This window comes from Salvia miltiorrhiza, chromosome 2 (assembly GCF_028751815.1).
Source record: "Salvia miltiorrhiza cultivar Shanhuang (shh) chromosome 2, IMPLAD_Smil_shh, whole genome shotgun sequence".
Taxonomy (NCBI): domain Eukaryota; kingdom Viridiplantae; phylum Streptophyta; class Magnoliopsida; order Lamiales; family Lamiaceae; genus Salvia; species Salvia miltiorrhiza.
In genome coordinates this window covers 62,846,934-62,987,358 of record NC_080388.1, presented here as the reverse complement: position 1 = coordinate 62,987,358, position 140,425 = coordinate 62,846,934, and the positions used below count along the sequence as shown (strand labels likewise).

The 140,425-nt window shown below is 36.4% G+C and overlaps 17 protein-coding genes and 2 long non-coding RNA genes across 28 annotated transcripts in view; 11 read left to right on the top strand and 8 right to left on the bottom strand.

Annotated features, from left to right (window-relative positions):
• Window positions 1-2,292, top strand: part of LOC131011003 (glyceraldehyde-3-phosphate dehydrogenase B, chloroplastic) — a 2,586-nt gene extending 294 nt beyond the window's left edge. Inside the window, exons 1-9 of the mRNA XM_057938736.1 lie at window positions 1-42; window positions 180-293; window positions 455-616; window positions 697-864; window positions 966-1,126; window positions 1,206-1,267; window positions 1,370-1,419; window positions 1,490-1,896; window positions 1,972-2,292. The exon at window positions 1-42 is cut by the window's left edge and continues 294 nt beyond it. Of these exons, the coding sequence (XP_057794719.1) occupies window positions 1-42; window positions 180-293; window positions 455-616; window positions 697-864; window positions 966-1,126; window positions 1,206-1,267; window positions 1,370-1,419; window positions 1,490-1,896; window positions 1,972-2,107 (1,302 nt within the window). The 3' untranslated portion in view covers window positions 2,108-2,292. The remainder of the gene's footprint in view (window positions 43-179; window positions 294-454; window positions 617-696; window positions 865-965; window positions 1,127-1,205; window positions 1,268-1,369; window positions 1,420-1,489; window positions 1,897-1,971) is intronic.
• Window positions 2,293-9,789: 7,497 nt separating this feature from the next.
• On the top strand, window positions 9,790-17,194 carry LOC131011002 (N6-adenosine-methyltransferase non-catalytic subunit MTB). 2 transcript variants are annotated; one of them, XM_057938735.1, is made up of 8 exons: window positions 9,796-9,937; window positions 10,482-10,578; window positions 10,874-13,494; window positions 13,933-14,016; window positions 14,169-14,273; window positions 15,182-15,290; window positions 16,240-16,391; window positions 16,709-17,194. In XM_057938735.1, the coding sequence occupies exons 3-8, from the start codon at window positions 10,951-10,953 to the stop codon at window positions 17,135-17,137; spliced, it is 3,423 nt and encodes a 1,140-aa protein (XP_057794718.1). In that variant the 5' UTR covers window positions 9,796-9,937; window positions 10,482-10,578; window positions 10,874-10,950; the 3' UTR covers window positions 17,138-17,194. The 2 variants fall into 2 exon arrangements, with proteins under 2 accessions (XP_057794717.1, XP_057794718.1); XM_057938734.1 differs by lacking the exon at window positions 10,482-10,578 and having other exon boundaries at window positions 9,790-9,937.
• Window positions 17,195-26,234: 9,040 nt separating this feature from the next.
• Window positions 26,235-28,087, top strand: LOC131011001 (uncharacterized). Of its 2 annotated transcripts, none has more exons than XR_009096716.1 (2): window positions 26,235-26,453; window positions 27,444-27,583. XR_009096716.1 is itself a non-coding variant. In XM_057938733.1 (2 exons), exons 1-2 carry the CDS (start codon window positions 26,769-26,771, stop codon window positions 27,932-27,934), a joined length of 507 nt encoding a protein of 168 aa, XP_057794716.1. In that variant the 5' UTR covers window positions 26,460-26,768; the 3' UTR covers window positions 27,935-28,087. The 2 variants fall into 2 exon arrangements, 1 of the variants encoding a protein (XP_057794716.1); XM_057938733.1 differs by lacking the exon at window positions 26,235-26,453 and adding an exon at window positions 26,460-26,784 and having other exon boundaries at window positions 27,444-28,087.
• Window positions 28,088-30,307: 2,220 nt separating this feature from the next.
• Window positions 30,308-37,017, top strand: LOC131009862 (serine/threonine-protein kinase/endoribonuclease IRE1b-like). Its single transcript, XM_057937266.1, has 4 exons — window positions 30,308-30,689; window positions 31,773-32,008; window positions 32,156-32,752; window positions 36,964-37,017. The coding sequence occupies exons 2-4, from the start codon at window positions 31,805-31,807 to the stop codon at window positions 37,015-37,017; spliced, it is 855 nt and encodes a 284-aa protein (XP_057793249.1). The 5' UTR covers window positions 30,308-30,689; window positions 31,773-31,804.
• A 2,628-nt stretch (window positions 37,018-39,645) lies between these two features.
• Window positions 39,646-42,339, top strand: LOC131011000 (serine/threonine-protein kinase/endoribonuclease IRE1b-like). The gene is made up of 4 exons (XM_057938731.1): window positions 39,646-40,528; window positions 41,070-41,242; window positions 41,357-41,603; window positions 41,794-42,339. The coding sequence occupies exons 1-4, from the start codon at window positions 39,660-39,662 to the stop codon at window positions 42,242-42,244; spliced, it is 1,740 nt and encodes a 579-aa protein (XP_057794714.1). The 5' UTR covers window positions 39,646-39,659; the 3' UTR covers window positions 42,245-42,339.
• Window positions 42,340-43,816: 1,477 nt separating this feature from the next.
• Window positions 43,817-44,993, top strand: LOC131010999 (uncharacterized). Its single transcript, XR_009096715.1, has 2 exons — window positions 43,817-44,014; window positions 44,611-44,993. It is a non-coding gene; the product is annotated as an uncharacterized LOC131010999 (long non-coding RNA).
• Window positions 44,994-45,430: 437 nt separating this feature from the next.
• Window positions 45,431-48,251, top strand: LOC131010997 (uncharacterized). Of its 3 annotated transcripts, none has more exons than XM_057938729.1 (5): window positions 45,438-45,597; window positions 46,003-47,439; window positions 47,521-47,683; window positions 47,747-47,863; window positions 47,927-48,251. In XM_057938729.1, the coding sequence occupies exons 2-5, from the start codon at window positions 46,006-46,008 to the stop codon at window positions 48,169-48,171; spliced, it is 1,959 nt and encodes a 652-aa protein (XP_057794712.1). In that variant the 5' UTR covers window positions 45,438-45,597; window positions 46,003-46,005; the 3' UTR covers window positions 48,172-48,251. The 3 variants fall into 3 exon arrangements, with proteins under 3 accessions (XP_057794711.1, XP_057794712.1, XP_057794713.1); XM_057938730.1 differs by having other exon boundaries at window positions 47,747-47,853; window positions 47,927-47,972; XM_057938728.1 differs by having other exon boundaries at window positions 45,431-45,597; window positions 47,747-48,251.
• Window positions 48,252-50,637: 2,386 nt separating this feature from the next.
• LOC131010996 (glutamate receptor 3.3) lies at window positions 50,638-55,664 on the bottom strand. Its single transcript, XM_057938727.1, is given in 8 exon segments — window positions 50,638-50,977; window positions 50,980-51,384; window positions 51,640-52,046; window positions 52,147-52,178; window positions 52,265-52,542; window positions 52,638-53,980; window positions 54,257-54,522; window positions 55,009-55,664. Coding segments are annotated over 7 exon segments (2,802 nt in total). The 5' UTR covers window position 54,522; window positions 55,009-55,664; the 3' UTR covers window positions 50,638-50,905.
• A 16,822-nt stretch (window positions 55,665-72,486) lies between these two features.
• Window positions 72,487-75,877, top strand: LOC131010995 (probable protein phosphatase 2C 27). Its single transcript, XM_057938726.1, has 4 exons — window positions 72,487-73,504; window positions 74,087-74,281; window positions 74,784-74,989; window positions 75,074-75,877. The coding sequence occupies exons 1-4, from the start codon at window positions 73,295-73,297 to the stop codon at window positions 75,630-75,632; spliced, it is 1,170 nt and encodes a 389-aa protein (XP_057794709.1). The 5' UTR covers window positions 72,487-73,294; the 3' UTR covers window positions 75,633-75,877.
• Window positions 75,878-76,196: 319 nt separating this feature from the next.
• LOC131010994 (uncharacterized) lies at window positions 76,197-79,743 on the bottom strand. The gene is made up of 9 exons (XM_057938725.1): window positions 79,504-79,743; window positions 79,395-79,421; window positions 78,841-78,920; window positions 78,685-78,757; window positions 78,453-78,507; window positions 76,918-76,969; window positions 76,758-76,782; window positions 76,559-76,650; window positions 76,197-76,459 (listed from the first exon to the last, which is right to left on the bottom strand). Exons 1-9 carry the CDS (start codon window positions 79,606-79,608, stop codon window positions 76,411-76,413), a joined length of 558 nt encoding a protein of 185 aa, XP_057794708.1. The 5' UTR covers window positions 79,609-79,743; the 3' UTR covers window positions 76,197-76,410.
• Window positions 79,744-93,400: 13,657 nt separating this feature from the next.
• On the top strand, window positions 93,401-96,751 carry LOC131010993 (F-box/kelch-repeat protein At5g42350-like). 3 transcript variants are annotated; one of them, XM_057938724.1, is made up of 3 exons: window positions 93,434-93,558; window positions 93,767-93,853; window positions 94,721-96,751. In XM_057938724.1, the coding sequence occupies exon 3, from the start codon at window positions 94,801-94,803 to the stop codon at window positions 96,550-96,552; it is 1,752 nt and encodes a 583-aa protein (XP_057794707.1). In that variant the 5' UTR covers window positions 93,434-93,558; window positions 93,767-93,853; window positions 94,721-94,800; the 3' UTR covers window positions 96,553-96,751. The 3 variants fall into 3 exon arrangements, with proteins under 3 accessions (XP_057794705.1, XP_057794707.1, XP_057794706.1); XM_057938723.1 differs by having other exon boundaries at window positions 93,545-93,651; XM_057938722.1 differs by having other exon boundaries at window positions 93,401-93,853.
• A 95-nt stretch (window positions 96,752-96,846) lies between these two features.
• LOC131010992 (U-box domain-containing protein 44-like) lies at window positions 96,847-101,243 on the bottom strand. Its single transcript, XM_057938720.1, has 4 exons — window positions 100,762-101,243; window positions 99,136-99,696; window positions 98,735-99,044; window positions 96,847-98,634 (listed from the first exon to the last, which is right to left on the bottom strand). Exons 2-4 carry the CDS (start codon window positions 99,688-99,690, stop codon window positions 97,055-97,057), a joined length of 2,445 nt encoding a protein of 814 aa, XP_057794703.1. The 5' UTR covers window positions 99,691-99,696; window positions 100,762-101,243; the 3' UTR covers window positions 96,847-97,054.
• Window positions 101,244-102,435: 1,192 nt separating this feature from the next.
• Window positions 102,436-105,175, bottom strand: LOC131010988 (uncharacterized protein At5g43822-like). Of its 3 annotated transcripts, none has more exons than XM_057938715.1 (6): window positions 104,642-105,175; window positions 104,442-104,560; window positions 103,882-104,061; window positions 103,725-103,781; window positions 103,249-103,316; window positions 102,436-102,855 (listed from the first exon to the last, which is right to left on the bottom strand). In XM_057938715.1, the coding sequence occupies exons 1-6, from the start codon at window positions 104,771-104,773 to the stop codon at window positions 102,812-102,814; spliced, it is 600 nt and encodes a 199-aa protein (XP_057794698.1). In that variant the 5' UTR covers window positions 104,774-105,175; the 3' UTR covers window positions 102,436-102,811. The 3 variants fall into 3 exon arrangements, with proteins under 3 accessions (XP_057794698.1, XP_057794700.1, XP_057794699.1); XM_057938717.1 differs by having other exon boundaries at window positions 104,437-104,560; window positions 104,649-104,934; XM_057938716.1 differs by lacking the exon at window positions 103,249-103,316 and having other exon boundaries at window positions 102,718-102,855; window positions 104,642-105,059.
• LOC131010987 (putative pentatricopeptide repeat-containing protein At5g06400, mitochondrial) lies at window positions 105,141-109,209 on the top strand. Its single transcript, XM_057938714.1, has one exon. The coding sequence runs from the start codon at window positions 105,141-105,143 to the stop codon at window positions 108,255-108,257; it is 3,117 nt and encodes a 1,038-aa protein (XP_057794697.1). The 3' UTR covers window positions 108,258-109,209.
• LOC131010990 (light-harvesting complex-like protein OHP1, chloroplastic) lies at window positions 108,525-109,479 on the bottom strand. The gene is made up of 3 exons (XM_057938718.1): window positions 109,049-109,479; window positions 108,826-108,948; window positions 108,525-108,745 (listed from the first exon to the last, which is right to left on the bottom strand). Exons 1-3 carry the CDS (start codon window positions 109,196-109,198, stop codon window positions 108,677-108,679), a joined length of 342 nt encoding a protein of 113 aa, XP_057794701.1. The 5' UTR covers window positions 109,199-109,479; the 3' UTR covers window positions 108,525-108,676.
• Window positions 109,480-109,514: 35 nt separating this feature from the next.
• Window positions 109,515-118,826, bottom strand: LOC131010991 (uncharacterized). Its single transcript, XM_057938719.1, has 14 exons — window positions 118,441-118,826; window positions 117,230-117,636; window positions 116,285-117,105; window positions 114,966-115,181; window positions 114,663-114,883; window positions 114,156-114,230; window positions 113,939-114,010; window positions 113,739-113,837; window positions 112,803-112,874; window positions 112,595-112,709; window positions 111,610-111,678; window positions 111,133-111,418; window positions 110,952-111,027; window positions 109,515-110,457 (listed from the first exon to the last, which is right to left on the bottom strand). Exons 1-14 carry the CDS (start codon window positions 118,573-118,575, stop codon window positions 110,056-110,058), a joined length of 3,066 nt encoding a protein of 1,021 aa, XP_057794702.1. The 5' UTR covers window positions 118,576-118,826; the 3' UTR covers window positions 109,515-110,055.
• A 3,784-nt stretch (window positions 118,827-122,610) lies between these two features.
• Window positions 122,611-124,688, bottom strand: LOC131010986 (uncharacterized). Of its 2 annotated transcripts, none has more exons than XR_009096714.1 (2): window positions 123,765-124,688; window positions 122,611-122,960 (listed from the first exon to the last, which is right to left on the bottom strand). It is a non-coding gene; the product is annotated as an uncharacterized LOC131010986 (long non-coding RNA). The 2 variants fall into 2 exon arrangements; XR_009096713.1 differs by having other exon boundaries at window positions 124,025-124,688.
• A 993-nt stretch (window positions 124,689-125,681) lies between these two features.
• LOC131010985 (uncharacterized) lies at window positions 125,682-137,591 on the top strand. Its single transcript, XM_057938713.1, is given in 31 exon segments — window positions 125,682-126,205; window positions 126,580-126,661; window positions 126,754-126,829; window positions 127,865-127,929; window positions 128,004-128,048; window positions 128,139-128,239; window positions 128,317-128,458; window positions 128,827-128,888; window positions 128,963-129,036; window positions 129,126-129,196; window positions 130,058-130,145; window positions 130,271-130,343; window positions 130,425-130,520; window positions 131,235-131,331; window positions 132,127-132,220; window positions 132,311-132,394; window positions 132,482-132,638; window positions 132,793-132,989; window positions 133,639-133,683; window positions 133,825-133,853; window positions 133,932-134,053; window positions 134,684-134,731; window positions 134,984-135,054; window positions 135,056-135,109; window positions 135,199-135,474; window positions 135,477-135,526; window positions 135,841-136,314; window positions 136,316-136,730; window positions 136,829-136,903; window positions 137,146-137,265; window positions 137,416-137,591. Coding segments are annotated over 31 exon segments (3,795 nt in total). The 5' UTR covers window positions 125,682-125,817; the 3' UTR covers window positions 137,440-137,591.
• A 1,968-nt stretch (window positions 137,592-139,559) lies between these two features.
• Window positions 139,560-140,425, bottom strand: part of LOC131009861 (putative inactive disease susceptibility protein LOV1) — a 2,850-nt gene continuing 1,984 nt past the window's right edge. The window contains exon 1 of the mRNA XM_057937265.1: window positions 139,560-140,425. This exon is cut by the window's right edge and continues 1,984 nt beyond it. Coding sequence (XP_057793248.1) covers window positions 139,560-140,425 — 866 coding nt within the window.

Below are 140,425 nucleotides of genomic sequence, written 5' to 3'. Positions count from 1 at the left end.
TCGAGAACCGCTCATTCTTTCCCTGCTCAATGCTTCTCTAAGGTTAGTTTTCTTCCCTTTTCTTGCATCTCTCGTCGTGTATATTTACTGCAAGTTGCAGAAAAAACCTCAAGAACAGATTTTCGATTTATCAATTGTTTCATGTGCTCTACTTTGATTGTTTCCGTGGATGTCTCTAGAAGCTGGAGGTGGCAGAATTCTCTGGCCTTAGGTCGAGTGGATGTGTGACTTTTGCCAAGAATGCTAGGGAGGCTTCTTTCTTCGACGTGGTGGCTGCACAGCTTACTCCAACGGTACAGATTGATTCATGCTGCAACCTGCTTTCTGATTGAATAATATGAAATTTTTGAAAAGTAAAGATTGTCTATCCAAGATTCGTCTATGTTAAGATTCCAGAACTCAACCTACACGAATCTTTGAACGAAAAAGTAACATATTTCTCGTGCAAGATTAGGCCACAGGATCCACACCTGTTAAGGGAGAGACCGTCGCCAAATTGAAGGTTGCGATAAATGGTTTCGGGCGCATCGGGAGGAACTTCCTCCGCTGCTGGCATGGCCGGAAGGACTCACCACTGGAGGTGGTGGTCGTGAATGACAGTGGTGGTGTCAAGAACGTAAGTCTACAACAAGCAAAGCTTACACTCACAAAATTCTGTTACCTTTGATATTCAACTGATTTTCATTTCAACATTAGGCCTCCCACTTGTTGAAGTACGACTCCATGCTTGGCACCTTCAAAGCAGATGTCAAGATAGTCGACAACGAGACCATCAGCGTAGATGGGAAGATCATCAAGGTTGTTGCCAACAGGGACCCTCTCAAGCTTCCTTGGGCTGAACTTGGCATTGACATTGTCATTGAGGTATCTACGATCAAATTCCAAAGTTTCAAAAATCAAGATAGTTCTTAATCAGCTCGAGGCGTCAAGATTAGACAGTCTATACTGAGAAATCTTGACTATAGGGGACCGGTGTTTTTGTGGATGGTCCGGGAGCTGGGAAGCACATCCAAGCCGGAGCCAAGAAGGTTATCATCACTGCTCCAGCTAAAGGGGCTGATATTCCAACCTATGTGGTTGGTGTGAACGAACAAGACTACTCTCATGAAGTTGCTAACATCATAAGGTCCATATATCTCTCTAGTCTCCACTGATCCCTGTAAGAATCTTATGTAACACGCGTGTGATTCGGTGTGTTTTTACAGCAATGCTTCTTGCACTACCAACTGTTTGGCTCCTTTTGTGAAGATTTTGGATGAAGAATTCGGTAAGATCAGACATTTGAAGTAGAGCTATCTTTCTTGTTGCTAGACGAGATTCTTGTTGATTCAAACAAAAAAAAATATGTGAATTTTCTTTCAATTTGCAGGCATTGTTAAAGGAACTATGACAACTACACACTCTTACACTGGTGATCAGGTATGAGATGTAGATTCTTGCCTAGTGTGTGTTGCGAATTCTTAAGCTCCGTGGCTCATGAATTCTGTAGAGGCTTCTAGATGCTTCGCACCGCGATCTGAGGAGAGCCAGGGCTGCAGCATTGAACATTGTGCCGACAAGCACCGGTGCGGCCAAGGCCGTGTCCCTGGTTCTGCCTCAGCTGAAGGGCAAGCTGAACGGCATTGCCCTCCGCGTGCCGACGCCTAATGTCTCGGTGGTGGACCTCGTTGTGAACACCGCGAAGAAGGGGATGTCGGCGGAGGATGTGAATGCTGCATTCAGGAAGGCTGCTGAGGGACCGCTGGAGGGCGTGTTGGCCGTGTGTGACATCCCTCTAGTCTCGGTGGACTTCCGGTGCAGCGACGTCTCCTCCACCATCGACTCCTCGTTGACGATGGTGATGGGAGACGACATGGTGAAGGTGGTGGCGTGGTACGACAACGAGTGGGGATACAGGTAAGGATAAAAGATTAGGTAGGGAGGGTTGTTGATTATAATATATATGATGAAGGTGCAACGTGGTATTTGCAGCCAAAGAGTGGTGGATTTGGCTCATTTGGTGGCGGCGAAATGGCCCGGAGCTTCCACACAAGGGAGCGGAGATCCATTGGAGGACTACTGCAAGACCAACCCTGCAGACGAGGAATGCAAGGTCTATGAAGCTTAGCTTCACCCATTTCTCTCTTATATTTTCATCCTTACATTTTTGCAAAATCTTGAGTTTCATTGCCTCTCAAAAATCATCGCTCACATAACTCTTGCTATTCAATTTAAATTCGGTTTTCTGTTGAGAAGATGGAATATTGATTTTTGATTGTAAAGTGTTTATACATAAGATAGGGCTTTGGGTCATACAATATATATACATATATATAGGGTGTGGTTCTAGAGAAAACTACATTATTTGTGAGAACGTGAGAACCATCAAATCTAATGTATCCACTGTAAAAATTAATGCATTCGCGGTTAAAATTAATGCACTCAAAAAAATATAAAAAATTGCTCTCTTTAGGATTCGAAACCAGGATCTGCATTCATCTTAGAAGATGATGCATCCACCGTAGATCTTAATGATCGAATGACTGAAAATGGTTCTCCGTTCATATTTTATTTAGTGGTTCTTTCTTGAACCTCTCCCTATATATATCATTTATGATTTATTTTGATGAATTGATTCTAGATTCTTCCCCTCGTGGATTTAAATTTGTATATATATGTGACTTGTAAAATTATTTGCCAACAAACTTCGCAGTTCTATCCAGTTATTCATATTTTCTTTCGATCAATTATAGTGTAGTAATGCGAAACATGAAAATTTTGTATAGTTTTTTACCTACATGGATGAGTATAGTTAATTATTTTGGCCACATCGAGTCAAATATGTGATAGTATATCATATTGAAAATAAATAAAGAATTCTTGTCAATAAGATAAACAAACAGATAAATAAATTTTCATATGCCACCTACAAAATTGTTACTAATAATAGCCAATATAATTAACGGTTTCTGCCGCCAACACCCGCCCCCCTTTATCAACTGCTTGTGTCCCCTCACAAGCACCCATTCGGAGAGAAAAAAGAATGAAAATATTTTGATATAAATTTTCAAACGACGTGACCCTTAAAATTTTACCAATTCTAACCATATCATTTATTTTGATGAATTGATTAAATTTAAACTTGTTCGATCATTAAAAGTGGTCAACCGTAGATTTCAAGATTTTTATCAATATCTTTTAAAAGTGGTATATGAGTAAACAACCGTAAACCATATATTTCAAGATTTTTATCAATGTCTTTTAAAAGTGGTCAGCCGTAAATTATTTACTTGCGATAAAAAATTTAAATTCCTATACCCCTTCGTAAAATTTAAATTAAATAGTTATTTTTCCAAACGATGCGTCTTTTAAAATTGTAGCCCTCTTAGCCTATATATATCCCCTTAAATTACACAACATTTTATCCGTTTGAATATATTTGGCATATCACACTAAAAAAAATCATTAACATCAACTCTCTGAAAACAATGGCAAGAAATGGGGTGATCGCCGCTGTCTTGGTGGCTCTTGTGATGACGGTGGCGGCGGCTGATGCGGCGGAGCGAAGCGGAAATGCTCATTGCATGGCGGAGTGCTATTTCGATTGCGCACAAACCAAAATCTTCAATGATAATGAGTGCAAGAAAGATTGCGTCTATGCATGTGCTAAATATGCTAATGGAAGGAAATTGAGGGAGCAAGATGATGATAAATTCTTCCCTTCCTGGATTTAGTTTTTATAAATATATATTGTTGGTGTATTTTATTTTTCTACTTCTTTCATCTTTCTTTTTCGTTGGCGTTGCTGTCCCGTGGCTAAAATGATGTAAAATACTGTTGTTTGATATATTATATCATTTGTTGTTTTAGTAATAGACATTTAGTCATAGATATATTTATAACATTCTTATTAAATTTTATAAGCATCCGAAGAAAAAAAAACTAAAATGTGAATGTAATGTGTAACTTATTTCCCCTCCATCTCGAAGTAAACACACACACACAAACACAAACACACAATATCTGGAACGAATTTATGAAATTGTTACAAACTAGTCAAGATGCATCTATTTTGTATATAATGTGCCTTTACATATTTAATTTATTTATTATAATAAATATTTAAATATTATTCCAGTCACATTTTTCGCTCAACCGTTGTTTACTCATGCCAAGGCAAGCCTATATCCATTCACAACAAAAAAAGTTAAATTCCCACACCCCTTAACATTGTAAGTAAATAGTAGTAATTCTTTTCCCATTAAAAAGCCCAAACGACGTATCTTTTAAAACGTAAATAACTTAACGCCAATTAATTTACACGAAAAAAAGAAGTGTGTATTTGCATATGCTAAGGAGAATATGACCATTCATGTACTTACATTAACTATTTGATGTAAATTGTTTGCTTATCCTACTACTATTAATATTTTTTCTAACCCTATGGACACCCGATTGGAATTTTAACACATTGTCTATTTAATTCAGAGTATCATTTAAATTGGTATTAAAATAAACTCAGAGAATCATTTTATTTATTAGTTGAAATAATCCAATTTAACTAAATATTTATGTATCATTTTTGTTGCCAACCCGTTGGGCGAAATTAAGAATTGCTTCTATGTATCGTGGGAGAATGTCTGGTGACTCCAGCTCCAGTCGATTGATCGACCTTCCTTCGAGAATATCCAAAATTAATTATTAGAGCATCAACAACGACGGGTGCAATGGCGGGATCGAACCCGGCCTATCGCACCCGGAAGCGATGGAGAGGGAGCAAGCGGGCGCACCGAGTGCAAAGGAGGGGCGATGGCAACACGCGCCCCTTTTCAAGCAAAAAAAAAGGGATAACTAAATATATTGGGTGCAATAGAAGTGGGTGCAATACCATTGCTGAAATGGGTGCAATAGAAGTGGTTCTATTGCACCCACTCAGGTGGACGGTTGTTGATGCTCTTACTACTCTCTGTCCCGCTTCAAATGACCATATTTCTATTTTGGGTTGTACAACTTCAAATGACCCAACTCAAATTTAGAAATATTTAACACTACTTTTTGGATGATTCCACCACCAGTTTACACTTTTATCACACATTCTTTAATCTACGTGCCAAAAAATTTAGGGTCATTTGAAGCGGAACGGAGAGAGTATTATTTTGTTTGAATCGCAAAATTTAGGGTCATTTAAAGCGGAACGGAGATAGTATTATTTTGTTTGAATCGCAAAATTTAGGATCATTTGAAGCGGAACGGAGAGAGTATTATTTTGTTTGAATCGCAAAATTAATTATTGTTATTCGTATATATGTGTATATATCCTTTCTTTTATTATTGACCCCCCTGAATAACCGGTCTCAATGTCTCAAGTCAAATGAGACTTGCGCTCACTTGTAAACTTATTTGCCCATTCAACATTAAATTAACAATTTTTAATTTACATACATCTCTTTCAAGACCGAGTTTTACAATTGTTCGTTTTTGTCATTCTATATCAAATAGTGGAACCTTTTATATATACATTTGACCTAATGTCATTATCGGATCATAATAATTAATACTATTAAATAAAAAATACCCACTAATCAACATATGTAATGTCTACAAATAAATATATGCTCCACTTTTAAAATGTCAAGTAGATTTTTCAGCCCTCACAAACATCCATTTCATAAAGAAAAATTCAAACGCCCACCCCTTCGAAGACCTTCCTCGTTAATCTGTTTTTCTCTCTCTCTCCTCTTATATATATACTAATTCATACACACAATTAAGACGTAAAATTCTTCCTCAAACTCCATACATCCATCAATCTCCTAATGGCAAGAAATGGGGCGATCGCCGTTGTGCTCTTGGTGGCTCTAGTGGCGGCGGCGGCGGCGGAGAGGAGCGAGAACGTAGATTGTGTGAGCGAGTGCTATACCGAATGCCTGCAAATCAAGATTTTCAACCAGGATTATTGCACCAAAGAGTGCTTGCTTAGTTGTGCAGGATTTGCTCTCAGAAAAACATTTCCACGGGATATTGATGATTCTAGATTCTTCCCCTCGTGGATTTAAATTTTTATATATATGTAACTTGTAAAATTCTTTGCCTACATATATGGATGAGCAGGGGCGGATCCAGAATTCAATGTTAGGGGGGGCTGAATCTATTGGACTACGGTACTTGAAAATATTTACACGGGGTTCGGGGGCGGGAGCCCCCGAAGCAAATTTTTTTGAGCATTCCGTACACTTCATTTCATACATTTTTTCAACAATCACTTAATATAATAAGATAATTGTTCGCAATTCAATTAATTCAACATCAAGTAGATTGAAAGCATATAAAAACGTACTTTTATTCATTTTTCTTAAAAAAAAATTGTTTCATCTTCTAAACAAATAAACTAATTTTCATTGTTAGTAATTACTCCCTCCGTCCGCCAAGATTATGGCAATTTGTTTGGGCACGAGATTTAATAAAATTGGTGATGTTTTGATGTAGTGGAGAAAGGGTCCCACCACTTTATGAGATGAGTGGTTGAGATTGAATTTTGAGTGGTTTTTTTGTAAATAAAGAGTATTAATAAGGATAAAATATGAAAGAGAATGGTGGGAACCATTGGCCATAAAAGAAAGTGATCATAATCTTGGGCGGACGCTCACAGTACCTCACATATAGTAATGGTGACATAAGCTTGGCGGACGGAGGGAGTTAGTAATTTTACGTTTAACCTTAGAATGGACTCAAATTTAACCATTAAAATTAACTAAGAAAGAAAAAATGATAAAAATAATACATTAATGTAACAACTCAATGTGTTGATGGCAATTAATATGGATAGTTGGAGGATACTATAAATAATGGTATTAACTATATTTTTTCTTGTATTTTTATTATATACCATATATATAGATATAAAACAAAATAATAATATAGATTAATCTATAATTAAAAAAAAAACTCAAAAATTGGAGGGGGCTGAAGCCCCCCCTAGCCCCCTCCCCCTCGGATCCGCCACTGTGGATGAGTATAGTTGATTATTTTGGCCACATCGAGTCAAATATGTGATATATATCATATCGAAAAATAAATAAAGAATTCTTCTCAATTAGATAAACAAACAGAGATACTTAATAAATTTTCATATGCCGCCTAGCTACAAAATTGTTACTACAAAAATCTAATCTAATAGCCAATATATTTAACGGTTTCTGCCGCCCCCGCCCCTTTTATGCACCCATTCGGAGAGAAAAAAGAATGAAAAGATTTTGATGTTAATTTTCAAACGACGTGACCCTTAAAATTGGACCAATTCTAAGTTTTCTAACCATATATATGCACACATAATTGCATCAACTCCACACGAATTTTTTTCATATTATAACCACACGAGTTCCTCTTCGTAATAATATAAATATAATATTCATTTTTCAAACATTTTACAATTAATATGGCAAGATATGTTGCAATGACCTCGGCGCTTTTGGTTCTTGTGGTGGTGGCAGCGATGGCGCCGGCGACGGAGGCGGCACGGAGATATCAGATTAGGCGTTGCTACTCTGAATGCATGCAAATTAGGATTTTTAGTGAGGTTGAGTGCAGGAAAGAGTGCGCCATTGCATATGCGACATATGCCATTAGAAAATATATGAGACAGCGCCGTACTAATTTTTTCCCTCTCTGGATTTAGATTTATTGATATTTTTAGCTTTATGAAGTTAATTGCATTTTTTATGGGTAATGAAATGTGCTTCCCTTCAAATGAGAAAATCCTTTGTTTGTTGCATTCCATGTTAGTGTTTACAATACAGTGTTCTAGATTAATTCAAGTGATATATCCATTCTTTATGTAATATGCTGTTTAATTTGTGTTGTGAAGCGGTATTGAAGATGGTTAGTGTCATATGCAACGCAATATCCATTTTTTTGATGTTGTGACTAGATTCAATTTTGATTTATCTAAATATACCACAATTTTGTCCCTAAGGGTACGCCAAGCTTATCTACGTACAATAAGGTACATTGGATCAATTCTTAATCCAATTTTTCCAACACGTCCTTATGCGGCAAATTCTCTTGCGATTATTACGTTAAAATATACATGAACACGGATTTTCTTAATGTCCGTACAAATTCAAAAGCTCAAATTCAAGGAGAAAAACGAAATAAGTGTGAGGCTCAAACTATGATCATTTTCATGTGGTGCCAAACATAATATGAGAATCTATTTATTGAAGTTTGCAAGATTCAAGAAATAAGAATCGCCGTAATAACATTATATTAAGGGATGGCCCAAATTAACTTGTTCATTAAGCATGATAACTCTCCTAACCCCTGCTGCATTCTCAATCAAACACCTTCATCACGACGCTGCATCACTATTCAGATACAGCATATCAATCCAACTCACCCTCTTCACAATCTCATATAATATCCTTAATAACCGCATAAACTTCCATTTCCATTTTGGGGCGCGTGCACGCATATATATATATATCCTATTAAAAAGATGAAATTTGATAAAACTATAATATATTAAAAAAAAGATACATAATTTTCAATTTTGAAATCAGTTTAAAAATTAAATGAAGTAATACAATAATAGTTTATTATTAAACAATATTTTCCTTTTTCTTACTTTTTTTATTTACTTTCTAAATTATGAAATTCTAATTTATAAAATTTGCTACGCATACAGTCTTTAATTTGTATCCCTTCCCTAAAAAATTCCTCTTTTCTTTTGGGATCCCCAAATAACTTTTTCTTCTTTCATTTTGGAAACTACCCACACTAATAATATTATTATTCTTATTTCATTTCACCACTCCAAAATTATTGTAACAACTTCCAATAATAATTATTTAATATCATACCTTTACTTTATAAAACCAGTGCGTCCCCAAGAGAAGTATTTCAGGGACGGAGGGATATATTTATGTAAATATTCAATTTAAAATATAAAATTATATTTATTTAAATATTATGTCTTCTCTCTTCTCTTTTTTTGAATAAATCTATTTTTTTAATTCTTTTTTTACTTTTAATTTACGTTTTTCTTTTAACTTATTTTTACCACATCATTTAGAAAACAGTTAACAACATATATATACTACCTCAATCTCATTAAACATATCTCACCTTTCATTTTAGATCATCCCATGAAGATGATTTTTCTATAAAAAAATATTCTCATTCTATAATAAGTGTCTATATTTTCTTTTTAAATTATCATATAAAAGATGTTTCATTTTTAAAAAAGAAAAGTGATACTATCTTTTACCCTTTAATCATTTACACCTAAATTCTATTCATTGCACAAAATAGAAGTGAGTTCCACCATATTTTTATCATCCCCATCTAAATTCACATTCCAAAAAACACAAGTAGATACTTATTATGGAATGAAGGGAGTGATATTTAACTTTTGAAAAGTTGTAAAAAGTATTACTCTTATCAAATTAATTTACATTTTTTTTTGTAGAAAATAAGTGAGGCATGTTTAATAGGGTGGAGGGAGTATTTTTTTTTACTTAAATATATATTATACATATACATTCAATAAATAGGGGAGGGCTAGAATAAAAACATATTTTTTTGTATAAAATAAGAATAATTTTCAGGATGAATTTAGGTTTTGAGTTCGAATCTTAAAAGTAGCAAAAAAATTTATTTTTCGCAATTCATACAATTACACAACCAATTCATACGTGTACTACATAGAATTCATACATTTTAATTCGTTTATAATTTATTTAAAAAATTTGTTTTGAATCTAGTCACCCCAGTAAATAAATCATTTAATTTGATAACCCCTCCCTAAAAACCTAAACAAGTGATATACGGGTTCAAATCGAATCAAACCCGCTTCTTCCCTCTGCGACCTCCAAGCACAAACCATTCGCCTACTACGACGACGTATTCCCCTCTGCCACCAACCCCCGAGCCGGAGCCGCCACCGCCTCCGTTTCTTAGGGTCAGTGGAACATTGAATTCCAGCATTGGCTATTGTTTTCTCTATTTCCCATTATCTTTTTGGCTTTGAGATTGATGCTGATTGCTATACGATTTCTCAATCGAAGCTCGCCGGAATTCCGTTACATTCGTTTAGTTCGACGTCTCTATCTGATATTGTGATTTTTAGTTGAAGTTAACGACATTTGAGTTGTGGTATATCTGTATTTGAGAAAGCTTGGATTTTTGTTATTGTCCCTTTCCAGCTTGAAAAATTGAATATCTAGGGTTCTGAGTTATTGTTGAGATGAAGCTGTACATCTCTGGCTCAAATTGATAAAAGCCCAAACTAAATCATTAATCCATATTAATAAGAAATAGGTTTAGGCCATTTATCACAACACCGCTTCTACTTCTTCTTCTGCAATTCTTTTCTTCTTCAATTCACCGCCACTTCTCCTTCTCCAATTCATCGCCCCACTCTGCCCTTTATCTAATTTGTATAAATAGTAGGGTTCAAGTTGCAATTTTCAAGAATCTCATAAAGTGTTTGCGTTTGTGAACAGTAAAACCCAAATATGGGTTCAGTGATGGGTTTGGGTAGCGGTTGGAGCAAAGATTCTACGCCATTTTTGGTTTGCGTCTTAGCTGGAGATGGCCTAAGTAAGAACTATATAAAGTTATTTATTTATAGGAAGTGGATTCTTGATGGTATATGGTAAATTAGGAAAGTTTGTGTTATATTGAATAAACATGGCCTGATCCAGATTTTGAAGCTTAATGCTATGTAAAATGTTTTGCTTTATTGTTTTCTTTTCCCCCTAAAAGAACATATTTTTGGGTTAAGCAGTGCTCTAGATACTATTTGGTGGCAATTTTGATTTATGAATTTGGAATATCTTTGTTAGTTTGTGATGATTTTTGTTTGTCCTGATATATCTTTTTTGTTTGAATTTAGGATGCTGCATTGATTACGTCTACCTGAGTATAATTTGGCTCTAAAGAGCAGACCAAATTTTAAGGATCTTCTTTGTTATGGGCTCTCCTGAACGTGTGAGGAGTTCTAAGAAACGGGAAATTGAGGAGGATATAGAGGTAAACATTGATATTGTGAGGGATGATGATGAATGGGTTGGTGATGATAAGAGGAGGCAACGTTTAAGCAAGTCTAGGCAACTGGGGAGTGGTGATGATGTTGATGGCTTGGATGGTAGTGGGAAAAGAAGAAGTACATCAGACAGACATGAGACTCGGAAGAGGGTGGGCAGTTCAAGCAGAGCTGATAGTGATCAGGATGACTATGGAAGCAGAAGAGAGTCACGGTCTAAGCAGGTGAAGAAGAAGCAAGAAGAGAGTACATTAGATGTGTTAAGCTCCTGGTACCAAGATGGTGATGCAGAAAATAAGCTTGATGGTGGGGACAAACCTGGGAGTGGAGGACACGGTAAAACTGAAGAAAGTGAGAGAAAAAAATCTTCTTCCAAGTTCCCAGAACAGGACGCTGATATGGAGAATATGGTAAAAAAAGATGTGGGGCGGGAGAAGGCATATGGTTTTGCTGAGCATGGCAGAAGCCATCGCAGGAGATGGGATGAGCCTGATGACATTGGTAGAACATATGATGATGCAAGAAGTGGCAAACCTTCTGATGTTAAATTGGACAGTGCAAATGAAAGAGACAGAAGTGATCCTTTGCAAATTGAATCAAATGATATCAAAAGCAAGGGGTCCGAACCAGTTAATGACAAAGGTTTAAGGTCTAATGACAGAGAGGAGAGACGAGTTGATTCAGAAAGGAAAGCTAGAGGAAGGTCTGAATTTCCTGAGGAAGACAATAGGGGAAGTTTGGCACGTGATGATGCATCAAATAAAGAAAGATTTCAGGAGCATAGACAACAAAGAAATCCTACTCGAGATATTGCTGACAGCTATGGGAGGTCTTCAAATGCTGATGAAGATGTAAGTGCATGGGGGAGAGACAAAAGCAGAAGAGATGTAGAAAACACCACATCCAGAATGCCTGAGAAGATTGGAAGACGTCAATTTGAGTCGGATAATTCTGAGATGGACTATGAAAGAAGTACTACTACTAGGAGGAAGGAATCGGGAAAAGATGGCTCATATGATGATAGATCAAAAGGAAGAGATGATAATTGGAGTGACAGAAGTTGGGACCGAGAAAATGTTAAAGATACTTGGAAAAGAAAGCAAGACAAGGAAGCAAGAGATAATGACCCAACCTATGATGGCATCAGGGACTGGGAGTTGCCCAGGCGTGGCCGTGACAGGATTGATGGTCGTTCTGGTGGCAGAAAAGATGGAAACAGAACTGAAGCTGTGAAAACCTCTTCAAAGTATGGAATTTCCAATGAGAATTATGATGTCATTGAAATCCAAACCAAGCCATTTGATTATGGAAGAGAAGATTCTAGATCCAAAAATAGTGACGTTATTCAGGAAGGGGAGGAATTTGCTTATTCGAGGGAGGAGAGATCACGCAACATACAAGGATCTGCACAATCTGGTGAAGATACAAAAGAGAGATTCATAGATGGTGATCTTGCAATGCAAGACCAGAATTCATGGAGAGATGACAGTGACTTTCAGGGAGAAAAATCTAGAGGTCAGAAACCTATTGCGTCCAATCGTGGTACTGGTGCCCAAAGTTCCAGTAGTGGCTCTCTAGCTCCACCTGGGGGTCAGGAGCCTGGCTCGTATGGTAGATCTGCTTCTCAAGGTAACAGAGGAAACAGAATGGGGAGAGCAGGACGGGGTAGACCTTCTGGCAGAGACAATCAGCAGGGTGGAATTCCAGTACCATTGTCTGCATCGACTTTTGGTCCACTTGGACTGCCACCTCCTGGGCCTATGCAATCTTTGCCTCCCAATATGTCTCCTGCTCCAGGTCCCATTTCTCCTGGAGTCTTTATTCCACCATTTCAAGCTCCCATTTTGTGGCCAGGAGCTCGAGGTGTTGACATGAATATGCTTGCTGTTCCACCCGGTCTTCCTCCTGTCCCTCCGAGCCCATTAGGACCTAGATTCTCCCCAAATCTAGGAAATGCTCCTAATGGCGCTTTGATGTTTAATCCATCAGGGCCTGGAAGGGGAATGCCCCCTAATATGTCTGGTCCAAATTTTAATGCAATATCTCCAGCAGGTCGTGGTCAGCCACAAGACAAAGCATCTGGAGGATGGAATCCTCCTAGAATAAATGCCCCTCCTGGCAAAGCTCCGTCTAGAGGAGAGCAAAATGATTACTCTCAGAACTTTGTTGACACCGGTATGCGCCCGCAGAATTTTATCAGGGAGTTAGAGCTCACTAGTGTTGTGGAGGACTATCCAAAGCTTCGGGAGCTTATACAGAAAAAGGATGAAATTGTTTCCAAATCTGCTTCTCCTCCTATGTACTACAAGTGCGACCTGCGGGAGCAGGTGCTTTCTCCAGAGTTTTTTGGTACCAAGTTTGATGTAATTCTCGTAGACCCACCATGGGAAGAATATGTCCATCGAGCTCCTGGTGTCACTGACCATACAGAGTACTGGACATTCGAAGAAATAATGAACTTGAAGATTGAGGTCGGTTTTGTTTGACATATACCTCGTTATTGTGCAATTTGTAATGCATGAAGTTGAAAAACGAGTCACCTGGAATATGCATTTGTGAAATATATCAGATCAGATGCTTCTGTTCTGAGTTTACCTATGTAAAATTGTTGCTTTACTTGTTGATTAACTTTTTATTATAATGTACTCCCTCCGTCCCACTTCAATTGGCACACTTGCCTTTTTTGTTTGTCCCACTTCAATTGGCACTTTCCAAAAATAGCATGTGGTCCCTACCTTCTCTACACACATTAAACAAATGGCCCCCACCCACTTTACACACTCAACCCTTTATTCTTAATCTCCGTGCCCAAAGTAAAAGTGCCAATTGAAGTGGGACGGAGGGAGTATCTTTTTTATCACTAGGAATAGCTTTAACTTTTTCTTTTCTCTATTCTCATTATTTTGTAGGCGATTGCTGACACTCCATCTTTTATCTTCCTTTGGGTTGGTGATGGTGTTGGTCTAGAGCAAGGACGGCAATGTCTGAAGAAGGTAAGAATTAGAGTCATTGTAACAGTGAATGTGTAGTTCTAAGTTTCTCATACATAATAGCTTTGTACTTTTCCTTTTTGCTTAAACTATTCTGATTCATTTTCCAGTCTAAGATATCATTTACTAACATGTACTGTTTTTGTTCTATTTAGTGGGGATTTCGTAGATGTGAAGATATATGCTGGGTGAAGACAAATAAAACAAATGCCACACCTGGACTACGGCATGATTCTCATACTCTGTTTCAGCGCTCAAAGGTAATTGGGATAGCTAGTTTGTTGTAATACTTAATATTGGTATCTTGATTGGAATAGTTTTTTGAGTATATCAGAGACTATCTCATTTACTCGTTGGAATATTCTTTTAGTGAATATAGTGAAGCTAAGTAGAGATGGTGTGGACATAAAATGTCTCAGTGGATATTGCATTTCGCACTTGATAGAATAAGAAATCATGTTTGAGAAGGCCTAAAACAAAAAATGACGGAGCAATAGGAAATACCAATCTCAAAGCATTGTTAAATTTTCAAAACTCCTTTTAGAAGTTTTCATTTTCTTTTAACATTCCGAAGATTTATAATGTAAAGACACATCTTAGGTAAGGAAATAGAGATCAAATATTTATTTCACAATCAGTCTTGCTCCTTATGTGTGAATAAAATCCAATCAAAATTACACACGTTTGATTAATGTTGATTATTCCTTAAACAACAAGATGGGTTATTTCTTCAATTCTTCTAGCTGGCAACTATTTTTTCTATATAGTTGCTGCTGCATCAATGTGAAGTCTATCTCAGTGTCTTTGCTGGTTTCACATTATTTCATTTTCTGCCGAGATTAGTATTGCATTAAAATTTTAGTTTGATATCTTAATATGGAAGAAGTTTCTCACTGCCTAACTATTTGTAACTTTATCAACTTCTAGAGTATTAAACATCTTGTTCTGTTGGTTGTCCATTTAATACTCCATGTTTCCATTCAATGTAACTGCGCTGCTCTATTGCTTTGTTCTACTGTGAGGGAGCTTGAGCTGCCCTTTCTTATTTTGGTTAAATTTCAATGATGTCCCATTTCAGTTCCCTTCCACTTATTTGTATGTATCCTGTAGTAAAGGGATGGTATACTTCCAAAATATTTATCTCAAGTTTTTTTTTATCGATCTGAAGGAGCATTGCCTGATGGGCATAAAGGGGACTGTCCGTCGCAGTACAGATGGCCACATAATCCATGCCAACATCGATACTGATGTGATAATTGCTGAGGAGCCTCCTTACGGTTAGTATGATATTGACTTAGATGTAAATTTTCTTTTGTGGTTCTTATGAGTTCTATCTCCCCTTTTTGTTTCTTTTTCTGGATATATATTTGAGCAATAGTTGTAAGTTGCCCACGTATATAATGGGTCTACTTGTTTTCTCATATACATAGAATTGTTTTTGGTTAATCTGTTTGAAGTTTTAATGCAGTTGCTTCTATATTAAATATTGGTTAATAATTTAGAGAAAAGGCTGTGTCCTAATATTACTATGTCAGTCCCTTTTTTTGGAGTTAGGTGTATTCTTGTTAGTTGTGATGAGATAGATACCATAATGTAATTTCATATACCTGCCTCTTTAGTGTGTTTCTGTCTTTCTAACTCTAGTGTTCTTATAGTAATTGCAGAACTACTACCAATTTTTTCCCAGAACAGTGAGCTTCAAATTTTCTCTCTAGTGACAATTGGATTATAATATCTTCTTTTGTTTCTTATGCTACTTTCTATCTTTTGGCCATTAATAGATCCACAGAAATTATCTATATATTGTACAGGGACGTGGGGTTTTTAATCCCTTGAAGTGTGTTTCTTTACGAAAATTGGAGGTGCTTTTTGAAGATGTTAAATATCAACTCCTGTTTGTTTATTTTCTTCTTCTTCTTGTTTTTTTTTTGGTTTTTGTTTTTGTTTTTCCAACTTATGCATTGATTTTGTTTCTTTTATGGTTCATGATGAGTTTGTGGTAGATTGTGTCTAAATCATTATTCATTTTATTACCATTCAGTAGGAGATGGGGCTTTGAGGTCGTCCATGATGCAACTTATTTTTGTAGAAATAAAGTAAAAGTTTTGATCTTGAATTGCCTTTCCTAGTTATTCAGTTATTGAATTTGAAAACATTGAATGATCCTGCTTCAGCTTTTGTTGGTGTCCCTACTTTTTTGGTGAAATTCTTACAATGGTTTTATAGGTTCGACTGCAAAACCTGAGGATATGTACCGAATAATTGAGCATTTTGCTCTTGGTCGAAGAAGGCTCGAGCTTTTTGGTGAAGACCATAACATTCGTTCTGGCTGGTTGACAGTAGGCACAGGACTATCCTCATCAAATTTCAATTCTGAGGTATGCTCCCCCTTCACCCCGAAGAACTTTCTTTGCCCTGTTCCTTAGATTGATAAATAAAATTTATGGGTATATTAGTCTAATCTATCTCTAATCCCTGTTACATTATTTTTCTTCTTCTTGCCTCTTTGTGGTCTCCATATACAAGATATATATTAAGCGTCTGTCTGTCTTTAGAATATAAGAAGGTTTTTTGGTGTGTCTGATATATAAACGCTGCATGCTCGAATGTCTATCTTTTCTCGTAGTGCTTGTTTTGTCTCGTTGCTCGTTATTGCTACCAGTCCTAACTTGTGATGCTGGGAATGATTTTTCAGGCTTATGTGAGGAACTTTGGAGATAAGGACGGCAAAGTTTGGCTCGGAGGGGGCGGAAGAAACCCGCCACCGGAGGCGCCTCATCTTGTCCTGACGACGCCAGAAATAGAAGCTCTTCGGCCCAAGTCACCGATGAAGAATCAGCAGCAGTCGGCTTCCATCTCTCTGACAACAGCGAATTCGAGCTCCAAGAGGCCGACTGGAACTTCGCCTCAGAACCAGCACACGCCTAATATGAACCAGGAAGGTTCAAGCTCCAACCTTCCCTCTCCAGCCCCGTGGGCGTCCCCGTTGGAGACCTTCAAGGGACGAGAAGGCGGGCCGCCCGACGACAGGATGTTTGATATGTATGGGTATAGTGCACCATTTGGTCCGCCTGCTGGAGACTTTATAGATTTTGAATCTCATAGAGGAATGAATATGTTGTAGCTTATGCTTTTTTAACATTTTTTATTCATATTTCAAATCTCATAAACTGTTTTGCTATATCTTCCTCTCGTGTAGTAGTTTATGGGTGTGATGTGAATGATGAAAAGTAGCACAAGGCAGCCTAGTTTATGTTCTTCATTGTCAATATTCATAACTTGTGTTCTTCTTCAAAAAGAATAATTAAAAAAAAAAAAAGGGAAGGAAGGAAATGAAAGGAAAAGTATCACACGATTCACACCTAAGAACAACTGAGATTGTTAATTTCTCTTTATACAAGTGATTTAAACGGTTCATTGTTTCTTAGATTTTCTTTAAAATGCAAAATAATTTGTAGATTTTACTTACTAAGACACCAAGGTTGATTTGTAAAATTTTCAATTAATACAGTAATGACATTTTTACTTGTTAATTTGATATATTTAGTAATTTAGATATACAAAAAATATACTACTTCCATATTTATTTATTTTCGGTAGTTTTTAATTTAAATAATAATCCTAATGATTCTATCTTACATAGTCTTCTTTTTTTTTTTTTTTTTTCTTCAGTACATAGTCGTAGTCTAACTTAACGGCGGTTAGTTTTTTTTTTTTTTTTTTTTAAAGAACTCTCATAAACAATAATGATGTTTGGACACTAGGTGTGCAATACACCTCCAAAAAACCGCCGGTTTTCCTACTAATCCAAATGAGCCGGTTTTTAGTGATTTATTGATTTATTAATTTATCCTTTATTAGATATATTGTTTTATTATTTTGTTTTTTTTTTTCTGTGTTATGATTTTTGAAATTTATGATTTTTTTGTTTCCTAATTTTTCGGTTTTTTGTTTCCTTATATTTTCCAACTTTTTTAAAAAAAAATAATATTATTTATTTTTATTGATGATTAAATTATTTATTTATATTCTAAAATTGTGTTTTATTTTGTTTCCACTAATTTTATGATTCTCTTTTATAAAAAATTCTTTTTTTTGTTTCCACATATTATTTTTTTATTGTTTCGAAAATATTTTTTTCTAATTTTTTGTATTTTTCGAAAATTATATATTCTTTTTTTTGTTTCCACATATTATTTTTTATTGTTTCGAAAATATTTCTTTTCTGAATTTTTTGTATTTTTCGAAAATTATATATATTTTTATTTGTTTCCACTAATTTGGATATTCTCCTAAAAATAATCCAAGATTTGTTTCCACAAATTTAGAAATTCTCCTAAAATAATCTTCGATTTGTTTCCACTAATTTAGATATTATCCGAAAATAATCCTTGATTTGTTTCCACTAATTTAGAGATTTGTATTCTCCAATAAATAATCTTTGATTTGATTCCACTAATTGAGAGATTCTTATAAAATAATCCTAGGTTTATTTCGACATTTATTTTATTTTTCGATTTTTATTTTTTATTTTGCGAATTATATGTTAATTTTATTTATTTCTACTAATTTAGAGATTTTTATTCTCCAATAAATAATCTTTGATTTGATTCCACTAATTGAGAGATTCTTATAAAATAATCCTAGATTTATTTCGACATTTATTTTATTTTTCGATTTTTATTTTTTATTTTGCGAATTATATGTTAATTTTATTTATTTCTACTAATTTAGAGATTGCTTTCAAAGTATTCCTAGATTTGTTTTCATTTTTATATTTTTTTCAAATATTTAATAAAAAAATTCGAAGATGATTTAATAAAAAAAAGCAAAATACAAGAAAAAAGGTGCTTGGTGGATTTGAACCTGAGACACCAATAATATGTGAGTTATACTTTGTCACCTTGTCCGATAGTGGCAACCGCATTAGTGAAGCGTTAGAAAGAAAAATAAAAATAATCATATGATGGGGCATTGATTGAAAAACTAAATAACATATACTTGGATTAAATGTATTATAATAATCCAGTAAATGCTATATAACAATAGGAAATAAATTTTAATTAATTAATTAAAATAAATTAGTGAAGTTCAAAAAAAAATTGTGAATACAATGTAATTTTGGTTGGAAAACTATATAACATATACTTTAAGAGAATGTATTATAATATTTTATTGAAGTCGAAATAATTAAACTCAACGTTCATCAAGTTTAATTACATAATTGAAATAAATTAGTGAAGTTGAAAGCAAAAATACAATATAATCAATCCTACGTAGAGATTTTACTCGAAAAACTATATAACATATACTTTATTAAAAGCGATATGATAATAAGAAAATGAACTACTATAGTGTGAGTAACAAAACATAAAATTTTCAACTGAATCACGCGATGAGATTTTGCTCGAAAAACAATACTTACATATACTTTATTGTAATATATTATAATAAAGTATTGTATTATATTACATGTTATATGGTTCTCCGAGCAAAATGCCATCGTATGATTCATTTTTTTTTTCAAATTCACTAATTTATTTCAATTAATTAATTCATCTCTATTTCATTGAGTATAATTATTTCTTATTATTATATCGCGTTTAATACTATATTATAATTCATTGTATTCAAGTATATGTTATATAGATTCCGAGCAAAATCTCTACGTAGGATTGATTATACTTTAATAAATTTTCCTTCATTATATATATCTTATAAAATTTATTTTTATTATAACTTCACTAATTAATTAAACTTCATTTCATCGAGTATAACTATTTCGACTTCATTACTCACACAATAGTGGTTCATTTTGTTATCATCATATCGATTACAATACTTCATTATAATATATTCAAATAAAGTATATGTTATATAGTTTTTCGAGCAAAATCCCATTGTATGATTCACTTGAATTAATTTTTTTTCCATTACTCACACTATAGTAGTTCATTTTCTTACTATTATATCGCTTTTAATAAAGTATATGTTATATAGCTTTCCGAGAAAAACCACCATCATATGATTCGTTTTTTATTAAAACTTCACTAATTTAATTCAATTAATTAATTCAACTTCATTTCATTGAGTATAATTATTTCGACTTCATTATTTACACTATAGTAGCTCATTTTTTTATATTATCAAATCGACTTCAATACTATATTATAATACATTGTCTACAAGTATATGTTATATAGTTTTATAACGAATAGTTGAATCGACCTGCTATACATAGTCTTGCAAGTGAAATACATTCATATCAACCATTTCACCTCATTTTATTATATTTTTCCTCAAAATCACTAATTTAACTTAAAATAATTAATAAATGTTTATTTTATAACGAATAGTTGAATCGACTTGTTATACATAGTCTTGCAAACGAAATACATTCATATCAACCATTTCACCTCCTTTTATTATATTTTTCCTAAAAATCACTAATTTAATTTAAAATAATTAATAAATATTTATTTTATAATGAATAATTGAATCGACTTGTTAAACATAGTTTTGGGAGCGAAATATATTCATATGAACCATTTCACCTCATTTTATTACGTTTATCCTCAAATTCACTAATTTAACTTAAATTAATTAATAAACTTTTATTTTATAACGAATAACTGAATTGAATCGACTTCGTTACATAGTCTTGCGAGCGAAATATATTCATATGAACCATATGAATCATTTCACCTCATTGCATTATTTACAATAATACATAGTTTTTCATTCAAGTCTATGTTAAATAGTCTTGCGAGTGAAATACATTCGTATCAATCATTTTTTTTCTTCTCATATTCACTAATTTACTTCAATTACTAAATCCATCAATATAGGACCTAATAATCTTTATTTACTTGTGTATCAAGGGTTTGTTATGAAAAAAAATCCTAACAAATCCTAAAATTTAATTAATTAATTAATTAATAATAGGAAATAAATTAGTGGAAACAAATAAAAATAACAAAATTTTAGCAATATAAATATCCGAAATTATAACATAATTTTATATTAGATAAATAAAAAACTCTAATTTTTGAAAAAATTTAAAAATAATATCCAAAAACAAATCTAGTATTATTTTAAGGAGAAACACAAAATTAGTTGAAACAAATTAATAAAAAACAATAAACACAAAATTTAGGAGAAATAATTTTTGAAAAAAATAATAATATTAATTTAGAAAAAAAATAGCTGGAAACAAACCTAGAAATATTATAACAAGAAACACTAAATTATTGGTAACAAATCAATAATTAAATTTTAAAAAAAATAAATCAAAAATAAAACCGAACAAAAATTAAAAAAAAAATCGAATTAATAAGAATCATGAAATAATATGGCAAAAAAAAAGAAAGAAAATGGATGGAATAAATCAAGGATAAATAAGTAAATATACTAAATCCATAAAACCGGCCCACACTCTAAGCAGGTAAAAAATCGGTTTTTTACCAGGTGTAAGCGTACACCTGGTGTTCAAATATCACTACTGTTAAAATATTCTCCTTCTATAATAAGTGTCTATATTTTCTTTTTAAATTATTCTATAAAAGGTGTTTCATTTTTAAAAAAGAAAAGTGATACTCTCTCCGTCCCAGCTTTTTATATCCACTTTTAGTAGTATACAAAAAGCTGGGACGGAGGGAGTAATTTTTATCTTTTACCCTTTAATCATTTCCACCTAAATTCTATTCATTGTGTGTATGAATTAGTACTGAATACAGTAATGACATTAATTGTGTGGCAGCTATGCCACATTTCCACTATAAAATGAAGGGCAAAAATCATATTAAACCTTGAACTATTCCCGCTTTATCAAAAATATCCTGAAAGTTTCGAAATGCTCTCTAAACCCTTAAAGTATCAGGATTTTATCAAATCTATCCCGAATCTCTTTTCCGGTCACCAGAAATATGACGTGGCTCGTCGGATGACACAGTGTAATTTAAATTCTATTTTTTTTTAATTCATGTCATTTATATTCTATTTTTTAATCCATGTCATTTAAGTATTCTATTTTTTAATCCATGTCATTCATACTCTCCTCATCTCTCTCCTGCGTTTCCTCTCCTCCTCTCTATCGTGTCTTTCTATCTCTTCTCCGGTGAGTGTCTCCCCAAATACACCACCGTCAAAATCCCCAATTTGGATTGGATCCAACGAAAAATTTCAACAATTCAAAGTCCCTCAGCATCATGCCGAATTCCTCTGGCAATTGGAAAATTGTAGCCGCACATCCCTTAAATTTCGGCGAGCCATTGTCGCCTATTCACCACGCCGTCGCGCCCCAACACCTTGCCGCCGAGAACCACAACTAGTCCAATCGCCTTCGTCTCTGTCAGGGAAGCCAACACGACAAGAATCGAAGACCGCTGTGCTGCAAGGGGCGACCCCCATACCTTGAAGAATTCAAAAGCTCTATCAGAGAGAGAGAGAGATGATGGAGATGAGTAAGAGGGAGAGAGGCGAGGAGCGGCGGAGGCAGCCAGCCGCTGCTGTCAGCCGGACGTTTGAGAAGGTGGCGATTAGGGCTCGATTTTGAGAGAGGGAGAAAGAGAGATAGTCATGTGAGACAGGAGGCGCCGCGACGTGGCTGCCGATAGCGGCCCTCGCCGGATCTGAGGGAGGTAAGAGGCGACGAGGAGAATGGAAGGGAGTGTGAGGTTTCTGAAGTTAGAGAGAGAGAGAGACGGTAGAGAAAGGGGGGAGGAAAGAGAAAGAGAGATGTAGAATATGGATGACATGGATTAAAAAATAGAAAATAAATGACATGAATTAAAAAAAATAGAATTTAAATTACACCGTGTCATCCGACGAGCCACGTCATATTTCTGGTGACCGGAAAATAGATGCGGGATAGATTTGATAAAATCCTGATACTTTGAGGGTTTAGAGAGCATTTCGAAATTTTCAGGATATTTTTGATAAAGCGGGAATAGTTCAAGGTTTAATATGATATTTACCCTAAAATGAATACAGTAATGACATTAATTGTGTGTATGAATTAGTAATATATATAAGAGGAGAGAGAGAGAGAAAAAAAAACTGATTAATGAGGAAGGTCTTCGAAGGGGTGGGCGTTTGAATTTTTCTTTATGAAATGGATGTTTGTGAGGGTTGAAAAATCTACTTGACATTTAAAAACTGGAGCATGTATTTATTTGTAGACATTAAATATGTTGATTAGTGGGTATTTTTTATTTAATAGTACTTCCTTCCGTCCACGAAAAAGAGTTCCTGTTTCCCCTATTTTTTTTGTCCACGAAAAAGAGTCATGTTTCACCTTTTTGACAACTTTACCCTTATTTTGTTTCACTATTTACTTTAGTTGCCATTGATGGGCCTACCACACATCAAATTTAAACACTAGTTATTCCTTAATTCACTTAACTGTCTTAATTAATTGTCTTAATTAATTACCCCTTTAGACGTCTAAAATTAAAACCCTCCCTCCCCACATTATTTCTTAAAAAGCATGTGTATACCAATGAAAACTCTAATTCTTGAAATATCTCGCCGCCGTCTGCCTCTCACCCTAAGCCAGGGCTTTCGTCGCCGTTTACCTCTTCCGCCTTCAATTCCTCATTACCTCTCACCCCTGATCGATGGATCTTAAACCAGCTTTCACTCTCTCTGTAAATTCGGGGATTCTACCGAAGAATCGCTAGATCTGTTGCCATCTCCAATAGATTTCTGTAAATCTGGTGATTCTACCGATGAATCACTAGATATGTTGCTGGCGCCTCCGATTTTCGGTGATACAGCGCCTCTGATCTCCGATGGAACTCGGCACCACTTGTGATTCTACCGATGAATCATCCGATTTGCTGTTCCCCCTTTGGTTCTCGGTGATACGACGCCAATGACGGAGTCTTCTCCGACATTTTCAGACGTTTTGACGGCGACCCACTTTGAAGCTTTGTCCTTTCCATCTTCGGCTTTGGAGCCGGACACTGTGGTGCCTGTAACGGAGGGAGATCTGGCCGTGGATGGCTCTCCTGCGCGAGTAGCTTCAAGGCAAAGCTAGCCCTTCTTTTTTTTGGTTAGGAATTTCTTAAATTTGTTGCAGGAATCGATTTTTTGAATTTGTTGGAATTTATTGCTGGAATTCATTTCTTGCAGCAATCTGATTTTTTTTTTCGATTAAGTTTGAATCTGAAATGTTGGTTTAATTTGCTGGAATTCATTGTTTGAATCTGATTTTTTTTCGATTAAGTTTGAATCTGAATGTTGGCTTAATTTGCTAGAATTCATTGTTTGAATCTGATTTTTTTTCCAATTAAGTTTGAATCTGAATGTTGGTTTAATTTGCTAGAATTCATTGTTTGAATCTGATTTTTTTTTTCTTTTCGATTAAGCTTGAATATGAAATGTTGGTTTAATTTGCTGGAATTCATTGTTTGATTCTATTTTTTTTTTCCGATTAAGTTTGAATAATTTGAAATGTTGGTCTGAACTCTTAATTGTTGGAATAATACGAAACATTAAATGAATTGAGAATTAAGAAGCTTTAAAAGTCATATTAACACTACCCCTATAAATATAATTCTCTCTCCTCTTACACCTACTTTCACAACTTTCTTAAAACCCGCGCCGAGTCCCAAATGAGACTCTTTTTCATGGACGGAGAGAGTATTAATTATTATGATCAGATAATGACATTGGGTCAAATGTATATATAAAAGGTTCCACTATTTGATATAGAATGACAAAAACGAACAATTGTAAAACTCGGTCTTGAAAGAGATGTATGTAAATTATAAATTGTTAATTTAATGTTGAATGGGCAAATAAGTTTAGAAGTGAGCGCAAGCCTCATTCGACTTTAGACATTGAGACCGGTTAATCAGGGGGGTCAATAATAAAAGAAAGGATATATACACATATATACGAATAAAAATAATTAATTTTGCGATTCAAACAAAATAATACTCCCTCCGCTTCAAATGACCCTAAATTTTTCGGCATAGAAATTAAGGAATGTGTGATAAAGGTGTAAATTGGTGGTGGGAACATCCAAAAAGTAATATTCTAAAAGTCACCGGACATTCTCCCACGAAGCAATTCCGGTTGGAATTTAACTTGCAATTCTTAAAAAAAGACGTTTGGGTTTTTTAATGGGAAAAGAATTACTATTTTTTATTTACAATGTTAAGGGGTGTGGGAATTTAACTTTTTTTGTTGTGAATGGATATAGGTTTGCCTTGGCATGAGTAAACAACGGTTGAGCGAAAATGTGACTGGAATAGTATTTAAATATTTTATTATAATAAATAAACTAAATATGTAAAGGCACATTATGCATCTTTACTAGTTTGTAACATTTTCATAAATTCGTTCCAGATATTTAAATTCGTTCCAGGTATTGTGTTTGTGTGTGTGTTTACTTCGAGATGGAGGGAAAAAAAATCAAATTTAATTAATTGTAAGTTACACATTACATTCACATTTTAGTTTTTTTTTTCTTCGGATGCTTATGAAATTTAATAAGAATGTTATAAATATATCTATTGACTAAATGTCTATTACTAAAACAACAAATGATATAATAATATATCAAACATCAATATTTTACATCATTTTATCCACGGGATAGCAACGTCAACGAAAAAGAAAGAAAAAAAGAAGTAGAAAAATAAAATACACCAACAATATATATTTATAAAAACTAAATCCAGGAAGGGAAGAATTTATCATCATCTTGTTCCCTCAACTTCTTTCCATTAGCATATTTAGCACATGCATAAACGCAATCTTTCTTGCACTCATTATCACTGAAGATTTTGGTTTGTGCGCAATCGAAATAGCACTCCGCCATGCAATGAGCATTTCCGCTTCGCTCCGCCGCATCAGCCACCGCCACCGTCATCACAAGAGCCACCAAGACGGCGGCGATCACCCCATATCTCGCCATTGTTTTCAGAGATTTGATGTTAATGATTTTTTTGTGTGTGATATGCAAAATATATTCAAATGGATAAAATGTTGTGTAATTTAAGGGGATATATATAGGCTAAGAGGGCTACAATTTTAAAAGACGCGTCGTTTGGAAAAATAACTATTTAATTTAAATTTTACAAAGGGATATAGGAATTTAAATTCTTTATCGCAAGTAACTAATTTACGGTTGACCACTTTTAAAAGACATTGATAAAAATCTTGAAATCTACGGTTGACCGCTTTTAATGATCGAACAAGTTTAACTTTAATCAATTCATCAAAATTCAAAATAAATGATGTGGTTAGAATTGGTAAAATTTTAAGGGTCACGTCGTTTGAAAATTTATATCAAAATATTTTCATACTTTTTTCTCTCCGAATGGGTGCTTGTGAAGGGGACACAAGCAGTTGATAAAGGGGGGCGGGACCGGGTGTTGGCGGCAGAAACCGTTAAATATATTGGATATTACAGAATCCCCTACCCAGAGGTAGCCTACTCTGAAACTCTCTTGTGTGAATTGTGCGTGTATATAGTTTTTGGGATTGAAGGGGATTGGTGATATTTGTTTTGTTTAATGTTTAATTTCCTAATTAGGGTTTCGGAAGAGATAACACCACCAAAAATTGGGATTTCCTCGAACTTAGATGAGATTTAGGGTGAAATTTGAGGACTTTATGCTCAATTTGTTGGAGAAATTGACCTAATTTGTTGATATGATGTGTGTTTGTTCTATTAGTGGTGCTTCTTGCCCCTTGCGCAGACAAAGCTGGAAAATTATGTAAAACAACCCCAATATATATCGATGTATGTATACATTGGTGTGTATAAATTTCCCCAGATAAGCTGAAGTTTTCAATTTTGTGGATATATAATTTTATTTCTGCTAAACAAAGTTCATACTACCTTTTGCGGTGATCATATCACATTATAGTTACCGAATAAAATTTTGAGTGAAGTAGAGTTTAAGTGTATGAATGTTTGATTTAGGCAAGGGATATCATACTAATATGAAATCAACTACAGTTCTCTGGGTATATTTCGTATCTGTGGGCAGTTGCACAATCAATTTAATGCTTTACATTTCATTCTGTGGTTTCAGAAAGAAACAGAGATTAAGAATATTTAGGCCATTTAAAATGTATCATCGTTTCTTGTGTATTAATATGTTATGTACAGAGCAGCTCAGTGTTAATTGGTCACTGCTATCTGCATAGCTCCTTGGTTAAGTTAGGGAAAAGGTTTGAGGAATGATTTCTATTGTAGCCGATTGCGCCATGCAATAATGGTGAAGAAATCTGGGAAAAAAGATATTTATACAATACTCAATCCTGGTTTGGGAACATGGAATGGAAAACTGTTGTACAACTTGGAATTCTGTGGAAGAATGTGTGGTGTATTACTTTTAATCTTCTTTTTCTCAAATGCGAAAAAAGCAAAAGCAAATTATTGTCATTTATCTATGTTTCCCATGCTGCAGAGGTCTCTAGGAAGTTTCATCCTTCTCCAAGCTCATTCTCTCGCAACTATGAACAGTATACCAGAGGATTCCAGTCTCTCTCAGAGGCCAGTGTGCAAAATCCAAGTGAAAACGGAAGTTGCAGTGACCAGAGCACGAGCAGATGCGTCTCCAGTTTGACAACTGATGAGGCTGCTGTAAAGCACCAAGTGAAATCTAAGTTGAAGGTTTCTGAGAGGCACGATCTTGTCATGATGTTCACTTGCAAAGTTTGCGACACCAGAAACCTCAAGACAGCCTGTCGTGAATCATACGACAAAGGTGTGGTCGTTGCTAGATGCAATGGCTGCGACAATCTGCACCTGATCGCTGATCGGTTGGGATGGTTTGGAGAACCAAGCAGCGTCGAGGAGTTTTTGGCGGCTCGCGGGGAGGAGGTGAAAAAGGGATCAGCTGAGACTATGAATCTCACTCTTGAGGATCTTGCTGGGAGGAAAGATGTCGGTGTTTGAGCATCTATTGTTGTTGTTATTTGCAGAAATCTTCAGATGGTACATTAGATATTAGTTACTCTATTACTAGATCAACACATAAATATTGAAAAATTATTTAATCTTTGTGGTGTTGACAAGATAATAGAATAACAACCCCTAGTGAGAAGATAATACCCCTTCGGCTACGTAAAATATGGTCTTTTATCATTTTGATTCGTCTATAGTAAGTATAATATTTTTATTTTGGTACACGTATCCTCTAAATCACACCATAATAGTGGTGGATGGAAAGAGCATCATTTTTCCTTTCTTCACTCAATTCCACATTTTCCATTTTCACCCTGTGATGCATAATGGAATTCAGACATGTTTACATAGTAAAAATATGAGCAAGCAGGCTAGGCATTTCGGTTGTTATTTATAGATAATCTTTAATCCTTAGAAACAAACAATGATCCCACCTCTTCTTCACAAAGCTTGATCAGTTTCTCCTTCACGAGTTTCCGGATTCAAACACTTGTACACCTCTTTTTCAATTTGTTTGCTATGCTCCTTCCCAAACAATAATAATAAAAAAAAGAGCACGGATCATCAATCAAGATTAACACACTCTATTGCACGAATTTGCATAATTCATCGACACATACACAACACACACTATGAATCACTAAATATCTGTTTAGAGTGCGTTTACTTTCATGGAAAATGAGAGAATAAATTTATTTTCACCATTTTCACATGTTTACTATGATAGAAAATTTTCTCGAGCATGATGAAATATTTTCCTTGGCAACTCCTTTTCACTCATCTTCTCTCTAATATTGGATAATATTATTTTTGGGTAGCAGAGTGAAAATATTTTTCAATATTTTATCCATCCATTTAATAATTTATTCACTCATTTCTAACAAAGTAAACAAGTGTATATGATAAGTTTTTTTTTTCATCTCTAGTGAATAACATAAAATAAAAAGAGAGAAAGATAATATTTTTCATCGTTTTTTATTCATCATTTTCCAGTAAAATTTACAACCACAGTAAGCACGCCCTTATACGTATATCATAATTATAGTATATTTTCATTACATGTGGCTAAAACTTCAATTTCATATGGTGAAGATTGTTATTTTCAGGGGAGCAACAACTACTAAATGATTATGCTTTGAAGGACAAATGGCCTTGAAGATAAAATAATTGTAGTATTTTTCATTAATAAGTTTTTCCACATAATTTTCTTAATTAAGGTTTTTACCGAGTTCAACGTTTGAGAAACTGTTGCACAAAATTGGGATGCAATGATTGAAATATGTTCAATGATGTGCTCCAGCCAAACATGTACTCTTTTATCCTTCACTAGATTTTTGTCTCACTGAGTTTTTCCTAATAAAGTTTTAACCAGACATTATTCGTGAATATGAACATTCAAGAGGAGTGTTATAAATAATTATGTGTTGCTGTGTCGATATTCATAGTTGACTGTTCACGTATTAATGGCTATCTAGACCATAATGCTTAAATTTGTAACAATGATGTATCAAATAATAACAAAGGAGTTATAATAAAATAGTATTCTTATCCTACATTTCTTATTCTAATTCTTGTTGCTCATCATCTTTATATTCATTCTATGTTTTATATCAAATTGCATTTTTTTATATATGTAATGAAATGGGAATTTTTGACTAGTGTACTTCCTTTTAAATGAGAATCCTTTGTTTGTTTCATGGTTCTGTTAGATCCCTTCACAAGGATTATTATTACAACACAATGTTTAATTTAGATTAAGTAATTACATTAAAGTATTTTTTTAAGTAATACTCCCTCCGTCCATGAAAGAACTTCCTAGGAGGGAGTGGCACGGGTTTTAATAAAATGTTGTATAGTGTATTGAGAGTGGAGAAAAAGTTGTAAAGTGTATTGGGAATTGTGAAAAAGTATTAATAATTTATTGTGTTGTTTTAATTAATGTTATTTGAGTGGTGAGAATTGTCTTAAAAGGAGAGTATTTTTTAAGTGGTGGGGTATTGTCCCAAAATAGGAAAAAGTAGGAAGTTCTTTCGTGGACGTCCCGAAATAGAAAAATAGGAAGTTCTTTCGTGGACGGAGGGAGTATGCTTTTTGGGGTTAAAAATACAAAACTGAATGGGTGGGTTCTAGAATTGGATTATTTTATTGCTGTATTGTTCATAGCGATTTACTGTATATACCAAATTTATTATTAACAAATCAAAAGTCAACTTGCCCAAATAATGAATTTACTAAGGAATAAAAAATTAGAGCCACACTCAATTAACATCAAGATTAAATTTTTAAATATAATTGTTATTTATGGCTCGTGACTAGATTCAATTTAATTAAATACCTAAATGTACCACAATTCTCAATCCTATTTTCCCAAAGACGTCCTAACGCGGCAAATTTTCTTGCAACGGCCGTCATTATTATTACGTTAAATTTACCCAATTTTAGAAATTCAGCTCATATTACTGTCAGAAAAAAGAAAATTTCAGCTCATATTTTCTTCGTATCCGTACGAATCGAAAACCTCAGAATCAGGGGAGAAAGCCAACCCACACTCAAATTCTGTTATAGTTCTCTTGTTTCATGAATTTATGATTTGATGATTGATGATCGATTGAATTCTTCTCCAAATGAGGGGCTTATTGATTCCGCTTCTGTTTCTCATCATCTTGATTTTAGCTGTTGTAATTGGAGCTTCGTCGAGCTCCGACCCCGATCCGGGTTCGGAAAATCCGCCGTTGCCATTGACGACGTGAGTCCTCTAAAATTTAATTACTGTTTTATGTGTTTCTGTTCTTGAATTTGGGAGGTTATTAGGAGGCTTGGGGTTGTAATTTGTGTGCAGAATTGATTAAGATGCCAAAATTATGTTTATGGTACGTGTATTTTGAGTGGGAAATTGGTGAAGCTACCTTTCTTTGCTTTTATTGGACTTTAGTATTAGAATTAGTCTTGATTGCTGTTCAATTGATTGCTAATTTTTGGGGGTTTTAGGTTGATTACTGATTATATGCTGCCTTGGATTAAGAGACTAGTTGTGCTTCGGGATTTGAACTACTTGCTGTGTTGAAATGGGATTATATTTTGTTTGTTAGAATGCATTCTCGATTTTGATTTGAAGAACCATGACTATGAAGTTTGCTTCTTTGGCTTGTTCTGTACCTTCTTTTCTGTTGGAAGCTTTGTGCTATTTTAGATTGAATATTGAGTCGTGCTCGAATGATGGAGAGCTTACAGTTTCAGTTCATATCCGAATTAAATTTTGCTTGTTTGAGTGTGATCTTGATTGATTTAAAGAACCATGAAAATGAATTAAAGGTTGCTTCTTTAGCTTGTTCAGTATTATCTTTGTGTTGTAAGCTTTGTGCATTTTCTAGATTGATAGTGAGTTGTGCTTGAATGTTGGAAGGCTTACTGTATCAGTTCGATTGGCTTGTGTTGGTAGCTTTGTGCTTTTTTAGGTTGGATAGTGAGTCGTGCTTTGTGCTTATTTAGATCGAATAATGAGTCATGTCATGCATGAATGTTGGAGGGCTTACTGTCTCAGTTCGATTGGAGTTGATGATTCATGCTTTTTGCTTTTGTAGATTTAATAGTGTGTTTGTTGAAGGGCGTAAGTGTCTCAGTTTAAATCGATGATGGTCTTCTGGGGCCAGTTGGAAACATAAGTGAACTTAGTTGTTTCTTAGATGCAACTATTCCGGTTGCAGATTTTTTAAATTAAAGTATTGGCTTCACTGCTGCCAAATTGTTCGCCTCTGTAAAAAATTCTAATTTATCTAGATGTACCGATTCCCCTTTCCTGACCTACTACTTTTGGTGCCTATATAATCAGCAAACACGAGACAGCAATATTGGCTGCTCCTGATGGAACAGTATATTTGGTGGAGATTGGTTCTGGAAAGATCCTCTGGTCGTTCTCATCTGGCCCGTCAATCTATTCCTCAGTATCAACAAATCCCCAACCACGAAGGTGAAAAGCTCAACACCTCTGCTGATGGCGATAATTTTTATATAGATTGTGGAGAAGACTGGGAACTCTACTTACATGGAACTGGCCTTAAGAAAGTGGTATGTTCACTGGTCTGAATCAGCACTGATGCACTTATCAATGTAACATTTCTCATCTTTGTTTAGTGTTTGCATATATCTGGACATAAGCGTTCGACTTATGGTGCGTCTTACTTCCCGAAATTCTAATGTTTTTTTTTACTGCAGAAGCTCCCAATGAGTGCTGAAGAATTCGTGAAGCGCACTCCATTTGTATCAGCTGGTGGTGGGATTATGCTAGGTTCGAAAAAGACGTCTGTGTTCGTCGTTGATGCTAAAACTGGAAAGGTCGTTCGCACTTTTAGGTCAGATAACCTTTCCTCAGACGAGGAGCGTGGTGCTGATGAAACTTCGATTATTACTAGAGCCGACATTGAAAATTGGCTGCCTGCAAGTTCTGTGGATACCGAGGCCATTGAGAAGCTGCTTTATGTTACTAGGACCGACTACGCAGTGAAGTATACTTCTGCAAAGACGGGAGAGGTTTTATGGTATCTAATGTTTGCCGACATTGAAGCGTCCTTTCAATGCGAAGGAATTGAAGATTTTTTAGGTGGCTTTCCAGGGAAAGGGCTTGATACGAAGTTACCAATGCCTTGTCAGACACGGCCTCTCGTCTACCGTGTCCGTGACCGTAGCTCTCTCGAGCCGCTTTTCAAAGCAAATCGGGTAGGCGATGCTCTTCCCGGAGGTGGAGTTCTTTCTTTGCCCAGCACCGATCACAATGAGCTCACCAACAACTTATTGGCCCTTTATGGTCGCAATGTGATACGATCCTTGCCGATCGATCGAACACAGCACACGCGGAAGACTGAACTGGAACGGAAAGGATGGAAATCCCAAAACCTCTGAATCTAACCCACGGAATGATTTAGGCGAACGGATCCCTAAACCCCAACGTGCAGTTGACGCAGCAACTCGGGGACGCTGAATGACACCCGACGAGGGTTGGTTGATCTCGCCGTTACGTCGATAAATTGAATTCGTCTTGGAAAAATCAAGAAGAATTCGAAACTCTCAAGAGAGCATAAAAACTCACAATTTGATTAAAGGTAGGCTGATTTTCGTCCAACACAAGGGAGCCTTATATAGGCAAAGGCTAAACCTAATCTAATAAGGAAACAACTTAAAACAAGCCCTAATAAGCCAAACAAGGCCCTTACTAAATAAATCCGAAAATAACAAGGCCCTATAACTCATGGGCTGCGAAAATAACAAAGTTAAACTAAATAAAAGAAGTCTTCAAAATAAATCACATCTTCAAGCTTCGGCCCACTCGCATGTAATGATATTAATTAGACTTGGGCCGACTCCACCATCTCCAATGGGTTTCTTCATCAACTCTTGAGCCCACACTTCTTGAACTAAGCTCATCAAGCTCTCCTTAAACTTCTTGGCTCGTGCTCTTGTAACCGGACCAACAGGAACATGCACCGGGTCTTGCACCAACGAACCTTGGGCTGCATCATTCCCCTCCTCTTGAAGAGGATTTGTCCTCAAATCCAAAGCATCACCTACATCAAAAGGACTCAAATCAGTCACATTAAAAGAAGCACTCACATTATACTCACCTGGTAAGTCCAACTTGTAGGCATTGTCATTGATGCGCTCCAACACTTGAAATGGCCCGTCGCCTCTAGGAAGTAACTTGGATCTCCGCTGCAATGGAAACTTTTCCTTGCGCATGTGTAGCCATACCCAATCACCGGGCTCAAACACTACTTTGCGACGTCCTTTGTTGGCTTGCTCGGCATACTGCTTCGTGCGCCTCTCAATATTAAGCCTTGCCTTCTCATGAATCTGCTTCACAAAATCAGCCTTTTTCTTGCCATCAAGGTTAGTATACTCATGCTCAGGTAAGGGAGATAAATCCAATGGAGTCAAAGGATTAAATCCATACACAATCTCAAATGGCGAAAATTGAGTAGCAGAATGAACAGAACGATTATAAGCAAACTCAACATGAGGCAAACAATCTTCCCAAGACTTAATGTTCTTCTTGATAATGGCTCTAAGCAAAGTAGACAAAGTCCTATTCACTACCTCTGTTTGACCATCAGTTTGTGGATGACAAGTAGTAGAAAACAAAAGTTTAGTACCCAACTTACACCACAAAGTCTTCCAAAAGTAGCTCAAGAACTTCGAATCCCTATCAGAAACAATAGTCCTAGGCATGCCATGCAATCTAACAATCTCTCTAAAGAATAGATCAGCTACATGAGAAGCATCATCAGATTTATGACATGGAATAAAATGTGCCATCTTTGAAAATCGATCAACAACCACAAAGATGGAATCTCGACCACGCTTAGTCCTAGGCAAACCTAACACAAAATCCATAGAAATATCAATCCAAGGTGCTGTAGGAATAGGCAATGGTGTATACAATCCATGGGAACTCACCCTAGACTTAGCTTGTTTACATGTAACACATCGACCACAAATTCTCTCAACATCACGTTTCATATGAGGCCAAAAGAAATGCTCATGCAGAACAGATAAAGTCTTAGCAATGCCAAAATGTCCCATCAAGCCCCCACCATGAGACTCAAGCAATAACAACTCACGTAAAGAACATTTAGGAACACATAACTTATTCTTCCTAAAAAGATAGTCATCATGCCTAAAATACTCTCCACGAACAGCTCTCGCACATGCTAGATAAATCTCACCAAAATCATCATCATGCTCATACAAACTCTTGATACACTCAAAACCAAGCAACTTAGCATCTAAGGTAGAGATCAAGGCATACCTCCGAGAAAGTGCATCAGCCACCACATTCTCTTTACCTTGCTTGTATTTGATGACGTAGGGAAACGTCTCAATGAACTCCATCCACCTCGCATGCCGCTTGTTCAACTTGTGCTGCCCCTTCAAGTGTTTCAACGACTCGTGATCCGTGTGAATGACGAACTCATTGGGCCACAAGTAGTGCTGCCACGTTTGCAAAGCTCTCACCAATGCGTACAGCTCCTTATCATACGTGGGATAACTCAACGTCGCCCCGTTGAGCTTCTCGCTGAAATACGCTATGGGTCGTCTCTCTTGCATTAACACTGCACCAATACCAACACCAGAAGCATCACATTCAATCTCAAAAGATTTGGAGAAATTAGGAAGAGATAATACCGGGGCGTGGGTCAATTTGTATTTCAACTGCTGAAAAGCATCCTCTTGCGCCTTGCCCCACTTAAACTCCACATTCTTCTTGATGACTTCCGTCAAAGGTGCTGCAACACTGCTAAAATGAGGCACGAACCGCCTGTAGAAGCTAGCAAGTCCATGAAAGCTTCGAACTGCTGCAACGTTCGTTGGCGTTGGCCACTCTTGGATAGCTCGTATCTTCTCATCATCAACCTGTACACCCTGTGCACTAACAACAAAACCAAGAAACACAAGCTTGTCCGTACCGAAAGTGCACTTCTTAAGGTTAGCAAACAACTTTTCCTTTCGAAGCACATCCATAACAGACCTCAAATGTTCAACATGCTCATCATGATTCTGGCTATAAATGAGGATATCATCAAAATAGACAACAACAAATCTGCCAATGAAAGCACGCAAAACATGATTCATAAGACGCATGAACGTACTAGGCGCATTAGTCAAACCAAAAGGCATAACTAACCACTCATACAAACCAAGTTTTGTCTTAAACGCAGTTTTCCATTCATCACCTTCCTTAATCCTAATCTGATGGTATCCACTACGTAAATCGATCTTAGAAAATACACAAGAACCATGCAACTCATCTAGCATATCATCTAAACGAGGGATAGGATGGCGATACTTTACCGTGATGTTATTGATGGCTCGGCAATCACAGCACATCCTCAAAGACGAGTCCTTCTTTGGTACAAGTAGAACGGGTACCGCACAAGGACTCAAACTCTCCCTCACATGCCCTTTGGCCAATAACTCGCCAATTTGCCTCTCCAACTCCTTTGTCTCCTCCGGATTGGTTCGGTAAGCTGGTCGGTTCGGCAGTGTAGCGCCGGGCACAAAGTCAATCTGATGCTCAATCCCTCGAATTGGTGGTAAACCGGCAGGTGTATCGTCGGGAAAAACATCATCAAACTCCTGCAAAACAGAACGAATAGAAGGGGGTAGAGAAGAGAGATCGTTAGTAATAACCAAGTTCTCCTGATATCGCAACAGCATAATCGGCCTCTCCTCCTGTACACACCACTTCAAATCACTAGCCCTAGCAAGAAAGGACTTATGAATCAACCCATTCTCCTTCTTCTCCATGGGCTGCTCCTTTGACTTCACCTTGTCCGCCTCCTTTTGCAATTGCACTTGATCCTCATAAACTTGTTTAGGAGTAAGAGGAACAAGGGACACCTTTTTCTGCTTGTATTCAAATGAATATTTGTTGGTGAAGCCATCATGAATAACACGGCGATCAAACTGCCACGGTCGCCCCAACAGGATGTGGCTCGCTTGCATAGGGATCACATCACACACAACCTCATCCTCATACTTCCCAATGCGAAACGGAACCTTCACTTGCTTCGTCACTTTGATGACGCCTGTCTCATTCAGCCACTGCAAACGATACGGCTTGGAATGCTTCTCCGTGGTCAGCCCCAATCTCTCAACCATGGCTCTACTAGCCACATTCGTGCAACTCCCGCCATCAATGATCACACTACATACCTTGTCTTGAACAAGACATCTCGTGTGAAAGAGGTTCTCCCGCTGCTCTCGCTCATTGGGTTGAGTTTGGACACTCAAGGCTCTCCTAGCTACAAAAAGTTGTCCATTGGGCGCGAAAATCTCCTCACACTCCTCCTCATCCTCGGAATCATCTACACCCTCCAATTTTGGCATATCAGGATCGGTCTCATCACCATCCGTCACGACTTCGCCGTCATCTCTCATGATCATAATTCTCCTGTTCGGGCAGTCACTCATAATATGCCCGAAGCCTTGGCACTTGAAGCACTTCTTATCTCGATTTCGACCATCAGAAACGGCCGAAATGCCCTGATTTGCTGCACCGGATCCCTCGGGTCGGGACCTAACGAACGGCTTCTTCTCCTCTCTTGGCGGTGCCTCCTTTTTCCATTGATTCCCTTTTGACGAGGAACCATTAGAAACTGGTTGCGATTGCCTCCAATTGCCCTGATTCTGGCGCTGGTTGCTGCTGTTGTTGCCCCTCCTCTTGAGTTGATTCTCGATCTTGATGGCCATGTGAACCATGTCCTCCAACTCAACGTAGTGCTGCAACTCCACCTTATCACGAATATCCCAATGCAAACCAGTCAAGAATCTCGCCATGGTCGCCTCTCGCTCCTCCACCACATTGGCTCGAATCATGGCAACCTCCATCTCTTTATAATACTCATCCACACTCCGATTGCCTTGCCTCAAAGTCTGCAACTTGTTGAAAAGCTCGCGGTAGTAATGATTCGGCACAAAACGCTTCCTCATCACAGCCTTCATCTCCTGCCAAGTCTGAATAGGTGGCTCACTGTTTCTCCTCCTACTCGTCACCATCTGATCCCACCAAACAAGTGCATAATCGGAGAACTCAATTGCTGCCAACTTCACCTTCTTGAGCTCTGAATAGTTGTGGCAATCGAACATAAGCTCCACCTTTCTCTCCCAATCAAGATACAATTCTGGGTCATTCTTCCCTTGGAAGGGAGGAACGTTCATCTTGATGTTGCCCAGATTGTTATCTTGCCACGTTCTGCCGCCATCATCCTCTTCGTCAAATCCTGTATCATCTACATGCTCCTCATACTGACGGTGGAATCGACCTCCTCCACCACCACGGCCTCCTCGCCCGCGTCGGCCTCCTCGTGTGAAAGTGGTCTCTCGAGAATGAGACTGCTCCATCAGCTCGATCTTGTCGTACACTCCCTCGATTTCTGAGTGTAGCATCTTGCCAAATTCTGAGCGAAGTGCCTCCACCACAAGTTTTAACTGTGGATCCATAACCGGGCTATCGCTCAAATCCGCACCCTGTTCATCTTTCTTAGACATAGTGACAAAGAAAACAAGAAACGGTTAGTGAAACAAAATAAAAGGACCTCACCACCTCACAACACTCGTGTATCACTCAAGATGAAATCACTCAGCGCTCGTGTATCACACAATTCAACGGCTTTTTTCACTCTAATAATCTCACTCTCTCGTGCCTTTTTCCGCTCAATTTCTCTCTCAAAGAATCAAATTCCCTCAATCTACCAACGGAACTCAAAGACCAACTGTACCAACGAGATTGCCCAAACTGTCTCAACGAGAGCACTCAATGAAACGTCCCACAAGAGACCACACCAACAACACTAAACGGACACAAAAAGGTGGGAAACACCCAAACGAAGACGAAAACAACCAGAAACGCAGACTGAACAATCCAAAACGTACTGCGCAGAAATAGGCTCAAAACGCTCTATACTACCCAAGGATTACAGAAAACACAACGAGAAATAAGCAAAAAAATCGGAAAAAATGTACGCAGAAACTGCCCCAAAAGGCTCTACTATGATGCCAGTGAACTATAGGAACAAGATGCTGTAAGTAAATTTTCGGAAATTCTATACTCTTTTTTTTTTTTTTTTTTTTTTTTTTTTTTTTTTTTTTTTTTTTTTTTTTTTTTTTTTTTTTTTTTTTTTTTTTTTTTTTTTTGACCCTAACGAAGTATGGGTTCTGTAAAAATTCAAGAAACAAACGAATTTATGATGTATGGAATTGTATGGATGTGTGTAAGTCGTATGATGATAGATGTGTATAAGAGTGAATGTTTATGAGTAAATCAGACCACCCAAGATATATGGTATTGAATCACAGCAGAAGGAAGAAATCGAAACCCTAGGAATTATAATCAATAGCGGAACAGAAAACTCGGACAGAAAACGGAAACCCTAAAATTCTACCCTTGACACAGAAACGAAAACAAACAAACGAAACCTGGATACGAAACGCGGCTCTGGTGCCAAATGATACGATCCTTGCCGATCGATCGAACACAGCACACGCGGAAGACTGAACTGGAACGGAAAGGATGGAAATCCCAAAACCTCTGAATCTAACCCACGGAATGATTTAGGCGAACGGATCCCTAAACCCCAACGTGCAGTTGACGCAGCAACTCGGGGACGCTGAATGACACCCGACGAGGGTTGGTTGATCTCGCCGTTACGTCGATAAATTGAATTCGTCTTGGAAAAATCAAGAAGAATTCGAAACTCTCAAGAGAGCATAAAAACTCACAATTTGATTAAAGGTAGGCTGATTTTCGTCCAACACAAGGGAGCCTTATATAGGCAAAGGCTAAACCTAATCTAATAAGGAAACAACTTAAAACAAGCCCTAATAAGCCAAACAAGGCCCTTACTAAATAAATCCGAAAATAACAAGGCCCTATAACTCATGGGCTGCGAAAATAACAAAGTTAAACTAAATAAAAGAAGTCTTCAAAATAAATCACATCTTCAAGCTTCGGCCCACTCGCATGTAATGATATTAATTAGACTTGGGCCGACTCCACCATCTCCAATGGGTTTCTTCATCAACTCTTGAGCCCACACTTCTTGAACTAAGCTCATCAAGCTCTCCTTAAACTTCTTGGCTCGTGCTCTTGTAACCGGACCAACAGGAACATGCACCGGGTCTTGCACCAACGAACCTTGGGCTGCATCACAATGGGAAAGAACTTATGCTTGCTCTGCCCATGCCTGAGCAGGAAGATTTAATGATTGAAAGTGTTCCCGGCATCGGAGCTCGTCAAATCGACGGCCATGTAGAATCTGATGGCATAGCACATCCTACCTTGTGGCCTTCTATGCTGTATTCTTCTTTGCTGCCAATAGCCATGGCTTTCTTTTACTGTGCCAGACGTGTAATTAGCCGGAAAAAAGACGTGTTGCATCAACAATCTGAAGATTTCAAGAAGTTGCAAAATGTGATACCCAAAAAGAAGAAAGGCCGGAAACCAGTTGTGAATAGACATAGTATCTCCGGTGGGAAAAGGCACGAACGCAACTCTCAAGCCAGTGTAGTCAAGGTCATTGACAGTGTGAAAGAGGATGTGACTGATAGAAGATTCTTGACGCCGAATCCTTTTGACAACAACGGTACTTCCACGTATGGACGTAAGATTGGTAGAATGGTGGTGACTAACAAAGAAATTGCAAAGGGGAGCAATGGGACGATAGTACTCGAAGGAAATTACGAAGGCCGTTTTGTTGCTGTCAAACGTCTTGTCCGGACCCATCATGATGTGGCCGTGAAGGAGATCCAGAATCTTATCGCGTCTGATCAACATCCAAACATTGTTCGTTGGTACGGAGTGGAATATGATCAAGATTTCGTTTATCTATGTCTGGAGCGGTGTACGTGTAGTTTGTTTGATTTGATCATATTCTGCACTTCCTCGAATGAAGTAACTACTTCGGGTCAAAGTCAAGAGCCTCCGAGTATCGCTCGTTCTAATATGGAATTGCTGAGCAATCTTGGAAGCAACGAGGAGCTCGATCTGTGGAGGGCCAACGGCTATCCATCTGCATTGTTGTTAAAATTAATGAGGTATGTTTAATTTCAACATCCATTAGTTCTAAACATTGCATGAACTCGGAATTACACATTGGGATTCATTTATTAAGCCAAGAATGATCCACTTAGGGGCCGTTTACCTTGGGTGATCGTTTAAATTGACAATACATGTGATTGAGCATTTGAAGGATTGCATGATCAAATGTTCAATTTATCAAAGTATATGTGGTGGATTAGCCTATATTAATTTTTTTTTTATAAATTAACAGTATTAAATAAAGAAATTTAAAGACCGCGCCACAGAGGACTCAAACCCAAGACCTTTGGCCTTAGGCATTAACCCCTTACCGTTTGGCCAACACACGCACACAAGCCTATATTATTTATCTAACCAATGACCCAAAGTAGAAAGAGAATGACCCCACACGATTTACCTCTCTCATCACATGATCCTTTTTTGTGTCAATCGATCCCAATAACTATCTTGATCCATTCAAATATATTATAATTAGCTCACATGAAATCATTTACATTATTATGAATTTAATAATAGTGTATTTTGTGTTAACTGTAGGGACATTGTCTATGGACTTGCCCATTTGCATGAACTCGGGATTATACATCGGGATCTGAAACCTCAAAACGTCCTAGTGATGAAAGATAGATCGATATCTGCAAAAATATCCGACATGGGTATCAGCAAGCACTTGGATGGAGACATGTCATCTCTATCCAAGCATGCTACTGGTGAGTGCCGTAGTTATGACTTTTCCTTTCCTTTCCTTTCCTTTCCTTTCCTTTCGAGTAACTGCTCTACGGAATGCTCACTTTACTTTTATCTCAATTTTTCGTGTTATGTAGGATATGGAAGTTCAGGGTGGCAAGCGCCCGAGCAGCTACGAAACGAGCGACAGACTCGTGCTGTAGACCTTTTCAGTCTGGGATGCATGCTCTTTTTCTGCTTAACCGGCGGTAAACATCCCTTTGGAGAAAGTATTGAGCGCGATGTAAATATAATCAAGGCTCAGAAAGACCTGTTCTTGATAGACCATATCCCGGAAGCCACGGAACTCATCTCTGGACTTCTCGATCCTAATCCAAATATGAGGTATGCCCTCACATATCGGGATCAAATACACATGTTCACGGTTTTACCAGTTTATTGCTTGAATTAGAGCCCGAGTAATTGATAGTTTTCCCTCGTTCGATCATAAACCGATGGATGATCTATCATTCAGGCCGTAGATTGATAAAACTTCGTTCTCACATTTTCATCGATATGTCATCTTATATGATAGGCCAAAGGCTACAGAAGTGATGCACCACCCTTTGTTCTGGAGTGCTGAGATGAGGCTCTCATTCCTCCGTGATGTTAGCGATAGAATCGAGCTGGAGGACCGAGAGAACGCGTCCGACCTACTCGAGGCGCTAGAGAACATAGGGAAAGCCGCCTTGGACGGGAAATGGGACGAGAAGATGGAAACCACCTTCATCAACGACATTGGCCGCTACAGGCGATACAGGTACGACAGTGTGCGCGATCTGCTACGTGTGATTCGGAACAAGTTGAATCACTACAGAGAACTTCCGAAGGAGATTCAAGCAATTTTGGGGTCAGTTCCTGAAGGATTCAACTCGTATTTCTCAACTAGATTTCCTAAGCTCTTAATTGAGGTGTATCATGTGATTCGTAGTCATTGTGAGCAAGAAGAAACATTTCACAAATATTTTACAAGTAGTGGATTCTAACTTGGATCATGGCACTGTAAACATTTGTAACAAAATTGTACATGTAAACTAATTAATTAACGCGGTGCGTTGTAAGTTGTGTTGGAATTTAATTAGGGAATATGCATGTATAGAGTAGCTAGCTAGTATTTTTTTTTTTTACATCAGTAGCTAGTATTTTATTGGGATGAGAGTTTCCACTTATTATAACAATTTATATTTGTATCATTTAAATATTTTATATGTTTAAATGGGTCTGAGTGAGTAATTAGCAGGTATTTACATACGGGTATGGGCAGATAAATTTAAGAGTAAAATTTTGAAATAGCCAAAATGAAGTATAAAACACAATTTATGGCTACACATTGAAAAAATACAAATTTTGGCCATTTTTATTGATTTGGACGTTTTTACCCTTAATGAGGCGGACCGGGTAGGATTAGGCACGCGGGTCGCGTGCCGGGTTGGGTTAGGCACTTATGGCACTATTAATGCCATAAGTGTCAAGATTTTACTTTGGTTTTATTTTGGATTTCCGTTGGCACTTAGTGCTATAAGTGTCAACGGAAATCCAAAATAAAACCATTTAAAATAATCATTTTGGGCACTTATGACACTAATAGTGCCATAACTGCCATACGTGCAGCACAAATACAGAAACAACAACATCATTTAAACCCTAAATGGAACATCTAAATCCTAAATGGAACATCTAAACCATAAATGGAACATCTAAACTTCAAATGGATAATCTAAACCCTAAATGGCCGGAATATCTAAACCCTAGGGGGAAGTGTGCACTTATGGCACTAACAGTGCCATAAGTGCCATACGTGCAGCACACAGATCAGATCAGATCTGCCATGGCTGAAATCGAAGGAGGCGGAGATCAGATCTGCCGATGGAGGAGGCAGCGCAACGATCAGATCAGATCCACCGCCGCCGCCTCATCAGACCAGATCTGCCGCCGCCGCGCGCTGGAGAGAGAGAGAGGGGGATGAGAAAGAGAAAGGAGAGAGCGACAGCCGCTGGAGAGAGAGAGAGAGGGAGGATCTCCTCCACCACCGCCGCGAGAGCTCCGACGAATTCTCCAAGCTCGGCGCCGCTGCCGCGTAGCCGCCGCTGGAGAGAGAGAGAGAGGGAGATGAGAAAGAGGGAGGGAGATGAGAAAGAGAGAGGAGCCGCTGGAGAGAGAGAGGGAGATGAGAGAGAGAGAAGGGTAGAATAGTCATGACATACAAAAAATAGCCAAAATTTATGTTTTTTCAAATGGTGGATAAAATTTGATTTTGTATGTTGAATAGGGCCATGCGGCCCTATTGTTTCACTGGGTTCGGAGTTGAGAAATGCTTAATGGAAGCGGCCCATTACCATCGTTAGTTACTAATCCATTAATCTTAATCAAAAATTTGATTTATAATAACATGATTAATAAGACATGATTTATAATTTATAATACTAAGAAAGTATTTTATTTCGATTAATAAGACATGATTTATAATTTAACTTAATCAAAAATTTGATTTGTGTGTGATGAATAATTAGCACGCAGATGAATATAAACGCTTCACTCGTTTTTCTTAATTCATTTTTTGTTGAGCGATGGCAAAACCCTAGCTAGCTAGACATTCACACACAAGCCGACTTGGGTGAGAATCAGATATTCCAAAAACAAATCCCCTTAAAATTTCTGTAATTTCTACTCTTGAATATGTGATCGCGATGAAGAAGAGAAGCAGCAAGAAGAGTAGGAGGAACAAGAATATCCCAATTAGCAGTCTCATACCTAAGGTATATAATTTAATGATCATCAACACATTACATTCAATAATTTACCTAAATTTCCACATTAATTAGTAGCATTAGATTCGATCAAACCAATGCTTGTTACATTTCCGGTGTCCATATCATAGGCCTACTCCACCAATTAAACTTAGAACCTTAATTTTAGGTAATTGGATGAATAAGACTAAGCCCGCGTTTGATTGGTTCTCAATAAATGGTGGATGTGGTTCTCAACCGATTGTCCCAAAGGGCAAGCTATTTGGCCGGAACACTTTTGGTGCCTGGAAATTTTAAATTGGTCATAATTAAATAATTTCTCAAAATTCAAAATATACAAAAATAAGTTGAAATTGTTGAACCTATAAACTTAATTACGTAAATTTGTGACTATAAACTGTAATTAATCTTCTTCCGTTTTTTTTGAGAAAAAGAAAAAGAATATGGCTTTAGTGTACGTACATTATGTGTGATGTGATTGTTTTTATTTTTATTTATTTTTTAAATGAAAATTAAAGAACATGGCGTCCGTCACCGAGTATAATAATTAGTAAAGTAATGAGTATATGTGATGTGAATAATTATTATTATACTTGTTTTTGCAGTTTTTATGGTCGACTGGACCAGACATGTAAACACAGAAGGCTTGATGAGGATCGCATTAAGATAAAGGCTAGCTGCGATTTAAAAACTTGAAAGAGTGAGGCTGTCGGGATATTTTGGGAGTATATCTGAATTGGAATTTGTATTCTACGTTTTCAATAATGCTACGAATTTGAAAGAGTTGATTGTCGACAAAAATCATGCAGCTCAACCAAATCAAATAGCTCCTGCATTTCAAAAGCTTCTAGTTATGTTGATTTCATCATATTCTAGATTTGTATTTGTATTTTTAATTTTATTTTCACTACAGTTTACTTTGTTGACAGTAAATAAAGAACAAGAACTTGTTTTGATAATTCAATTTGGTTAATGGTGGTTTTGCTTAGTTTGTTGTTATATTCAATTGAATCGTTTCATTTGCTTTAGTCCCTTATTTTTTATTTTATTTTTTGAAATATCCTAATTTCACTTTTTTAATTTAAATTGCATTATTTTTTTTATTAAAATAATTCTATTTAATGTTTATGAAGATAATGTGGAACAATGAATAAAGGTAAAATAAAATAACTACATTTTTTAAATAATATTAATTGTATTTGTCACAGTGTAGTAAGCTTTCAGCTACAACAAAAAGATCAAAAACAACAACACTACCAATCAGTGGATAGTGATGGATCCGCCAGGGGGCTAGAGCCCCCAAATTTTGATTTTTTTAAAATATATATATAAACAAAAATAATAATAAAACTAAATATGTTGTAAATGAAACACAATTTTTGATTTTTTTTAAATATATATATATATATAATAAAAAAATTAATAAAACTAAATATGCTGTAAATGAAACACAACGGAACAGACCTAACCTCTAAAACATTTCAAATTTCAAACTCTTCTTGCGCCGTTCCACGCCGCTGGCCTTCCACCCACACCGCCGCCGCGTCGAGGAGACTGGAGTCTACTCCGTCGGCTGCTCGCAGACTTTCGCAGTGAGTTTGCAATTTTTTCTTTTTGCGAAGATGCAATTTTTCCTCTGTTTTCCAATTAGATTAGAATTTGCAATTTTCTTCTTTTTGTAGAGCAGTAGCTAGAGGTTAGATTATAATATTGTGAAATTGTGAGTGTAGGGGCAGAGCCGGCGATTTTTTAGTGAAAGGAGGAGATTGCTATTTGTGAAATTTGAATACATTTGTTAATTTAGCCGATTTCCAGTGGAATAATACATATGTTAATTTAGAATGCTATTTGTCAAATTTTAATTGTGTGAATTCGTATGAATTGGATAATTGAGCACTATTTGTTAATTGTATGAATTCGTGTGAATTGGATAATTAAGAACTATATTTGTGATTTGTTGTTTATGAATGCTAAATTGGATTAATTTATTTTTATAGGAAATGGAACGTTTTTTTTCTAAAAAACGCGGAGGTCAATCTTCATGTGATTCAGTTACACCCGCTATTGAAACAAATGTAGAAGCTGAAACGAATGTAGAAGATGAAACAAATTTTGATGAATACATTCGTGATCCGGGGTTAAGAAAGTCAATTGAGGAGTTTCCTATTGCTTATCGTGCTCGCTTGACCGTTTCATTAGATGTTACTCGTTTTTTGTTGAAGCAAGGATTGACTTTTTGTGGACATGACGAGTCAGCTAGTTCTTCAAATCGAGGTAATTTTCTTGAGCTGATTCAATGGTATGGTGATCATAATGATATTGTTTCCAAGGTTTTGGGTGAACATGCTCCTGATAATAATCAAATGACATGTCCAAAAGTTCAAAAAGAGTTAGCACATGCTTGTGCTTTAGAGGTCACACTTGCGATAATTAATGATCTTGGAGATAAAGTGTTCACCATTTTGGTTGATGAAGCTCAGGATATTTCAACGAAAGAGCAAATTGGTCTCGTTTTAAGATATGTGAATGATAAAGGATGTGTGGTTGAAAGATTTATTGGACTTGTTCATGTTGCTAACACTTGTTCACATTCTTTGAAACATGCAATAGATGATTTATTTGTGAAACATGGTTTATCACAGTCAAAATTGAGAGGACAAGGATATGATGGAGCTTCAAATATGAGGGGTGAGTTTAATGGATTGAAAGCCTTAATTTTGGAAGAAAATCCTTATGCCATGTATGTTCACTGTTTTTCTCATCAACTTCAGTTGGTTGTTGTGGCTGTTGCTAAGAGTATCATGGCTGTGAATGACTTTTTTAGTTATATCTTCATGATAGTGAACACCACTAGTGCATCTTGCAAAATAAAAGATCAACTACTGATGTTAGAACATGAGAGATTAGTGAAAGAACTCAATGATGAAGTAAGGATGAGAGGAAGAGGCCAAAATCAAGAAACTAGTTTGGCAAGACCGGGAGATACTCCATGGGGCTCACACTATTTTACCTTGCTTCGTTTATGTTTTATGTGGCCTTCAGTTGATAAAGTTTTGGAACATGTACGTGATGATGCCACAAGTTCTGATATTAGAAGCACTGCAAGAGGTTTGCTTAGAAAGATGAATAGTTATGAGTTTGTGTTTGTGATGCACTTGATGAAATATCTATTAGGAATCACAAATGAACTGTCATTTTCTTTACAAAAGAAAGATCAAAATATCGTGCAAGCCATATCAATGATTGATACTGTGAAAGTTCAATTACACGACTTCAGAATGACTGGATGGGAGATGATTTTGGAGGAAGTCAATAGATTTTGTGAGGTGAATGCTATTCCTTTGATTCATATGGAAGACACTATAACCCGACCTGGTTACAAGAGGCAAAGCATCACAAATGATCATTATTATCGTGTGGAGATTTTTAATGAGGTATTATTTTAACTTTTAAATATTTGATTCATTTCATTTATATTAAATTTTCATTTCTCATTAAATTTTAATGTTTTTTAGGTTGTTGATCTAACACTACAAGAGCTAAACACTCGATTTTCCGAAGCTAGCACTAATTTGCTTAGATGCATGGCATGTCTTGATCCGAGAAACAATTTCTCTCAATTTGACATTGATCAACTCATGCATTTGACTACTTTCTATCCCGAAGACTTTGGGCCAGGTGATTATTTATTATTTTCACAATAACTTCATGATTTCATTATTAATGTGCATTTTTTTACAGATGATTGTCTATGTCTTCCACAACAACTCCGAAATTTCATAGCATTTGTTCGGCGTGATCCTCGATTTTCAACAATTAGCAATTTGGGAAGTCTTGCTCAAGAAATGGTTAAAAGTGGTAATCATTTAGTTTTTCAATTGGTTTTTCGAATGATTGAGTTGACATTGGTTTTACCTGTAGCTACTGCTTCTATTGAGAGAGCATTTTCTGCAATGAAGATTATTAAGACTGATTTGCGAAATCGTATGAAAGATGAGTGGATGAATGACAGTTTGGTCGTGTATATTGAGAAGGAAGTTTTCTCAACAATTGACAACGAGAAGATTTTGCAACGTTTTGAGTCAATGAGTACACGTCGAAATCAATCGTCATTGCTTTCTCAAACAGAATCGACTAGCTCGAGTTCGCCAAGTATCTATTCATAGATTATTTATAATGTAATAGACATTTAATGAATGAAACTATTGTACATTTTTATTATTATGGTTGAACTTAGGGATGATAATTCGGTTCCGGTTATCCGATTGGCGGTTATAATCAAAATCGAACCGGAAAATCGATAATCGGTTTTCACCGGTTCAATTTTCGATTATGTAGTTTTCTGTTAATTAGTTAATCGATTTAATCGATAACCGATCGGTTAAACTGAATCAACCGATTTAGTCATATAATTAAATAATTTAGATTTTATAATTTTATTAAGTTGTAATTAATAGAATAGGGCTTCCATTCCCCACGAATACAGCTTCTGCCGTCTGGTTTTGGCTTGTGCGACCCGCCGCCTGCGACCACTGAAATTGAAGGCAGAGCCGACACCTCTTCTCACCGGACCACGTCGTCGTTACCCCTCGCCACCGGGCCGCGTCGCCGGCATGTCTTCCCAATTTTTTCTGCACCTGAGTAGCATCTGTTAGAGCAGCTCGAGTTTTCTGCACTTGAGCACCTTCTGCCTCTTTCGACTTTTTCTCCTTCCCCAAGCACCACGACCAGTCCTGCTCCTTGGGTGGCGGCACCTCTCCATCACTAATTTTGGTAATTATTTTCCAAGAATTGATTTTGGGATTGATTTATGTTATTTGGTATTGCTAGGAGTTAGGACCAATAGTGTATTTGGGGCATTAGCATTACTTTTTTGCGATTTGCATAGATAATGTGGCTTCTTCAGTGTGCATTCCTTTTTCCAAATGAGTATGGTTCTTCTTTCATTTTTTCTTTTTTAGTTTCGGCTCATGTCCCTGTTTTTTAACTCGTGGTTGTTGCTGGCTTGCTATTATCTGTGCCTTACTAATTCTTTTTCCCCTTTCTATATATTAAATCTACAAAATTTAATGTTTGATATGATTCTACAGCTGCAAGTATCGAGAAAAGGGAATTCATAGTTCCTGTGAATAAGCAAAATAGAGTATTGAGTTTCACTCTTAAATTACAACCTATTTACTGTGCAATTAACCGGTTAATCGAACAAAAAACCGGTTCGATTTTCGATTATCAAATTTGCTGTTAATCGGTTCCGGTTAATGAAAAAGCCGATTTGGTTATAACCGAATCGGACCGATTACCACCCCTAGTTGAACTAATGACAAAAAACAATTATTTATTAATTATTATATATTATACCCCCCCCCCAAAAAAAATCCTGGATTCACCCCCGACGAGGATTGAGCAAACAACATAATTATGAATGAACACTATAGAGCTAATTATGGCTAAATAAAAAAAATAAGTATATTCCTCATACATAAAGCTATATAAGCATGAATCTGTGCACTTGCCTCTTATGAATCTCTATAAGATTTCAAATGAAACTAGAGTATATTGAAGGATTGAGCAAACAACATAATTATGAATGAACACTATAAAGCTAATTATGGCTAAATAACAAAAAGTAAGTATATTCCTCAAACATAAAGCTATATAAGCCTGAATATGTGCACTTGCCTCTTATGAATCTCTATAAGATTTCAAATGAAACTAGAGTCTATTGAACAATTTAAAGCACAATTTGGAGAGGGTGGAAGAAATGTGAGTGTTGCATAATAACTAAATAAGTTGAAACCCGCCAATCAGATAGATCAAAGCAATCACATAATTCATGAATTGGATTATGCAATAGTAATAAAGTTGTTCGATTCTTCAGTTCTGAAAATACTTATAAGTTGCTCTATATACTAAGATTTGCAATACTACCTGTATTTTGCGAGTTGAGAACCCACTACAAATGGAGCAAGATGGAGAGAGATCAGCTCAAAAAAAGAAAATGTCAATTAACCCTCTCAAACAATAATAATGATAATATGAAAAACGTGGAAGTAACAAACCTATTTCAAGATTATTCAATCGGGATAAAAGGCGGTGGGTGGAACATCTTATACGAAATGTTAAGCTCAAATTCATAACTCCAACTCTTAATTATTTTCACTGTTGATTATGTGCAAACGTTTCCACCAAATCTTACAACCCATTCAAAAGTTGACACATGGCAACTTAAAAATGAAAGTGGCATTGTGACCTGCAGAGCGGAATAACTACTGGGTCAAGGAATAAACATGACTTTGCCAAAAAAAGATAATACTCTCGCCATCTCTGAAATATCTTTTTAAAAGAAGAGAACACGAGTTTTAATAAAATTTAGTTATGTATTAGATGAGTGAGAAAAAGGTCCCATAAATTAGAAAATATGAAGGTAATTAGTTAAATTCTTAATGATGACAACATTTTATATTGCTCCCTCCAATTTTAACTTAAAAAATAAATGAAGAGAGAAAATAGATAATCAGTAATCACACAAATATAAGGTTATTTTACAAATAAAATCCAAATATTGTGTGCTAAAACACAAATAATTAGTAGCATTCATCATCTTTATAAGGTTAAAAGCATCACATCCCAACTCAAAAGAAAAATGAAATAATGGTTTTATTTTAGGATTTTATGTTCATCGAAAGTATAAGCATAAAATATGATGAAAAATTAAAGCTGGAGTAATACTCAACTATATGCCTGTGTATTATCTACAATTTCCACTAATTAAAATTGTTGGTATACAACACTTCTCATGGCAATAGCCTCATAGCATAAGCTTCAACATTGAGGAGCATAGTTTTGCAGTCTCATAGTTGTATTATTATCGCACGCGACAACGCCATGGTGAGTCCCTCATCAAGTCCTCATGTTGAAGCTGTTGTTCGCGGAAGAATGCTTCCTCTTGGAATCCCTCTCTCTCTCTCGCTTCTCCCATTGTTCTCGGACAATGAGTTCTCAAGCTTTCTTCGTTTTTTCTCCCGTCGTGATATATCCTCCTTCTCATCGATCAACGACAGCAACGTCTGAATGCGTTTCGTGCGCGAGCTGCCCGGCCCCGCCGACGAAACGAGCTCCTCTCTGGCAGCTTGCCGGTACCTGTTGATGATCTGGATGAAGTAGACGAGGAGCGCGAGGAAGCACGCGATACCACATAGAAGATAGAGGCCCCAGAAGCTCTTTAGATGGAGCCGGTCCGATTCGAGCTCCGTGTTCTCCGAGCTGCACGCGCTCGTCGTCAGCCACTTGTCGTGGATCCGTTGCAGATCCCCGTTCTCGGATAGGGTTAGGATCGCGGTTGATAGGTCGATGGCCAGAGGCGAGTCTCGTGGAAATGCCTTGATAGAGATGCAAGAAATCAGCTAGGAAATGTTACTATATATGTTATGCTAATAGCGTCATGTGCTAATAGGATCAAAACTCGTGACATTTCATTTATATACTCGATCACTCCACCAACTAAACGGCGAAATCATGCGATTATAACGCTAATGTTTCTATAAGACTACCTGAAAGACGATAAGCAAGCAGCAGAAATCATATTTGGATCAAAAAAGTGATGTGAAAAGGAATAGAAGCAAGATGTTACTCACAAATCCCCAGCCGCTTTTGGTGAACTCTTGGCCAATAATCCTGAACTTGCAGTGGCTTGCCAGGAAAAGTTCTACGTACGGCCGTTCATCAACGATAGCAGAAACGCCTCCTTTCTTGGGACCGCGTTGAAGTGCCGTGGCGTACTCTTCCGGTGATCCGAGAGGTATAAGCCTCGACTTGGGTATGCCAATTCCGTCGGTCAGATAATGCTCCGCGAAAGAGCCCACTTGGTATCCGATGGGGTCGTCGCCATCTTTCAAGCTCTCGATTCCTTTGATAGGAGAGTAGAGCTGCTGTACTGTGAGTATAGACGTCAAGCTCGCAGTATAGCTCGAGTTAATGATCAGAACCACGAAAAGCCATATGATCAGCACTGCGCGCCCGAGGGTGCTCACGGTCGTCTCTCCTGTATTCGACGAAAGAATCAAGAATTTAGATGTGGTTGAACATAAAAACCAATGTAAATTCTAGCTTAAAAAATGATTGTGGGAATAGGGACTACTTACTGTGAGCAAAGAACAAAGTTGAGAGGCTAAACCTGCAAGGAAGAAAGAAAACGTCGCCGATGTCGTCAAACATTCTTGTAAGAAAACTAAATCAAGATTCCAATCCTCTGTTTCTTACCACAAAATTGTTATTAGCTGCTGCTTTGGTGTCCCTCGGAACTCATCATTCATCCGATGCTCCAAAATCCACACGACTATGCCAATGAAAACGAAGAACCCTGCACTAACTGCCCACAGTTGAGGAGAAAACGGCCTCAAGAAAGCCCAAGCGCCTGTGTTCCGTTTACTAACCAAGGCCACCACCACAAGTCCAGATGCAGCATACGGCTGCGTGAAATCCACGATTTTTGTCCTGTTCGTTGTGATTGCTATGTCTCCAACCACGCCATCGAATTCCTATCACAAGAAAGCATGATTTAAGGTGCCAATGCCATTTATATGGAATAGCTACTGCATTGATCCATCAGTGTATGCAAAAACAAGTTACTTACTCCTGTAGTGATCAACTTCACGAGCTCGTTATAACTTGGATTTTTGAGGCCGTTTCCGAAGGGGACAAACCGATAGGGAACGGCATAAGCCAGCAGGTTTACAGCAGCTGTGAATACATCTATGCAGAAGCCTTTGGAATTATTGGTGTCTTGAACTTGAGACACGAATTCTTTGTAACTAACACGTCGTGGCACCCCAATCCTCAGTTGCTTCCCGTTGTTGGGAAACACCCAACCACGGGGCGTCCTTATGGACTCTCCTGGCCAAAGAACACTGTTTAGTTGATTAGTCGAAGTAGAGTGATTGGGAGGATGCGAATACAGAGCTTCGGGAGCAATAGTTGATAATCCTGAATGGTTGGACCAGTAACCAACCCGATGGAGACCAGTCCCAACGACGTTTATAATTTCATACGCAGGATAAACTAGAGACCTATCGTCGCTAAACTTGACCCGTCCCGTTAGACCAACAAAGTCACTTTCCATCATACTCTTGAGAAGGAGAGGACCCCCATCGAAAATCACCATTTTATCGAGATGAAGCTTACTTCCTTGTGTCGGAAGCAAGTTGGAATCGTTAGAAAATGAGATATTCCCTCCTTCATTGAAGAATGAGTCGATAGCATGAGCGGTCAACCAAGCAGCATCGTAAGCATATAGACCATAGGTGCTTAGCCCCAACGAACCACCGGTCACCTTGTTCCACCGTGCTGAAAAAGCCCGTTTCCTCTCTGAATCCGGTGTGTACTGTCGTAGAAAAATCACTCCCTGCAAAGCATCCATCATACCTACCGACTGAAGGGGCGAAGAAGAATCCACGGCAGACGAGAGCCAATCCGTGGCAATCCAGACGTAGCCGTCATCCATCATTCCAAGATAGTGCGCCACAGAAAACACCGTAAATCCAGTAGGCGGATAAGTATGCAGGACAATGATACGAGACTCCGTCAACGCAACTTTGACGAGTAGATCCATGATGTCACTCCGGCTCACATCTCCGGGAGGAATCCCCGCTTTGTAGGAAACCCGACAGCGCCTAGCTGCAAGCGCATCATCCAATGCAGACAACCCATTTCTGCCGTAATCATCATCAAGAAAGATAACAATCACTTCCTTCCAACCATAGTTCTCGACTATCTCAGCCACCGCAGTCATCTGATGCAGATCACTCTGCGTTGCCCTAACGAAATAAGGAAATTGAAGGGTCGAGAGAGTAGGGTCTGTTGCAGAGAACGACACAAAGGGAGTTGTCAGCTCGTTCCCGACGTGCAGAATAGTATGCGCAACCACAGAAGATTGAGGACCTATTACTGCAAGAATGTCCGTCTCCATAAACCGTAGAGCTGCACAAAGTAGAGAGATATCACATAAAACCGGCAGCTATTTCATCGCCACTCGTTTCAAAATCACTCAAGAACTCACATATGTCATTGATTTCCTCAGTATTCCAGACATTTCAGATCAAAATTCGACCAATGGAGCTCGTTTACACGAAACTACAAGATTCTTAGCTTGATTCTGGCAGTCCACCACACAGACTTCAAACTAAGATCAACTTCATTTTTCTCATTCAATTTCGAAAAAAATATAAACATAACCTTGTGAGATAAGGAGTATACCTTCAACCAAGCCAAGAAATCCACTGCAATTGGAGTTTCGGAATATCACATTGAATTTGGATCCTCTAAGCACACTCGAGTTGGCATTGATATCTTTGACAGCCTCTTCAATGGCAACCTTGGCAACTCTCCCAATCGTTGAATCAAGAGTGAAGATCGCTCCAACATTCACAACGGCAGGCCTCGTAGAAGCATTTGTGCTCGAGCCATCCGACAACACTCCTAGAGAGAGTGCCGAAAGCAGAATAATCCAGAACGCACTCATCCTACACACACACACACTATGAGTTCTCAATCAAGAAAATGCATCAAGCTCAAACATTCCCAGCCCATTGATTATAACTAAAACACCTAACAAAAGAGTAAAAAAACTCAGCACCTTTAGCAATGGAAATTCACTTTAATGCTCAAAACACACCCACACAATGATGGATGAGCTATCAATCAAGCAAAGCCAAAAACATACACCAGCTTCAAAAATCCCCTCACAATTTATAACCAAAACCTCAAAAATCATAGTTAATTAGTAATTTTAAAACTCCCAAAAGAGAAAAAGGGTATCTAAATTCAGCATCTTTATAAGTGGAAATGCACACAGGCAACAAATTGTCGAATGTACAGAGACATTCACACATGTACAACAAGAATTAAAGAGAAAGAAGCTAGTTAATTAATAATGGAATAAAAAAGAGGGAAACATACAGAAATAGCAGGAAAAATAAAAGAATCAGATTCTGAGTTGAGAAGCATACCTTGGAGCACGAAGATTGCAACTTTGGCACAAAATTATGCTCCAAAAAAAAGTGATTAAGAAGCTTCATATGCCATATGATGCTTTTTGGGGTGTTTTGGAGAAGCCATAGGAGCCACACCAAAGATAATACCACCCATTAACCAACTATACATACCATATATCTTCAATATATATTTTATGAAAATATTTAAAAGATTAAAAAAATATATATAATATAGGGCATCATGTGGGCTCTTCAACCATTTCTCTCTCTGTGTAAATCTCATCCAAGGAAACAAAACCCACCAAGAAAATGTAAGTCACCTGAAACATGACCCCATTTCTATTCAATTCTTTCTTTTTTTTTTTCTTTTTGAGGGAACAACATACCATTTACTCCTATTTTGTTGATATTAGATGTCACGTCACATCAATATGTGAGCTTGGACGTTCTTAATCTTGATCTATTTTACTAACATTTGATGCAATAAAATAAAATAAAATAAATCCTACTTGCACCAATGGATGAACTTGAGAAAGATTGAAGTGGGGTTTCAAGAAATTGTTAAATTAATTATTACAGTCGTGTAAAACGTTTGGTTTTTGGTGAAGTGGGAATAAAGAATGTGTGGAGAAGTGGGGAAAATGTTTGGAACAATGATTGCACACTTGGTTATTAATGCAATTATGCTATAAATAATAATGGAGGGATATATAAAGTTTTGATTAACCAAAATGTATGTGTAAACAGCCAATGATTTTCTTCTTTTAGTAGTTTAGTACGTATGTATGTGATTACGTTGGCGTTGGATAATCGTCTCGTTAATAATTTCGTGGAGACGCACCATGTCCACACAATCATATGTTGGCAGAATTCAATTTTTAAGAACAAGTGACAAAATTCATATATTGCCAACTAATTTTGAACCGAACAACATTTAATAAATTAATTAGAATATAAAATAATATAACTGTGTGTTTATTTTTCTTGGTAGCTAATGTACATCACATCTTTGGTTGATTTAATAATTGTGTATTGATGTGTGATCATATAATTTTTTTAAATATTCAATTACGTGTAATTTCAGTTTAATCTCTTATATTAAATTAGCCTCTATTAACAAATATCTTAAGGAAGTCGTGAGCATCAACCTTGTTTTTGTTTTTTTTTTTTTCTTAAGACGTGTTTTCTTTAAGTGAAAATTTTATTATATTTTAATGATCTTCTCTTTTTTACCTCATAATTTTTAAGGGAGTGTTTACTTTGCATACACTACAACAAACTAATTGGAAACCGACGAAAAATTTCGCCGGTATCTCAATCTCTATGATTTTTATCGGTATATACAATCATCGATGTGTCGATCACCGATCACCATTAATCTAGTGGAATGAATTCAGTATATCGACAAAACATGTGTATGTCGGTCATATAGAAATAAAAAAGTGACTGAACTATCGTCGGTGGTCGTATGACGACGCCGGCATCGTTTCCCCATTGCCAACGGCGTCTCCGACAGACCTGTCTGTCTGTACTAGTAGGAATTGTAGAAGGAGTGTCTCCATGAGTTTTACTTGTTGTTTCATAATGAGTGGCTTCCTATGTTACAAGTTTCTGGAGACTCCCTAGCAGCCTATACTTGCGGGTTTTGGAGATTTACTTGAGCATATTTTCGGATATATATATATATATATATGTTGGTTCTCTAGATTGTCTTGGAGTCTATCTACCAAGGGTTTCTAAGAACCCTAATTTGTGCTGCAAGTTTCTACCCAAGTGTCCTACTTCTTCCAAACTTCTTCTAGGGTTTGGCTATATATTGAAGACGAAGAGGACCTATTTTTGCTACTGATTTTCGTGCTACTCTACTGCTTTTTTAGAGTATTTTCGTGGGTATTATTCAGGGCATACATTACATGTAAGTGTGTTCTAGTTTATTGCTTATTTCATCTTGTAAGCATTGTGAGTTGGATTACTACTTTGATTCATTGCTCCAGCCTGTTGGAGTAAGTTTATTTGTTGGGTTTGAGCGTTGAATGTGTAGCATTCAAGCTTAGGGAGTGAGTTATTAATTTGCTCTCAGTTATTCACGTTGGTGGAGGTTTGAGAAGATATAGAGGCTAGGAAGATCGAGTCTTCGCATGTAAGTCATTTGTATATCTTATCATCACTAGTGGCCCCCAGACGTAGGTGTTTTATCACCGAACTGGGTTGCCAACTTTGGTGTTCTTGTGTTCTTCATATTTCTGCACAAGTTGTTGCATCAGTCTCTCTATCAGTTTTAGCTTTTGGGTGTGCAAGTTTAAATGTTTTTGGATAGGTGAAACTTTCAATTGGCATCATAGCGGGTCACCTAAATTATCGGTGTTGATCCTGTGTTTCCGCCGCCTATCCTATCGCTGCGTTCGATGGTTACCCATAGAGTAGGAGGGTATGTTTCCAAACGTGTCTCTGTCGATGTTACAACTGTCGGAGATACAGATACTGAAATTGATGTTGTTGCTTACTCTGCCAAGATCAAAGATGTTCAAAGTTTTGTTGCTGTCAATGTTACGACTAATGAGGATACTGACAATGATAATGAGGAACTTGATGAGAACTACTTGGCTGACAATTATGAGATGATTTATAAAAAATGTCTGGCGATACTTGAATTGAACAAATCTCTCTCCACACAACTCAGTGATGTCTCCAAAGAACATTATGAGTATAAGGATTTATCTGAAAAGCTGGAGATGGATATCATGGTTCTTCAACAAACCATGGAACTGAAAACAGGTGAATTGGAGCATCATCAGAAGCTAGTTAAAATGATGAACACTGGTACTAATAAACTCGAGGAAATCCTAGAAAATGGGCAGCATACTAACAACATATTTGGTTTAGGATTTCAAGGGAAATGATGGATTCCCAAAGCTGACGTTACCAAGCCTGATATCATTCCTCCTAAGGGGGACAATCAAAAAGCTGCTCAAAGTGTTCACAAACCTGTTGCATACAGAAATCTTCCCTCAAGAAAGAACAATTCTCAATCTTTTGTTCTTATTTGTCATTATTGTGATCGTCGTGGACACATCAAACCTCGGTGCAGATTTTACCTTGATGATAGAAGGAAGATGGTGGACACAAGAACTTATCAGGCAAGTAAAGCTCACATTACTGGAAAACGCAGCAGCGAAGGCATTGGTTATTCTAGATGAAAGATCGATCAACCTCGTTTGCATAGATCATCTGCAAGTACATGGCGTCCAATCTACCACTATTGTGATGAACCGGGTCATATTAAACCAAATTGCAGATCATATCTTGAGGATAATCAGAAGAAGAAAAGAAGAAAAATTCAAAAGAAATGGGTACAAAAATCAGTACGAGTTCCTCCATCTGTTTTTGAGAATGTTAAAACAGAGAGTGATTCTAAAGATGACATGGGTTATTCAAGCAATTTAGTTGTTGAAACTCCTGCTGCTATGAATGATGGTATTGCTCCTTTTGTCACGAATGAACTTACTTTAGTTAATGTTCCAAAAGTGGCTTCATTTGTCATTTCCACCATGAAGTTTTGCAGCCCCTCGATATTTGCATCAAGATGGAGAGAAGTTTGGAGAAAGTGGGAGACATGCTGTTAAAACAAGAAGTTGTCCTTGATGTGTGACAAAAATGGGGAGTATATGGATTATCTTTGAGGGGGAGTTGATCAAATTGAGGGGGAGTTTATGTTGTTTAGTTTGTGTTGTGCATTCGTGAGTTGTGCAGAAATTGTTTTGTCTACACCAATGACAAAGGATGAGATTGTTCGAGTATTTCTATACTCTATGTTGTTGTCATTGTGTAGATTAGAAGGAGTGTCTCCATGAGTTTTACTTGTTGTTTTATAATGATGAGTGGCTTCCTATGTTACAAGTTTCTGGAGACTCCCTAGCAGCCTATACTTGCAGGTTTTGGAGATTTTGTTGGAGATTTACTTGAGCTTATTTTCGGATATATATCTGTTGGTTCTCCAGATTGTCTTGGAGTCTATCTACTTAGGGTTTCTAAGAACCCTAATTTGTGCTACAAGTTTATACCCAAGTGTCCTACTTCTTCCAAACTTCTTCTAGGGTTTGGCTATATATTGAAGACGAAGAGGACCTATTTTTGCTGCTGATTTTCATGCTACTCTACTGCTTTTTTAGAGTATTTTCGTGGGTATTATTCAGGGCATACATTACATGTAAGTGGATTCTAGTTTATTGCTTATTTCATCTTGTAAGCATTGTGGGTTGAATTACTACTTTGATTCCTTGCTCTAGCCTGTTGGAGTAAGTTTATTTGTTGGGTTTGAGCATTGAATGTGTAGCATTCAAGCTTAGGGAGTGAGTTGTTAATTTGCTCTCAGTTATTCACGTTGGTGGAGGTTTGGGAAGATATAGAGGCTAGGAAGATCGAGTCTTCACGTGTAAGTCATTTGTATATCTTATCATCACTAGTGGATAATTTACCCTGGACGTGGCCTCCCAGACGTAGGTGTTTTATCACCGAACTGGGTTACCAACTTTGGTGTTCTTGTGTTCTTCATATTTCTACACGAGTTGTTGCATCAGTCTCTCTGTCGGTTTTAACTTGTGGGTGTGCGAGTTTAAATGTGTTTGGATAGGTGAAACTTTCAGGAATAATTGAGTATCTCTATCTTTAATAATAGAATTTCTCCAATCTCACTCTTTCAATGGGATATGAATCAAATAAAATTACCTTAAATGATAAAAAAATAAACATCTTAATATATCTCAAAATCTCATCTCATCAAAGTAAACAAGAAATTTATTTTGTTATTTTTATCTATCAAAATTAATTCATAAAAATAAATGCCCCATGAAATGTCTACTTCGCCCGGGCGTTGGCCTTGCTAGACTCGGCCTTTATTGTCTACCTTTCTATCTTACGGACGGAATGAGATTCAGTACCACACTTTATGTCTCACTTTGTGTCCCACTTTCAATTTTATTTATTTTCTTATATATTTTTTCTTCAATTTCAACTGTGTATGCTTTAGTTTAATTTTGTGATTATTAATTAGGGTTTATTCCATCAATCTAAGGTATATAGTTATTTTTTATCATATAATTTCACTTTTATTAGCTAATAATAAGTTGAGAAATTCAAAGTCATGGTATATAGTTTTTAAAAAATTTAATTTTTGAAATAAAAATTAAATGTAATTCATAGTATTATAATAAATTTTATTTTAAAAAAATATTTTTAAAATAATAGATATAAACATGTGATACAGTGACACACATAAAATTATGGTACACTGAATTTCATCCCCTTACGGACTAGACTTGTTTTTTTGCCAATTTTCTTGTTTTCTGTCCATGTCTCTCGGTTTTCTTTTATGTTTTGTTCGTTTTATTGCACTCTTGTTAGATTGGTAATCCTTTTTTTTTTGTTGGTATTTTTTCTATTGAATTTTGATCGTAAGATTTTAATGAGGTTTAAGCCTAGTTTATGTCTTGTGCTTTTAAAGATTTTTAGAATTTATCTTTTATTTAAAAAATTGTTTCGATCTCATGTTACTAAAAGGAGTATTATTTTATACTACATAATATCATATTAATAATTTATATAAAATAAATAGAAGTACATAATTTAAAAAGTTATATAAAAATAAAAATAAAATATTTAGAATAAGATTTCTAGTTTTAAGGAAACTATATTACTTAAAAATATAAATTATTTGATATGTTAACATTTTGAATTATCATAATTTATTCATTTTAAATTTCACTTTTTATACAGATGTCATTTTATGGGCTTTCATCCAAGACGTATATTACATATTTATTCAAAACACGATTAATTTTTTTTTTAAATATGCTTTATATACAAAATAAGAAAATGTAGAAATTAAAAATTTAAAGATTAGTGGCGGCTAATTGAGGAGTTAATGGATAATTAATTTAATTTTTGTGTATTAATAAATTGTGACACTGATTTTTCCTTGATATATAAATTTTTCATTAAAAATGATTATAAATTGGAGATTTTTTTAAATACTAATATAAACATATATAGTTAGATATTTCACCGAAAGTGTACCACTTCTTGTGGACTTTTAAGAAAATAGTTAGGAAATGAGTATTAAGTAGAAATGAATGATTGTGATTGAATTGAGAGTGTGATTATATAAAAATGAATGATTGTAATTAAAAAGAGAAAGTGGTGTCATATCCTTAATAATAAAGTGATATATTATTTTTAGGGCTGTCGATCGGTTCGGTTCGGTTACCCATACCCGAATTTTCGGTTACTCGAACCCGAAAATACCATATTTCACTAACCGTTTCCGAACCGTTTTACGTGTTCAATTACCCAATAACCGCTTCAGTTACCCGATTCGGTTATTTGAGTATCCGAAATACCCATTTGAAAAATTAAAATTCAAATAATTTGCTAGATAGAGGATTTGAAACCTTAGTGTCTAGAAATACACAAAGCAACTTATCCACTAGACTAAAGCTTATTCTTATACTTTAAATATATCATAATTTTATTTTAGCTAAGACTCGATTTAAAAAAAATTAATGAATTAATAATTAAAAAATATATAATATATATATTAAATAATTTATTAAATAATTTTTGTTTATTTCGGTTATTGGGTTAACCGATACCCGAAATTTTTCTAAAAATGATACCCGAAATCGAACCGATAATCAAAAAATTTGGTTATTGAATACCCAAACCCGGAAATTTCGATTCGATTAACAGATGATCCAAAATCCAATAACCAATTAGACATCCCTAATTGTTTTGAAATGTTCAATTAGATAATTGTGATAATTTTTAGTTTACGGAGATAGTAATTAATTGTTTCTAGATATCAATAATTTTCAACCAAACTGCCAAAAACGTGCAAAGAAAATTAAAGAATGAATTATGAGGCTAGCAAATGACAACACAAGATTTCTGCACTGCACGTCGCTCTCCCAAGAATGTATCCGAAGCGTAAAAGAGTCATTTCCCGTCATATTACCAAATAAATTTATATTATCATAAAATTAAAGTGCCGAAACCCTAGTGCTGAAATGCATGTCTTTACCGACATATTCATATTAACTAGTATGCCCGCTCGTGCGATGCACGACCAATGTTGAAATTGAACGATATTTTAAATAAATAAATACATATATTAAATATAATTTAAATATAAATAAATGCAAACATAAATCTCAATAAAAAATCGAAGTTATGAACAACATAATCTCAATAAACACATGAATCTAAAAACATTTGAATTTTCAATTTTTGAACTACCAATTAATTATTTATAATTGATAAAAATGAACAAATATAAGTTTAATCTTTTTAGTTGCCATAAATTTTTATAATAGAAAAAAATATAAATAAAAATAATATAAATAATTTCTAACAAAAAAATAAAATAAAAATAGAAAAATGAATGAAATAGAAAAAAAAATGAAGAACCGTAGCATTTAAAGAAAGAAGATAGGAGAGAGAAGAGAGAAAAAAATAATTTTGTGACTTTAAATTATAATAACGTATTTATTTTATAGTATAATTTTTTACATCAAATTAAAGATCTTGTTATCATCTTTAATTTAACATCCATATTGAATATTTTTTTATGAATCAAAATTTATGATTTTTAAAAGGGAATCAAAAAAGTGAGGAGAGAGAAATTTTGATGGGAAAAAGTAGCTGTTATACTGCTCTTTTATATATTATATAGATTTAAATCGTTTTACATTTGTTGTAAACAATTTTATATACCTCAACCTTGTGTATTAGCTAACCTACACAACACCTACTAACAATTAATTTTCAACTAGTTATTTACTAGAAGAATATACCATCAATTAAGTCCCAACACCGCATACAAATTGAGATCTCTATACATATATTATATCGTACACAAGTGGAAACAATACATTACACCATACAAAAGTAGAAAAATACTACACCGTATGCAAACAGAATTAAGTCTAATATCTCTTTTAAAAGAAAGTATTTGAATAGTTTAACTTTGCCATTTAAATTATATGCCTGATAGGCACTCCCCTTTAAACAAGTTGGCTCATTTTTGTTTTTCATCAACCATTGATGATATTTAATTATACTGTACATTATTCGTAAATCTCTTTTATTCACCTTAATTGCCTAGTTAAAATCTATTTTCTTTCTTTATTTTTTATTGATGCTTTAACTAGTCTTAGAATTTCCACAATTTTACATATTATACGATATAATTAATAATTCATTAATAATCTGGTCATTGATTCTGCTAATAAATAAACATCAAGTGTCATTATCCATAAACTAATACTCAAATATATATATATATATATCATACAGAAACACCTCCTAGCTATCACATCATGACTCAATAAAACAAATTGTCTAATTCTTGATGATCAAGTGTTAAACATCTTTAAGATTATACCTCGGTATCGGTTTAATTACATTATAGAAAATCTGCCTTTCAAATCATTGTTTATTTTATAGAAACAAAAAAATCGCAAGATAATTAAGTAACAGAATGTACTTTTCGTCAAACGTGATGAAAATCCAAAACCACAATTTATGAGGCCCAAAAATGATGACTCCAAACATAGAAAGTTTCTGCGACTCCCAACGTGGACAATTTTTTTGGCCCAAACATATTAATATACTAGGTTATATACGATTCTATCACGAGGCTATTTTACTCTACGTAGCCTCCCACTTAAAATAATATTAATAAATAAATAATTTTACTATTTTATCCTTTATCTCATAGCCACAAATTAAATATTTTATAGCCCTAATACCAAATTACTCGTTCAATTTCATCTTCTCCAACCCTTGGAAGATGGCCACGGATTTATGGAAGTTCCCCATTTTCAAGTAGGCATCCATCACTCAACAGTAAACGGCGGCGTCGAGATTCAGAGCGCATTGTTGATGTACATATGCAGCTGATTGTACCCTTTCATGGTGAAATCGAAGGCTACGACGGCTTTCTTTGCATAATTATTATGATTAAGAATTTTGAATTTTCTAGCATTAATGACACAAGCCAAAATCAATCAACAGCATGTTGATTAAAAAATTTGAATTTCCTATCTTATTTCACACCCCTATGGCTTCCTAGTATTTCAGTTTTTATATCTGCGGGTTTGCTTCCATCGGGATATTTCGTTGGGATAATTTTTTCCGTCTCTGCCATAGAGTGAAGTAATTGAATCAAAAAAGAGAAATTATCGAAGGCAGGGCATTCAATTGGGGCAGCAAATGAGGATAACAAGTGAGATCTAAAGGAGGAAGAGACCTACCGTAGGTCATTGTGAGATCAAAACCTTCATTGTAAGGAGTAGAGTCATACTTCTCGAATTCAGTATATTGAACCCCACTTTAGAATAGGATAATTTAAATTTGAAGAACTTCATTATTTTTGGGTTTTTTTGGCAAATTTTTCAATTATTTTTGGACTCTTTTTCAACTTTTGTTTTATATTTGCAATGCAATTTTTGACTTATATTTGCATGCAATTTGAAACTTTTACATGCAATTTATTGAAACTTTTACTTTGACTGTAATTTTTGAAACTTTTATATTTGCATGCAATTTATTGAAACTTTTACTTTGATTTATATTTGCATGTAATTTTTTTCATTATTTTTGGGCTTTTTTGCAATTTTTGAAGAACTTCATTATTGAAACTTTTACTTTGCTTTATATTTGCAATACAATATTTAATTTATGAATGTTCTTTTCTTTTTTCAATTTGATTGGTCATATATAATAAAAAAAATATATATATAAATATAACAGGAGTATTCTTCACGAATCACACCTTATAATTTTTGAAAATCCGTATCCCCGCACCTGAATCGTATCGCTCCCGCCCCCTTCACAAATCGCACCCTATATTTGTGATAGCAACAAGAATATCTTGAACCTACAAACATAAAACTTTTAGGTTTATATCAAAGTAATATCAGTTTATGCGATCGTTAACACTACAAGAAATTAAGGGTTTTAGCCACACATGGATGTGTGGCTAAAAGTATATTTATGTGTCACTATTTCTTTTTACAAATAAAAGGTCCATTTCTACAAAAATATTGATTCTATGTCCAAGTTTAAAGGTCCGATATATCATTTCGATGTTAATACATTATTTTTTTCCCAAGAAGCCTACCACTTTTTGTACATTTCTTATACAGTTATACTTATATATAATAAGGTTGCGTTTATTTTGATGGATAAATTTTTTCATGGAAAAGGATGAATAACAAAAATTTATGTCTTTAAATGTCTCATTTCTTTTTCCATATTTTACATAAAAGATAAGTTCGCCATTTTTTCTTCTTTATTTTCACTTTAAGGATGAATAAAATTATCCCTCCATTTTTGGTGTGATAATATTATTCATCCTTGAAGTGAAAATAAGGAAGGAAAATGGTGAACTTATCTTTTATGTAACATGTGGAAAAAGAAATGAGACATTTAAAGGCATAAATTTTTGTTATCCATCTTTTTTCATTGATAAATTTATCCATCAAAGTAAATGCGCCCTAAAGGTATAAGAAAAATATGTAACTATAGTAGAATTATTGTACTTTGTATATATATATAGGGAAATTTGCACCAAAATACACAAACTTTGCCGAAAATCCATATTTGACGCGATGTTAGGATTTTATATTTTAATACACCAATTTAAGAAGTTGTTCAATTTTGACACATTTTTCAATTCCGGCGACCGGCATTCTGACGTGGACGCCGGAATGCCAATGTCGCAGCCACGTCACACACCCACTCTCTCTCACTCTCTACACGTCACCTCCCCCCTCCCCCCCGTCGGACCCTCCCCCTCCCCAGAACCGCGTCGCACCACCGCCGCCGAGCCCAGCCTCCCGCCGTCAGCCACTTCCCCCTCCCCAGAACTGCGTCGCACCACCGCCGTCGAGCCCCACAGCCACAAACCCTCCCTCCCGCCGTCAGCCACTTCCCCCTCCCCAGAACAGCGGCGCACCCGCCACCTCCACCAACCAAACCAACCTGATTTCCCACCACCACCGTCGATAGAGAGAGAGTGAGGGGAGGCAATTGGACAGCGGGGCTGTTCGGCGGAGAGAGCGATGGCGGCCTCAGCCTTTGAGGTCGACCGACGGTCCAGAGAGGGTGAGGTCGACGGCGGTGGTGGCCGATGGCTGCTGCTGTTCGTCTGTCAATGAGAGGGGGCGAGTCCGACAGTAACCTCGCCGGAAATTGTAGGAGAAAGAGGGTTTAGGGATTTAGAGAGAGTGATTTGTGGATTTGGGGATTTTTGTGAGGGAGGAGATAAGGGGGACGAGCGAGAGAGTGAGAGTCGGGGGAAGGAAGGAAAGATAGAGAGAGCGGCGGCGGCACTCGCCGGCCGTCTGTCGACGGGAAATTGAGAGAAAAGGGGGAGAGTTTCATGAGTTACTTCATCTGGTTCGGTTTTGAGAATGAAAAAACGGGATTTGAGTGAGTTTGATGAGGGGAAGAAGGTGGTGGTGGCAGCTGGTGGCGATTTTGCCGGGAATGGAAGGCGGCGGCGCCGGCAGGAGAGAAGAGGGAAGAGAGGTAGGGAGAAAGAGGGTGGAGGGCGGCGAGAGTGATGAGAGAGAAGGGGGAAGGTGACGTGTATAGAGAGAGAGAGAGAGAGTGGGGTGTGAGAGAGAGAGTGGAGTGTGTGTGTGTGTGTGTGACGTGGTGATGATGTGGCATTCCGGCGTCCACGTCAGAATGCCGGTCGCCGGAATTGAAAAATGTGTCAAAATTGAACAACTTCTTAAATTGGTGTATTAAAATGTAAAATCCTAACATCGCGTCAAATATGGATTTTCGGCAAAGTTTGTGTATTTTGGTGCAAATTTCCCTATATATATATATATCATTGTGCCCAAAAATATCACCTATAATGGAAAGCTAAAAGAACATAGGAATTTACATGGTTCGATCATAAAAATCTACATTCACGGAGGGTCGGCTGGAAAGCCTGGAATATTTCACTATTTGTGGTGGGAGTTTACAATTACAGAGTTGATTAATTAAATAATGAATATATGCCTCTATTTATAAACAAAATACTAAGAATTCTACTAGGAAAAGGACTCCATTTAGACTTATAACATGGCCATAATTCTTTATATTTATCTTTTTCTTCATGATAATCTCCTTCTTTATCGAGAATTTGATAGTCATCAAGATAGCTCCAAATCCCGAAAATCAGGGCTATTCTTGGGTTGACAGCGCTGTTATCGCTGAATTAGCCTTAATACTCCGGTTTTCAAGGGATGCATATTTTTGTCCTCATCAGCTTCTCCCCCTACTACTCTAGTCAAAAACACGACAAGTTAAGTGTTTTGGCTAGACTAAAGAACTTCAAGTGGCATAGCTGAATTCGGCGTAACAACATTGTTGCTTTTATTTGTGGTACAAGTACCAAATTACTTAGTATTGTTTTTCGCTTTGCTTTATGTTAGTATTTTTGGCACAAATTATAATATTAGTGCCAAAAGTACCATCCGAACCCGCGTGCCCAACCCGATTTGGTTTGCCCAAATTTAGGGCAATACAGACCGAAATTGCAAAAACTAATCGAAATTTGTGTTTTTAAGATGAGATAGCCAAATATTGAGTTCCATTGTTCAATATAACCATCTCAGATTTTGGCTCTTTTTTATTTTCTTTCTTTTTTCAGCTTAAATCAGTTTTTAGTATTGTGTCATTTTTTTCTATACCAATCAAAAAATATACTTTTTTTTATGATATTTATAATTTTCATATGTCATATGATAATTAAGTTAGCATCTATTTTTTATATAAAAAAAATATAAAAATATTTTTCGTGCATTGCAACCATGCAAATGCTAGTATATACATATACATACACACACACACACCCACACACACATATATATAGAGAGGTGTAATTTAAGTTTTGAATTATTAAATATAATTGTGTAAGTTTAATTGTGAGAGTGTTTTTATTAATTTACTCCCTCCGTTCCATTGATATTGTCATGTTTCTATTTTTAGTAATGGTTTTACACTACAAATGTTCGCTTATTTTATTATCACGCCGCAAGTGTACGTGTTATTGTGTACAGTAGCAAACAAGGTTGAATCCACATGGACCAATTAATATTAATTCATATCCTAGATTATTATTCTATATCTGGACAACAGAATTGAAGGTTTGATTTTAAAACTAAGAAATATAAATATTGGAAAACAAAGCAAGGAAGAATCAAATAGAAATAAATTATCCCAAGGTAGAGGTTTCAACAGATTCAATTCAACAATCAAGATAATTCTTCTAGGACAATCTCAAAGCTAGTCTATACTCACTCTCGTGGCGTACAAACCGTTGATTACATGCAAGGCTACCGTCCCCGGATCACACTTCTAACATACAACTCCTAAAAGTTCCTAGGGTTAATGTCCTTACAAATACCAATTTCCTTTAGAATTAAAATAAATATATTCTATGTTCTTCGTTCAGGTAATAATTATCATCTCCCGATAACAAATTAAAACCCAAGATTATGCTAAATTGGTGATCAGGCAATAAAGCAAACAACAGGCACAAGAACATAAAAATGATAAATAAATCTGATTAATTGAATCAAAGCTGTCAAGAATCCAAATTTGTTTACTTCTTAAACCCTAAGATAAAAAGTGAGTGTAAAGCAAAGTGTGTGTAAGGCAAAGGTGACAGCACTGAGGTCGTCAGCGTTGGGAATGACTATGAATAAAGGAACTCGAATAGAGTTTCTGGGAGAAAACCACGAAGGACAAGAGCCTTAGAGCCATCTTGAGAGGGTTTAAACACTATGTGTGTCAGGGCTGGAATGAAGTAAGAAGGGGCAACACTGAAAACTTGAACAGAGCTGGCATAGTCAGGAGGGGAACTTCAGAGCTGGTAGAGAGGGGCAACGCTGGGAAAGATTGGAAACACCATCGATTGATAACGACCTCGAAAGATTCCCTTTAACCGCCAGGGTCACTATCAATCATGTAATTACTAGTTTACCCTTGTCTTAGGCTTCTATAAATAGAGGATGCGTCGGTCATTGTAAACACATGCTATCTGAACTTTAATACAATACTCTATTTTCTCGCTTTAGTTGTTCTCATATCTTCTCTCAATTCACCTACACATTACAGGTGAATCACTTTCCTCATAATCAAATGGTGAAATTATTGAACACATCATAAACCCTAGGACAAAAAGTTTTCTAGCCACACATAGACATATGAACTAGCAATGGAAAATCAAGAATAAAAATAAACATATTCACAAATAAACCGTAGTTAAATCGTGAATCTTCAGTTCTTGCTCTGGATGTGTTCTCCGTCTCTCTCAGCTCTCAGGAAAAATAAAATATGATAAAAGTCATTTTCAATATGTTTCAAGGGAGTATTTATATGCCATAAATCTCAAAATATAGGTTAAAACCGTGTAGGATCGAAAAATAGTTGAAATAATAAAAAAAATGCGCAAAAACTGAGCTAGCACGCGGCCTGAGGCGCGGTCGCGCGCCCAACCCATATGTGGCGCCGAAATGCCCGACGAGGTCCTGATAGCTTTGCGCAGCGATTTTGTGTCTTTGTGAGCAAATAATATGTATGTTTATCAACAAATAATATGGCCTCACGTCTTTACACACTTTTACTACACTAATTTAACTCTCCTTAATAATCGTTCCCAAAATAAATGGGACAAGCCTAATGGGACGGAGGGAGTATTAAATATAAAATTTTATAATTTAAATTTAGGATATTAAGTTTTTTAAAATATTTAAATAATAAAATATAATAATATTGTGCATGTGTGTACATACTAGTAAAATTAAAATTACGTGTATATAGAAGTTAGAATCTCATAACAAATTTAAATAGTTATTTATTTATATAGTTAAAATATATTTGTCGAATTTTATCTTGAGTTGATTCTGACTTCAATTGTATATATATCTTAATATATACTCCCTCCGTTCCACGAATCTTGACACGTTTGGATTCGGCACGGGAATTAAAGAATTGTAGATTAGTGTTTTAAGTGTGTAGTTAATAAAATATAAAAGTGGTAAAGTAGGAGAGAGAATGTAATAAAAGTGATAAAGTAGGAGAGAGAATGTAATAATTATTACCCAAAATGGAAACGTGTCAAGATTCGTGGGATGGCCCAAAAAGAAAAACGTGTCAAGATTTGTGGGACGGATGGAGTACATGTTTATGTAATTTAATTACACATTTTTTATTTTAAATAGTATTCTAGTAATAAAAAGAGCTAATTATTATTAATATTCATATATGTTTCTATTTAAATTGTGTGATTATGAAATTTTATCTATATATTTGTAATAAAATTATATTTTTTATTGTATTTATATATTTTATATAATGATTAAGTTAATATTTATTGTGCATATATATATATATATATATATGTCATGCATTGCATAAAAAAATATTATTATAAAATAGAGATAAAAATTACTTCCTCTGCTGCTATCCCATAACAGTGTCATAGTTTGTTTCGGCACGAGAATTTATACGAATATGATTAAAGAGTAAAAAATAAAAAGTGATGGAGCTTTTTTTTGTGAGAGAAATACAATCAAAGTGGAGATAATTAAAGATAAAAAAGTAAAAAGTAATAGAGCTCATTTACTTATTTTAAAACTACAATAGTTATTGAACAATTAAAAAAAAACTAAGACTCTTGTTATGGGACGGGGGGAGTAATATCTACTCCTCCTTAATAGTGCTATTGGATAATGGGAATAAGAATTGAGCCACTACCTCTCATTATTTAAAACTGAGGAAATACTGAAATGCCACTAGATTATATTCTATGACGTTTTTTATTGTTCTCGTCGTTTTATTAATAATGGTTTATTTAATTTGAGCTCGTTGTGGAATTTGATGGATTTCTATGGATTTTAAAAGTCTGAGTGTATTCGTTCAAGACTTTTAAAAGTCTGCAGAAATCTGAGTGTATTCGTTCAAGACTTTTAAAAGTCCATATAAATCTGGGTGTATTCGTTTTAGACTTTTTAAAATCCATACAAATTTAGGTGTATTCGTTATTCCATTGATTTAAAATCCGGAATGACTTTCATGGATTTCATCCAAAAAATACACACGACGAAATCCGGCCAAGAACCACGAGAATTGAAATCCATGAAGTTTTAAGCGAGGGCTGAGTTCCAGCGCCCGCAGCCAAGAAGCCAGCGAGCGCTGGAACTCAGCAATCGTTGAGAGTTTCCAGCGGCCGCTGGGTGTGCGAGCGCTGGGAATAATCATTGTAAAAACCCAGCGACCGCTGACTGTTAATCTGGCTGAGTTGCGCGGATGTGATCAATAGTAAAGGCCAACACAATGTGTATTCGCATGAATTATGAAAATCGAAAATTGGTCCGAAAATTGGTCATCGATACGATTCACACAAAGTATCTAATATTCTGATAAAATAGTAGTAGGTGGTACTGGTGCCTTAATGCTTTATCCCCACAAAAGATCTGGCCATCGATACGATTCACACAAAGTTCCATTTTTCAACCATTGCTTATTTTTTCTTTCATTTTCTGTTACACAATCCCACTGACTGAACATAAATTGGTCCGAAAATTGGTCCGAAAGCTGAGCAGTACCAAATGGTATTTTGCTTACTGAAAATTGGTGATTTTGTTGAATCAATGCTTAATCTGCCAGTTCATTATCAATGATTATTCCCAGCGCTAGCTGGAACCCAGCGATCGCTGGGTTTTCAGCGCTCACTGGAACTCAGCGGTCGTTGGGTTTCTTCTAGCGGGCGCTTGTTCTCCGCGGGCGCTGGTTTCATGGAATTCAATTCCAAAATTATCCCGTAAAGTCTTCGAAAATCAGTGAAAATCGGGGTGAAATCCAACCAAGAATTCTTTGAAAGTCGTCTGGAATCTATGTGAATTCCATGGAATTTAAATTTCATGGACTTTTTAAAGTCTGTGGAAATCCACAACGAATACACCCCCCTAAAGATAGGGTATTTAGAATGTAAAATAAATGAATAACTTATAAGAATGATGTATAAAATAAATTTATAATATAAAGTAAGTAAAGATCATTTATTTAGAGTCTAAAGTTAATTGAATATTGTGCGTATATTGATAAGCAGTAGAGTGATTAGTATATAAAACGAAAAGTTTTAGATTTGAGTTTATTGTTGCACGATTTTTCTTGAATAAAATTTTAACTGATCAAAAAAAATATATACAAAAGAAAATCTAATTTACTAATTAAATGAAAAAAGTATTATTATTATTTGCTAAAATAGTTACTCCAAGAGATAACCATCGCAAACTCTCACATTGTTGATAAAGACGGACTATTTCACCTCACCCAGACGGCATCCAACCACCCATTGGCACGTGGCAAAGAGAATCCTATGCGCCGCTTTAACGGCCGCCAACGAACCCACCCTAACAAAACCGCAAGAGGCAGATAGATTCCGTTGATCCTGACCGTTGCCCCGCTGCCAACCCGCGTGATCTGACGGCTGGGATTTGACCCCACCAACCGACCAACAGGATACAGCCACGTTCCGGTAAAACGACAGCCGCTTACCTGCAATCGCCGGTTACCAACCGCATGAACAAGAACTCCGCTCCATTTATGCGATCCTTTTTCTTTCTATTTTCACCCATTTTTCTTCCTTCCCTCTTCTTTATCGTCCGTACGAATTTCTTTGTTTTTTCCAGTTTTTTTCTAAAAAATTAATTGAAATTTCCGTTTTTTTTTTTTTCCCCTGATTTTTTTCATTCTATCTATTTAGGGAAGATCAGTTTCGATTGTTATTTGAGTTGGATGAATGCTCTGTATTTGAATTAAGGGTTTGAGTTTTATACTCTGTAGCTTTGCTATTGGAATTTTTTGCTTTCCATAAAGGGATTATGATCTATTGGTCTGAAGTTTTGCTTTATTAAATTTTGCTTCCTCTATCTTAGAGTAATTTTGGGGAAGCATTTCGGGTTCTGATCTGTGGTAACTGGTAAAGTTTTAACTATCCAAATCTGATCTTTTTGAGTTCAATTAGGGTTTCATGATGCTTGGTTGAACAATTGATGCATTTTAGCTTGGGAATTTGAAGGTGATTTGTGGGGTTTTTTCGCCCTTAGGTGAAGGTTCATCTTAGCAATTCTAGTGGGGTTTGATGAGAGTACTGTGAATGGTTTCATGCATTATTTAGTCGAAAAGAGGGGTTGATCTTGCTTAGGAGAATTGGAGTTGATGTTTTGGGAGGAATATGGCTGCTTATGCTGATAGTTCTCTTCAGTTTAGTGATATAGGATGTGATTGTAGTGAGGGTAATGGTGAGGTTTCCGTGGTGAAAGATGAGACTTCGGAAAATGAGAATGAGTCAAAGCAAACGCTGAATGGTAAACCACCGCGGCATCTATCTGTTGTGAGGCATTCTATGAGCACTGATACATTTGTGTCATCTGCAGATTTGGTGGTAAACTACTTATTTCTGTGATCTGATGCAACAGCTGTGTTTGTGTGTTTAGTTATGCAGAGTGCTTGATTACGTAAATAGTGTGTGAATCATGTTTGTATGGTGAGCAATATAAGTTAGCAATATTTTTAAGATATTCCATATCTGGTCTTTAAATCTTGTTCGAATTGTTTATGGTTCGATATTATAGTTCAGTATCATATGTATATAACTGTGGATCTCATTACATTCCATCATAGAATTTTACTTCCAAACCTTTATTCTAGCTGCTGCCTTGAGCAACGGGGATTTGGGAAGGCATGTATGCGTATTTCAACGTTGGAAAAAATGAGGGTGGTCAATATTGTGAAATATTAACGATAGCAATCATCTAAGAAGAAGAGTTGCTCCATGTGTGGAATGCTTTGATGAGTTGCATGTTAAAAATCTTCAGGAAAAATGTGCCGTTGAATTGTCACTGTTTCTTTCTTGTTTTTTTGGTTGGAAGTGGCATAAGTTCAGAAAATATGGGTTTTCGTTTCATGTATGTGTGCTGCTTTATGTGTGATGAGCTAACATGTTCTATGTATATCTATCTACCAGGATTTTGATCTTGGAGGGGCTGGAATCAATTCACCATCAGACATAAAATCGAGCTTCCTACCAATTTTTCGGTCTGGAAGCTGTGCTGAGAAAGGACCTAAGCCCTCTATGGAGGATGTACACATCTGCATAGATAACTTGCCTTATTATTTAAGTGAATCAGTGGATGTCCCTTCGCCTGGAGCTTTCTATGGGGTAAGTTTGAAACTGAAATGTTTTTCGATCCTTTCATCTCCCACTGAAAGGGTGTATTTACTAATTTTGGATTGCAGATAAACATGCGGAGGTCTTGAACCTATTAAAGAAATATATTTGTGTATAAAGAATTTGACGTAGACTAGATTGTATGCCTGCATTTGCTTTGATCATTGAGACAAAAATTTGGCATTACATGGACATTTTAAAGGGGAATTATATGTTGATATTGTATTATGTGTATGTTGACGATGGCTTCAATGTTTCGTTGTTGAGGATCAGTCTCATGTAGTTTTTCCACCTAATTTGGACTATCCTTCTTTCGACCGTGATTATGAGTGCCTTTGACAAGTGTAGGATTTAGGGCTTAGACTGTGATAATTGAGCATCTTTGACAAGTAAAGTGTTCTCATGGAGCATTAAGATGCCGTTTTAAAACTCCATTCTTTCATTCTATTCTCGTGATATTCTCTAATCATTGGTCACATTTTACACGAAGCAGGTATTTGATGGCCATGGAGGTATAGACGCTGCATCATTTGTCAGGGAGAAGCTTCTTAAATTCATAGTTGAAGATTCTTTCTTCCCTGTTTGTCTGGAAAGAGCGATCAAGAGCGCGTTTCTGAAAACAGATTATGCATTTGCCGATGATAGTTCTCTCGACATATCGTCTGGCACCACAGTATTGACTGCATTCATCTCTGGGAGGTAAGAAAAGCTACATAATTCATGTATGACCATTTATAATTTGTCTGCAGAATCGTAAGAGTTTGATGTTCGTTCCCTTTGCAGAAAAATGATAGTAGCCAATGCTGGAGACTGTCGAGCCGTGCTGGGAAAACGCGGCAGGGCCATCGAGATGTCGAGAGACCACAAGCCTAACTTCACGTCTGAAAGAATCAGAATCGAGAAGCTAGGAGGAGCCATATACGATGGCTACCTCAACGGCCAGCTATCCGTGTCTCGCGCCTTGGGCGACTGGCACATGAAGGGGCCGAAAGGGTCTGCCTCTCCATTGAGCGCGGAACCAGAGCTGCAGGAGACGCTGCTAACAGAGGAAGACGAGTTCTTGATCCTAGGGTGCGACGGCCTGTGGGAGGTGATGAGCAGCCAGTACGCGGTCACAATGGCTCGGAAAGAGCTGATGCTGCACAACGACCCTGAGCGGTGCTCGAGGGAGCTGGTAAGGGAGGCACTGAAGCGCAACACGTGTGATAACCTGACCGTCGTCATTATATGCTTCTCCCCCGACCCGCCGCCTCGGATCGAGATTGCCCCGACCCGAGTGAGGCGGAGCATATCGGCTGAGGGGCTGAATCTTCTCAAGGGAGCTTTGGAAGGCAGGTTGTGAGAGATGTGATACTGACTGAAATGGGGGTTTACATGCTGATTTCTCATTGTTTTTTGGTTCTTTTTCTTTGAGAATTTGTTCTGGAGTATCTGTAGTGAAATGTTGTATAAATGGGATGAATTTAACCATTAGCTTTTTTAGCTTGGTTAAGGATGATTTCTGTTGTTGTACCTTAGCACAGAGGCATGTTATCCTACATGAGCCAAATTTATTTGTCATATATATAGAATCCTTATTTTTTATTATTTATGAATTACATAACTTAGTTTATGGTTTATTTAATTTACTACAAATTTATTAAAATATTCTATAATAATAATAATAATAATAATAATACGTAACCTTTTGAGCCCTCGGTTCATTATAATTTATACCGAGTTTTTGAAGCCTGGGATAGATATGATTATTTCGAAATACACCCGTAGGTAAGTAGACCAATCACAAGGTTTGACGGCTCAGTAGGGTGCCGAGCATGAGCTACAAATTAGCTTCCCTACTAATACCATCAAAACCTATCTTTCTGACCTTAAATTCATGAAATAGATTAAATGGATATAAGAAACATGACCAACATAATTGTTTTTTTTTTTTTTTGAGAATGAACATATTGTTTTCTTTTTTAAGTGTGAGTGACAGTTAAAATGCGGGTTAATCAATTCTAACCAAGACCATTTCCAGCCAAAAGTAAAACAAAGCTTTTGGAGTGACATTCACAACCTCTTCTACCAAAACAATGTTACACCACGATTTTGCAGAGCAACCTCTCGTGGTTGGTTCCTTAGAGTTCTTCGTTGCTGGTTTCATCATCGACTGTTTCCCCATTGCCACTGAACACATAGAGAGGGATCGTTAATTGAAAGCCTGGGAAAAAAATATCTATAGAATCATGTATTATGAATATATATGATTTAGGTATAAAGAATAACCTTGTCTGACTACAATATCTGCTGATGTCTTGGCATAGGACCTTGCTTACTTCTCCGGCTTTAACAGATCCTTTCTTTATCCTCTCTGAAAGCTGTTTCAGCAAATATTTATATGTTAGTCAGTACCAAATTTCTTCAAGAAATGCAGAAAGAACCCCCACACACACATATAGCAAGGGATGGTAGGATAAAAATTCACCTCATCTTCAGTTTCCTCCAGTAACCTATGTAAGAAAATGAAAAAAAGCTGAGGTAATTAAAGATCGAGTTTTATGCATACCCAGACAACTGGAAAGTATAAAGATTGCGCCAGACACCCAAACTTTGGACTAAACTAAATATGTAAAGCATGTCTTTACCTTCCACAGAAAGATGAAATGTCTTTTGAATATGCACGAGCTTCTTGTTTATCTATCATAGAATTATTGAAGTACAAGATAGTATTTGTCAGAAAATTATGAGAACCTTAGTAATCATACTAACAAGAAACTGAAAGCGAGTTACGAAATGCAATTCCAATTTAGCAAATGATAAGAAAACAATGAAGCTCGGATCATGAATATCGAACTTCAAGTTTCCAAGTAAAGTGAAAGGCCATCACCAAAGACCCACATCGAGTAAATATCTCTAACCCAACTTCTCTCCCCTCACTCCCTTCCATGCACAAACTCCATCAAAACCAAGTCTTGTCATGCTTTCTTTCTGATAAACTAAGTCAGACTATGTCAATCAAGTTCTATGATTTCTGGTGCCACATAACTAATTTGTTGTTGGAGATGACCATACCCAATATGAATTCTGGATCTACAATTTCGAATCGGCTGGCAGGCCTAAATCTTATGTTCTTGTTCCACAAAACAACTCAGATTCAACGAGTTTACTCAGATATTTAAGTCAAAAGAACAGCTACTTTTTTTAAAATATGAGTCAAATGTTTCTGACCATCTATCTCATACATCTCTTATTCAGAGTGTTTAACAAAGTGTCCGCAAAGATTCCTCAACTTTAAATTGACATCCACCAGTATGATGTGGTTTGTTTCTAGACCAAGCTTAATAATCTGATATGTAAGCTCTAAGTTAACATTATCACGGTTTCTCTAGTAGCATTCATATCTCCATAAGGATGGAATGGGATTCCAGTTACCATGCATGCTTCAAACAAGTAGTCAATCTTTGGCAACGAGTGGTAAAAGCATAACATAATTAAAGTACCATATTTATTTTCCCAGTTCCCAGGCTTTTAGTATATATTCCATGTGGCCTCTGTGCACAATGAAAGAAAAAGAAAATGAGAGGAAAGAGAGTGCTTTAGTGGATCACAGAAGATAATAGCACTTTCAGTATCAGATGTCATTGTAGTCATATTAGGTCATTGACTTAGCATAAAAACGTGCTTATCAGTTCAGTCATGAATTTCAGAGTTCAGAACAGCATTGGCTATGGATCATTCAAGCTAAGCTGCACACGTATTCCATGGACCTGGGATCTTCCCTTTCTAATCATAAAAATAGTAACACGACAATTAAGAACTTTACCACAAGCATGCATCACAAGTGAATAACTATTAATTCAACTATGGACTGCCAGCCATTAAATCTTTATAATTGAGAGTTGGCCCAGTACTGACCAGTAGATTATCAGAAGCAGCATATTAGTTCGCTTAGAAGTAGAGTTTTTCCATACTTTTTGTAATTTTCTTCTAAAGTTGACAAGTCTGTACTACTGAACCTAAAATTTTGGGAATCAGGCATATTTAAGATCTGGCTAGAGTCTACGTGTTCAGTTTGTTAGTGCAGACTTAAACAACTCAAAGACATCCAGTTAAAGAACAGCATAATGAGTTGGCAAAAAGAATTAAATGTGGATTTGTCAGACGAAGCTTGAATACATACTAGTCTTAAGGTTATCCCAATCCTTAACCTTGATCCATTGTCTGCTCGAATCCACCTGCCAATAACATAAACATAAAAATTAACATCCGTGTAATGACGAGACCAGTAGACTATTGATTTTATATATACTATCGAACCTTAAGATCATTATCAAGAAGATCACACCAAAGTTTTGTCCTGCATTTGTATATTATATCGTGGCATTTCAAGATAAGGGATGGAGGGGCTGTACCTTCTCGAGAGTATAATCTTGCATGTTTTCGCAGAGCCCATCAAGAAGTTCAACGACTCTCAACTCACTGACTCTGTTGGAGAAAAACAAGGAAGCAATAAATTTGAGCATTAGTAAGAGATGATACACAGAGAGCCACTTCCATTGCCCTTATACCTGTAGTCTATTAGCTTCCCTTGTCGCTGACCTTTGGAGTCCAGACGGTGTCTCATGTCCAAATGATTTCTCGGTTTTTCCTGCATACAGCATGAATTAGTTTTACTTCAAAGTAGTTCCTTATGAGAACCATCATTGGAGCAAAGTCGCTTTCAAGTGAATTAGCCAATATAACATTCCCAAAAAAAATGCAGCTACTTTAGCTCTAATCAGCCTCCTAGTGATATTTTTGCTCTAACTTTGAATACTCCATTACATCTAAACACACATTGTCAGATTTTCAATCCTCATCTTAAAAACCTCAAATCATGGATGAACATATTCCACTTTCACACTACCAACTTATAGTTCAATTGAAAAATCATTCTATCCATTCCACTGACAAAATATGTTTTCCAAAATCAGTTCACATCCCTACATATCCAACAGCACCATTCTCACCCAGTCCCAAAATTTCAGTTCTCAGAATATTTCATTACTTGAAACTGAGTGCTGCATGATTTTAACCAAATTGAAAACATAATTGCACAAAAACCAGGAATGAAGAAACTTACATTTGAGAGTCCGCGCTCCAGCTCCATCTGCAAAATAAAGAACTTCAACTTAAAAAAGAGAAGAAAAAATGAAATGTCGAGATTTAAAGAAGCAAAAAAAGTTACACACAGCAATTGCATTGCAGGCGGCACATTTATCCTCAATTCCATAAGCCGAAGCCGCCAAAATCGAAATAGCGATTAACAGGATTGAATTCACGTTGAAATTCGCCATTTTTGCTGCTCGATATTCTTCTGCTTGATGATTTCCAAGGAGGAGCAATTTTCCAACTATCAAAAACAACGCGAAAAAAACAAATAAGTTAGTGCCACGTCAGCACAGGAGTGTGGTATCTTTTCCAGTAGAATCGCGCCACTTGGCATATTTTGTTGGTGTCGAATTAAAGTGAAGTAGTTGGGCTTCTGTTCGGAATTGGTCTGCAGTTTAATGCACTACATAAAAAGGGCTCGGCCCATAACACTTATATGCAGATTTATGCCAAGCATTTCATCTACAGTATTTGGGCCTAAAACACATGAATTAAAATTCATGTCTCCAAATACACAATCTTTTAAATTTTCGACGATTGATGATATCGTTGCTAGCTAAAGTGGCAAGTTGATGCAATCGTAATATAAAACATTAAATTATGTAATTTAGTATATTGATCGTTTAATTCATATATTCGCCTCAGCATTAATTTAAGAACAATTAACAATTAACAATTATTGATAAATCAGAAGTGGGATTTGAACACGAGATCTCACTGTTCACAGACAAGAGGTCGCACCGCTTGATGTCCCTTGGGGACTATGCATAATACTCATATTATAACAAAATACCCGGTTATCATAAAAATACCATTAAAGAGAAAGAAAAAAAAAACGTTTCGTTTTAGAGATTCGAAATTTATGAGAAGATAAAATGGGTGTGAAAAAAAAATCAAGTTTAGGCATCGTTACTTATTAATCAACTCCAAAATTTACCATATTAATTAAAATATCAATATGACAATATCACAAGCAGGGATTTTTCCTGCTTGGCCAAATAAATTAATGGAAGCGCTATGCCAAGTAAAGTATATTGTATTATATTGATATAAAAGGTGTGATGATAGGCACAAAGTATAGATCGACTATTATATTTCTATTATATTTTTATTTAATTATAAATAAAATAGGGTTAATATGCCAAACCCCTAACGTTACCACCCCAACTACACTTAAGCCCATAACCTAACGTTGATAGCAACTAACACCCCAAAGTTCATTAAGTACTACAATTAAACCCATAAACAAAATTTCTTTCACAAAATTAAGAAATTCATTTTTTTTTAATTTATATAATATATCAAAGGGGAGTTTTCTCCCTCCATTTTTTCCCACCATTTTTTTCTCTCTCTTCTCCCATCAATTTTTTCATATAAATAAATATTTTCATACACAGACATAAATAAAAGAATCGTAAAATTTTAACAAAGAGAAAGAAAATAGAATATTTTAAAATTTTAATAACTCATTCGTTTTAAATTTATTTTTAATAATTTTTATACCATATTAAATATTTTGTTACAAACTTAAACATAAGATGCTTATTAAATATTTCTTCATAAATTAAATTTGATATTATTTAGAAAAGTGTTAAAATTGTAAAAGAAAAAAGAGATGAAAATTAAAAATAAAAAAATGATGGGAAAAGAGAGAGAAAAAATGGTAGGAAAAAATGGAGGGAGAAAACTCCTCTTTTATATATTATATAGATTAAAAAAAATGAATTTCTTAATTTTGTGAAAGAAATTGTTTGTTTATGGATTTAATTGTAGTACTTAATGAACTTTAGGGTGTTAGTTGCTATCAACGTTAGGTTAGGGGCTTAAATGTAGTTGGGATGGTAACGTTGGGGGTGTTTTTGCATATTAACCCAATAAAATATTATATATTTATAAGAATATATTCATTGGATATTATTCTAATTATAAAGGTTCTAATAAAAACCTCTGTTAAAATGAGAACTAGGAACCTAATCTTCGCCTTTTAAATATTAGATCTAATGGTTAGAATTTAGTCAACAAAAGAACCGCCTAATTAAGTGTAATTAGTTTTAATTTACCATCTTATTTTATTTTTAATAAGAGAAAGGTTATTTTTGTCTTTTATAGTTTTATTATCTAATTAAAGTCTAGGAACCTAATCGTTTGTGTGTGTGTTGGACGTTTTTATTATTTTATTTTGTTAATTAAAGAATCAAAGTTGATTAAAAATATTCTTTTTTAATGAAAGAGAAATATTTATTTTTGTTGCACGTTCTGTCTAGGTTTTTTGTGTTTTTTATTTTATGTTCTTAATTCTCTCTCATTCTTTCTCTAAGTCTCCTTTATTCTTCCATACTCTTAATATAAATTCTTGTTGAAACCAGTTGAAGCAAGTATTTATATACGATGAACACTGAAGGTATTTATTAATTTAGATTTATTGTCATTTTTTGTTGGCTAATTTCATTGACTTATTTTCGAAATTTGTTTGTCATATTTTTCTTTATTAAAACGATTATTGTTCTTATTTAATTGTTAGGAAGTTGTTTTTTTGCAGTGTTAGTTATTATTGTTTCAATTATTGTTCATAATATCTTTGAGTTGCATAATCAAATTATATAATTAATTAAGTGCACAGCTAAACGTATGAATTGCACAGACGAATATTTGATCTGTATAGTTGAATGGATATGTTGCATACACGAATGAGTTTGTTGCATACAAATATTTTAATTGCATAGTTGAATTAAAGAGTTTGGATTGAAATTGTATATGTTTATCAATTTTAATTGCATAGTTGGGATTGAAAATGTTTAATTGTTTATATTGTTGTTGCATAATTGCTTTAGTTTGTTGCACATTTGAATCTGAAGTTGCATGAGTCATTGTATTTAGTTTTAAATTTGTATATGCTCTTTAACATTTCTAATATAAAGTCATTACATCACTTGTCAAAAATAGATGAATTTCAATTTCAACAATAGTAAGTTTCATCTCCACAATCAAATTTGTCATCATTCATTTTTTTACCATATTTCTTTTGCTTCTCTGTGGCCACAAACCAACAACGTTCTCATTTGTTTGACCACGTTCAGTAATCTCAATTTGTGCTTCACCCGACTGTCCAACACACATGTCCTTCTCTATGCCAACCTACAATTACATGAACATTAATTATAACTCATATGTGCACCAACATGTTCCGGCGTGCAACTATAACATTTTAGTATTTTACTACGCACTTAAAAAAATATGCAATTTATACAATTGAAACCAACAATGCAAAATACTTAGTCCAATCTAAAATATGCATCTATGCATTTGAAACTATGCATCTATTATATTTTACTATGCACTTAATAAATATTGTGAAATTACTTTAAATAATACCAATAAATGAATCCTGTGTGTCTATGCAACGAAAGCTAATCTACTACTAGTGAGTTTTTTTTTCACTTCGTTTAAGCAAGAAAGGTATAGGAACAAGAGATTAGCCGCACACTTTGTTGCAACAATACCAATCAATCAATCTTGTGCATCTATGCAAATTACCAATATATCGAAACTGTGCATCTATGTAATAAAATGTGCAACAATATCCAACATCTATGCAATTTAAATTTGAAAGGTTTAAACAATGTCGCAAAATTGAAATACTGGACTCCGTCGCAGCCGGTAGTGAAACACATAGATGCACACCGCCGCCTTATTTTGAATCGCCGGAAAAGAACTCCTTAACTAAATCGCTCCGCCGCCACCTTGCACAAACCGAGGCCCAAATCTCCTTCACACGCTGGAAACACCTTCGTCTTGCATAGTTCGCCATTGCCAAGCACAGACCGGCGCTCAAAATTCCCGCAACCGATCGGAAACTTGGTTGCACATAAGTCGCCGCCGGCCAAAAAACTAGCAACCAAGTCGCTTCATTTTTCAGATCGAGGGACCGATTCTTGCACGGAAGGTTGCACAGAAGTCGCCGCCGGTTTAATTTCTCCTCCGACTCCGTCCTCTTTTTTTTTTCCAGATCAATGGAAGTGGTAGTTTTGAAGTCGGCTGCTGTCTATTTTCAAAACCTAGGTGAAAGTTAATTACAAATGAAAGGTAATTTGGAAACGTGAAAAAGAAAGAATTACTGTATTACATTTCTACCCTTTTAATTTAAATTACATTTAAATTAGTAATTAAATTGTATATTTGTAGTTTAATCTCAGCCCTCTATTTTATTTAAATCAAAGGTTTTAAATTGGTTCATAGTTTTCATCTTAAGGGGGGTTTCTATGTTAACCCCACCATATACCTACAAATATATATATATATATATATATATATATATAGGGGTGGGCTATAATAAAAACACATCTTTTTGTAAAAATTAAAAACGGCTAAAATGTATGAATTCTATGTAGAACACGTTTGAATTAGCTGTGTAACTGTATGAATTGCGAAATTCATACGTGTTCTACATAGAATTCATACATTTCGCAATTCATACAGTTACACAACCAATTCATACGTGTTCTACATAGAATTCAGCCGTTTTTAGTTTTTACAAAAAGATGTGTTTTTATTATAGCCCAACTCTATATATATATATATATATATATATATATATATATACATGTAGCCATTTGATAATACTTGTAACTAAACATCCTTATTCAATAAATATATTTAGAAGAACATATACATCGATTCATTATATATACACCAAAATTTTATTTGATTTTATCTTCTATAGTGCTATGTTAAAAGAATATATTATTTTAAAATTTTTTTTTTTTGAAAAAATCTACATGAATATATCAATTATTAGATTCACATAAAAATTCTATCTGATTTCATCTTTCATCGATACATTAAAAAAATAGGGTTATTATCGGAAAATACTCAAAGTTTGTCAATTTTTTGTTTTATATCAAAATAAGGTTATAGCCCTCCCCTATATATATATATATATATATATATATATAGGAAGAGGTTCTAATAAAAACCTCTGTTAAAATGAGAACTAGGAACATAATCTTGACCTTTTAAATATTAGATCTAATGGTTAGGATTTAGTCAACAAAAGAAACTGTGCATCTATTATATTTTACTGTGCACTTAAAAAATATGCAATTTATGCAATTGAAACCAACAATGCAAAATATTCAAGCAAATCGAAATTGTGCATCTATGCTCCCTATATATATATATATATATATATATTATATATATATATATATATATATATATATATTTGTAGCCATTTGATAATACTTGTAACTAAATATCCTTATTCAATAAAATATATTTAGAAGAACATATACATCGATTCATTATATATACACCAAAATTTTATTTGATTTTATCTTCTATAGTGCTATGTTAAAAGAATATATTATTTTATAATTTTAAAAAAAAATTACATGAATATATCAATTATTGGATTCACATAAAAATTCTATTTGATTTCATCTTTCATCGATACATTAAAAAATAGGGTTATTGTCGGAAAATACTCAAAGTTTGTCAATTTTCTGTTTTATATCATGATCTTTATCTTTTGCCAGAAAATATATAAAATTAAAATTTATTCTAAATCGTTCCACGACGGATAATTTCGCCCAAAATCAATCTCAATTAGGGTTGTAAACGAGCCGAACCGAGCCGAATACTAGCAGGCTCGAGTTCGGCTCGAGCTCGATTCGAGCTTTTATCTTGATGATCGAGCTCGCGCTCGTCATCCACTTACTAAGCTCGGGCTATGTTCGAGTTCGGCTCGGGTGATGCTCGATAATATCGAATTCGAGCTTGAGCTCGAGCTCGGCTCGTTAGATGTTCGTATATATGGTGTTCAAGCTCGAATTTGTTATAAATTTAAGAAAATCTTCTTAATTAATATGTTACACGAGTTCGAGTTCGAGTTCGACTCGTTTAAGGCTCGTGTACTAACTCGATTGAAGGCTCGACTGAAGGTTCGTGAACAGGCTCGCGAACATGTTCGCGAACAATCGAATTCGAACATGTTCGCGAGCTCAACGAGCCGAGCACTGTCAGACTCGAGCTCGGCTCGTTTATTATCGAATCGAGCTCCGAACGAGCTTTTTTCGAGCCGAATCTCGATTAGTTTGCGGGTAGCTCTGTTCATTTACAGCCCTAATCTCAATAGCCCATTGATTATGATCAAGTATAACTGTTGACCAATAATAGGATGGAATAAGGTAATTTTGCCCAAATTCAATTTGAATAGTCCCACGATTTGTTATTTTTCATTGCGATATCAGATTGAATTTGGGCAAAATTGCTCACCGTGGAACGATTTAGAGTCAATTTTAACTTCATATATTTTGTAGCAAAAAATAAAGGTCATGATATAAATAAGAAAATACAAACTTGAGGTATTTTCCAGCAACAATCTCTTAAAAAATATGTTTGTGGTTTCGCTTTACTAACTTACTAAAAGAAAAAAAAAAGATTTTAAAAATATTGTAATAATATATTAATTCTTTAAATATACCTTAAAATCTATATGGTTTTATCTTCTATCGCTACATTAATTAAAAAACTATCTTTGATTTTATAATAATCGTGAAAAGAATAGTTTAATATCTTAATCTTAATACCATTAATTACTACTCCCTTCATTCCACTAAAAGTGGCATGTGTTAAATTTTAGGTTATCCCACTATAAATGACATGTTTCTATAAATGACAAAAATTAACCCTTCAAAAAATGTACTAGTTCCTACCACTTTTAATCAATTTACACCTTCTTCCTAATTTTTATGTTCAAAAGTTTTGAGTCACTTATAATTGGATAAAGGGGTATATATTATGAACTTTATTAAAATTATTTAACTCTAACATTTTATTAATGCAAAGTTAAGGGATTATGGTCAATGTGTTGAACCATAATATAAATGTATAAAATATAAATATTATAGGTGCTATATCAAGTGAATAACACTATTAGTTTTTTTTTTTATTTTTCTTTCATTCATAATCATTCAAATTATTTGGATATGTAGAGATTGATGGTATATTAGTATTGTATAATTCAAGTTGGGGAGAGTAAAAGGTAAAGCTTGAATGTGGAACTTCACTATCGTCTACGAAAAAAACTTCAATATTTACGAGTACATAATGAAAAACATTGTGAATTTTTTTTGTTATACGATCTACGAATAATCAGGGGCGTAGCCAGGGGGGCTAGAGCCCCCCAAATTTTGAAAAAAAAAAAATTATAATGTCTAAAAATGTTGTTATTATTATTATTATATTTGTATTTTAGTAAAAAATGTATTGAATGCCCCTAAAATTTTTTTAGTAAATTTTGAACTATATTATCTATGAAAATGGTGTTATTATTATTACTCCCTCCGTCCCATTAAAGTTGGCCACATTTCCTTTTTGGGCGTCCCACTAAAGTTGGCTACTTTCCTTTTTGGGTAAAAATTACACCAAATTAAACTCTATAATTAAGTCAACTAATCTACACCTATTAATCTAACCTATCCTCACTCATATTAAATAAAAACACACACACACACAACACACACGCACAACACACAAAACACACACAACACACAAAACCTCTCCCTTCTCTCTTCTTCTCCGGCGGCCGACAGCGACGCCGGCCGCCGGCCGCCGTCCATCCCCTTCTCCTCCCTCTCCCCTTCCCGACCGCCCTTGCTCAGATCTCTCTCGAACAAACACAAATCACACACAAACACACCCACACTCAGCGCCCCCCCAAAACATCTCCCCCTTCCCTCTTCTTCTCCGGCGGACTGCCGCCGGCCGGCCCCGCCCTCTCGTCTGCACTCTCCGGCAAACTCTTCACCTTCTCGATTTCACTCGCCAATAGCTCCGCCGCGAATTCATGAAAAAATCAAGGGTTTCGCACCTCCCTCAGCCGCGACCCCCATGGCCGCCGCCTCTCTCGACGACGCCGCGACCACTTCTTCCTCTCCTCTTCTCCCTCTTCTCTGTGTCGCATCTCCCTCTCCTCTTCTCCCTCTTCTCTGTGGCGCGATTTGGGGGCTAGGGCTTTCAGGCGGCGGCGGCGGCTACGACCCTTCCCCCTCACAGCGCGATTTGGGGGCCTAGGGCTCCGATTTGGTTTGAATGTTTGGATTGAGGAAATCGGATTGAGGAAAATTGAACAGAAAATGGTGTTTGGTTTGAATTTTTTTGGTGAAAATTGGATTGAGGAAAATGGAACAGAAAATGGTTTGAATTGATTTTTTGGTTTGCATGTTGATCGCCGGCGTCGCCGTCTCCGGCGCCGGCCGCGCCGGCGCCAGCCTGAAAATGGAACTGATGCACTGAGAAGAAGAATATGAAGCACAATTAATTAACTTTTAGTGGACTACACTTAATTAAAACATAACAACCCTTTTCTTAATCTCCGTGCCGAAAAGAATGTGGCCAACTTTCTTGGGACGGAGGGAGTATTATATTTGTATTTTAGTAAAAAATGTCTAAAATGTATTGAATGCCCCCAAAAAAAATTATAGTAAATGTTTTGAACTATATTATCTATGAAAATGTTGTTATTATTATTATTATATTTGTATTTTAGTAAAAAATGTCTAAAATCTATTGAATGCCTCCAAAAAAAATTTTAGTAAATGTTTTGAACTATATTATCTATGAAAATGTTGTTATTTTTATTATTATATTTGTATTTTAGTAAAAAATGTCTAAAATGTATTGAATGCCCCCCAAAAAAATTTCTCGGGGGCGGAACCCCCGTAACAGTTCAGCCCCCCCCCCCCCCAAAAAAAAAATCCTGGCTCCGCCACTGCGAATAATGATCTACGATCTCATAATTAATACTCAATTATAGAGTATTACTTATCATAGTTAATAAATAAATATTTTTATATACAAATATAAACAATAAATTGTAAAAAATTAATGCATAGACAGAGGATAAATATTTTAATTTTTAAATTTTTCATAATTTATTTGTTTTTATTTCATTTTTGATTATTTTATACCATATTAAAGATTTCATCACAAACTTAAATTAAGATGCATGTTAAATATTTTTTTCATAATGTAAATTTGATGATGTTTAGAAAAACATTAAAAAAGAGAGAGAAAGAGAAAAAAAATAGTGAACAAATTAATGGTAGAAGAGATAGAAAAATGAAGGGAGAAATTAGAGGGAAAAATCTCCCTTTTTATAGATTATATAGATGTGGAGAAAAAAAAATATTTAAAGACATAAATTTTTATTGTCCCTTTTTTTCATAATAAATTTATTCATCAAAATAAATGTAATTTGAAAATTTTACCACCAAATAAACTCACCCTATAATATATGTTATTATACATATTTAATGATTAGTAGGCTGGGTTTTGCCTTATTGACGGCGGGCATCACGCCCTATCATTACACTACACGTGGAGGTAATTAGAGCCTACCTCTTAATCATCTCCTCACTTAATTAATTAATTAATTACCACCATTATAAAATTCACGAAAAGAGAAGAAGGATACAAGAAGTGACAACCCATCATGTAACTCAGCCATCACTAGAATAGTACTCACTAATCTAAGCTCAGCATTTAATCAATTATAAAAGGGTAAATTGCGCCAAAATTCACGGACTTTTATCCGATTCTCGTTTTTCCCACGATTTTTAAAAGTTAGACAAAAATACCCTTTGATAAATTCTGATTTTTTCCACGATGAATTTTTCCAGCAAAAATCAAAGCTGACGTAGCTTGATAATGCTGATTAGGATATGACGTCGTTACAATTTAAATTAAAATGTCATTTTATCATAAAATTTTAAACATGTCCTAATTTTATATTCTAATAATTGTATCTTTCTCTGATTTATCTTCTTTGAAAGAAGCATTCATCATGTTGGTTTTCATCCACCAACCCTCTGGCTCTTAGAATGCTCCAAAGCATTGTCACTTTCAAGCTTTAACTTCTTAAAACAGAGCTTGTAATACGACGTAAGCTCCAGATCGATCCATTTGCATAATTTATGAGTTGCAACCAATTTCTACCGTTTTAACACAAATAGAAGTGTTTTTAACAACTGGAAACGACGTCGTTTGATTCGCCGGACGACGTTGCCATGTTGACAATTACGAGTGCCACCTAAGCTTTAAATTGGGCAAAATTAATAATCGTGGGAAAAATCAGAATCAATCAAAAAATTGTGTATTTTTGTCTAACTTTTAGAAATCGTGGAAAAAACGAGAATCAGGTAAAAGTTCGTGAATTTTGGCGCTATTTGCCCATTATAAAATATGCATATGCATCCGGAAGGTTCACTTTTTTTATATAAAAAAATCATGAAAATTTCTGGTTATCTTTGATTCACATTGTGTAAACTTATATTTTTGTGCAATCTCTTATAAATCAATCATACACAATTGGTTTACACCACAATTACGTGCAAATTACATAAGACCAATAAATCATATTTGAAAAAACATATGTCATAGCTTAAGACAAAGGTATTAATAGATATAGACTCTTAACACCTTTTAGATTCAAGAATACCCGATTTATCATTAGATCAATAAATAGAACAACTTAAAAAAAAAAAAAAAAAAACATTTTTCTCATGTAGGATGGATGTTAAAAAAATCAATTACATGTGTCTTTAAATTATATTAATATTATTATGATCAAGATATTCTGTACGTAATCACAAACTATTGATATTATTAAAATATTTAAATTTTAAAAATTAGAATGCACTTTGTCAAATTCGATTTAGAGACAGAGAGTCGCGCGTATAATTTTTCTCCTTTAAGAAAAAATCATGATTACGAAAAAAAAATCATCTATATTCTAATAAAAATTTTCAAAACATTCATTATGGGCACTACATACGAAGTCCTTGAATTCAACTTTTGAGAAATGGAGAAGAAGTATATGGAAAATTTAAAATGTTCCTTGAGTTATATGTGAAAAATGTCATCTTTTATATACATTAGTATACGCCCATTCGTGCGATGTACGATTGACATCAAAATTTTAAGAGGTATTCAGATTAAAAAATTTAAGGAGGTTGGTAAATTTTAAATAAAAATATCCTTAAATTTTATGAAAAATATTTTAATACACATTCTTCATAAAGTAGGGGATTCAAATATTATATGAAAATTTATTCACATGCCTAGTTTATATATGGATTGGTTATTGTGAAAATTATGTTTTTCGTAAGAATGTGATAATACTGTATTGAATTTATAAAGTTAATGCATTTAAAAATATATATATTACCAAAAAAATTATTGTTAAATTAAATAAATATAAATCATATGTTCAATTCTACTTTTTTTTACAGGAAAAATAAATTACAAATCTATGAATTTATCTTTTTTTTTCTATTAGATTAAAGAATTCTAAAATAAACCAATATAAACTCCTACACCAAGTTGGATTTTAAAAAAATATTATAATTAAAACTCATGTAAAACTCAATTGTATATCATTAAATTTTATATTTTTATATATAACCAATTTAATACGAAATAATCTATTGAAGCAATCCAAACATACGATAAAACATATGAAAATAATTAAATGCACTATGGTCCTTATCTCTCTACACTAATAACAATAAAAAAAACCTTTAAGTATAAGGCAAAAAGAAATTATGAAAAACTCATGCAAGTTTAAAACATGAATATAGTGAAAAAATAAAATAAAAACTTGAAATAAAAGAGTAATAAAAATAATTGCAGTCTTGCATAATAAAATGTACATAATTTTCATGATTTCATAAAATATTTTATGCAAATAACAAAAAAGATGAAAACTAACTTCATTTATAAAATAAGAGAGAGAAAGAGATTAATTTTAAAAAAATTAATTTGAATATCTTCTTTTTAGTTTTAAGTTTTTTTATATACTATTATAAATTAAATTAAAGCTCATGTCATGATATTTAATTTGATATGCGTATTAAATTTTTTTAATTAATTTAAATGTATAAATTTTAGGAAAAACAAAAATTCTAAATGTAAAAAAGGAATTAAAGAAAAGAAAATAAAAATTGAAAACTTGCAAAGAAAAAGAAAAAGGAAAAAAGAGGGAGAGAGAGAGAGAGAGAGAGAGAGAGAGAGAGAGAGAGAGAGAGTGACGGGTAATTGGTTAGAAGTGAGAGAAATTGGTTAAATTTAAAGAAAATGGGAGAGAGAAAATTTGGCGGTAAAAAGTCTTACACATTTGACTGATTCTTTAAATACTATTTGATTTGATGGATTTGTTTGATTTTTTGTGCAAGTCTTACACATTTGACTGATTTGTTGATCGATTTGATAGCTATCAGTCATAAAAATCAACGATTTGACAACTATCAGTGAAGAGTACATATGACCGGCGGATGGCTAGATCATGTGTCCGCCCGGGCGGACACATAATTTCATCGGGTGGACACATGATTTTACCGACCGGACGCATGATCTGGGTGATAAAATCATGTGTCCGTCTGATAAAATCATATTTTTGCCCGGGCGGACACATAATTTTATCGGTCGGACACATGATTTGGGTGCTAGATCATGTGTTAGGCCGGTGAAATCATGTGTCCGCCCTCACCGGTCATATGTACTCTTGATTGATAGCTGTCAATCGGTCAAATGTGTAAGACTTTTACAAAAGACCAAGCAAACCCATCAACATCAAAGAGAAAAATAGTTACTTCACATAATTAGGACATAAAATGCTTAAGTTTATAAAGTAGGGCATTTTTCATATACAACATAAAGAATATGACATTTTTGCCTATTAACACTTTAATAAATGTAGAGATCCCTTCAAAACATAAATGAATGGAGAGATAAATGCATATCAACGAACATTAAATTACTAGTATTAGACTATTACCAATATTTGAACTATTACATCTATTTCACTACAGTCAAACGTGCCATAAATTTCTAGTTCGAAAACACTTACCATTTCTATTGTATTTCCTGTTTGATCCAATTATTTTAAAAAAAAATGATTTCTATTTCTAAATATAAAAATGGGGTTATTGTCAGAAAATACATATACTTTGTCAATTTTCTGGTTTATATCATGACTTTATAATTTGGCCAGAAAATACATCAATTTTCAATTTAATTGCAATTATAACATGACTTTATCGTCTGGCCAGAAAATACACCAAATTTCAATTTATTCTCAATTATAACATGACCTTATTTAGATTATTTTTCATCATAGATGTATTAATATTTATTGTATTTATATTAAATTTTTATGTATAAAATATTTTTAATTGATTGATTAATTTTTATAAAAATTAAGTTAGATGATTAATTATTTCATAATATATATATATATATATATATATGTATATGTATGTATTTTTAAGCCATCAATATAATATCTTGTTTTATATATATATATATATATATATATATCTACATTTTCAACACATAAATGCATATATATATATATATATATATATATATATTTGATTTTAATATTCTATTAATATTATATATATATATATAATAAGTATTTATTTATTTAAATTGTGAAATTATAAAATATTAGGACCAATTAAAAAAATTACGTACATATAATAGAAACTATGTTAAAAAGTAAAAAATATTATATATTACTTACATATAGATGTATATTTATCAAATATATATGTATTTATATATAGTATGTTGTGAGATGAAAAGAAAATTAAAAATATTTAATGTATTAAACTTGATATTATTATACTAAATTAATTACAAGGTCATGTTATAATTGAGAATAAATTGAAACTTGGTGTATTTTTTGGCCAAACTATAAAGTCATGTTATAATTGCAATTAAATTGAAAATTGATATATTTTCTGGCCAAATTATAAGGTCATGATATAAACCAGAAAATTGATAAAGTATATGTATTTTCTGGCAATAACCCCTATAAAAATCACCTGGAAAATAGGAGGAATTTAGGCATTGAGCACCACACCTGAAAAGAAAAAGAATAAACAAGGAAAAGAAAAAATTTCGAGTCAAGATTAAGAGAGGGAACAAATCAAGAAACCACAAAAGCCAAAAAAGAAAGAATGAAAGGGAATAATAAACATTAGATTTTCACATACCTATATATATATATGAAATGAATGAAATAAATACAAAAAATAAGTGTCACTTTCCTGCAATCATCATTCGATCAGGTTTGGTCGAGCCATCAATTTCACTTTACTGAAAGTTTTTCATTCCCAACTAACACAAAGGAAGAAAATTAAAGGGAAAAAAATTCCCATCATGTAAAATAATGTTTTTTTTTTGTTCCTGTTATTAATTCTGCAATGGCCAGTCACACCATAAATGCTCCATTTTTAATATGATCAAATTTCAGTAGAGATTTATGCTTTTGTGCAGATTGGATCTAAATGGGAGAGGCTCTTTTCATTTCGGACTGAATCTTGAAATGGGCTCTGTGAGAAATGTGCTCCATTGATTTCTAAGGTCTGTTTTTTTTTTTTTTTTTACTTCCATTTTTTTTTCTCTGTTTTCTTTTGGGTTGAATCTTTGTGTGCGTTTATGAGGTGTTGCTGTATTCTTGTTCATGTTTAAGATTATTATATCATTCTTGATTGTGGTTTTGTAGTTCAGTTTTTATCTATGTTTGTTTTTAATGTGAGGATCGATGGTTTCTTGCTCTTGTTGTGACACCTAATTAAATTTGAAATTGCGATGATATATCCTATTGAGCCAAAATGTAATCTTGCTCCAATCCTAAAAAGTCAGGCTTCATCAATTTGTTCGAGTTCTTTTCTGTTTAGTAGTGGGAATTAGGGGTAGTTAATTGCAATTTACACGCCAATCTTGGTGTTCTTAGACAAAAAAAAATAATTCAAAAATTTATTTTTATTTTTATTTTCATTTTAAAACTCTACGAGGTTAATGGATTTTTCAATTTAGAGCTGGTGGAATTGCAGGAGGAAATCTGTTGAGAATATCAGCTTAATTGCATTTTTCAAACCTAGAAGTATAAAGCCAGTCCTAATCAAACTCCCAAATAGAATTTCATTCATGTTTGTTGTCCCAAATCTTGTCTTAGCTCGGTGTAATTCTTGATTTAAAAATGACTCAGTTTGAAGGGAAGATATTTATGGATGAAGAAAGGTGAGTTATCTTCTTGCTTCCTATAAACTATGCAAGGTCTTGATTTTGATATTCCTTGAGAAATCAGAAATCTGATGCTTTTCAGTGGGTAAGAACCGCAAACCCGTGTCCCGATTCTTCATTAGGATATGTTTTTGTACGTATATACAGTTGATTTTCGTATTCCGTTGATACTTGGAAGCATCATTCTTTCATGTTCTACTGTAGGTCGATGAACGAGGATGAAGCTAGTGGTACCTCGATTGCTCTGAGTCTTGTGCTTCGGTATTTGAACAATCCGACTCAAAATGACCTCACAATCATTATCTGGAGAACTGATTGATCAGGAATTCGTGTCTTTAAGCGTGTCCAAACGTCTTGTTAGAAGTATGAGCCAGAAATGGAAAAGAAAGAGCAATAGAAGCGAGGGTTGTGTGGAAGATGAGACGACTGGCGTGTCTTTGAGATGTCTTACTCTTTACGGTAGAGGTGGAGGCTGCAAAGTAGGCGCTGACACGGGCGAGGAATTTGGAGAGACGGGGTGTAGGAGGCGGTCAAGTGCTAGTGACGAAGCAAAAGGATCTACCGCTATATGTGGAAACGAGGAAGCAATTGTTGATTGCTTTTCATATGGTGTGAAAGAGAAGTTCTGGAGGAAGAACAACCAGAGGCTCTTGAAATCTCACGAATCTCAACGAAAGAATAGCTTGCATGCGCATCTCCCCGATGACGTTCTGGAGATGTGCTTGGTGAGGCTCCCGTTGAGAAGTCTAATGAATGCTCGTCTCGTCTGCAAGAAATGGAGGAACTTGACAACAACGCATAGGTTCATGCTAACAAGGAGGGAGTGTTCGTTCCAAAGTCCGTGGTTGTTTCTGTTCGGTGTCGTTAAAAACGGCTTCTGTATGGGAGAAATACACGCGCTAGATGTTTCCCTAAACGAATGGCACAAGATCGATTCTCCGTCTCTCAAGGGGAGGTTTCTGTTTTCTGTCTCGAGCATCCACGACGATATTTACATAGTCGGGGGTCGTTCGAGCCTGGCCAATTTCGGGAGGGTGGATCGCAGCTCGTTCAAGACACATAGGGGTGTTATAGCATTCAACCCCTTGACCAAATCATCGCGTAAAGCTGCGTCTATGAACCACGCCAGATCGTCTCCCGTTCTCGGAATCTCTGAGGTGAATCCAGATTCTTTGATCATCAGAAATCAAGTAGCTCGACCGGAGAGACGTTTCCACAGGTCAAGAGTAGGTGGCGTGTTGGATGTTTACGAGGACCCTCACCGCCTTTCAGTTAGACGCCAAACGAGGAGCTCCCTAGACGAAAACGAGAGCGCAGCATTCCACAGTGTCAAGCAACACAAATCAGTCAGGCAGAAGCAGGAAACTTGTTCGCACGGCAGAGAAGGTAATAAGTTCGTTCTCATAGCGGTGGGAGGTCTCGGATCGTGGGACGAGCCTCTCGATTCGGGCGAAATCTACGACCCCGTGTCGAATAAATGGACCAATATCCAGAGGCTCCCTCTAGACTTTGGGGTGGCTTGTTCCGGCGTTATGTGCAACGGGATCTTCTACGTCTACTCGGAAAGCGACCGGCTCGCTGGGTACGACATTGAGCAGGGGTACTGGATCAGGATCCAGACAACTCCGTGCCCGCCCCGCGTGCATGAGTACTATCCGAAGCTCGTCTCGTGCATGGGCCGCCTCCTCATGCTCTCCGTCTCGTGGTGCGAGGGCGACGGCCAGATAGGGAGGAGGAACAAGGCGATTCGGAAGCTCTGGGAGCTTGATCTCGTGCACCATTCTTGGAAGGTGGTCTCGGTTCACCCCGATGCTCCGATGGACTGGAATGCCTTGTTCGTGGCCGATAGAGACCTCGTCTTCGGGGTCGAGATGTTCAAGATTTTCGGGCAGGTGCTGGACTTCGTGACGATGTTCGATGCGTCTGGCGCAGGAGCTGGAGGCGGCTGCTGGAGCCATGTCTCGAGGAACCACGCGGCTCGCGATGTAGACGCGTGGTCGTGCATGACCAAATCGATGGCTGTGCTGCGTCTGTAACTGAGGTAGATATTGGAAATGAACCGTGGCTTGATTGATTCTTTCTGATGAGATTGGTAATTTTTGTGACAAATTGTTTTTTTTCCTTTCTTGTGTTTGTATTCTTGTATAAGGATTAAGGATGCATTTTGGTCCTAATGTAATTTGCCCACCACACTCATGGAAATAATTTAATTGAAGACATTATTATGGGACCTAATAGTAATTTTTTAGTCTGAATTTATAAATTTTACAAATATATCGTGTATTATCCCCAAAAATATAATAGATATAAAAAATATTTCTACAAGAACCTTGTGAAAACAGTGCAGAATCTTTATATTAGGACTTGTAAACAAAATACAAACAAGGAATTATTTCCATAAACATAGATACACTCCAAAAATGAGAAGAAAAAAGAGAAGGAAAAATGTTCAATCAATACAAAGAAAAAAGAAAAATAAGCTTATGTACCTGCACCTAATACTTCTTCACAAACTACATTTACTTCCAAATTGCATCATCATGACATGTTTGCAAAGATACCGGAGAAGTTTGGGATCTTGTCGACGTGTTTCAACGCGCGCTCGGCGACCTGCCTTGTGCGGTAGTCTCCGTGTTGGAACGCATCGACAAGGGCCGTGCTGACGTTGGGGTTGCCCGAGACTTCGTAGGCGATATCCTCGTTCCTCAGAAGCCTCTCCGCGGCCCAGACGGCCCTCCGTCTCAGGCTGTCCGTCCGCTTCTCCAGCAGCACATCGAGTATCGGCTTCACCCCTTCCGCGTCCAGCAACGCCTGGACCCCCTCGTCTATGTCCACCCCATCGTCCAACAACGTGCACAGAGCTGCGAGCGAGGCTTCCACCACATTCTCCTTGGTGTGGTCGAGGAGCGCGACCAGCTTGTCCACGGCCTGCCCTTCCAAGACGCAGAACGTCTCTCTCAACGAGCACGTGCCGCGGTGGACCTTGCAGAGCCCGGTGATGATCGGGGGCTTGCTCAGACACGGGAAGATTGAGCCGCAGAAGCCGGGAGGGGCGAACTCCGGCAACTTGGTCAAGTTCTTGGATTCTTGAGATAGGTTTTCCAAGGCCATGGCTGACACCATCTGCACGTTGTCAAGTCCGTTTGCTTGTAGGAGGTCGATGAAGAGGGCAGCAAGGTTATACTGGCGGCAGAGTGCACAAGCGGCACCGGACTCCTCCGACAAGGTGAACGTGATCCTCGATAGAACCTTGACGAGCCCTTCGAGATACGGAGTCATGAACCGGCTCCCTCGTGTCTCACCTTGCCGGATACTGGTTATCCTCGAGATGAAGAGCTCAAACGCACCTTCGTCCAGCATCTGTCTCGTCAGGCCGGCATCCCTCTCTGGGAGATCGGCTAACAGCCCGACAGCAGCTGCCTGCTCCTCGGTTATCCCTACATTCTCCGATGCCACCCTGATCAGGCTGCCGAGCTGGCCAGACGCGCCACGCAAGCAGTCGGCCAGCTCCTGCCCCATGTGAGGCGAGAGGTTCTGGAGAAGCTTTATCGACGCAAGCCTCAGATCCCTCTGTGGCGCCTCGACGAACTGCACCAAGCTGATGAGTGCACCGGAGCTTTTAATGGCGGAGACGACGCTGTAGACAGTGGAAGGAGAGCCAGTGAGCCCGACGAGAACTTGGAGAAGCTTGCACCCGATCGCAGGGCCGGTGTTGCTGATGAGATGCAGCAGGTTATGGATGATCTCCTCCGACACGAGGACCTGGTGGTTCGGCCCAACCTCGATCGAGTCAAAATCGTAACCTGAGTTCACCACATTCGAAAGAATCGTCGCTGAGACCTCCTTCAGCCGCATCGGCAGCTGCTTGGTCCCGACGGTGAAGAGATCCTTGATGAGGGGCGGAAGGATATCCGCCTCTATCAGGACCTTTGCGCTCGAATCATCCGACGAGATCTGGTTCAAAGCCTTCAACGCGGCCTCCCTCGACTGCATGTCGTTGCTCTTCATGAGATTGATCAGCGAGAAGCCAGCAGTCCTCGCCACGAAGACCTTCACGTCATTGTTCAGCACCAACTCACCAAGCAATGATGCCATCGACAGCTTAGTCTCCGCGGATCCTGCAAGAGATCAATACACGACACGAGTTAACCATCTACTCACTGTCATGGAGACAAATGTAAGACGAGAGTCTGAGGTATGGAGGGATTGAACGCGCACCTTCGAGTAGCAGGTGCAGAAGTGGCTGTAATCTGCCGCATTCGGCCATCTGTCGTACGTTGTTCTCACATCGAGCGAGGTTATCCAGCGTTCGATCGGCCTTCTCGACGGTCAAGACGTTTTCCGAGTTGCTGCTAGCCATCCCTACTAAAATGAGAATAGCTCCATTAACTGACCCAATCTTCTCACACAGTCTCTCTGATTTAGAGAGCTCATACAGCAAAGCGACGGCTTCTTCTCTCTCTTTCGACTGCTCGTGCGATAGGAACTTCACCACCGTTCGGACAGTGTCGCCTTCCGACATTATATCCTGCAAAATCATGACCGTGAGCAATGCGAGCTAACAACAACGTAACCGAGGCAACCAACTAAAAACGCACAAATGGTCAACCTTCGACAACCTTATTATCAGAGTCGTCCTCCACCACAATCCGAATGGTTTCCAGTGCTTTGCACCGGACCCTTCGACTGCTGCTTTTCAGCACGTCGACAATCATTGGTATAAGCTCTGCGTGGCGGATCACATGCTTGTTCGAGTGGCTTTTCAGGCAGAGGTCCTGGACGAACTTCAAAGCCTGTATGATATCACTCTCCGGGGTTGACAGGGATAAGGATCTACGAGCCATATCGATCTGAGCTGCCTCGTTCCTCGCGTTCCATTCCTCAATCGTATTCCTCAATGCTATGCTCGGATTCAGTTCTGTACTTTTCAACTCTCTCAATGTTAACGGGCACACCAGCTTCCTCCCTTTCTCCCTGCACTCCCTGAACCACTTCTCGATGGCCTCTCTCTCGAATGTCTGCCCGTTCTCCAAGGTCACAGGATCCCGCATCACCTGCTTCGTCAAGGGGCATATGAATGCGTCGTAAATCGGTTCTAGATGTAATCTGTCAAAATGGTGGCTGTCGTCCGACTGACTGCCCTGCTCGTAACTCGAGTCCCAGTTTCCGGCCATAGAACACTAGAAGAGGAAACAAAAAATCATTAACACGAGAAAGACCGTTTCGACTTTATTACATTGTTTCAACTCGATTTTCAATCTAGACAGCATGTTCCTAGTTCCTATCCCGTCTAAAAAACTCATGATCGGGTTTATATCTGCCCAAATACCCACAGAAATCTCTTACAGAAGCATGTAGAGTCTAAGAAAAAGGAAAAACCTAATTTTTCATAGAGGCCTAGTAATTCTCAAGCTGAACAACATATGCAGATAATCTGTTACACATGCAAATAAAGGTCTAAACTAAGAAAACCATCAACACAAAAAGGAGCCACTTCAACTTCATTACATATGCTTACAAAAGCACACTAAAACGAGTCACTTCAACTTTATTACATGCCTTCACTTTGATTTTCAATCCCAACAGTGTCTCCCTAGTTCCTATTCCGCCTAGGATATTGGCAGCAGAGCTCGTGGTTGGGTTTTAGATCATCCCCGAATGCCCAAATATAAGATATGAAGCAAATTTCCCTTACAAAAAGCACATGCGAGCCCAAGAACAAATCTAAGCTTTCATCTACACCTACTACTTCTCACGGTGATGATTCTCATGAAAAGCCATTTCACATTACATTCTTTCACTTTGATTTTCAGTCCACATAGCGCGTTCTAGTTCATATGCCACTTAAGATACCGATTGTCTAGATCCGGCCACATAAATGACAGCAAGTAAATATCAACTTACAGAGAGCACAAACAATCCTAGGGGGAAAAAAAACCTAAGCTTTCATCTAAATAAATCTAGTATGCTAGCTGAAGATTTTAGGAGCCAAATCTGATCACCTATAGCAATGGCTATTTCTCAGCTTCTAACACCAATACAAAGCAAAATTGCAAGAATCCTCAATCCTCTCTACCTAAACAAAGCTAAAATTGAGACCAAAACCCTCAATCAAAACTAGAGCTACAATCCAAACCCCACATGCTCAATCCAATCGAAATCAAAATTCCACAATCCCAAAACATTCAATCGACGCCCAAAAAGCTACAAAATGGTAACCTTGCAAGAAAGCACAGATCCATTACCTCAAAAAGACAATTCTCAAAAACAAAACTTGGTGGGGGCAGAAAACTCCCAGTCTTCAAACTTGGTGTAGAAAAAATTCAAGAAAATCCAACCCAACTTCGAAAAATCAAAACTTCGGATTCCTCCATGAATCTTGAATCATGGGACATGGAGCAAAGATGGGAAAGGAGAAGAGGGGGTGCAAAAGAGGTGGTGGCAGCTGTTGAAAGTGTGAAAAAAATTGAGGGAAAAAAACAAAAGGAAGAAAACAAGAAACAACGTTTTGTTGGAGAGTGTTATCTTTATTAAAACTAATAACTACAGTAATGCTACTAAAATGATTTGTAGGTAATAATAGGTGAAACTGGGAGTTGACCGAGAAATGAGTAGTCAATTATTCGTAGTTGTTGTTGCTTGCTGCATTTTTAAGTGCAATTTGTCGTTCATTCATTGCATTGGTTTGGACTTTGGAGTCTCTCTCTGTTAAACTCCAGCGCAGCCTCTCTCTCTCTCTACTTGTGTGTGTGTGTGAATTTTGGAGTTATGTGTTCGTTGCTCTATTTTGATAGTAATTTCTTTGATTATATTTATTTTTCGACTCTAAAAAAGCATCATTGTATTAATTTGGTGGGATATTGCTTATCTTTGTATCTTTTGAATTTTGGATTGCAGCAGCTCTCGGAAATAAATTTTACTTATATTAAAAAAAAAACTATAGTTATAGAAAGAGGTGCTTAAAATCCCTTATGTAAAAAGAAGAAGAAGGTTCTTCAAAAAAAAAAAAAAAGAAGAAGAAGAAGGAAAATGATGCTTCGTATTTTCATTTAACATGCGCCAGAATGAAAAAGAAAAAAAGAACTGTGAATGAGAAAAAACTGAATATTCTTTTTTCTTTTTCTTTGAAGCGTCAAAACTGAATATCTTGATTCAATTAGTTTTTAATGACGGAAGGGACTATTGCAAAAATAGTAAGAATACAAAAGGAGCCATTTTATTAATCCAACACGTGGAATTGATGTAAATTTGACCATTAACGGCATTGCAACTTGCAAGATTGAAATACACTTATTTTTAAATAAAGCGCATCTTAAAAGAACCAATAATGAGGAACTTTTGCAAGAAGAGTTTTATGGGCATTGCAACTTGCAAGATTGAGAGTTTGAGATACACTTATTTGGATTGGGCCATTAGTACTTGAATGGACCGAAAATAATAAAATTTTATATGTAATTCATAAAATTATTTTCCGTACTTTCTCATAATGTAAAATATCAGTATACTTTAAGATAGATTATATTAATTTAAGTTATATACAGGGCTACCGGTGAAAACACTTCTTAAAATAAAAATAAAAGCATTTTTCAATGTACGAATTTTAAGTAAAACACGTATGAATTCATCCAACAGGATTACGAATTGTGAAAAATAAATTTTTGCTACATTCGGGATTCAAACTCATGACCACGAATTCATCAACAAGGTTACGAATCAACCGTAGATCTTGATGATCTAAGGGACTGAAAATTATTTATATTTTACATTTTAAGAAGTGTTTTTATTTTAGCCCTCCCCTATATTCATACAATAGAATTTATTATTTGGTTGTATGTTTAAAACTCTTAGCATTTTAGCAAATTTTATGTGCTACCTGTTTCACAATTCACAAGTAGAGCTGTAAACACAAACATTATAACTTTCATCAACCAAAAAAAATCCCATATTCGCAAAATCTTTGATGTCTACAAAATCCAGACTCCCTCTACCATACATACCATTAGGTTAGGTCTCAGATCTCACTACCTGAGCACGACAACCAAAAACTGCATCCGACCATAAAAAACACAGCAAGTTCTAACCGCGAACTCAAACCTTAGATTGCTCAAAAGAGAGATACTTGCCTAGTCTGTCTGAGGTGTGGAGCATGCAATAATGCTTCTTTCAGCCAAATGTCGATGGACTTTACCATTTTTGTCAAGTTATGACTGCTTCGATCAAGGCCCTCAACCTTTCTTTCCTTCTTGAGAGTTCGACAGAGCTTATACATGCAATGATCAGCCATGTAGTAACACTTCAAGAAATGTTTTCAGCAAATATGATGTCGTATATGTATTGCACTGCACAAGTACTAGCGAATATCAGAATATCAAACTGGAATTCAATCTAGAAGTAATTATATAGTAGTGAACAGAAAAAGGAAACGAAGATGAAGTATAAATAATGTGACAGATAAGGATGAGAACATTTGAGCCATATTTGATAGAATCTAGAACTTTTTATTGCTCAATTGCAGAGCTGAGTCGACTAGCATGCTTTGTATACTCGTTAAACTTATGAACATTTGATGTTAAGAATCATTGCACTGTTGGAAAGTTGTACTCCCTCCGTCCTTATAAAAAGTATCCATTTATAAATGGCACGGGTTTTAATAAAGTAGTTGAATGTGTTGTGAGTCGGACAGACGAAAATGGTAAATTGGATACATTTTATGAGGACGGAGGGAGTATTACCTTCCTCTCGGGGGATATTAGGTTGATCGACGAGGAGCTGATGAAGTGCCCCTAAGTCACCACTTGCACTGAAAAGATAGAAGCACCAATGAAGTCGTTTAAATTTACTAGGAAGGCAAATTTTGAGAAGCATCGTAAGTGAAAATGGCGAAAGCAAACAGGAGACATATTCAAGGAACAAATGAATCTGAGACTAGACCAGCCAAGAAAGTAGCAAAGTTGAAGGCTAGATGCAAACTTCCTCAAATTAACAAACAAAGGAGTATGGGTTGTAGAGAGAGCGAACAGAACATGATATGTTCCAATTCATCAATGATCCGAGGCTAAAAAAGTTCTTGATTTCAATTCATTCTCCATTTTCATAAATCAAGGTTCTAGTGTGGCAAACCTAGACATGCTCGTCTTTCAAGAAGGGTAAAAGCAGGCATACGGTCTAGCTAGATGGTATTAAGAGTCTAAGACAAGTGCTGATTTACCTGGGTTTCAATGCAATACTGGGAAGTGCTGATACCACAGATAATTTAAGAAGGTACCTGATGAAAAATACTATGTGATTTACATTTAAATAGGTCGAACTTCTACATCATCAAATACCATGATAAAAACAACATAATCGAATTCGGACATCCTTACTCTGATTGATGCATTTCTTCAACAAGCCTAATTCCTTCTAAACAATCTGCAAGAGTTGGTTTTACTCCAATGCGTTGCTTCAACTGTTTTGTAGTCATCTGGGCAGACCCCACTTTTACAAGTTGCTTGCTGTCACAAACTACCTTCTCAAGGTAAGAAACAATCCCACAAAATTCTTTCCTGAACAGTAAGTTATCCAGAAAACAAACATCACTATCCTTCCAATATTCATCAAATTCCATACTCCTATTAAAGGAAAAAGTAATGCAAACGAGAGAATTACAGAGAGCAAGCAAAACAAATGGAACTGATGCACAATATGCCTCGAGTTAAACATAACAACATCTTAACATCCAATAAGCATGTGTGAACAAATTCAATCACCGTTTATATCCATATTATACAAAAACTATCATGTTTCCAAGTTTCCAACTAAATATAGATTAATGCATGTCTTCCAACTAAAATAGAACACGCAATAAAAGAATAAGAAGAAGGAGAAAACAGCACCCAGAAACAGAAGACACAAAAATAGTGACAGAATATATAGATTACACTACATAGTGTTGTTGATGGAGACGAAGATGATTTGGAGGGAATCCATCTGTTTTGCCAACAAAACACTTTCTATGCCCTCCACACATCTCAAAGCTCCATAGTTTTGCGAATCTCGGATAACCTAAAATGTCAAATTATTTAAAAAGAACTCCAAAAATAGAACAATTAAAAACTAAAACATTCTAGAGAGAGAGAGAGAGACCTGCAACCTCTGGATGATGGAAGATGCATTAGAGAATTGGGAAATCAGCTGAGACTGGAGCTCTTCCCACCGGTTCATCTCCTCCCTAATTTTCTGAAATCGTTGCTGATATTTTTTCACTATTGAGTCCATTCTTCCCCAATCGAAACCGTCCCAAATAGGAAGATTTGTTAGCTTTTCGGCTGGAGAAACTAGACGGTGGCGGCGTCGCGAAGGGCAGTGGCCGATAATGGTTGTAGCGGGAATAGAAGCATCATTTCATTTCATGTACTATTAACTCCTACACCCAATCCGTGACAAACATCAAAACTAAGTGTTATTTTTAATAAGAATACTAAACATTATTTGTATATCAAATTATCATTAGATGCAACAAAAAAAACACACACACACATAATATGTACGTATATATTATAGAATACTGTCTTGTCTACAGCTACTAGCCTACTATATTTAAAGCATAAAAAATTCAAGTTGAGCGGAGTTGTTGCCAACAACAATGAAGAACTTATTTAAATGTGGAATTTTGAATTCGAATTCATACAAAATTTTGTCAAACTCTCAATTCCTGTCACCTCGAGTTTTTCAGCTGTTCTACATTTCGAATTTGTCATCAAATCCTCATAAAAATTCGAAGAAATTAGGCAAAAATGGTGATCTAAATAAGCCCGGGGATCCACTTTTCGATGAAATCCTCAGAATTATGGATACTGAAGGCATCGAATTTGATAGAAATTCTCCTCGTGTGTTTTCAGCGATGAAAGATATAAACTTTGAAGGAAATGCGGCAAGTTTGGAATCATCTCCGTGCCGGCCGAAAGGTGTTTGTGGAAATGCCGATCAGAAAAAAGATCTCTCATTTCCTTTGGAAGATAGCGGGAGCAGAGTTTCCGATGAAATCGAGTCGATGGAAGTTGGTTCGATTGTTCTTAGAGTCATTGAGACTGTTAGGTGCGAGAACGCCTTGCTTTCAATGGAGGAAAGGTTGGAAAATGCTGGTTGCAGATATAGTGAAGAGGTGGTTGTCAATGTGCTGAAGAAGTGTTTCAAAGTTCCCCATTTGGCTTTGAGGTTCTTCAATTGGGTGAAACTCAGAGAAGGGTTTCGGCACACGACCAATACCTTCAATGTGATGATAAATGTGGCCGGGGAAGCTGAGGAGTTTGGTTTGGTTGAGGAGTTGGTTGAGGAAATGGGGAAGACTTCTTGTGAGAAGAATTTGAAGACGTGGACGATTCTTGTGTCGCACTATGGCAGTAGAAAATGCGTGGGGAAAGCCCTGCTGGTGTTCGAGGAGATGAAGAGAGCTGGTGTCGAGCCTGACGCAATCGCTTACAGAACAATGCTGCGGGCGCTCTGCAATGCCAGAAAGGCTGATCTCGCGTTGGAGTTCTACAAGGATATGGTGCGGAACGAGGTGAACTTAGACGTGGATTTGTATAAACAGTTGGTGAAATGCTTTTCATTGTGTGGAAATATTGATGCTGCTCACTTGGTTGGTGAAGACTTGATCAAACTTGAGATTCCGAAACCTCAAGTTTACGGTATAATGCTAAAGAGTTTTTGTATAGCGGGGAAGATCACTGAATCCTTAGAGTTGATTCGTGATTTGAGGAATAAAGACGTCTCACTTGAAACTGGGATGTTTGAAGCATTGGTGAGAGGGCTTTGTAGCAGAGATAGGATTGCAGACGCGATGGAGATACTTGAGATAATGAAGAGGAGGAATGTGTTTGATCAAAACATATATGGAATCCTTATAAGCGCGTATTTGGGAAGAAATCAAGTTTCTGAGGCGTTTGGTCTTTTTCAAGAGGCGAAAGGATATGGGAATGTCTTGGTCTCCACGTACACGAATTTGATGCAACACTGTTTTTGGAAAAATGAATTTCATAAAGGTTTGGAGCTGTACAGTGAAATGCTCCGCTTGGGATTGAGATTAGACAGTGTGGCCATAACTGCTGTTGCTGCTGGCTATATTCAGCAAAATCGGATTTCTGAGGCGTTGGAAGTGTTCAAGGGTATGAATGAAATGGGAATCACGCCTGCATCAAAATCACATACGATTTTAATAAAGGAGGTCTGTAAAATTTGCAAGGCTGATGAGGTTGTGGAGGTTTTGAATGAAATGCAGGTTTGCAAGCTAAGTAACCTAGATGATATATTGAGTGAGGTTCGATCTTACCTGGAGAAGAAAGGAGAAGTAGAGAAGCTGAATGCTATTAGAAGTATAAAGGAAAAAAATGTTGATCATCGGAGCAATCAATCAGAACTTACAGAAAATACGGATACCAATCCAGTGCTGCAGAGAAGACGGGCTTGCTCTGTGGAGTCTGAAACGAGACTCAATGACTGCCCTCGTGCTGAAGAAGTTCGCCAAATTTTATCATCCTCGGATGATTGGTGCTCTATACAAGAGAATCTGGAGAAGCTCAGATTCCAGTTTACGCCTGACCTTGTTGTGGAAGTTTTACGTAGCTGCAGCCTTAACATCGGCATTGCCTTGAAGTTCTTTGCGTGGATCGGGAAACAGCCTGATTATAGTCACAATGAGCAATCATACAACATGGCCATGAAAATTGCTGGTCAGGGCAAAAACTTCAAGCAGATGAGAAGCCTATTTTATGAGATGAGGAGAAGAGGCTGCTCGATAACAGCTGACACGTGGACAATCATGATAATGCAGTATGGTCGAACAGGGTTGACGGATCTGGCTTTGAGTAGTTTTAAAGAGATGAAGCTGAGCACCTGCAAACCGACTAAAAGCACGTATAGTTCTTTGATAGCCTCGCTCTGTGGAAAGAAGGGCCGCAAGGTTGATGTGGCAATCCAGATATACGAGGAAATGGTGCAGGCGGGGCGTGCCCCTGATAAAGAGCTGCTTGAAGCTTACGTTGGCTGTTTATGCGAGGTCAATAAACTGTCGGATGCCAGAAGATGTGTCGAGTCTTTACACAGATTCGGTTTCTCAACTCCACTGTCCTATTCCTTGTATGTTCGGGCCCTTTGTCGTGCAGGGAAGTTGGATGATGCTCTAGCCCTAGTCGATGAAGTTGGTTGCGAGAAGAATCTCCTGCAGCAGTATACCTATGGTAGCCTTGTTCATGGCTTGCTACGAGGGGGGCGGGTAGAGGAGGCGTTGGGAAAGATAAATGGTATGAAACAGCTCGGCTTTCATCCTACTGTTCATGTCTATACATCTTTGATCATTCATTTTTTGAAAGAGAGAGACATAAACAGAGCTTTGGCTACTCTAGAAGAAATGAAAGAACAGGGCTTGCAGCCTACCGTAGTCACTTATTCAGCTCTGGTGTGCGGATATGTGAGATTGGGGAAGGTTGGTGATGCTTGGGAGGTTTTCCGACGTCTGAAACAGAAGGGCCCGTTGCCCGATTTCAAGACTTACTCAATGTTCATAGACTGCCTCTGTAGAGCAGGCGAGTCGGAAGATGCTTTCACGCTCATCCCGGAGATGCTGCGTGATGGCATTGTTCCGAGCACAGTCAACTTTCGAACGGTTGTGTATGGACTGAACAGAGAAGGGAAAGCAGATCTTGCACGGGCTGTTCTGAAGAAGAAGCTGGATCTCAAAAGAAGAAGACAAGTGGTAACATAGTAGAATGGAAAGACTATAAAGCCGCAGCTTAATTGGTAAGACCTTCGCCTTCAAGGCTTCAATCATTAGGTTGGGTGTTTTAGTCACCACGATGTCGGGAAATGTAAAACTATCATTCGTTCTTCAAAAAAACACACACACATACATAGTAGCATGAAAAGCCAAATTCCCACAATGGCTTGTGGAAGTTGTATCAAATTATTTGGTTTGATCAATGGAAGCGTTCTTTGATGAAACAGCCTTTTATGTGTCGTCCATCTCTACATCTTTGCTATGCATCATGGTATTTATTCGAAAACCAAAAAAACATAGCACAATTATCTTTTTTTGTTTTTGAGAATGAACTTATAACTAATTCTTTACAACAAGAAACCAAATACAAAGTCCAAGTCTGTGGTGCTGTTGATGGCTGAAAATGTTCAAAGAGGAATATCAAGGCCTTTTCCAACCTCCACCCCAATTATCTCAAGTATTCCCTTATTCAGAATCTAGAGAGGGAGAGAGAAGTGGATTAGAAGATATCAAGACTTTGGAAAAAAGATTTATAAAGTTAATAAACATAAAATACCAATTCAACGATGAAAGTCCCAATCAGGCCAATCATACATGCTCTGGAATTCCAAATCTCAGCTGTTGTGGTGAACCCCAGAAACGGGGCTTCGAATTTTGGTTGCTCTTTAGGCAATTCCACCTAAATTTTAAATATATAAAGAGAGAAAAAAAAAAGTACAATGAATTTTGTACGTAAATTAATATGAATGGAAGTAAGGAGAAAAGTAAAGGAAGAGTACTCCGGCGGGGAGGTTGGAGGCGTGGATGTTGAAGCCGACACGTTTGTGATTGTGAGTGGGGAGGAGTGAGCGGGTGGGGTTGTTTGTGGTGGCGCGGAGGCGGAGGAAAGGAGATGACATTGACAATGGTGCTGCTGCTACAGAGGCCATATCTCCAATCCAATGGTCGATACCAATTGTGAATGGGTTTTAGCTTCCTGATGCGAAACGGGTCTGAATTTTGTGCTTCATATTTGCTTGGGCCCCTCTTCACGTTATCTAATCCTTGTGTAGGAGAGCATGAGGAGGTTAAAGGGGGGGAGGGGAGGAGTTTTTGTTTATAAGTACTGTTTTGTATGATTTGGTTTGATTAATGGGAGAGTTTCTCGATTCAATAATAATAATGATAATGATAGACCGTCTCACCTTGAAATGAGTCGAGATCCCAATTCAAATTTATATTCACAATTTCATAGTTGATGGTTCGTAAAATAAAGAATGCGGATTGAGAATTTCCCATCAGAAAGGCACAACTGTCAACTTACAACACCAAATTCAGTACATCATCAAAATATAGATTACAAAAGGAATACATGCTGCTTTCAATCAACTACAACACCTTAGATATTTTCTTGTACACACATCCCAAACCCCAAAAAACAACAAATTGGGAATTAAGGAAAAGAAAAGAGAAACAAGAATCCCAAAACAGAATTAAAAAAGAAACAGTTCTTGGGGGGAAAATAATGAAAAGAATACAAAGCAGATCATGTCTTCAGCAGAAAGGGAGATAACGAAATTTCCCAAAAATTCTTCAAATGTCGCGTTCCTGCGTCTTGTAATAATCTTTCACGGCGTATACGCGAAGCAGAATGCGCCGATGATGCCGACGCGATACGTCGTACTGTCTTCATTCTGGAGCAATATAATACTACAAAACTTTGCTGATTTCTGCAGTGATCAAACGCCGGTAAAATCTCAATGCTGCTGCTGTTCAAGTAGTTCACGAGTATTAACCACCTAATCTTTTAGAATTTTTCTTTACTTGTTTCTGACGAGACCTTAAATGGGCCACTAGAACCGAAGGGATCAGAGTCATCAAACGAATAGTTGCTGCTGTGGTCAATGCCCCTCGAGCTACTTATGGAGTCAAACCTGGTAAAGGTCTCTCCACGGGGTGACGAGGCATGGTCGTTTGTGCTGAACGAATCATACCTTGAGAAACTCTCGAACGGGTCTCTTGAATCATTGCCGTACCTAGGAGAATTGCCAGCCCTCGAAAGTGGGGTGCTGGGAACAGAATCCTCAAAGAACAGGTTACTCTTTGGGAAGGCACTTTCTGCACGAGGAGAGCTGCTTCTTTCAGGACTTGCACCAAAATCGTTAGAGCCGAAGAAATATTTTTCTTCGTTCTTTGCACCGCCGGGATCCTGATAGTAATGATGATAGAGTAGCATTACAAATAGAAATAGGAATTGGAAAGATGAAATGGAATAAATTTCAGCTCATAACTGTACTTAAAGTAACATAACACCAGAATTATACAGTGCTGATATGCTAGAGAAAGAAACTAAGCTGCCTATCTTAATCTTATTATGTTCTAAACAAATTATCTTGTAGGACAAGTGTCGCGAAGAAGAGACACATGGGCTCGAACTAGATATTAATAATGATAGTCAATGAGGACTTAAAAAAAATTCAACGAACGCTTCACTCCAGCTTGTACTAGATGTAAAATTCCATTTGGGAAATTACTGTCAAGCCTATGCTCACATACAGATCCAAAGAATCATTTTCTTGCAAAGATTTGATGAGAATTCCACAAGGATTGCTATGTCGTGCATTAAATTCAACAGGAAGTTGATGAAAATGGCAGTCGCATAAATATAATAAATAAGAGAAAGCAGGCAACAAAACTACTTGCCTTAGTATTGAAGCCCCACACTGAATCAATATCATCGTTGTTGTCAAAATCACCCCAAGAAGGTTCATCAAAGCCTCTGCAGATTAAGGAAAAGATGAGGAGCGCGCAGTGAAAAACTCACAAGTCAGTTTGGCAATCTAGAAAACTGAGCAATGTGACACTGTATGGCAAAAAACTAAACCTGTGGGTTTCAGCATCACCATCAGAGCTTTTTCTGAAATGACTCTCTGAGTATTCTTTAGACGGACTTTCGTATGTCCTCCCTGGACTTCCACGTGGACTCTTCGACTCATCTGCACTAAAAACTGATTCTGCATCAAAGGCACTAGCCTCGGCAACAAAGGGTTTCTCGGGCGTGGAAGCATTTGATGGGGAGTCTGGGGAATAGCTATGGGTTGGAGAAGAATTTTCTCTCTCAACAGATGCTGGCTTCCCATTTTCAGGAAGGGCAACATCAAAAGAAAATCCTGTAAAACAAAGAAGACATGTCATCCGTAATGCAAGAGTTCATTGGAAAAGCAGATTTTAACATTAGGAGGTGCTTGACAATTATGTGGGAATGAGAAAGGGTATGTGTGTGGAAGTGCAAGGGCAAAGATATGGGTTTCACCCCCCCCCCCCCCAAAAAAAAAAAAAAAAAATGTAAGAGATGCCAAACCTTCATCGTCAAACTTGTCCCAATCCTCATCCCATACCGCTGCTATCTCTGGGATCCCAGGTTGCCAACCTTAAGGAAAAAATAAGAATAATTGTAATGGCCTGGATTAAAATTATATATTAACCATAATGATTCAAATTCAGGTACAACAGAATGGATGAAGTCGATAGAAAGTAGAGGTATGAACATAGATCAGGTAATAACAACTCCATCCTTGGAAATAAAGTAACATACTAGTTCGAATAGTGTCTCTACATCAGGTGATTTGATGTTCATACATATATGACATACCTAGTGGGCCTCATGTGTTGGAAAGTTATTGAAACAATGTTCGGTATAAAAACTTGAATTATGAAGTAGCCAATGATAATAAAAGTTTGATACTGCAATTTCTTGCTCTAAAATTAACCACTAAAAATTGCTACATCCCTAACACAAACTTTAAGACCACCATGAGACTAAAAATCCAACCAGAAGATACAATCTCTCTAGCTTCCATAAGTTGCTCAGCTGTCTGAGGCCAGTAAGTATCCACCTGGCATCTCAAGCATTGATTCAAGCCTTCACCACTTCATTTCATGGCTTTTGTGTCTCCCTCAGCCTTACATTCATCAACTCTCTACCCTTCATTTTTTATTTAATCCTTCCTCTCCACTGGTTCCCATCTCAAAAAAATTATTGGCTGATCTTCTGCTATGAAACACCTATAACATGAGACTGCGGTCTCTATTTCTTCCTCTGCTTTTTTTTGCCCCTGAATTTTCAGCCTTACTTTTTGGACTTAAAACTAGATCCAATATAATCTTAAGTTCTTAACAAGAACACTAAATCTACAAATGCAGAAGAATAATCACTAATCAGATTAAGAAACAAAGCACACAGTTCTTTATGGGGGGAGGGGATAAGCATAAAGACGAACATTTTCAGTATGAGAGAGAGAAGTGGCATATGGAATTATGCAAATTTATAGGCAATACAGGATTACCTTGGGGAAGCTCAATTATTGCTGAGGACTTAACTTCTACAGAATGTTTCTTGCAGCGTTCAGCCAATGCCTTTAAGAGTTCCTCAAGATCGGATTGTATACGATCAGCACGCACCTAAAACCAGGTATGTAAGTTAAATGTAAACTTCAAACGGCTGTAGGGCATGTAAAAGACCAATCACCATCCTAGCTAAGCGGCAGTACTAACCTGAAGAATACCATCAGCACTTCCACCTTGTTCCATTTTGGTGATTGCTTGTTGTAACTCCATCTTCCGCTCCTATAAATATGTAATATTGGTTCTGAATCAATTTAACAGTAATCGCAGAGAGGGAGAAAAATCCAAGTGGGATACACAAAACCAACAAAAAAAAGACAATAATCATATTGGCTGTCGGTGGCCATGCAATTTTTGATCGAGTGTCGTTGATTCATGGGGAAGTGATGGTACAGACAGTGTAAGCGGTTCCTACACTGGGATGAACGACAGGATGATTACCATTTTCAATGATGCTGGTGGCAATCATTGGGATATGAGTGGGAAACAATACCTTGGGGTCTATGCATCATAGGAAAATTCAGAGAAGTTCACAAAAGAAATCTGAGCATTTCAGAAAAATGTGCTTTTAGAGTGGCAATGAAAGGTAGGAGATTTCGTATGGAATTAGGACATAATAATACTCCAACATAGCAGCAACTAGGACAAAAAGGAAATGTTAAATGGGGGATCAATGATATCAAAGTGAATCTGGTAGATGTGGCAATCAGTGGTCCATTTGCTGTAAGGTTTGGTGGATGAAGAGAGGTTATCTTGTAATCTCTCAACGTAATGGAGATGGGTACTGTAGACTGAAAAGACCGTGTCAAAGAGGTCAAGACTCAAGAGCAGAAATGAACAAAGCACCGAGGGAGCAAGTCTTCACAACCTTTTTTACCAAACTACACCTTAATATAATTCTAAGTAACTCAATAATCATAAGCTTAGACAAACTCCACCTCAATAAAATTCTAAGTAACTCAATAATCATAAGCTTAGAAAAACTCCACCTTATAAAATTCAACAACCATACAGCTTGGACAATCAGCCAAGCAAATAAGTAGATAATATGAACAAGACCAGCAGTAGGATCTAAGTAAAAATTGCCTGAATGTCGCGAAATGAAGCCTCTTCAATAGTTAACTTTGAATGAATTTCTGCAACTTGTTTGTACTTTTCTTGATATTTCTTCTCCAGCAACTCGGCCTGTAAATTAAATAAGTTTCTTCAAATAATCAATGATATTTTGACTACAGGAAGGTAATAGAATTAAATGTTAAAGCATGTATCCTGAATTCCAAACACACCTCGCCTTTGTCTGCTCTAGCCCTTTCTGTGATTTCATTAAGTCGATTATCACATCTACTTTTGTACAAAACCTGAAATATAATTTTGATAAAGATGGGAATTGAAGATAAATTATTGTAAATCATATGCATCACCAATGGAAATTAATTAATTGCAGTGATACATGATTACAAAGACAGCAAAGCAAACAAATATGTAACGAGTACAGTGGCGTACAAGGTCTTGCATTTTTGTTCGATAGTATTCAAGCTTCTCTCTGGAATCCAAGAGCACCTTGTCCTTGTTGTCAACCTACCATTCATCACAAGAAACTTATTATGCCAAGTTTATAGAACTTGCTGGTTAAAAAAGACATTAGTTTTCAAGTTGACAAATGGTTGCGATTAATTTGAAGGCAAGATACTTTTTTTTAACACACTGGCTACAAAACTTTCAGTCAACAAATATGGTGTGCTCATTAACATCCTTACACGAGGTACAAATCCTCATCAGCATTTATTTAGATTTCAGCTAGTTTGAGTGAAAACAGCACAAAAGAATCTAATTAATAGGGTCTTTTCCACCAAAAAATAGATAAATAGCAACATAATGGAGAGATACAAATCTTCAAGCATGCTCAAGAAAACAAGACAAAGTATAATGACTAGAACCACCTGAATCAGAAAAAGATAATCCTAGATACAAATGAAAGATGCAAGGGGATGGCATCATGGCAGTAGGTACCTTTCCAGTAGTTTCTGCTGCTTCTTGACCCCCAACATCCACAGAATTGGTGAGCCCATTACTGTGTTGATTGCCATGTGAATTATCAAATGTATGACCTCCAGCATTCTGATTGAATTGCATTGATCCATCAGCCTGAGAAACTACTGGCTGCATTGGTGGTCTTAAACCAGCATGTGAAACTGGTTGAGCACCAGGCAAGCCCTGCTGTGGTCTTAATCCTAAAAATCAAGAAAAAAACAGGCATCATGGAACAATTTGAAGGATGCAAATTAAAATAAGATAGCACGAGCCAATCAGTACCAGAAGCAGGACTCCATGCTATGCCCCCATAAGCTGTAGGTGGACCTGCCAAAGATACTAAAGTCTCATCGAGCATGACACTATTTGGGATCACAGATGGAAGAGGGTTTCCTTCCCTGTACCGCTCCATCAAATAGAGTGCAACGCAGAATTCCCTTAAGGAAAGCATGCTATCATTGTCTTGATCCGATAGATCCCAAATCTGCTTTAAGACCTCTGGAGATGATCGCATATATACTGGTAAGTGTGTTATCTAATACCCTGATAGATTTGTAATGTTCTAGGCCACACTCACACAGTCACACATCCAAAAAAGAAGTGGAGGGAGGAGATAGAAATAACAAATGAAGTTCACTGCAGAGAAAACAATAGTTGTACTTCCACTTCCTAACTCTTCGATTGGACGACTCAGAAATCTATAAACAGACTTTGACAAATTTAAATGGACAGAAGGATCTGGGCAAATATATCGACTTAGGATGACAGCTCACTCTATACTCCTAGAATATATTAGCAGCTTTATAATACGTTATACTCCCTCCGGAAAACATGTACATTTTGCCATTTTGCCGTCTCCCAAAAATATGCACTTTCCTTTTTTGAACACTACCCCACCACAATCCCTTTATATTTTATCCCTACTTTTCATACTTATTCACAAAAAAACCATCATGGCCCACCATTACTTTTGTTAATTAACACATTACACAATATAAAGTGGGACCCGTTCTCCACTCACAATACACTCATCTAACATTTCTTAAAATACGTGCCACCGAAACCACCACATGTTTTTCGGAGGCCGAGGGAGTATATGACAACATTTCAAACGGTTTTTAAACATGTACATAATCAGCAAGCATCAAGGTGCTTCATGAAATTCAACAATATTTCCAGAAGCAGAACAAGAGAATACACAAAGTATTCCATTTCCCCCTAAAAAAAATCCATCGAGATTCAAATAGTAAAGGAGAATTGCAAACTGTACAAGTTATGAAAAATAGGTGATCTTCCAGATAACCAGATAAGCTCATCATGGAATGGTGATCAACAGTAGTATGTGCAGAACCATAAAATTTCTGTAAGAGGAATATCACCAACTAAATCTAATCCTAATGGTTTGAATAGACTTAGTTACAGATAATTTAAGGTTATGGGATAACCACAAGGACGCAAACGAATGGAAATACAATTAACTTAATGCAGTTTAATAAGCATTCTAGATAAAAGAACAAAGACTGAAATACAATTAAAGAAACCAAGCTTCAAGTAATAAGCAAAATCAAGAAGCATAATATGAATATAACTAATGATCACACCTCTTGGCAGTCTCCAACTCAAGAATAGGTTACGTGCCTGATCACCAGTTATTTTCCCATCTCTATCGGTGTCTACTTCCATAAAAACTTTTGCATACTTTTGAATGCCAGCTCGTGTCATTTTTGGCCATGAAATCTGTGAGGGTTCTGGCATTGCATTCCCCACACCTGGCTGGAGTCCAGGTGTCAAGCCTGAGGACGTAACTTGAGTTGGAGCCTGCTGATTAGACTTGGGGACATATTGTGTCTGTGCAGCCGAAACTGTAGCAGATGGTTTTTTGAGAGTGCTCTGTAAAGCTTCAAATGGATCAGGCTTGGCCGAAGGCTGCGCACTCGAACTAACAGGGACAACGGCAGAGGATGTAGGCAGGCTACTTGTAGGTTGTTGTGGAACAGAAGAAACTTTTTGGGATGAAGACTGATTTGCAGAGAACAGATCACCAGAAAACATGCCAGCCGAATTAGGCCCAATACCTGAACTAACTAATGCTTTAGGATCCTTGGCGCCTGATAATGAAGAAAGTGGGTCTTGGGAATTTGGAGCAACTGATGACATGGATGGATTAACGCCTCTATCCAAGACTTGTGTAGCAGGTCCAACGGAAGCTGTCCCAACCGACCAACTGTTATTTGAGTTCGGAAGGCCAGCGGCAGTCATGCCTCCAGAAACATTAAGACCACTAGCAGCCTGAGGTGGACGTGAAGCAGGACCAGTAGGCATTGTTATAGGCGGTCTCATCTGGTTACCTTGAGAAGGGAAAAATTGTGGGTTCATATTTGTACCTGGGGGTACCTGGCCATACTGCTGGTTCATTCCAGTACTAGAAGGTTGCAACTGCCCAAATGGCCGGTTCATACTAGTGTTTGTAGGTGGGGCCTGCCTAAACTGCTGGTTCATTGGATTGGCAGGCTGTCCCTGTAAAAGCTGCTGGTTCACTCCCAAACCTTGAAGGTACCATCCCAAACTGCTGGTTCATACCAGTAGAAGAAGGCATCGGTCTAAGTTGTTGGTTTATGCCTGAAGTTGACAGAACTGTTCCAGATTGCTGGTTAAAGCTTGAACTAGGAGGAGCAGGCCCTCTGAATCCAAGACTTTGAGAAGATGGTTGGGAAGTGGCGCCCACCTGTGTCAAAGGTGAAGCAGCTACTGGACTTGGCTGTGGTCCAGGGGTAGCAGGTACATTTATTTGGGGGGGTGGGATTTTGGCAGAAGCCGGACCATATAAAGCTGCCTTAACAATATCTGGCGTCAATTCTCGCTTGCTTTGAGCCACTGTAACAAGCTTAAGAGCGTTATAAAACTCAGGACGACTGAGAAAACCAGTGCGGTTTTGGTCAGCGTGCATCCATATCTGCAGCAACAAGTTCAATATTGAATGAACATCAGGAACAACATAATCATTAAACAAATCAGGATAAGATAGGGGGACCACTGTGACATAGCTGCTAGCTGCGGTTACTCAAACAATCCCCAAAGTGTAAGACAGTTATTATCAAGAACAGTTTACTAAGTTAACAGACAGTCCTAGTATTTGGATGCAATCCCATCCCACAGGGCCACAGCTATCATTTGGGAAGGTGAGACGTTCCATTTATGGAAATTGCTAGAATGAATGATGCAACCCAGACAAAAATTAAAGCAAAGCCCTCCAATTCACTGATACCACTTCGTCTATCATGGAGGTGCTATGTTTACCCAAAAACCCAAAAGACGAAAAGGAAAATGCACATTATAACATTGTAAATACAATCTTGGGAAAAGACTTAATCGTATGTCATCTCTCAATCATGATTATCGCAATCAACAGAAAAAAAGAAAAACCTTTCTTAAACCTCTTCCGTATTGAGTAGAAACTTCCAGACAGGAAGTAGGCAATCCAACTCCATTGCTTAGTGCAATCCAAACATCACTGTTACTCCCACGAGTTCATCACTTTATACGACTCTTAAAATCCAAACCAGCATTAACAAACATCATGTTCCCTTCCAAAAAAAACTTTCTAAACATCCAAATCCCCCAATATTAGATACAAAAAGCTCAAATTTGACTGACGGATCCCACGACATGTCAGCCGAAATTACTAACGCAAAGTTAAGTAAAACTCGCAAACTACCCAAATTAAGCTAAAAACGAAACATAAGGTAATCAAATTGACCTGCGCAAGAACTTGTCTAGGCAAATTGGATCCCTGCAGAAAAGCCACCGCCTCAACTCCACTGATCCGGCCGTCGCGATCCGCATCCGCCTTTTGGAAATACTCCTCGAATTTCTCCATACTTACTCCCGCCATTACTTTTGCCCCTTCTCCAAACCCTAGATCACCACATTACTCCGTCGAAAGCACTGTCACCGGTATCTATAGCTCCAAATTCGCTACGCAATCAGCTCAAACAGAACTCGGAATTGGCAATTTGAAATCAACTCGTGGGAAAAAAGGGGAATTCAACGACGGATCGAAGGAGAAAGGTAAGCGAGATGGTGCGATGGAGATCGGAGAGAGACGATGTAACGAACAGTAGATTTAACTTACCCTTTATGTAATTAACTTTATTGGTCGAAATATTTTTCATGGGGAATATCACAAGGTACAACATTGGATATCTAAAAGTACAACATCGGTTTGCACGATTTTCTCTTTTCTTCAATACCCGTAACCCGTTGCAATATTCGGTAATCATACGAATTGATAATTTTACTACATAAATATAAATATTAAATATTATTTATAAAATATATATATAATTGTATGTCAAATATTACTTGAAAATTGTTATAATTATATCATTTTATTTTCTTCTCTCTTTATATATACACATATTAAAAAATTATGCATGTTACAAACTTAGTAAATTTTGGTGAATTTCTTCAAATTTTGAAATTCATATTATGCAAATATATTATTTATTCTATCACAAATTTATGATATATTTTCTTATAAGGTCATTAGTTTCAACAACTAAAATAAAATGAATATCCTTATAAATACTACATAGACATTTGTTGATAATAATAATACACCATAATATTTCATTGAAATTTTTAATTTAGACATTTTATGTTTTGTTTGATGAATAATTTAGACAAAAATATTAATTACTCACTCCGTCCATAAAAAAAAGTATCTTTTTGCCATTTTCAAACAACCACAAAAAATAATTCCTTACCAATTTTTGAAATTTATATCCCATGATTGACCGTTTTTTCCACTAATACAATTAATTATCATTATTAACATTACTTCTTAGATGGTATCCATTCTCCACTCATAATATATTCAACTACTTTTCCTAAAACTCGTAGTTCCCTATGACTATTTTTTGTTGACAAATTATCTTATGATATTAACAAAAATATCAATGGATGGACATTACTATTGCATGATTTTGATAAAGGTTATTAGCGTGTAAATGCACGAATTTTTAGTATCTTTTATTGTAATTTTAAAATTTCAAATACACAAATTTAGAGTTTGTTTGACTTGTTTATGAAACTTAACTGATTGACGATCTTAATTATTTTTTTTGAATTATTTTGCGTGTAAAATACGTGAACTTTCAGTATCTTTTTAATTTATTTTGCGAATTTCATGCTTTTCAGGTTTTTATCACATAAATCATTTTCCCAGTCTTTCTATCTCAGTCAATTCAATAATTATTAGATTTAAATATCATATTAAAGCTTTTCAATTTTTTTACACAATAAAAACTTTGAATTCACCTTTTAAGCATAACTAATTGCAACACAAACTCGTTGATAAATATGACACGATATAATTTTTTTATCCAAATATTGTATTAGAGCCTTTCAATTTCTCGTCATAAAAAATAAATTTGAATTATCATTTTAATCATAACTATTTGCAACACAAACTTGTTGAGCAATTTGAAAGAAATAATTTTTGTGACTACAAAAAAAAAAATCAGACGGACAGTTCATGTGGAAAAATAGAAAATTATGAAAATTCATGTTATACAAAAATAATATGAATTAAAATTGACACATGTGTGCCGTGTATACAATAATATATTATATGGACGCAAAGTCAATTATAATTTGACTGAAATTGCCCACTGTCGAAAAAATCAAATAAGTACTAAGTTTGTATATTTGGATTTTGATAAAAAATTAAAATACTAATAATTTGTATATTTATATACAAATAACATTTAAATGATAATGCCAAATAAAATGAAGTTATTGTACTATACATAACAACAACCACTATGATCATGGTCGACCTGCATCATAATTTTGCATAATTAAAAAAATATTTTAAATACATCAAGGAGACCAACTATGGTTGGCTGTAGGGGTGTGCAGAAACCGAACCGACCGAAAATGAGCCGAACCGATCAGTTTTCGGTCGATTTTTTTATATTATTCGGTCGATTTGGCCCAAAAAATATAGAAATTTCAGTTTTTTCGGCCGATTCGGTTTTCCCGAATCTGGTCGGTCAAAAACCGAACCGACGGAATATATAATTATATATATACTTTTTAATATTTTTATTGTTTTAGAATTTTATTAGTCAACTAATACTCAAGACAAACCCTAATTCATACTAATCTCACTCTCATTTTCTCAATCTAGCGGCGCCTCTCTCTTCCCCACCCTAGACCTCGCCTTCCCCCCCACCCCCCAGGCCCCACCGCCCCAGTCCACTTCCCGCCTCCTCTTGATTGCCGGCGCAGACCAACCCAGACCACGACACCGCACTCGCACCCTCCGCAAGCTAGACTGCGTCTCCAGGTCGCGCCTCCGTCCTCCCCTCCAGATCCCTATGACTCCCGCTGCGCCCCAATCAGCCGCACCTCCGTCCGTATCCCCTCGATCTGCCTCCAGCTTTTGGCTTTGGATTTGAATAAGCAATTGTTGTGGTTGAGGAATATAGAGGCTTTTTGGCTTTGAATTTGGGATTTTTTGACATTTCACTTCCTTCCAGTCCGCCACAAGTGTTTCTTCACATTTGTGGTTGAGCAACAACTTTTGGCTTTGGATTTGATTTGGAATTTTTTTTTATAAATAAAATAGGAAACGGTCGGGTCGGGTCGGTTCGGTCGGCCGAAAACCCAATTTTGATCGGTTCGGTTTTCGATCGGTTTAAAAATCAGACATCAGTCGGCCGGTTACTTTTTTATGAGGTCAGTCGGTTGGTCGGTGGACTAAATTTTGGTCGGTCGGTGGGCCGAACCGACCGATGCTCACCCCTAGTTGGCTGCCAACAAGAAAGAAAGGGGATATTAATTTGACACGTGTGTGCTGTGTGTAATTCTTGGACGACACATGGATGCCAACGCAACATTAATTTGACAGGTATGCAAAATTCCCAAATTGCCCTCAACGAAAATTGGCTGAAATCCCTATAGTTAAGTAATTTAGGCGCCATTAACCCTTAAACATCCAACTAATGAAATAATGATACATTATCAAAATTTTATCACAAAGCTAAGGAGACCACATGTCTCATTTTGGTTCCATAGAGATCATGATCGGTCGAAGCTTAATTGCAACAATTAGATTTTTCTTTTTCTTTTTTCAATTATATCTAATGACATGGCAGATTCCACCACTGACAAATAGGTTGCTGATATATGCAATCTGAGCATGCGGTTGTACGATACCAAATGATGATAGATGAAAATACAACAAATTAGTTTGATCTTGTTAATAAACAATTTTTAGGGCTTAGGTACTCACGACACTTCATCAATTGATTTGAAATACCACTAGCATGAGGAGTGGATTTTTAAAATGGCCACTTTCATATTGTAAAGATAAAAAATGTCCACTAAAATAAAAAACTTAAAAAATGTCCACTGTTACCAAAATACCCTTCACATTAAAAATTTAAAAAATGTCCACTTTACATCACCCCTTTAAAAAATCCCGCATTTCACAACCAGTGTGAATTCACAACCAAAATTTTTTGGTTGTAAATTCACAACTAGTCGAATTCACAACCAAAATTTAATTCACAACTAGAATTTTTTGGTTGTGAATTCACAACAAACAAATTCACAACCAAAATTTAATTCACAACCAGATTTATATTGGTTGTGAATTCACAATCAATCGAATTCACAACCTGAATTTAATTCACAACTAGAATTTATTTTGGTTGTGAATTCAAGTAGTTGTGAATTTGAGTTTTTAAAGTTTGAATTCACAACTAAAACTAGAATTTATTTTGATTGTGAATTCGAGTTTTAGTTGTGAATTAATAGATCTGGTTGTGAATTCAAGAATATTAATTTGTGAATTCATAGATGTGGTCGTGAATTCAAAAACATTAAGCTGCTGTGAATTCATAAATTTGGTTGTGAATTTAAGAACATTAAAAAAATAATTATACAGCTCAATCAAATTGTTGTACAACACCAAAATACAACAACTCAATCTACCATCAAAATACATCAATTCCTCTAAATCAACAATCAAAATACAACAAAATATTATCCGAATCAATTCAATCTACAATCAAAATACAACAATTCCTTCGAATCAACAATCTCAGTTGTGAATTAAATTCAACATATCACCCACACGCACACTGCCAGTTCCCTCTCTCACGGAATCCGTCCATCTCCTCCGCCCTTCAATGTCTGCCGCCGCGAACAGTCGCCGGCTGCCGCCACCCTCGTTCCCCTTGACTTCCTCTCTTTCTGCTCAACCACCTGCACACACATAAAAAGGACCAAGCGGACGATTTCCTTATTCCTCTGCTCAACTTAATCTTTCAACTATCCTAACAGCCTTAAAAGCAACAACTAAAGACTAATGCTAATAAGTTGGCATGATTTAGGAGTGCAAGAAAAAAACAAATTAGATTGTACCATGCTACCAATATCAACCTCTGACAATCACATCAGGATTCAAAAGCAATAAAAAATTTATGTATCATAAGTATCTAACAGTACATAAACATAAACATAAGAAATAAGCTAGCTTTGATACACATCAAAATCCGAAAGATCTAGACTACAATTACATGATTATCTATCTTTATTATACATAAGTAATCATGCTTTTTCAATCAATTGTGAAACACGTGAATCAGTTTTTTCAATCAAAAAACTGTTTAACAAAGATAACACAATGCTCCGAAAACAAAATCTCCCCATTTATTCCAGTAAAATAGAATAGAACATTTGAAAGAAAGCAACAATGATCGTTCAACAACGCAACTGGCTGATTTACAATACCTTTTACTGCTCTAAAATTCAAAACTTTCAGACAACAAAGTTCAAGACAGTAGAGCTCACAAGGAGAGTACAAACAAACTTTCACAATAATCTACTTATCATGATTAAAATGATAAACAAGTAATCGGAATGAGAAATGCATACACAGAGCTGTAGAATTCAATGTGCAGAATTGATGCTTCAGTATTTCTTCGACTACATGACACGAAATTATTCAAAAATGAATTTAGGTACAAAAGAACTCTAACACTGCACAAGATAAACTGCTATCATTACCTCCGGATGAACAACCAGAGATGCAAGTACGTTCCCTCCAGCTTTTAAGTAATATGAGGCAAACAAGATATTTCATTCCTTTCTTTCGAGAAGTATTATGAGGGGAAGTGCCCCCTTTAATATAGAGACAGACATTTTTACTAATGTCTTACTGTCGCCGAACAATTAAATAGAATACAAGTCGACATACTTTTTGAAGAATTGCATATATCAACAAGACAATCTTTATGCAAATTTAAAAGGAAAATGAAGGAACATACAAACAGAAAAGGTTTTATGAAGATGAAGCGTGCCCTAGGCGTCGGGAAGGAGAAGCAGCTGCGAATTCGCAAATGTTAATAACTTCTCAATTTCTGGAAAACCTGAGGATCAGACGAATTGATTAAACCCTAGCGCGGGGAATCCACGACGGTGAGAAAGAGAGCTGCAATAGGGAGGCCGAGATCTGGTCACTGGAGTCTAGTAAATAGAGTTGTCGGACCACGGAGAGAGGGAAAATAGGCGTTGGTTTGCTGTGCGGCGCTGCCGCTGTGCGTCGCGGTGGTGGTGGCTTCGCGGCGCTGCCGTTGCGATTGCTGACGGCGGCGCTTCGCGGCCGGGGGTGAAGCAAAAGATGGCAGAGGCAACGAGGCCGGGGCAGAGACGACGAGGCCGGGGGCGGCGGCGCTTCGCGGCGGGGGGCGAAGCAGGAGATGGCGGAGGCGACGAGGCCGAGGCGGCGGCGCTTCGCCAGCGATCTGAGCTCGAAGGAAGGGAGGGAGAGAGAGAGAGAGAGAGAAGGGGAAAGGAGTGTACCGTGAGGGAGAAGAGAGAGAAAGAGAGTGGAGAGAGAGAAGAGAATGAGAGAGGAGAAAGACCTGGAGAGAGAGTACAAATATTTAAATGAGGGTATTTTTGTCTTTTCAATCAAAAAGTGGACATTTTTTATTATTTTTATCTTAGTGGACAATTTTTATCTTTACAATATGAAAGTGGATAGTTTTATATATTAACTCCTAGCATGAGTATAATAAATAAATTATTCAAATCTTTTTAATTGTTCCAATAATAATAATAATAATCTATTAATGATTTCTGACATCATAAAGTCTAGTTGATAGTCAGATTTTATGTGTAACATTTTCATTTTTTTTTAATACTTTCATATGTTTAAAATTAGAGGCAACACCCTGATCTAGCCAAAACCTTTTAATCATAGGAAATTCTAGTCATATAAATAAAAATATAAAAATAATAATATTTTTGACTAAAATTCCATTTTAGTGTGTAATAGTATAAAATATATTATTACACACTTTTTAGAAGCGAAAAAGTGTGTAATAGTGTATTTTACACTGTTACACACTTTTGTGAAAAAATATGTAACAGTGTAAAATACACTATTACACGATTTTCGCGATTATTACACGATTTATGAAAAAGTGTGTAACAGTGTATTTTATACTGTTAGTTTGTTACACACTTTTATGTTATTACACACTTTTGCAAAAAAATGTGTAACAATAGTAAGGGTATAATTGTACATTTACGTTAGAAAATGTTAGTTTTTCTATATTTTTATTTGGATGAATATTTTTTCCTTTTCTTATACGGGCTAATTGAGCCCATTAACTCTTAAAATTATCAATATGAAAATTTGAGGTAATTAACGTTATCAAACCTACCATTATGTGTGTCATTTTTTTAATTCCTTATATATTTGTCCAAAAACATTAAGTGGTTAGAATAATAATTTTCTCACATATATTTTTTTAATTTATAATTTTCTCATAACTAAAAGCCACATGTTAAAAGTTATTCAGTCTAAAAGTTTCCTAAATAAAAAAAGAAAAGTTTAAAACATTTTTTGCTTGAAAAAAAAAACTGTATTAGTAATATTATAAAAAAGATCCAAATAAGTTGAAAAGTAAAGTTTTGAAAAAAGAAAAGATCTTGGCGCCACATTCCTCTCAAAATTCCCTCGCCACCGCCGCAATTCATCACTGTAACCCGCCCACAGCCCACTATCTTCCCCAATACTCTCACACACAAACACTTCCACTGCGTGAAAAAAATGGGGGATTCCACTTCTCCACTCACCTTACCAGAGAACCCTAACCCCAAATCTAGCCGCAGCAGCTCGACTAAAACAATACACATCGGCGGCATCCCGGTGGACTTCCCGTACAAGCCGTACGGCTCTCAGCTGGCATTCATGAACCGAGTGATTTCGACGCTCGATAGGTCGCAGAGAGAGGGCCACTGCCACGCGCTGCTCGAATCGCCCACTGGCACGGGGAAGTCGCTCTCGCTGCTCTGCTCCGCCCTTGCGTGGCAGCAGAATCAGAAACTGAGAAATATTCGGAATAACTTGACGCATTCGAGCTCTAGGGCTGACCCTCAGGCCGTCACGGACCCGATTAATCATGGAGGCGGCTTCATCCCTGAGACTCAGCCATCAGGTAATTGATTTAAGAGATGGAAAAAAAGTGAGATTGTTGAGTGTGATTTTGACTGGGTTTTGTTCTCTTAGTCTTAGGGGCGAAGAGGCATTGTTGCTTATTGTTATTCTATTGGTTTGTTAGTGAACTTGTTGCTATATTGCTTGATTGTGGAGATCAGAAGAAGCAATGTTGGATTGTTTTCATTGGTTCTGTGACATTTATCACATTTTGTTATTTGGATTGGGTTCTAATCTACAGGAGATATTTGATATTTTCTTTTCTTTTCTGCATTGATGTTCGCTAATCACTATGTAAATTGTAGGCCTTTGTTTTTTTTTTTTTCTTCTTTCTGTTAAGACACATAATGTTTTTGTATGATTATATGTATTCAGGGAATCCAGTGTCACCACCACCCTCTGCAGCCAGTGCCAACAAAGAGAAAAAAAGATTAGCACCGATTATCTTTTATGCATCGTAAGCTTCGTTACCTTGAAATATTCGTCTCACTCAAATATAGAGAACTGTCGAGCAAAAACTGAGTATAAGAGCTTGCTCTGTTTTATTAGGAGAACTCATGCTCAAATCAGTCAAGTGATCCGGGAGTACAAGAAAACAACGTACAGGGTCCCCATGGCAGTCTTGGTAGGCTTGCTGCCTCTTAACGTGCTATCTTAAGTATCATGCGTGTTCATGACTCCGAGTTAATTGAGTTTTCCATTTTCATGAACTAATAATGATTTATAGCTTGGAGTTCTCAATTGATGTTCCAACTAATTTAACTTGCGTGTTCACTCAATAACCATACGTTCGAGATTATTCTGCTAGAATGTGGATGAATGTACAATTATGTGTCAACTGTCAGGTATTTTTAGATATAGGTCAGGTTACATACTACATGAAAAATATTATGGTAGAGTGGTTAATGCTTGAGGCCAAAGTCTCGAGTTTGAGTCCACCGTGGCACAGTCTTTAAATTTAATGATGAAATTACGGAAAAAAAAATGATGGTAAAGTATCACTGTCTGTTACCATTTTTTGTCCGAGTTTGTACGAATTTGGAAGAGTTTTGAAATGTGTATAAGTGAAAGGCAAATCTTGTTTCTCCACTGAATGTTTTTCTAGTGGAAATCTACATCTTAGGGTGTGCTTGTATTCGTTAAGCAGTCATGGAAAGTTCGGAAGGGAGTCATTGTGGACCAGGTGATTTGAATGTGGGCATACTTGATAAAAGTACACGGGTAATGATGTACAATTGTACAAATTTGGCACAACATACAATTGGGAAAGAAATTATAGAAGGAAATGGAAGAGAGTAAAAGTGATCGAAATGATAAGCAAATAATGTTGATATGTGATAATTTTTATTTAATGATACTGAATGTCATTGGTATCGGATTTATGGGTCAATGCTGCTTGTCACACTGCAATATAGTACTCGTGCATAAACTTTTATTCTATGGCGATTTTCAGTATACATTGATTTTTTCACATGGAATCCAAATAATATATGAATACAACCTGCTCACCAAGTAACTTTTGGGTTTGTCTATAACATAACACTGTATGAACTTGAGCGGTATTTGAACTTGTCCTCTTTGGACAGTATTGGTTCTTAAAAGCTTGCTACTTGTTTTAAATGGAATTCATTTTTTGCTTATATTTCTTGTGTTCTTACAGGGGTCAAGAAAGTATTACTGTACCAATCCAAACTTACGTGGTGATGAGAAAGTTGATGAACAATGGTCATTTCTTTTTACTTAACAATTGATAGCATTCTTCCATTTTTCTTGTCTCTAACACCAGTTTAGAATTTCAGTCGGTTGCTTCTGAAGAATAAAGAAGATTCCTGTCCAGAATACAAGTATGTCAATTTTCTTTAGGTGTCTTATGACTGGTTCTATTCTTGTGGATTTGCAATTTTGATTTCCTCAATAAACTCATTTCCTGCCAGAAATGTTCATAAAGTCAAAGGTCATCCCTCTCTTCAAAAAGGTGGTTGCCATGAGGTCCATGACATAGAAGATCTTGTCAAAATTGGGCAAGTAGTCAAAGGTCCTATATTTTTCAGTCTGTATATATCTGGGGAAATTAATTAAGTAGAGTGTCTAAAAGAGCTCTTCAATTTTCAGGCTGTTCATATTTTGCAGCACATTCTATGGCTGAAGATGCAGAACTGGTCTTCTGTCCATATAACTACATCATCAATCCAATCATCCGAGAGGGACTGGAAGTTAATATGCGGGGGAGCATTATTATTTTAGATGAAGCACAGTATGTTGAATCTATCAATGGTCCATATATGTTTAGTTTTAATGGGCAGCGCACATTTGCTCAGAAATAAAGTGATGACTGTTGCTGTGCTTCTTCATTCTTCATGAAGTATACAATAATGTTTTTCTGGGAAAAAAAGACTAGCAAAGTTGTATATCTAAAAGAAAATTTTGGATTCTACTGTTGACAAATGTTTATTCTTTAGTAAAATATTTTGATTTTTTCATGATTGAAAATGTTGAATGTGTTAAAATTGAATCTATAGAATTTGACAGTTGAAATACAAGTTTGGTCTGTATTATACTTTATAAGTTCTCCTTATACATTTCTTCTCCTAATAATTTTTTGACTTCTTCAAAATCTTCCAGTAATATAGAAGACGTAGCTCGTGATGGTGGTAGTATTGATCTTGAGGAGGAATCTTTGCTATGTAAGTTCTATGCAAAAAACATCTTAAATATCAATACCTGTTGTATTATCTTATATCACTTTGTGTTTTTGAAGATTTGAAGACAGAACTGGGACAGCTGAGCCTGAGTGATGACATGACATACCTACCCTTGTTTGAAATGACTCAGGTGCTGATATTTATAAGCTACTGGTCCTTCATTCGTTTTCCAAACTCTTCTTATCAGTGTTTTAGTATTCTTTTATTTAATATGTGCAGGACATATTGAGTTGGATGGACCGGAGAAAAAATGCCCTGATAAAGCGTGATTTTCGGTGCCATTTCCGTTGGTTAGTATTCACTACCACTGTGATGGATGCTATTTTTTAATTTTGTTTATAAAATCTGCTGCTGATCATCCCGTACAATATCATAAATACAAAGCTGCGAAAATATTTTGGCATAGAAAAAATAGAGAACTTGATAATATTTCGCATGCCCTAGATTCAAGTTGAAACTTCTCCCAGAACTTCATATAATGATTTTGGGTTTGATTATACATGTTATACTGTTTGTCTGGTCATATTTTATGGTTTATAGGCAGATGTGATCTTATAGGGTGAAGATAAGGGACCCCGGGAGAGCCGCCGACTCCACTAAGCAAAAATTGTTGCAGGGTCATCTCGTTCCTAGTTGTTTATATAACATGCTGTTCCAAATAGAGCTAGAAGATTACATTTTGCTGCCTGCCTTCAGTGTCATCCTCTCCTAGCAGCAAAAGACACTTTTTAGAGAACATTGTTTCCTTTCTAAAATCAATTTTATACTGGGAATTAGACTTGGGTAATGAGAGAAGTGGAAACTATCTTACGGTTTTCAAAATTTGTTGTTTATGTATTATTACCCCTAATTTTATATATCGTGAAGATGGTATTGTGAAAATGCACTTTGTGTTTCTTTAAATACAAATTTTGTCTTGCACTTATTCCATCAAAAATGGATTCTTCCATTGCTGACTCAAATCACTTAAAAGAAGTATATAAACCTAAATGAAGTTGATTCTATAATCTTTGGGCTTTGGGAACTTACTAAGTTACTATATATAGAATTTCATTTCAAAGTCATCCTTTTTTTCTTCAGAGATTAGCATTTCAAGAATGGCAGGCTCCTTCTCATTCTTTTGTTTATCGTATGTGTTTTAACCAACTCAGTTGGACTGGAGATAAAGCTTCAAAAGAGCTACAGGAAGCTAATATATCATTGCAGAATTTTCCAATATTGCAACATTGTGCCAAAAAGGTACTTATAAATATCAACATTCAGTTTGATGAATCTCCTTATTTTGGTTTGCATCATTTTAATCATTATGCTTTGCTATTTTTGTGGCTTACCCCACTCTCTGTTTGTGAACCATTGGTCTGAAGGCCATCAGAGCTGCTTCAGAAGCTGAGCTAGATGTTTCTCATTTAACTGGAATGGCGTCAACTATCCTGGAAGGTAATTTATGTCCATTTCATGCATTTCACATATCTATGAAGCGAAATTTCATTGTTGATTGGGCTTCTGGTTTTCATACAGGATTGTTCTCTTCACTCGGTTACTTCTTCTCTGGGAATGGCATCCATATCCATGACTTTGAACTGGCACTACAAAGAGTTGCAAAGAAAGATGAAGGCAAGTGGTAACGAGGTCACTTTCTTTTAATGCTTAAGCTGTCCATTCCTCTTAAGCAGCTATGTCATATTTTGAAGGGATAGTGAAGTTGGCCATCTAAGCATGCTCTAGCATGATGCCAACTTATGTAAAATAAGAGAAGTATGGCCATGCTAAATTTGTTATAGAACTCACACTTTGAAAGACTGGACAAGGTCTGCTATGGCACTCTAATGGTTGGCAAAAGTTTCTATAGTTTCACATTCTTCATCTTATCTAAGAATTCTCGATAGTATGTCAAGCTTTCTTGTGGAGAATGGTGAATATTACAAAAATTCTGAAAATAAAGTGAATGAGTCTATCTTGCTGACAATTTCCATATTTTAAAATGATAATCATAGTCACGAAATGAATAAAAATATTTTTTTTTGTAGAGATATAAGAGTCCATTTGTACTGTGCATGTACTGAATCCAGAGTTGGTTCTGATGTATTATTCGTATCATTTTTGTCCGGCAAGGACTGAAGTCTTGAATGCTAGTTGATACAAAGAAAGCCTGGCTGCTTGACACGAATGCCCTTGAATTTACCATTTTTATGATTCTGATGTGAAAATGAATTAATGATTCTCTTTTTCTTTTCCATTGGAATTTTATGCAAAATGAGCTTGTAGCTCTCTTTTGCTGCTTTAGTGGCATTATGTATTAATGTTATAAGTGCATGGGAAATGTTACAGGTGGTTGGACAAACACATTCAGCTTGTGGTGCTTAAATCCTGCTGTCGTTTTTAAAAGCATTGCTGAATCTGCACAATCTGTGATTCTAACTTCAGGGTAAACGTCAAGTTATTAATCAATTCTTGAAAAGGTTTTTTGCACACTACTGCACTTCTACTGTTTTCTTTCTTTTTATTTTTAGGCTTCCTTGATAGGTTCAAAATTATTTCTTTAATATTTATGGCTGGCATCACATTAGATGCTGTTCTGAATCCTCAATGTCTGTGGTACTTCATCGAAATATGGTACAACTGCCAAAAGAGTTGTTCTAGCCTGTTTATTTGCTAAATGATTACATACTTGGATTTGGATTTTCAGAGTACTGTTACGTAGATACAAGTTATGCAGTCAGATGCACTATATATATGTATATAAATATGCTAGAACAACTGCCAAAAGAGTTGTTCTAGCCTGTTTATTTGCTAAATGATTACATACTTGGATTTGGATTTTCAGAGTACTGTTACGTAGATACAAGTTATGCAGTCAGATGCACTATATATATGTATATATATGTATATAAATATGCTAGGGAAGAGATCAATAGAGAAGGCTAAATATTGAGAGAAGGAGAAGGGCGGTCTGAATAAGTCAATAAATTTACTGAATACGCCAACAATTTTACTGAACATAATAAATTTATTGAAGGCCGCCTGGGTTTCAAATCCTGAAGGTGGCGTGTTTATGAATAAATGTATATTCATGCGGTCTCTTGATTTATTCGGTAAAGTTATTGACTTATTCAGAACGAAATATAATAATATATTGACTTCTCCATAGATCCCAACCCTATATATATATATATATGTATATATGTATACATACGTAATATTAATTTCTTTATTGTTGCAGAACACTTTCACCCCTGAATACTTTCTCATCTGAACTTGGTGTTCAATTTGGCACTTGTCTGGAAGCCCCACATATCATAGATGTTGATTCCCAGGTAGAATGATTATTTCTTACGTGTTTCATCATGTTGAATATAACTGGTTCTGATTTTCCTAAATTAGACCTTGGCCACCATCTTCCACAGGTGTGGGCGGCTGTGATTTCCAATGGTCCTGGTAACTATCCACTCAATGCAAGCTACAAAACTGCAGATGATTATGCTTTCCAGGTATTTTATGCATATCCTAATTATTGTGAAGGTCAAAAGAATCTTCTTTTCCTAGTGTACATGAAGATTATACGTGTTGTAAAAAAGGATGCAGTTGGCACATCTTTGGAGGAAATATGCAAAGTTGTTCCTGGTGGTTGTCTGGTTTTCTTTCCTAGCTACAAGCTGCTGGATAAATTAAGCACCAGGTGGCAGGAAACAGGCCAGTGGTCTCGATTAAATGCACAAAAATCCATTTTTGTTGGTAAGCTTCTTATTCCCGCCCGCTAGAAACATGAGTTTTATAATTGGACAAGAAAGCTACAATAGTTCTAATTATTGTTGTTCTCTGTTCTCCTATATTGTAAGATGAATGACAGCTTTTATCTTTCTGAACAATACTGAATGACTTGTTTCAGAACCGAGAGGGAGCAGCCAAGATTCGTTCGAGGCTACTCTAAAGGAATACTATAATTACATACGTCATGGCACAAGAAAGTCCAAAGGGAAAAAGATAAGGGGCAGAACACTTGGCCTTAAAAGTAGCAATTTGGTGGAGCCCACGAATGATATTAGGAAAGAAGGGGCAGCTTTTCTAGCAGTTTGTCGAGGCAAGGTAATTCAGGGCATTCTACAACATATTATTTATTGTCAGCTGGTGCATATGACCTTACATATGTTTTATCCATTCTAACTCTATGAGAGTGAAAAGCTTTGTGTGTTATGCATGTCTATTTGATTTTCTGAATTGCAGCTGTGCCTACTAGAGATGAAGGATGGAAGATCATTAACTGGCTAAACTAATACAAAAATGAAAGGTTAAATAGCAGGGAGATAACATCTATAATGTGGGAGAGTACATAAAAATTGTCCTCGCGAGCATTTCATTTTCAAAATATGGCATCCTTTTGTTGGTAGAGACATCTTGTTGAAAACTTTAGTACTATATGAGCCAGTAGGTAAAGGCTGTAAAGCTATGAATGTACCTTAAATAACCATCAAGTTGCTCAAGTACAAAGATAAACTTTTTGAGCACTTATTTACTTGTCAAATCGATTCAAGTGGCTGAATGTATTCATCAAACCGACACACTGACATATGTGTTGCCTGTTTCTTTCGAAATATATACTTGTATAATTTAGATGGCTCAGATTTGTATGATTCATGTGGTTAGATTTATTACATCCTGCTTATCTTCCACTATTTAAAATTTTGCTTCAGAAATACTTCTAAGACAAATTAACATCTTGATATGGTGATTACAGGTATCTGAAGGGATGGACTTCTCAGATGACAATGCTCGAGCTGTTGTATCCTTCACATTCTATTATGTATAGTTTTTAAATCTGTTTCCACTTTGCATCATGCTCAACTGGGTGAACTGTGTATTTCGCATCTTAACAAAATTACAATCTGCCCTGCCAAATGTTATTTTTCCTTAACTATGTTAGGTGATTGTTGGGGTTCCCTTTCCTAACATGTAAGTATTTCTCTCATATACTGTTTTGTTAACTAGGTATCATGACCATATTAGTAATTCTTTATCATTGTTTACCAGTTATGACATTAAAGTTGCACAGAAGAAGAAGTTCAATGATATAAATGAGTTATCTAAGAACCTTTTAAGTGGGAATGAGTGGTACTGTCAGCAAGCTTTTCGTGCTCTAAACCAGGCTGCAGGTAGATTTTTCATTATCCAAAAAGTCGTTACTCCAACTCTACTTTGTGAATGCATAATTTGTTCTTTCCTTTATTGTTCCTCCAAGCGGTCAATTAGTGTTGTCTGTCATATCATCTGCTGCTGGTTAGGTTCATTGATCCCATCATTTGGGTCTTTGGTGGATAATATTCGATACTGTATCCAAATCCTACTGAATACATGAGCACCTTATTTCCTTAATTAACATGTAAACGATGGTAGTGGAAATTCAGAAGTTCCGTAAGATGAGTATGCTTAATGCGGTTGTTGAATGCCAATTTAGTAGCTTTAAGCTTTTCAGCCAAGTATTTTACCGCATCTCTTTAATCTTAACCCAGACTTTTTCATCGTCTGATGTTTGCATATGTTGAAACAACCAAATATGTGGTTGTCAAAACATTGCTTACTCTGTCACAATTGGGTGAGAACTGATTGAGTTGCTCACATTAAAGTATTGATTTTAGTTCTTATGTATGAAAGTAGTGTCTAAGGATGAAGTGAATGATGAGTGCTAGATATGTAACCTAAATTCAGAATTATAAGTTACAATGCCCATTTGCTTAGATTTCATTGACATCGTACTTATTTCTTTACAGTTTTGGCTTTTGTAGGTCGTTGCATTCGGCACAGGTTGGATTATGGAGCTATCATCTTCTTAGGTACAGACAACTTGTGATCATCTTCCTTACAAGTGACTGATTAATTGAATTCATTTCTGATTCAAGTTTATCTTACCCTCCCTTCCCCTCCCCCCTCTTCTTCTGCACGAATAAAAAATTTAGATTTTTGAATTTTTGCTGGTTCCTTCTGTAATTACACATTTTTAGATACGCATGCAGAGAGTTCAGAAAGTCCTTGATTAATACTGTTTCAGAAACTATTTGCATTAAGTAATTGTTTTCTGCATGCAGACGAGCGGTTCCATAGAGACAGAAATAGAGCATACATATCAAAGTGGCTGCGCAAGTCTCTTAGGCTCTACTAGCAACTTTGAGGAATCACTTGACGGTTTAAAATCCTTTTTTAGAGATGTGAAGGTATTGCAGCAGAGGCTAAATTTATTATGCGATATATTATGCATAATGTTGATATTCATATTGGTCTCCTCTGGCCTTCATGAATGCAGGTTCATACTGGAAGTACATCAACTTCATCACAAGATCTGGAGGTAGTAGACAGTGAAAACATCAAGCCCGTAGATATAAAGATGGAGACAGGGAAGAAAACCAATAAAATAACAAAATCCAAATGTTGTCAAGATAAAATAGAAGCAAATAATGCATCTGCTGGTGAAAAAGCTGCACGGTTGACCCATCCAACATTTGCGGTTTCAAGATATGATTCTCTGCCCAGTGGAACTAAAACTGAAGTTGTTATTCTAGCTGATGACGATGATGCTAGTGGCTTGCCGCGAGTACATTGACCGTAGAGTGTAATTCTGAAAAGCGCTCCAGGTATATCTCAAGGCCTTTACTTTGTGGTTGGCCTCTGAACCTCCCTATGCAATTCAAGAAAGAACTCCTTGGCGTTTGAATTTTAAATGTCATCCTTTTTCTTTATTAGTGAAGCTTCTATATTCCGGCTCAGAGGTATCTCACAATACGCTCAATCACAGTATTTTTTCCTGCATTCTGTTGCTTAATAGTTTCATGATAAGCCGATGATTTTATAGTATAATGGATTTCCTTAGTTTATTGATTCATAAGGTGTAACCATGTGAAGCATACTTGTTACAATGTTTTAGCTGACATAGATACTACACGAGCAGGTCATCTGGAACGCGTTTGGTGGAATCACCCTCGGATGATCCTGAACTTATTGTTAAGGAAACGCCTGGCATGAATTGCAGGGGTGAGCCAACTCCTGAAGTCTACTCAAGAGATGATTGCTCAAGTCCGAGGGCAACCCATTTATTCAGTGCACGTCCTCAGCAATCTTCTTCTCATCCAAGATCTGTCCAAAATTGTCTTTCTAGTCCTATTAATCTCACGCGTTCAGAAGCTACCACTCCCGAGCAAGAAACAGTTTCCAAAGTAGACAACCAAGAACCTGAAGCAGAATCGTGCTGGAGTGCCAATTCAAATTTCTGGAAAAGAAGAAAGATCTCTAATTTGTCATCGGTCAGCCTTCTCCGTGAATTTAGTACTCCGTTGGCCAGTTCAATAACGACTGCAGAAGCAACTCACAACAAAGGGGAGACTCATCATTTTGAAAAGGACAGTAGAAAATCTAATGCCATCCCTTTCAACACCTAATAGTTCTACTGTATCACACAGCTCTTCTGATCTTAACATGGACGAGGGACTACAGATATTCTGCTCACACTGCAAAAACCCATTGGGTCTTCTTGAAAATGATTCATTGGTCAAGTGTTCTCTCATTTCGACGTCAAAAGCTCACTTGATGTCTCTTCAGAGGAAGACTCCGGAACCTGCAGCTTTAATACCATCAAGTGTGGACGTTCTGGTATCTGAAGCGCCATCGATCCATCCACGTGTCCTTACATCTCAAGAAAGTGCTACTGGACAGGGGATTTGGTGCAAGGAAGATGGATGCGTATTCAACTCTGTATTTTGCCCCTTCTGTGACCAATCTGACAATTGCATTGGTGTTCATGTGGTGGCCACTGATGAGTTGAATATGCAGTTCCAAAATAAGGTTAGAGTCTTCATGCTTCTAAAGAAAATTAGTTTCTTCCTTTAGCTTGCAACTCAAGTTCAGACTCATCTTTATATTTGTTTGCTTCTTCTATACAGATATTGTTCTATCAGGATTGCTTGGAGATCAAGAAGATCGAAGCAGAGATGAAGAAAGTTGCAACAACCGACAAGGTAAATAAGAATGATTATTTGTTTGAAAAAACCAAATGATTGGGTGCAATTCTTGCAGTGAAATACTAAATGCTGTGATACAAGAATATACAAGTCTTAATGAATACATGCTACAAACTTCCATTTCTGCCTTTTGCATTTGGTTGAGACACTGCTTGCTATGTGTTTATCTGATTTTTGAATAAGAACCAAACTATGTAGAAACTTTTCTTTATAAATGCTCATGTCATGTCCAATTATAGGTTCCGTCTTCACACGGTGGCTCAAGCGTAGTGCAAAATACAAGTCTCAACGTCTTTGAGAAATTCACATATACTTCACCAGTTCAAGATTCTGGAGGTTGGAGGAACCCAAAGTCGCGGGTAAGAACACAACTATCACTATTCTAGCATCTGTTGAAACTAGCTATATGGTGCATGTGATGCGCATAAAAGATATGGGTTTATATAATAGTAATTGGGTTTTATGTTTGGTATTTTTTTAAGGCGATTTTTTGATTGGTATAATTGCAGATGCGCCTGCCAAAGAAGGTATAGATTATTGTGCATAAATCAGATGTCATGAAAATAAGGTATTGAACGTGCTATATATACAAAGCTGATGACTGTATCAAACTGAAATTTTTGAAGTTCTAAAGGATTGAATTTTCTTGTATATATATTAGCATCTGGATATACTTTTTGGATAATTGTCGAGGTTTCTGTAAATTTGTTGATGATTATTGATTCCTATTTTTTTCATCATTTCTTACAAGAAGGAAAATATCTGAATAAAAACTTTAATTTTGGCATTGATCAGCAAAAACAAAATTTACATTAGAGTGACGATCGACCGTAAAATACTCCATAAGAATATTTGGATAAGAAAAAGAATAAAAAAAATGAAATAAAGATTCCTCCTCATTATATCATACAACTAGAGAAAATGAAAGTAAATATTTGCCTTGTACACTTGATCACGTTGTTTAACTCCAAGAATCATACCAAAAATAGGAAGGCAAACTTTCTGCTAATACGGATTTAGATATCTAGTAATGAAATGTGGTGATTTCATGCCAAATCATAATATGATATGATCAATCCACTTCTTAAAAAAAAACAAATCTCACTTAATATCTTTGAACTCAATTGTGACAAAACTCTAATTATATATAAGAAGTAGCAAAGATTAATTAAGAATACAAACCATTTTTCACACAACATGACTCGTCATCATCTTCAAAGTAACATATTAGTTGTTGTGATTTTATCAACTTTGGTCGTCGATGCAAAGGCAAAATATTGCAGTATATTCCTGGCAAAATATCATGTTCACATAATCGACGATCTCCCTCCAAACTCCAGTAAACTGCTGCTGCATTGTGCCTCTAAAGACGACGACCTCGGAAATCACACGCTCTACGCCAAAAATTATTACAAATTCCAATTCTGCGAAACTTTTTTCCACAAAACTTTGTTTCATTGCGGATTTACATGGAACTCAAAATACGTGAGCGTGGATATCTACAAATCGAGGTCGCGATTGGATTGCACGTCTTTTACTTGCTATTGGACTGCTAGAAGCGACGGTATCTATTTTTCGGGAGAGAATCCTCCCATTAAATGGGTCAAACGATTTACTTGGCCCTGATTTATTACCATTCATATGCAATCAATAACTGCTCATCTTATTCTACATCATTTGCTTTGTAGTAATTTATTTGCATATTTATGGAATAAATACTCGATTTGGTTCATCTTCATTCAATAACTTAGAAATTAAATTATACTAATACAATGACGTATATATAGAGATAGAAGCTGATCCCAAATTTGTTAATGGGATGAGGTGAAAAATAAATACTTAAAGAAGCAGGATAGAGAAAGTGACTACAGCTAATTGCACACTTTTCAAACATAACATTTTTATTTTGATTTCTTCACTCGATTTAGTTTGATTTCTTCACTCTAATTGCACACTTTACAAACATAACATTTTTATTTTAATTTTATAATTATTTTGATATACTACGTATTTATGTCGAGGTCATTTGTGATCGTGAGTACAGCTCGCATTTAGGGGTGTATTCAATTCAGAATTCAAAAGATTTTTTTTATATTTCAAAAGTTTATAGGTATTCAATTTAGATTTTAGAAAGTCCTTACAAAATTGTTGGTATTCAATTATGACTCTTAAATATCCAAAAAGCATATCCAAAAAAGGAATCACTATGTGTAGAACTCATTACATTTATCTTGTGGAAAAAAATTCATTCAAACAATATGATTTTTAAAACACTCATTAAATCAATAACATTACATCCTTCAAACAATCTGATACACTCTTAATCAAATATGAGTTCTTCGAGTGAACTCTGACTCCCAAAAGAAAGAAAGCACAGAGAAATTCAGAACAACAACTCAGTTTTTCATTGATTGAGAAAGCAAACTAGAGTAGAGACATATTAAATGGCACACATGCCTTTGGTTAAGCTAAAAACAAAAGACAGCTAGCCTGCCATAACAACAACTTTCAGAGGGAGAATAGATATTTTTCATCATAAAGTGTAATCCTTGAGCTTGGTGGGAAGTTTGGTTACTCGAGTGGGCTTGGTGCAACGTGGGCCTTCGTTTTCCTTGGTTGGGCTGGTAGTGTTGTCGGGTGTATCACAATCATCCTAATCTTGAGCTCTGAGATGTCGTTGGAAATCTTTGGTGGAGACCTTGAACTGATAATTGTTGTCAATTTTTTCCTTGAATGCAGGGGGCATGTTGTTTAAGATCAAATCTCGGAAAGTTTCCTGCTTCAACAAGCTGGTTGGGAAGTTTTCCAGTTTGGAACACCTTCTGATGTTGACCTCTTTGAGTTTCTTCATTGCGCCGTCTTCGACTTCCCATTCCTTGAGATCTTCGAGCACCCAGAGTTTTAGAACCTCAAGATTCTTAAAAGTGTCAGCTGAGCAGAGCATTTTCTCTCCAAGGTATGAGTTAGCAAGCAGCCTCAAAACTGTTAAATCCGGGAGCTGTCCAAGGATCGGCATGGGATCTTCGGACAGAAAAGACAATGATAATGTGAGAACTTTAATATGAGGTGGGAAGTGATCCGCGCGAGGGAGTTGTTGCAACTTCCCGAGTAACTTCATATGAGAGAGTTTTCCCAAGCGTGAAAACGGCTTTAAACTAAGACTTGAAGGGTTCCCAGAATCATCTTTGGATCGCAACCTCAATGATCGAAGATCTGTTAGCTCGGAAATCCACTTCACCAAAGCTTCTGTAGCTTGACCTTTGTCTTGGACAATATCGTCGCTGCGCTTGATGAAGCGTAAAGAAATGCCTAATTCTCTTAGGTGTTTCAATTTGCTCAAACCATCTGTGATTGGGGCCTCATGGCTGACTGATAATCCCCAGAGTGTGAGGAGGTCGGGGAAGTGCAGAGGCGTATCCTTGTCTAGATGAACTTCATCAAGATTGAGATGCTGGAGATTTTTCAGTTTCCAAACAGTGGTTGGGATTTTGTCTATGCATGTATGCTTCAGGTCTAATG

Bases quoted from the DNA above. Each gene is read 5' to 3' on its own strand.
- LOC131011000 (XM_057938731.1), top strand. From the start codon at position 39,660: ATGCTTGCTCTGCCCATGCCTGAGCAGGAAGATTTAATGATTGAAAGT. The intron at 40,529-41,069 runs GTATGTTTAATT...TGTTAACTGTAG, and splicing joins TTGTTGTTAAAATTAATGAG to GGACATTGTCTATGGACTTG. The intron at 41,604-41,793 runs GTATGCCCTCAC...CTTATATGATAG, and splicing joins GATCCTAATCCAAATATGAG to GCCAAAGGCTACAGAAGTGA.
- LOC131010987 (XM_057938714.1), top strand. From the start codon at position 105,141: ATGAAGAACTTATTTAAATGTGGAATTTTGAATTCGAATTCATACAAA.
- LOC131010997 (XM_057938728.1), top strand. From the start codon at position 46,006: ATGGAACGTTTTTTTTCTAAAAAACGCGGAGGTCAATCTTCATGTGAT. The intron at 47,440-47,520 runs GTATTATTTTAA...AATGTTTTTTAG, and splicing joins GTGTGGAGATTTTTAATGAG to GTTGTTGATCTAACACTACA. The intron at 47,684-47,746 runs GTGATTATTTAT...ATTTTTTTACAG, and splicing joins TCCCGAAGACTTTGGGCCAG to ATGATTGTCTATGTCTTCCA.
- LOC131010995 (XM_057938726.1), top strand. From the start codon at position 73,295: ATGGCTGCTTATGCTGATAGTTCTCTTCAGTTTAGTGATATAGGATGT. The intron at 74,282-74,783 runs GTAAGTTTGAAA...TACACGAAGCAG, and splicing joins CGCCTGGAGCTTTCTATGGG to GTATTTGATGGCCATGGAGG. The intron at 74,990-75,073 runs GTAAGAAAAGCT...TTCCCTTTGCAG, and splicing joins ACTGCATTCATCTCTGGGAG to AAAAATGATAGTAGCCAATG.
- LOC131010994 (XM_057938725.1), bottom strand. From the start codon at position 79,608: ATGGCGAATTTCAACGTGAATTCAATCCTGTTAATCGCTATTTCGATT. The intron at 76,970-78,452 runs GTATGTATTCAA...ATTCTATGATAG, and splicing joins TTGGGATAACCTTAAGACTA to ATAAACAAGAAGCTCGTGCA. The intron at 76,651-76,757 runs GTGAATTTTTAT...TTGCTGAAACAG, and splicing joins TGGAGGAAACTGAAGATGAG to CTTTCAGAGAGGATAAAGAA.
- LOC131010993 (XM_057938722.1), top strand. From the start codon at position 94,801: ATGACCTCACAATCATTATCTGGAGAACTGATTGATCAGGAATTCGTG.
- LOC131010990 (XM_057938718.1), bottom strand. From the start codon at position 109,198: ATGGCCTCTGTAGCAGCAGCACCATTGTCAATGTCATCTCCTTTCCTC. The intron at 108,949-109,048 runs GTACTCTTCCTT...TTTAAAATTTAG, and splicing joins CCTCCAACCTCCCCGCCGGA to GTGGAATTGCCTAAAGAGCA. The intron at 108,746-108,825 runs GTATTTTATGTT...CTCCCTCTCTAG, and splicing joins GGACTTTCATCGTTGAATTG to ATTCTGAATAAGGGAATACT.
- LOC131010992 (XM_057938720.1), bottom strand. From the start codon at position 99,690: ATGGCCGGAAACTGGGACTCGAGTTACGAGCAGGGCAGTCAGTCGGAC. The intron at 99,045-99,135 runs GTTGTCGAAGGT...ATGATTTTGCAG, and splicing joins AGGACGACTCTGATAATAAG to GATATAATGTCGGAAGGCGA. The intron at 98,635-98,734 runs GTGCGCGTTCAA...GATCTCTTGCAG, and splicing joins TCTGCACCTGCTACTCGAAG to GATCCGCGGAGACTAAGCTG.
- LOC131011002 (XM_057938734.1), top strand. From the start codon at position 10,951: ATGGGCTCTCCTGAACGTGTGAGGAGTTCTAAGAAACGGGAAATTGAG. The intron at 14,017-14,168 runs GTAAGAATTAGA...TGTTCTATTTAG, and splicing joins GACGGCAATGTCTGAAGAAG to TGGGGATTTCGTAGATGTGA. The intron at 16,392-16,708 runs GTATGCTCCCCC...ATGATTTTTCAG, and splicing joins CATCAAATTTCAATTCTGAG to GCTTATGTGAGGAACTTTGG.
- LOC131010988 (XM_057938715.1), bottom strand. From the start codon at position 104,773: ATGGACTCAATAGTGAAAAAATATCAGCAACGATTTCAGAAAATTAGG. The intron at 104,062-104,441 runs GTAGTGTAATCT...CTTACTGTTCAG, and splicing joins GTCTCCATCAACAACACTAT to GAAAGAATTTTGTGGGATTG. The intron at 102,856-103,248 runs GTAATACTCCCT...GTACTTGTGCAG, and splicing joins TAATATCCCCCGAGAGGAAG to TGCAATACATATACGACATC.
- LOC131010991 (XM_057938719.1), bottom strand. From the start codon at position 118,575: ATGGCGGGAGTAAGTATGGAGAAATTCGAGGAGTATTTCCAAAAGGCG. The intron at 113,838-113,938 runs GTGTGTTTGGAA...TTTAATTTACAG, and splicing joins CTAGAGCAGACAAAGGCGAG to GCCGAGTTGCTGGAGAAGAA. The intron at 111,028-111,132 runs GTTTAGTTTTTT...CTTAATCTGCAG, and splicing joins GGTGATGCTGAAACCCACAG to AGGCTTTGATGAACCTTCTT.
- LOC131009862 (XM_057937266.1), top strand. From the start codon at position 31,805: ATGGAACAGTATATTTGGTGGAGATTGGTTCTGGAAAGATCCTCTGGT. The intron at 32,009-32,155 runs GTATGTTCACTG...TTTTTACTGCAG, and splicing joins GAACTGGCCTTAAGAAAGTG to AAGCTCCCAATGAGTGCTGA. The intron at 32,753-36,963 runs GTGATACGATCC...TTCGACCATCAG, and splicing joins TGGCCCTTTATGGTCGCAAT to AAACGGCCGAAATGCCCTGA.